Below are 144,179 nucleotides of genomic sequence, written 5' to 3' on the forward strand. Positions count from 1 at the left end.
CATAAATGGTAATGACATCATCTTAAATATAATTTCATTAAATGGATTTAAAAAATGCAATACTGGACACTGGATGCAATTTCTACAGAATGTAGGAGACCTGTGCATGGGATAATTTTCTTCTGAGTTGCCCTTTTTTCTGATATTGTGGAAGTTTTTTGATTTACTTTAAGGAAAAATATTACCATAAAAACTCCAGCTGAGTAAATGTGGTTTTACAAGCTTGTTGCATTAAGCCTTTTATTTTATCTGCATTCTTACCCAAATCCTACCTTGACAGATGCAGATGTAAGAACTGTGGTCTTTGAATAAGTCCAGAATTGTGTATATTCATCACCTATTTATATTTTAACAAGCAATACAGTTTCGGTAGCCTTGTCCTTTGAAAACCTTTAGGATCCAATGCCAGCACAAAGCTCAACACAGAAATAGTTACTATCTGAGCTTATGCGGAAGAGAAAGCTCCATTTCTTTTCATGTACAATAGATTAATGTGGGGGGAAAGTCAATAATGCTAAATTTGTCCTGAATGTTAAAACCATGGGCTGCAATGGCATTAAGGGTCAGAGATGAGTTTGGCCTGCTGTGGCTACGGCTATCTAATTTAATTAACATTTACGTTCTAAAAAAAAACCCATTTGCAAGTACTAAGTAATATGGTAAATATGGAACAAATTATCAGCAACAGCGGGGAAGATTTAAAATATGCATCTTGACTTTGGAGTCACTCAGAAACCTGTGGTGATGCAATCACTCAAACAGAGTAATCTTTATGAGTTTAACTTTGCCAAGAATGCATGTACAAACCCTCTTCCAGAGACTCATCAGTGTGGATGACACACAAGCTGCCCTTGGTCATCAAATACCTCACCGACATGGACCCACACCTGAATGTTTTCTCACATCAGGTGTTTCCTAGTGATTAGCACAGCACTTTTCAATCTCTTTTGATCTTAAAACCCTTACAGGTTTTCTAAAGCATGATGCAGATCCCTGTATAGTGAGTTTAAGGCTGGTGATGGCCGCAGGTTGCAGCTTGGTAGACTCAGACTGGCCATGACTCCATGTTGGTGAGCCAAGGGTGTGCTCACCCCACCACACTTGTGTCACAGCCCTCAGGGGCCTCCAATCACCTCAGAACCCCATAAACAACAAATACCTGAGAGGTGGCAGCAGCGGCCATTGATGGCTGGTGTAGAGGAAGCAATCCACACAGGCTGAGCTCTAGCAACGCAGGCACCATGGCTGGAGCAGGGACCTGCTGTAACGTCACAGCAAAAGGCCCAGGGGCTGTGGGAAACACCGGAGGGTTTTTTCCTCCCACTCATTCATGGGTCCTTGGGTAATTCCTCCATCCCGTGCCTCACAAAGCCCATAGAGCACATTAGGGCATTACATGTAATGCAGGGCACCCCAAGCCAGGCGTGGTGGCCGCCATTACCTCACGCTGCCCAGGAGAGGGCGCCGCGGGACTCCCATGGGACGCCATTTTGGGTGGGCGTGAGGTGAGGGGCAGTGGGCAGTGAGGCTGGGTGCTGGGCTGTCCTGTCCAGGCAGTGTGCCCCGGCTCAGTCCCCAAGCCGGGCACAGTTTGGGCAGCCCAGGTGAGGGGCGCAGGGCAGCGTTAGCGTGTGGCTGGCACCGAGAGCCCCACCTGGCCCTCCACAGGACAAAGCTTTTTCCCGCCACTGTGTACTCTGGTACCACAGCAGCATCCAAGGCCTTGGGCCACTAAGGCATACACCTGCATAACACTAGAGCTGACCTGATGGGTATATTTAATCACAAACTAATAAATAAGGACATACTGAATTAGGCTAGTAAAAATATATTTCTCTTTCAACGAAAAATACTCAATAGTGTTGCATGTTAGATTGGCATGGAGGGCGATGTGGTTAGTTATGATATGCAGCATGTAAAAAACAGCATAGGAGGTTGCTGATAAATGAGATCCCAGCTCAGAGCTTGCTGGCATTGGGGCAAAGCCCTTGGTGCGCAGGATGGGCTTCGGCCAACGTGCTGGTGCCCTGAGCAAACCAGGAGTACAGGGAAGGAGGAGGCTGCTGCCGTTTTGGTGCCTGTGTTGAAAGGGAGATTGGCAAAGCTGAGCAGCAAAAACTGTTAGGACTTAGCTGAACTGCTAACCTCTGTAACAGTCTTCTGTAAAATTCACATCTCTGGGTCTCTAAGAGAGGGTAAGGCATATTCTGTGCTTCACAGTTGTTTACAGGCTCCCTCCCCAAGGCCCACAGCACAGCCAGGTCTTATTTATCTAATTACTCTCTGTGGGGACAGGCTGTGGAGCTGAGACCACTCCAGACAGGAGCGGGTATCTGTAGTCAAGGTAAAGAGTCAGCTGCAGGAGTGCAGGCTCGGGCTAGGACTGTTACCATGTGCAAAATGCTGGTTACACACATCTACCCAAATACAAAGATACGGAGCAGCTGAAAGCTGTGCAGAGGTACATCCACCTCTGTAAGACAGGGTGAGGGGTCAGCGGCTGCTTTTACAAAGTACCTGAAACAGCCCCCTCCAGCTGAGCCCGCGGCGCGTGAATTTACACATGGTGCATCTTACATCTGGAGACAAGCAGCTCGTGGCTGGCGTGCTGGATCCCTGCCAGGGTTAAGCCCCCAGTAGTCGAAGCTGGATCCCTGGTAGCACTCATGATGGGAGGTCAGGCGCAATGAAAGAGCCCTAGTAGTTTGAGAAGGAACACACCAGCACCTCTCCTGATGGGAGGTCAGGCGCAGTGAGCAGGAGGGCCCCCCTCGTGCTGGCAGCTCCGTTCCAGCGTTTGGCCGAACTCCAGAAGATTAAAATAGAGTCTTAGACTGTCCCCTCAGCAGCACTGCCAGCCAGAGCCCTGACAATCCTAGGGTTGTACTCAAACGTGAGTCCCTCGGGAGTGTGGGCTTTACCCTAACAGCTGAGGCACTGAGTAGGTCGAAGCAGGCAGGGTTATTGCTCTGGTGACTCAGACTTGAGGAAGAGAGGAATCAGGATGGAGCCACGAGAGAGCAGGGGATCAGAACGAAACCACAAGGCACAGAAGGGGAAAGGAGCAAGTGTGCCCCAGAAGAAAGCTTGAAAAAATCCTCGGTCTGCGGGGGCCAGGTTCAAAGCACATGTAGCCATGAGAATCGGGTGTTAAACTATTGAAGCCCAAGTTCTGATTTAGCTCCTTTCTGCAACCGTTTCAGGAAAAAAGAAGAAGAAAAAAGTGCAACATTTTCCCTTCTCAAACCTTTTAAAAAGCAATATGGGAAAGGGCGAAGGCCGTGCAGGTTCTCGTGAAGAACCTCCACGTAGGTGGCAAAATCTTTTGTGGCCCAGAAATGATCACAGCTGAGGGGAACCAGAGCCACATTCTCATGCATGTGTGACTAATATTAAGCTCTTAAACAAAATGCCTGATTTTCAGGAGTGAGGAGCACTCCCAAGTATCACTAAAATCAACAGCAGTGGCAGATGTTGGCATTTCTTACAGAAGGGTGTTTCAACCCGGTCATCTATTATGGATTTATTTATTACCACTTAATGAAGGCATCCATACTTGAAATGTTTTGCTTTAGGATTTTCAGAAAGTGATTACAAACAGTGCTGAATAAAACATTTTGGCATTGCCTATTTTTCCCCTGAAAAATGAAATTTGGTTGAAATTTTAAAATAATTTAATTTTAATTTTGAAAATATCACATTGATTCAGGCAAAAAATGCCCATATCACCAAATGAAGTGGTTTTATTTTGATGTTTCCAAAACAAAGCATTTCTATTTACTGGCATAACAGGCTGTTTTGTCCTTAAATTAACATTAATATTAGTTCATATAGCTCAAAAATTGCTGCTCGCTTTACAATTTTTTCTCTGTAACTGAGTGTGCATGTGAGTAGCAGAGAGGAGGATTCTATCTGAATTTTTTCCCTGCATGTTTGCTATAATAGAGATGAACTGGAAAATCAGAATAATTAGATCTGTTATTCACACAGGTAACAAGCAGAACTCCTACTGATTAATTAGGACTAATTAATTAATATTCATTAATTAAAACCTCAACAAATTAGAAACTTAATAACCCCTTTCTAAATGAACACATATTCGTTTGAAAAGACAGTTTGAAAACAGCAGTCTGGAGGACAGAACAGCGAAGCTTATTAAAGATTTTTTGTGTGTTTGCAAGCCAAACAAAAAACTCAAATCAAACCCAAAGCTTTTATTTAAAGACAGAATTAAAAAATAAGTTAATAGTTTGCTCAGAGAGATGACAGTTTATATTTAGTTAATACACTTGAGTGGAACAGCGAAATGGTTATCTTCTGTTGTCAGAAGAGCGAGTCAAAAACATGCCTAGAAGAGTTTGTTAACTTCTTTCCAGTTGGTTTAAAAGCATTTCAGTAAAACAGCATAGAACACAGAGGCAATTATAAAACAGCACTGTCCTTCGAGAAACCATGGCAAACATGTAATAAAGGTCTGTAAGAATTGCACTGCTCACCTACTTATCTTCTTACATAAAGAAGAAATCTCAGCTTGGGGCAAGCAAAACATTCAAACAACCAGACCCTAAAAATGCATGGTACATGCAGAAATGCACCACAGTAATGTAAGTACATGCACACAAAAATCCTCCTTTGTCTCACCTTGTTTTTTCTAGTTAATTTCTGAGGTTACTGTACATGACTAATTCCTCGCATTTGTCTTTTTCTTTTACTAACTTAGTCAATGCAGTAACAATCTTAATGTTTTGAAATTAAAAATCAAGGAAGCAGAAATGACTGACGGTCACGTTTTATCTTACATTTTAAGAATTATTTTGCTCTGCTGCTTAACTCCACTTTGGCTGCATTTTAGTTAAAATATTTCCCATGTGTGAAAATATCCACAGATACTCCAGTAAGATGCTGTTATTCTGAAGCATGCAATGAGTTGGCATGTCATGGCTGAAATACAGACATTTGTCAACATTTACATTACCATATATACTTGTGCACAAGCTATGGATAATCGACTGATGATATTGTAAGGATGCTAGCCAGAAAATTGCATCCCTGCTCTGTCATAAGCTCTCTGTGTGACCTTGGGCATGTCACTTATTTCAATTGTGGCATTATCTGTACAGAAGGGAGAACAGCACACGGAATGTTGAGAGACTCAGACAGTATCGTAGTTAACATACATTTAGCAACCTGTCCTTCTTTGAAACAAGGGAAACAGTGACCCAAAGCAGAATCCTTCCAGTTTCATGTCAGCATTCAAAATGGAGTTGTTCTTATTTCTCTCACTTAAATACAGTAACCGAATTTTATATGACATTAGCAATGTTCCTGTGCTTTTCTGTGTACAGGAATATGTGAAAAACAGAGGAATCACAACAGGACAGTGTGTTTCACTTTTATAAGATAATTCCTTCAATAGCTAATGTCTGGGGTGTTTCTCAGCACATTATACATACCCACAATACAGTATGTTTACATCATGGCTTGAAAGCACGGATTCACACCAGAAATGCACAGGGGATTCTGTCTGGCTGTCCCTGTAAATACATAGCTGGAACCTGCAGAGCCTGCATGACAGGCCCGGGCCTGGAGAAAGAGGGCTCAGTCTGTCAGCCCGCGAGGTTTTTATGCTGTTCACTGCCTGGACGCAAAGATGCGTGTACGGCAGCAACTTCTGCAGTGCTAACACACGGATTAGAAAGATGCCACTTCGAATCTGACTACCCAGGTATCACTTCTGCATTAAGGCATTTACATTTATATAAATTGAATTTCCATCTCTGCTGACATTGATGGGAGGTTATTTTTACCCACAAGCTCTGGAAGCCATGCCTATTTCATTTAGGTTTCTGAATAGGTAGACCAAAATAAAAATTTGGAGACCATGTTTGAAAGCTCGGCCTTAGAAAGAGTCACTTTCCAATAAAAAGAAAAGAATTCAGAGAAAAACACAAATTACGTTCAGATTTCCGTGGATTGTAAAGCTCACATACGTGGGTACCTGATGATGGTCAGATAAAAGATATTTCAAAAAATACAGTTTAAAGATCATACACAAGTACAGCTGGTATTTAGGTTTATATGAATGCATACACTAGCATTTTTTGTTAATGAGGGAGAAGACTTGAAGTGCATAATTTTAGAAGATTACAAGAGTTGTAAGAATGCAAGAGCACTTCAAGTCTTCTAAATCTTAAAAGAGCTAGGTTTCTATGATATTAGATCAAACAAAAAATCTATGTTAAGAACATTTTTATGACAATGATTCACTTGAATAAACCTAAGATTTCTTTTACCAACCAATCTTTTTTCTAAAATAGTATTTAATATCTGAAGTTATAAAAAATATTTGTAGTCTTGAAAATTATTTTTATTGTCTATTTTATGTACTATACATGCCTCTTTCAGGAATTATTAAAGAAGCATGAGTCATACGGCACTCATTTACTCTTGGCTCATGGCCATCCTCAATATATATTTTGCTATTTTCAAACCATTTGCAGGTACATATGCATGAAAATATTGTTGTGTCAAGTCCCAAGATCACAGTTAGCACAGCATACATTGTTCATCTATATATTTACAAAGTTTTAAAGCACATAAAATTGTGCATTATTATGTACCAAAGTTTAAACTTTAACATATGCTTGGTTGCATATATAGCAACAAGTTACAATAAAAATCTGAACAAAGACAACCAATAAACAGCCAAATTGCTATGTACAAACAAGGCAGGAAGCAATTAAACACTGCCTTGCACATTTCACTTAAATTACTTTTTCTCTGAGGGGAAAAAAACAAACAACCCCTCTTCCCCTCCCCCAAGACCCCAGTAACCCTAACCAGTCTTCGTTTTTATCAGTGAAATTATTGGAACTCCCATTGCATTCAGTAGTGGATTCATTTGCGTAATATGGGAGAGAAATTTGGTCCCTATTATAAAACGAAGCAATATATTACACAGGATGCATGTCCCCCCCAGTACAACTGGGAACACAGCAGCACGGTGGGCTCGGTCTCTGAGCCTGGCTCCAACAATGGCCCTGTGACCTCTAGGGGAATATTCCATGAGATAAACCCCCTTTTGTCTTCCCTACATGTACCATTTTTTACAATGGCATAAATGCGTTGCTTTCATGATGACTCCACTGATCCAGATCCTCAGCTGGTCAAGGAGCCAGCCTTGTGAGTGAGTGGATGCTGACTTATACAAGGCAATACCTGCTTCAGCTTCAGTGGGACCACTCTTGATTTACAGTGGTGCAAAAGAACCTGGAATGAGGTCCAAGGACAGCAGGATTGGGCCCAAACTGACCTTTATATAAAGTAAAACACAAAGTCTGTGCGTTTAGCTTAAAATCTGCTTAATAAATTACTGCAGTTCACAGTAATAAGGTAGATCAGTGCTACACCAATCACTTTCTCTAATGTTAGACCAATTTCACATAGCTTTCCCAAGAAAGAAAATGAAAATAACAATAAACATAAAAAAATCTAGTCTTATTATTTGACCAGCAAAATCAGAGGTTTTCTGTAGCCTAGGGACAGACAAGCTTAGTAACACATTACCCTATCATAGGATGACTGGTTTAAAGGCTAAATCTTGCCCAAGATGCTGTAGTATGAAAAGGCTGAGGAAGGTGTTCTAGCCCGGCTCTTTCACCCCAAAAGTCCAGTATGAGAGCCAGCTAGCTGGGCAAGAGCTCATAAACACCAATACCAAGGAGAGAGGATCTCTGAGCTGGTAGGATCTGTACAGCTTTCAGCAATCTATGGGGCCTACTCCAAAGCCAAAAGAACAAAATGACTATAACGACTTTGCAAACACTTAGCAGAAGGACGAGAGGGCTGTAGTGGGTGCCTGCACAAAAGAGGGGCGAACCCCTGGCCAAAGCATGCTTCCAAGGTTCCTCAGGGAACATCACCCTTGGGTTTTGCAAAGAATATGCTGGGCCGACAGCTCTGCTTTTCACTTCTGGGCATGATTTAGCCTTATGAATTCTACTTCTTGGAATCAAAAGATAAATTCTACTTACAAATAAAGCATTCTAGCTATTTAATGTTTTTCTGTAGTGGAAAAATCAGAGACTCAACCGTTGTCTGAAAATTCAAGGCCTCTTTACTAAAAATACTTTTTGCTGATGGCAAAGTTCAACACCTCAGAGAAATTCAGAGTAAGTTTCCAAGCTGTATACCATATTTTCAAATACACTACACCCTTGTTGTTTGTAAGGCTGTATTGAAGTTTTACATAACAGTCATGAGCCATGCATTTAAACACCTTAAAAGAGTTGACCAGCAACTTAATGCATTTCTTTATACCATAGAGAATTTAAAGATGCACCATCTCTTTCCAAAACACTCTGAACATAAATGTTCAGGGTAAAATATTCCACAATCCCCCCCATCTACATTTTAAAATATTTCTAGATTTCTCTGTGTTTGCTCTTACTGTATAGAAAATCCAATTGTTAGTTGATATCTAAAGGCAAAGAAAAACAGTAATACAAGCATGGGAAGTAAATGCTTGAGCCACAGGTTTCTTGAGCCAAACTGTCCATGGGCAGACTGCCTTCTTGTGGATGCAAGGAATTTTGAGTGTAAACCTTGCAGTTTACCTACATCTCATTTCCTACCAGCAGAAACAGGAAAGTTTTAGACCATAGGATATATGGTACCTGGTGGGTTTTTTTTTTTGTTTTTGTTTGTTTGTTTTCTGTGGAGTCATGGTATTAAAGCACTATATTCTTTTCTGTCCAGTCCAAGTAATGCCTAGAAATAGAAGGGACTGGGTTCAGCCCAGGTGAAAATATACTCCCTGGAAAATGCAGGACAAAGGTTCTGTGGCAAGATACATGAGTAAGAGAGAGAGAGAACCAGAAGTTTGCAAAGCCTTAGTACCCATTTTAGAGCAGAGCTTCAGCTGATACAAGTGGGTACAGACTCATCTGAGTGAGTGTCTGCTGGCTAATGAAATTGTAGTATGCTGTGCGCTCTGAGCCATGGCATTTGGCATTTCACATTTCTGTGCAAGAAACCTTGGAGGGGCACTCTAGCTCAGCCTGGAGAAAAGATTCCTAGTAATTAAAGCAAAGGTCTGAGTTCCTAATTTTAATCTGATTCCTGACTGTGAGCCTTTACTCTACGCTCTACTCAGAAGAGTCGCTCATGCTTTTATGGAGCAGGGATAATGGTGCTGTATTTTGCTGGATTCTTCTGAATTGCTCTAGTTGCTTGTGAAATGTGTGGGTGATCTTCCTAAGAGAACTGCAGAAGTATTATGATTAGTATTATGACAGTACTTGAAAGGCACTGCTTTCTACTACTTATTTATCTCCGGGTGTTCATTACTATTCTTTTAAGGAGCTGCTTTAGTAACCCACTTGAATAGGTAGGGATAGCAATTTTGAACAAAGAACACGTATTTCTACCAAAAGATAATTCAGTGCTTTATAACCAGAAGTATTTAAAATCAGAACTATCAATTACTACTTTGACTATTAAAGTATGTGGAAGAACTTCAATCTAGAAGTCATAGCATCAAGGAAGCATGCCCCATTGGCCATCATGTAAACACTACTTCCATATAACAAGGTTAAAATCAAGATGGGGTAGATTGTGGGTGGCATTTGCACTCCCAGAGTCAAATTCCATCTTAGGATGTAAGGTTATGATGAAGTCAAGCCCTTTCTACCAGTAAAGAATCCAGCTCTTTATTAGATACATGACTACTTCTGGAGAAGTCCAGCAGCAGGAGTAGGTAACAGATTTTTACATCCTCCTCTAACCAGCAGTGTGTACCTGTTTTGCTGTACATCTTGCTAGTTCTTGCCCTCATTGTTCCTGAAGAGCCAAAGCAAAGCAAAGTGTGTTTCATTTAGGAACATCTTGTTTTATCTCGTCCCTTCCTGCAAAAACATATGGCCTCAGCATATTGTTATTTTTATTCTTTAATAGACAGTTTTATGGTAGTTTTTCTTAGAGGCTAAACAGATTAGGGGAGCCCAGGCTAGGTGCTGTATACTAGAAAACAGTATGTAAATTATTTTGACTTCTGAATATGAGCATTACATTGTTCTGGCTCTCCCTGGTAAAAAGCCTTCTGCTAATGAACATAATCCAATATAACAAGCTGTTACTGCCTTCAGTGACAGTAAAACATGACTGTTTGGTTCTCTGGTTTGTGAGTCAGGCTTTCCCCATGCAATTCCATGTGGCATAAAACCTACAATGTATGTGCTTCTAGCTGTAAATTGGCACTGACACTTCTGCTCCTCCCTGCATCTTCTCACCCACATGAATTTTCAGTATGGGTCTCATTCAAAGCCTGTCAATGGAAGTCTTTCCATCCTCACTGGGCTTTGGATCAGGGAATAAATGAATATTTTTTTGGTGCAAAAAGTTAACTTTCCTCTCCCCAAAAGAGAAGTTACAAATGTAAATCCCTTATAGAAAGTTTTTCCCGTATATCACTGCAAAGACTCTTCTTGGCTTCCACATACTGACCAAGCATAAAATAGTGAATAACATTTATTTTTGAATTTATGGATTGAGTTCACAGGGATTTTAATAGCACTGGGGTTATGGAAGTGCTATTTTAATAAGGACCACAGATCATGGGCCCAAATCCTTACCTTTACCTCAAGGACTTGTAAACTCAGCTATTTAACTCAAATCTCTTTATTGGAGGCCTTAGAATGTATCCACCTGGAGGCTGAAAAATTGAAAGGTAGAAGGCTGCGCAAACATGGAGTGAGGGAATTTAACCAGCAGGAATGTGGCCTATAAAATTAAACTTCAAGAACTGTTTAAGAAAAATTAAAGCTTGTGCAACAGCTGGGGTTTCTCTCCACATTAGTTCATTTCTTAGTGACTCAAATGTTATGGTTCTCTTTAATAGAGATTTCATTTTTGAGATCATCTTCTGTAGTACTATAACTCTTTTCTGGTTGCAAAGAACAAAATCCTGACTCATTGTGATCTGCCTTTAGGCAAATACAGCATGCTAAACACCACCTCCCACCCTCCTTATGACTTTAATTATTTGGTGGCCCAAATAAAAAATCTTGGATTCACACTGCACCCCAAATTTCCCTAATCTGAATTGCTAGCATATCCCAATTTCAGACATGGTGATCAAATACCCCTGAAGTTTACAGTGAATATTCAGGAAGAAAAGCAGGGGCATTTCTTTCCAATGGGTGTACGAGAGTGTCTCCAACATAAAGAAATATGCTCTTGTGTGGTGGGCAGCAGAAAAGACCAAGCTTTGCTTCAATCTCACTTAGACCCTGCATATTATTCCTTCAGAACTTGGCCTCATTCTGCCTGCTCTTGACCTCAAAGGTTCATTTCCTAAGCTTTTAAAATAACTTGCTACTTATATAATTTGAAATTTAAGCTTCTGAAAAAAAATCATTGTGATAATTATGTCAGGCTCTGACAGCATTCAGAGATGGTGTTGACTGCATTTTCTAGATATTGAAATAATTTACATTTCTGTGTCAGTGGCCAGAAACTCTGGGTTAACTGCATTACTAGACTGGTTAGCACTTTAGTTATATGCAACCTAAATCCATTCAAGAAGCAGAAAAAAATTCTAGGAAATGGTGGAAACCAGGTTAATAGAAGTTTAGGACACAGTCCTAACATGACACCAAGGATGCTACAGTTTCTGCTAATTTGCAGGCAGAACCACTCATGCTTAAAATTTTGCATGCTTAGAGATATGTGGAAATCAAGAGAACTGCAAAACCTGATTACTTGATTTGCAGCCACAGATTGTTCTGTTATGTGGTGACTATTATGACTCTACCTGCAAAACTGCAGATGCCAATAATACTGCTTGCATCATGACATACCCCTGTAAGACCAGAAATCTGGCAATGAAGTCAAAAGATTAGGATTCTTTTGAGGGCACGAGTTGCCATTTCAGGAGCTGGAGTTTTGCAGGTGGTTTTGAAAGTACAGCCCTATATGCATGATGCTTGCTATCTTCTTGTGGAGCAATGGGAAGCAATGCAGAAGTCTGGGTTTAAAGTGTGCTGCTGAAGACTTCTGAGACAGCAGAACCCAACTGGTCATCTGGACCCATTATCTGTTGCATAGCATTGTGCGCATCCCTGTGTTCTACAGACTCTGTGCTCATTGCCCAGGACTTGCCCTCTTCACCCAGAAATGTTGCTTTATAAGGCTCCACATGTATCCTATGGACATCCTGCCTTGATTCCTCATACTTGCCTTTCCCATCTTCCGGAAGGCTTGATGCATGAGGTAAGAAAGTGCTCCGAGACCCATCGATGGGTATCTTTAACTGCTCACTGGAGGTAGGTTCTTGAGACAAATCTGAAGATCTCATGAAATGCTGAGTATACACGCCTTCAGACAGAGAGCCAGACTGCGTCTCACTGTGCACACGCAGCCAACGATGATGCCGGCTGAAGTAGTTGTAATGCTGATGTTTCCCTAGCTTTTTTTTCCCTAAAAAGCTCAATGGCTGCTTGGAGCTAGGGGACTTCTCTATGCTTTTCGATGTAAGCCCTGACATTGTTAGATTGCTCATATACTCTGTGCAATATTCAGCATTAGTATCAAAGGCACTGTGCTCTGCCAGGCCTTCTTTCAGTGTTAGGCAAGGCTTCATGTCGTGGACTTGGAGAACATCAGGTGCACTCCCACCCAGGCCACTGCCTGCCTGCTGGGATATGTCATGTGAGGAGGAGTAAATCAGGTCTAATTCTCTGGGGCTTAACGCATCGCTGGAGTCATAGTCACTGTCAGTTGGAAGGAATACTTCAGAGCAGCCTTCTTCATCTGAGCAGGGCTGGGAATCTGGAAAGAGAACTCATTAACATTACGAAGACAAGTACAGGAAAGAAATTGCTTAACTGTCATGTATGTATTTTTTTTTCTTAATTTAGAATCAAATCTGAAAATGTATGTGTGTTTCCTCTGTGACATTGTCCATGGGCCTAGGTGAGAGGAAAGACAGATGTGTTAGAGAGGTGGTGTTAGAATTAGAAAACCAAAAAGGATTAATTTCTTATATTAATTACAGGGGAAAATTTGAATTTGAATTGGGATGATGTTCTGAAAGGATCTGTTTTCTTTTATCTTGTTTTGACCCAATTTCACAGAGATGGAGATTTGGGAGAGAGAAAAACTCTAATCCAGGTTCTGTTTTTATTAAAGATGTCAGTTGAGATTCTCCAGATTTATACCTCTGTAACTGTGAGCAGGGTGCAGCTGTACATGTGTGCAAGAGGCTTGAGGCCAGACATAGAGGTAGGTGAACAAAAACTACCCCTTTTACCTGTCAGGTGCATTATGTACTTTCAAATTCAAAGCAGACACGCTTAATTCAAATGTGAATTGGTTGACTAAAACTCACACTGACACTGAAATCACTGCTATCTTTTGGCTTCAGAAGGATCAATAACATAATAAATAGTGGCATATGTGATAGAATGGATTGATGCTCTACTGCCCTGGATAGTTTATATTAGATCAAAGGAAGAAAACAGATTTTATACAGTGCTGACTATTCACTTTGACCTAGTGTAAATTACCATATAGCATAGCAATAATGAATCAAGCCATACAGGGCAAGATAATGCTCTAGGTTACATGGTGCCAGAGCTAAGGATTATTCTGCATTCATGGTCTGTAATACAGGGAAAAAAATTAGCTCACGGAGAGATGCTGAGAAAGAACACCACTGTGTAATGGAGCAAATCAAAGCACCATCATCTTTGGGTTTCTTTTCTTTTAACCTAATCTAATCAGAGTAGATTTATTCATTTTTCTTAACTGTACAAAACTGCCAATTTGAAAAAAACAAATTATTATTACCAAAATGGTCATGGCAGTTGTTTAATGCAGCATCTGTTGCTTTTGTTTCTACTGTTTCATTTACTCGTTGCTTAAAGACAGCTCAGCAAATGATTTACATTTTGCTCCAAAAATGTTATTCTGTTAGCAAATTAGGTGCTACTGTTTAATTTGCTTCATCTTTATTTGCTGTGATTCATTTCTTTCATCAGTTTAATTTTCCAGCTGTTCAGAGAAGCAATAATTGTCAATGAGGTGGGTACTTATTTGTGTAATTCTGTGTTTCAAAGTGCTTGTCTAAAACACTGAGGACACTGAGGTACGTGAAAACAACTGTGAAATCAAACTGGACTGTTGGCACTAAAATTTGCTCTATCAAAACAAAGCAAGAGGAGCATAAGAAAGAATTGCTCCAAAGCACAGGAACAGTGAAAGCATGGATAGAAAATGGCTGTAATATCAGAGGAACAGAAGGTGACAAATGGAGACTATGGAAAAGTCTGACTTAGATTCCAGACAAATTATTAGAAACTATGGTGAGGAATAGATAGACTATGGTGAGGAATAGATAGATACATGAATGATGAGAAAGGGTCAATAGCTTTTGCTTAGTAGCTCATGTCTCACCAGTCTAATAAAACTCTGAACATGTACACAGTTAATACACAGGCATTCTTAATTTCTGAAGAGCTTTTGACAATGTGCTTTACCACAGGTTCTGAAGCAATGAAGCTGTAAATGAGGTAAAGAGAAAGCTCCCTCCACATATTAATAGCAGATTGTCAGTGTAGACAACAGATGAAGTAGTCAGCTTTCACTGTGGATGGATTTTACTAATTCTGGGCATTGTGGAGAAGTCAGTGATTGTACTTGTCCCTTCCAACCTGTTCATTAAATGATCTGGAACAGTGAGGTGACAAAATTGGCTGCTGCTGAACGATTATTCTGAGTAGTCGAAAACAAAAAATTATTATGTAAGGATTGTTGAAGTATCTCAGGATATTGAGTGGCAAATGATTGGTAAAATGATTGTTAAAATACCTTGGCAGGTATGGGAAAAAATCTTTTATAAAAAGACATACAAGAACTGTTATAATTAAAAGTGAGTTCAAAGATTTTGCTTGATGAACAAACAAGAATTCTCTTACCAGTCACAGCTTTTCTCCTCTGGATTCTAGCGTCAGGTGAAGGGGGAGGTGAAGGAAGACAATCAATATGTGAAGAGCTGGAACTGATTTTCTTTTGAGAGTGTTCTTCTGAAAGATCCACAAGCTTCTTTATGGGTAGGCCAGCTGCTGGCTGCTTGTATCGTGCATACTGCAGTGCTTCTGTGATCCATCTCATTTTCCTCCAGATCTCATCAATTTGCTGTAGAGAAAAAAAATGGTGAAAGAGTACAGTTAAGTCTTGTATTAATTTTACCTAAGTGTGTACTTTCTTCAAGTGTCCAAGTAGGTGTGTAGTCACTGCCAACAGAGAGAAGCAGGATCCCCTGTCAGGACACTTCAGATTTAGGTGGTCTGAACTGCCTTTGGTTCGGTGCTTGTCCTCCTCCACCACTACAGAGGCTGCTTAGGGCCACTAGTCTCTCAAATTATGTACCTCAATTAAGAACCTGTAGTCAGGAGGGGTGAATTCAGGCCTAAACTCTCACATGGAAAATGAAAATTGTCTTTTGATGGAGTATAAAGTTTGATCAGTTTTGTAGCACACTGGAAAGTTTGTTTTATTCTGCACTGGAATGAAAGCAAGACTTCTTGAGCATCCTTGCAAATCCAGGATTATGTTCAAAAGCATCACATCAGACCTAGTGTTTAACAGAAGAATATACATACATGTGGAAGAATATTCATACATGGAGGGTTAAAGCACAGCTATGAGCCAAACTGCAGGTTTTCTCCCTTATAATTTTGTTCTGCATGCATTTTAAGAGTATAAATCTACACTAAGACAGTTCTATGACATGCCTGGTGATGGCAATAAGAGATAAGTGCCTAAATCAATAGCGGGATATAGCTTTAAGTATCTTTGCAGAGAGGAAAGATGCTGTTTAATGTGGGTCTTTGGAGTCTTTTGATAATGGAACACTTTTAACATCTTCAAGCAATTCAAGATCTTTGATGACTGAGCAAATGTTGCTGCAACCAGCAAATGACAGTATAGCATCCTCCTGCTGCAGCATCCTTTCTAGAACTCCCCTTGTACTTCTCTTCCTACAGAACATTCTGCATTTAAAGAAGTGAGCTTTGATATTAACATTGCAGTGTTTAAGGGAAGTAACTGCTTTGCAGTTACACAAGCTACATTCTGCAAGAATGCAGAACGAGAGCCCTGGGTCAGTACACGGATAGGTGAAAGTAAGTGGTGCTTTGTGCGGTGCATGTTATCAAATAGGGAAGTAACAGAGGGATCAGTGAAAAGGAGGCTGTAGACTGACATATTCTGAGTTCTCCAGCACATACTCTTAGCTGGAGATACTTCTTCACAAAATGTGCATTTGAAGTTTGAAATTTATTGCCAAAGGATACTGTAGATGCCAGATTAACTAGGGTAGTTCTTGATGAGCTGTGTTGGAGACAGGATAGCTGGATAGATGGATCTTTGTTTTGACCTAGTAAGGCCATTTTAATGTAAAGGTGAAATCCTGACTCCAATGATGTCAGTGCAAGCCTTGCCACTGAGTTAATTTGAGCTAAGAATATACACTGATAAGAATAGCAAATGGTTCAGAGATTAATTCATAATCCTACATCATTTCAAGCCTTCAGTGTAGCTCCATGAAGATAATGCCAGTTAGCAAACGTCTCACCTATTTGATTCTGGAGATTTTATATTTCTTTTCTGTGATCCTCCCTCAACCCCAAACAAAAATCATACTGCATACAATTTAATAAAATATAAATCCTGTTGGTTTTCTTCCTGATGCCATTCTGCAGTGTCTCCTAGGATAATGGACCAGTCATTTTAATGAACTGTGGTTCTTTTACAATTTAGGAATGTTTGAAGCATTACGCTATATAAATTACAGCTTAACTTCAGTTTTAGTTCCAGTGTCTGTAGATTTTTTTTCTTGCTGAGTAACATTCTGGTAAAGACTCGAAGTACCTTATTTGCTGGGGTTTTTGTTGTTGTTTTCTGTTTTTGTTTTTTACTTTTCAGTTGCCCTCTGACTCCTTTTCAGAACTGCATTTATATAGACTCCCTTGCTCTTTACAATGTTTGGTTTGTGTAGTGACTTCAACACTGTCTTAGATCTAGGATCACACAAATGCTCTTGCGGTTTTGTGGTCACCACTGAAGATTGCGGTATGTGGTGGGCTGAGATATTTTTGCCAATAGGTGGAATACAGCTGGTTTTCATTTGAGAGGAAACCTGACAAGGCTAATACGCTGTCACAATAATTCAGCACAAAACACTGAAGTTTAAAATGTTCTCCCATAATTTCCCAGCATATATATTTGACTCCAATGCTTTGGAGAAGAGGAACACAGAACTGACTATACAGTGCAAGCATATTAATATACATATACTTATTTTTGGTGTAACAGATAAAAATTTTCCAATTTCACCTGCCCACTGTGAAAAAGCTAGATTTTCTGAGCATGAGAATGGGAAGATGAGAAAGAAGGAGGTGATTGAGTGGTGAAAGTGCAATGGAACATTCCTCTCTGCCCTGCTGCAGGTTGCCTAAAGCTCCCAAGTGGACAAGACAAAGGGGATCTGAATTCAGAGCAAAGAGGAACAGAAATATTATCATCTTGTTCATAATTATGGGGGGGCAAAACATATTATCAATGGGATAAATGGTTGTCTTGGCCTCTATTCCACAGAAGGGTTGCTTGAATATTAAGACTATAGAGCTGTAAACCTATCTGCACCTCACTTGCAGAAAGACAGATCAACTATGCCCATAGATGCACGCTGCAAAGGTCATGAGTTTTTCTCTATAAATAACTGATTGCCAAAATGGTTTGCAAAAAGGACAGGCCTTGCTATGCTGCACATGGGGTGTAGTTCAAAGATCCCTGAGTTGAGTAGGTAAAGTCCTGATCTGGAACAGTACAGGAAAATCAGTGTGAGAGACAGAGAATAAGCAAATTAGACAAGTATGAATACATTTGTGATCCTCCTGTGGTGGGGGACTGGAGCAGTATCACTGCATGGTACTGGACAGACTTACAAATGCTTTTGAGGCTAGCTTGCCATCTTAAACACAGAGCTGCTTTCTTCACTCTGATATTGATGAAGATTGTCTCCACATCCTAGTCTGAAATTTCATTTTAATTTTTTTAATTGGCAACTTATAGTGAAAAATGTTCTCAATTCACAGAGAAGAACTATTACAGAAATGAATGCCCAAGCATGGCACTAGCTTACCTCACATTAGATGGGAGTCAGTTTTTACCAGCAGACCGACACATTTCTTTATAACAGTCTAGTATAACTGTCATTTGATTTTACCCATAAAAATCCTTGTATAAAAGCAACAACTGAGGAAATCATGTTCTGGGTTTGAATTTCATAAAGACAGAATTGCACTTTTGATACAACTGCTCTTTTTATGATGTCTGTGAATAATTCTCTATTTAGATTTCAAATTACAGCCCTAAACAATTTTTAAGAAGCCACCTTAAAATCTCCTTGAATAGTCAGAAACAGACTATTACCTGTATGTAGTCTATAACTTGCTGGTGTCTTTGTTTGGCTGCAGCGACTTCACTGTCTGAAATTGCTTCCCTTAGGGATTGCTGGGTTTTCAGAGAGTCCAGCTCTATGACAGCAGAAAGGCGGCAATACAGGCTTATAAATTTTTCCTTATAACAGCAAAAATGAACTGTGAAAAGACCAAGTGCAAAGGAAATGTTGTTATATTCTGGTTATGAAATATGAAATCCTTAGCTTTCAGAACACATTTTTTTTGTTTTAAATATAATTACTAACTCTGGATGGGTTACTTTAAGCTAAAAATAAATAATACAGGCTCTAATTCTCCTCTCATTTACATTGGATTTACTCCGTAAGTTCACTGATTTCAAAAGAGTCATTTCTAATTTATATCTAAGTGAAAGGATAATCAGGTCCTTAGTATGCAACTCCAGAGGCTATCTTGCCCTTGATAGCTTTAATCAGAAAGGCTGCTTCTGAGGCTTTTATAGCTCATCATTTCTTTTATCAAGAAAGTAGTGACATGACTGGAAAATGGAACTCATCTTTTACTTTTTTTAATTGAGGTGTTTCAGAAAGCAAGTATCATTTCGAAGGATGATAACTTTCTCTTGGGCTAGGCTAGCTTAAATCAGTAACTTCAACGTAAATGACTCAGCAGTAAAAGCATTTCAGTGATATCACAGTTTGGGCAAAACAATTAAAGCTCTTTTAGGTGTTATCACATATCATCCTCTGAACTCTTATGCAGAAGGGTAACACAGAAAGTTCAGACATGAATTCTTGCTTTGTGTAATTTGACTTTGGAGTAGCACAGAGCTAGCTGAGCTACCTCTAAAAGACGTAACTAGATAACAGGGACAGAACAGCTACAGTGCTACGGAGCTTCATAAATGTTAAATTACCTGACCGCTTAAAGCCACATCATTCCAGAACCGGCAATTGCTCAGGCACAACTTAACAGTTATCTCTGCGAACTGCACTACAGACATACCAAAACTTGCTGAGGGAGAACAAGTTTTCAGAAATACTTCCTTATTCATTGGTGCTTCAATAAATGCAAGCATACAGCGTGATCTTGTTATAGCAGGGAATGCCAGCTGGCTTACTACTGCTACTTTTCTGGATTGTGGCATGATATTTTTCAGCATGTTTCAAGTGTAAATTGCATATATTCTTCTTATCATAAATATTAAAAGAGAAATATAAATGGTGTCACATGTCTACTTATCCCTTGCAAACAACATGATTAAGAATAATTGAGAAGAATTTCTCAAACTAAGAAATCCAATCACAGAAACATCATTAGCATAACAATAAAGGCCTAATCTGAACATAGAAATCCCACAGAAAAGAGTGAAAGAAAGAATTCTACCTTCTGGTTTCTCAATGATGCCTAGATATTGCAGGGATCTAGTCTGAATAGTGTGTGGTCTTACAGTATATATGCCATATGTGGTGGACTCTTGAGTGAATTACAGCCGCGGTTTCAGCTTCAGTGCTGAAGTTTCTAGCCTTTGTGGTTTTAAGTCAGACCCTTTAATGTTACTTTAACAAATGTTACTTCAACATAGTCTTTTGTGGTTATGCAATTATATAGTTGGTAGCCACCAGCTAATGGGGAATGGAAGCTTCTAATATTTGAGATGTGAATCACAGTCACTTTATAGAACGTCAGGGATACATATATAATAAGTCATATAGAAATGTCATCTGCCTTTGGCCAAATGATTGCTTACTTATAAAAAAAATACTCAAAAGTAAAATTCAGCTTTCCATACTGTTTTCTCCACCATGAACTGCTTTCCCACTGCAGCAACATTGCTAAACAGAGAGGTCTGCGCCCAGAACACCTTTTGAGAGATTATTCTTTTGCATGTTTCCCTGCACTACATCATCCCTTTCAGCATCTATTGCTTTGCCACCCCGATGCAAACTATGTCCCAGAAGTGCGAATGACTCCTGCCCCCATCTGTGTACCACATACGGAGACTTAAATAGTCTGCAAAACCTCTACTGCGGAGATTAATTTCACCAGAGATGAATATGCTTCATGCATTACCTTGTGCAGTGAATGCAGCAGTCACCTCTCATAGCGAGGAATGATACGCTCAATAGAATCTAACTGTAGACGTCAGGGTTGCGTGTCAAGAAGATAAGAAGCCTGGCTGTAGGTTACTACAGCCACGGCCCTATGACCCAAAGCACTGAACTAGCTCTTCTAGTTCAATTACGTTAGTTTTCTTTTGAAGGGGTAACTTCTTGGCAGACTACACCAGCTCATGTATTGTCTGTCTGTACCACTTATCATTTTGTGGCAGCTCAGCTGTCATCTGTCCTCCCACAACCAGCATAAAAACCCAGCGTTGTCACAGGCAGTACTTTCTGTGCTCTGGCTGATGTGGCATAAACACAGTCGTATATTCCTGCCTGATCCAAAAGAAACTTGTGTTGCTGGATGATGGGAGATCATGGATCTACTGTGACTGCGAAAACATAGTCTTGGTTAGACCCACCATTAACATCTAATCATCGTTCTCCTACATTAGTGACTTTAACAGCACTTAGCAGTGATATATAGGAAATAGGATGGTGCTGGTAATGGTGTCATGTAAACACCTGAGAGAAATATCACTGAGACACAGTTGCCACTAGAGACGTATTCTGTAGAGGCTCCTTGTGTACCGACTCCATCAGTTTTGGCTCATACCTTTCTCTTTTCTCCCCAGTTTTACAGGCCAGAAGGAAACAGAGGAGACTAATGTGTAAGGCTTAGCAGTCCCCTAACTTATAATATTCTTTCTAAAAAGAACTATTAAGTCTTTATGAGCTGCTTTTATGTGGAACCTTTCTTTTCTCTGTGGACCAAAGAAGAAGAAATGAGAAATAGAGGATTTTGAAGCTAAAGCATCTTATGCTTTCTGTGAGACAGCTGGAAAACTCTGTGTTGGGGAATTCTTACCCAGTCAGCAATGCAGTGGAACAAGAGGGCTGAATCTGCTACAGCACAGGATGTGCTCCCTAAAGAAATAGATTCAATTCTAGTGCTTTGACATTTTTCACAACAGGCTTTTCCTGCACCACAGCAATAGGGCTGAGTCTCCTGCATTTTTCCAGGAATCAGAAGGAAAAAGATCACCCTCACGTGGGAAACTCCACTCAGACCTTTCACAAAGTTGTGAGGGAGTCAGACCTAGAGTAGGACTATCTGCAGTCAAGAACTGCAAAAATTCTCCTCTACAAAACTGGTGATTATTCTTGTGACAATTTAGAGGGATGCTTTTTTGAAACTCCTTTCACACTCCAACCTTGCTATGTTGCGTGTAATTTTTGGTTCTGTTTTTTAAAGAACATCATCTTCCAAATAAGCTTATAGACACATACTGGATAACTGTGGGCTTTGCTCTATGCTTTGCAATTCAATAATGATTGCTACAGTATATGCTTTAACCGCTCTGCTCTCTCTATAACTTGTACACAGTTATAGGTAGTGTTGTTGCCAAAGCCATCATGTGATTTATTGACTCTCCACTGGGACAAGGGGGAAAACAGATACAACTTTGTGATTTTATTATAAGGAGACTGGGTTAATATTTCTAGGTGAAGCAAGCTACTATACCGAGTTCAAACATCTGAAGAGGGAGGTTAAGAAATCCTGAGTGCGGGGTGTAAGGATTATTCTGTCCTGGGGCAGTGCAGACGTCGTCTGAGGCGGGGAGCAGGAGAAGAAAGGAGACATTGTGACCCAGTTCCAACACCTCCTGTGTATACAGACGGAAGTGCTTAGCCTGTAGAGGGACACGCGCGGGGGAAGAAATAGGAGAGAATTACAACATGGCACTTATATAAACAACACCCGAAATGATATAAAACATTAAAGAAAATTTGCACAACATCAAGCTCGGAATTTTTATAAAACATAAATATTTGGGGGGGGGCTAAATGTGGGTTCATGTCACTACATAAAATAAAGATTTAAAGCTGCAATGTTCCACATTAAAACAACACACACAGGCACAACCCCCCTGAAAACGAACATTTATGTTTCTTATTAGGCAGAAAATGATCACATGCCATGTGCTTTTCAAGATTATGATTGCATAATTATGTGAAAACATGAAAATGGATTCAATTAAAAACCTTTAAGATTCAATTTAGGGTTGGTTAAGAGAAATATGCAGCTCTCCCTCAACACAGCACTGGAAAGGTTTAACAAGTGCTGCAGCAAGAGAAAATGGCACACAGAGGAGTTGGCCTGAGGCTGCTGTGGAGCTGCTGTGTGCAGCGCTGCATTTTACCCTGGGTATGCACCAGTGTCACTGTTACCACAAAAAATAATAAAAATACATAAATAAATCTCTTGAATTAAAAATTCAATTCATTAACATGGATGTTTCGTCCTGAGTCATCAAAACATTTACAATTGTGTTTAACTGCAAGGTCATGTTTATGTCTACCTCTCATGCACAATAGAATCATAGAATAGATGAGCTTAAATGCTTGGCTGAACTGCAGCCCAAGGAACATATTGTACATTGATTCAAATATTTTAGTCCCTAGCTTAAAAAAAAAAAAAGATGCACAAAAGCTGTAACCTCCAAGAAAATACACTAGCATACAGAGCCCTATTGAATTAGTCACTGACCACAAGGCAGCACACCATCTGTCTTAATTTTGGATTTACTTGCATCTTATTTGGCTCTTCCCAGGCAAGAAGGTGCAGCACTGATGGATTCACTTTTAAAAGCAAAGCCTAAACCTTTCAAAATCAAGAAATGTAGAACCAGATTAATTTATTTAGGGCCACATCTTTCTAGCTGCACAAACAGACCTTGAAGTGAATATAAAGATGATTTACTTCTACTTTAAGCCCTCTTACCCTTGTAGTCCAAAATAAAAAATGGAATTCATGTAAACAAGAAACAAACTTCTTAGCTTATTTTTTCATGGACCTTTCACATCGTAGATTATCCTCCCTGACTTTATTTATTCACATATGCATTTCTTGTACCTAACTGTAAAGCCAGAAGCCAGATACCTCTCCTCACCCACAGCAATCTGGAGGTCTGGAACTGTGTGTTTTAGAAAGTGCTACTTTTATCTGTGTGTAAAACAGCAAAATCTGTGTCTTCAGCAGGCCTTTCATACACCCTCACTGTTACCTCCAAAAGAACAGTCAATTGCCTTGTTTGCCTGGAAAAATACCTATTTTTCTTTGCCAGGTGGGTAAAGGTGCTCGCAACTACCAGTTTTGTGTAAAAGTGCTTATTTGCACCTGCCTGAAGTTGTGCAAATATGCTAACAGATGCAAAACCAAGGAACTATAGAAAATTTGTCTCTTAATCCGTTGTATATTCAAATATCCAGGAAAATAACTGTTTTGTGGGAAGATGTTCCATACACACACACTTGGAACAATGAAATACAAAACTTCTCTGCTTTTCTTTTCTTGCAACTGTAACATTTCAACCCTACTTGCAAGTTACACAATTTGTAGCTTTTAGTTGTGTTCTTAAGAATCAGGTTTTCAAAAAGGTGATAAATACCACAAAGGAAAATACCTGATGCAGAGGTAGATTGATCTGTTAAGGAGAGCTTTCACTGCCATCTGGAGCTCATACAAGAACAATTGAGTAGGGCAGTCTGAAGTTGATCCATACTTTCCACAGATTCCGAGCCAGAAAGTGTTTGGAGATCCATTCCCACTCATCTCTGTATGTTGAGTCAAGTTAAAATTAGAAATATAACAAAAGTTCAGTGCACAAGCAGGAATTCAGTGTATGTGCATTTGGGGTCCTGTGATAGTTTAATCCTCATATAGCAGAAGATTCTAAACTTGTGCAATCTTGATTGTTTTATGGTTAAAATCTAACTTGAAAAGTTTAATTTTTCTAGCACATGTACAGACATCAGGCTGAACATTCCTTGCAAACCTCTGAAAGTCATCTGCCTTAGAAATATTTCACTAAGGCTTCTCGCTCCAGGATTTCTTTCTCACATACTTCATTCCCTATCTACCACAATATTTTAAAAAAGCATGCATTGGAAATGACAACAATGACAATTAACAGGAAGTTTAATTTCTGTGACAGACTCTCTTCTACTCACTGGAGCCAAAGAACTTCCTGGTTTTCTTTGACATATACCCATTCTAGACCTGATAAACATGGGAATCATCTTTCTGGATCAAATCCTTAATTCACCCTGCCTAGTATTCAGCCTTGAAAAGCAGCCAGCACCAAACATTCAAGAAAAAAAAGGTACAGGAAACCCCACTAACAAGACGAGTAATAGATGTGGTCCAATTTGCTCCTAAATAAAGACCTGATCTTAAACTTCAAGAGTCAGAGATTGTTATAAACTCTGAAGCACTAGCCTTTGTATTCCTTCCAAAATTTTTATTAGTATTAACTACTACTTCTGGATATCCTTGTTATCCATACGCATATCCGTTCCTTTTTCCTCATGCAAAATTATCAGCTGGTTTCTGAAATGATATGGGATTAAAAAGCTCCAGAATAAAGCCAATAAAAATGTGGTTGCCCACTAGGCAAGGACAAGGCGGTACAAGTGCACTTGCTCAATGGGTAAAGGAAGCAATGGACAAGGGGAAGATGGCTTTCCCAGAGCACAGCAGTTCCATGGCTGATTGCATTTGCCTGAATACATGTTTTCAGTTGCTGTATGTTTGCTGTGGATTAGAGGGAGAAACCAGGTATACGCAGGAGAATACACCGAAAAATCACCAACACCAACACCTCATGGTCAGTAAAAATCGATAGAAAGGGTGACACTGAATTCAGTGGAGGCTGAATCAGGGCTGCAGGCTATGATCTTCCTAACAGTTACACGTAAGATCATTACTACTGCACAGAATTTGAGCGACCGTGGAATACAGCCTTTAGAAACCAATGGGCTCATATGTATGTGTTCTGGATCAGCCTTCAGATTCCTGGAAACACCCCAGGTACCTCTTCAGGTCAGTGCTGATCTCTGTGATGGCAGACACCTCAGCCAGACTTTGCTGGCACCTACAATTTTGCCATTGCAAAATTGCTTTAGCATTTAAATTTTATCAGTGGTTTCAAACCTAAAACAAAGGTTCTGTCTCTACATATGTGTGCGTAAATATGTATATATTCACTTACTTGGAGACGTTGCTGTTGTCTCGGATTTTAACATGACACAGGACATTAGGCAACTTCTGCAACACAAGCACTTTGATCTGATCCACAGAACTGCAGAGTTTAAGGTAACCCAGATACAAGCCAGGAGGGAGGCGTTGCTGACTTCGCTTGTGATAGGAAAGAATGTCCTGTTTTAAGAGAAACAGTCCTACATAAAAATCTCATTTTTTTTCCACATAAGCGGAAGAGTTTGGGATCAAAAAGCAACAAATGTTTTTACAGCCGTCTTTTTGTTTCAACAGTGTTCCCAATTCGCGAAACACTTAAGCACATGCTTAAGCATATAAATAATCTGGTAGTTTGGATGCACTTGCACAACTTTTTACTTAAAGCCATACACAGGTGCAGTAAGCTGTCCACATCATGCAGGAGTTGGCTCTAGAAAACTGAGGTTTCAATCTCTACAACTGTAGTATTTAAACTAGCTTAAATAAGACCCACCTCTGCACTCTTGTCTGATCATTCCTGAGCTGGGCCAGGGAACTGATTCAGCTGAAAAACAACTCTGGAAAGGAGCAGTCATTTTTCAGCCAAAGCAGTTCCCTGGTTCACGTTTGGTGCGTAGCTACACAATGGAGAAGAGCAGCATGGGAAAAAGCTATCACCTGGGGAAGGTTGGAGAGGAGGGCTGCGTAAGCCAGTACTGTCACCACAAGGAATCCCTTGTAGAGTCTCAGCTGTAATCTCTCAAAAAACCTGCTCTGTATCACCTGCTGTCAACAGGAATATCTCTATGAGCACGGGGGTTGGTGGTTTGCAAAATTTAATTAATGGCTGTGTTTTCTGAACAAATATCTTTATTGAACAAATAGAGCTTAGAAGGAATTAATAATGATGGCTTATTTGCTGACCCAGGAGACATTTTTAAGGCTATGTATAGCAGTCTCCAAAACTACCCTAAAAATTGATGTTTGCTGCCATCCTGGAGAAATGCGTGCTTCTGCAATGGGTGAGGATTAAGACACCTGGCCTTATGCCTTTACTCTTGGGAACCATCAATTATCTTGCCAGTGCTATGCTTGGCTCTGACCAATGCAATTAGACCCTCATTTTCACAAGCACTTCATGAACAAAATACCCATTCGATGATTAAACAAGTAATAGAAGAAAGGGTGGCATTAGATAGGAATGTGTAAACCATTAGGGGAACATTTTTTCCACTAGGATCTCTGTGGAAATCTGATCAGGCCTGTATTTTGGGTTCCTAATATAAAACTTTTGCCCAGATTGACATTTTTCTACACCTTTAACACATTTTATACATTAAATCTAACATAGATCAGGTAAGTTTTATTGTCTTTTGGAAATTTTTTTAACGTTCCTAAAACCTGGTAATTGTATATTTGATTGCCTGTCAGTTTCCGGTATCGCAAAGCACAATCTCTGCCCAGAAAGTGCCTCTAATTCAAAAATTAAACCACAGCAGTCATCGTCTAGTTGAGGGTGTTAAAGAAGGGATTAAGACGGTGATTTGTCTTGTAGTGTTTTTTGGGTAACTATGACAAATGAGTTTAGAGAGATTGGCTACTGTATTTTGTGAGAAATACGTTGCTGTTACCTACAGAAAACATGTATTAACTTTATGTGAACTATCTATGTTTAACATGAGTTTACAGATACCCTTGATTCTTGAAGGGCTGAAAACCATGGCTCTCAATGATGTTAACTGAACTGACTATGCAAAGCAACTTCTAAGATCAGTCCTTGCCTTGGTATTTTTTCTAATTGTGAAGTCTAGGGGCAACATTAGGCACAAATTAAAGGAGGGTTATGGTCAGTAAAGAATTCTTTAGCAACTATACCAGGCTCCAGGAACTCTGAACCCCACAGAACAAGTTTATTAAGTAGACAGTAAGGTTTTAAACCCAGATTTAGTGTTCAAGGTTGGATGGAAAAATCTTATGGAGGGTAGAAATTTTAAGTGTCTGTACAGGTGCTTAAGAACATCGCAGAGAATTTTAAAGGGTTTTATATCCCTTGCTACAGAATTCTATAGCATGGTTTCCCGAAACTGATAGAAACTATTATTCTGTGCTAGGACTTTGAAGTAATTTCTTTAGAATCTCATGGATATTTTACATATTAAGGATCTGATCCCAGACCCACTGGAAGTAATATAAGTCTTTCGCTTTCAATGGGAGCCTTGCCATTAATTTTATTGGGCACTGGATTAAGGCCTAAAATTCTGCAAGACTCTTCCAAAAATCGGGGGCTCTGGCACAGGCTTTACAAAAGCAAATAACATACAGTAAGAGGAAGCAAAGGCACTACCTGGATTGTTATAAGCAAGATGTCTAATGCTGTTGGCTCCTCTGGAGTTGAAAGGGATTTCCTCTGGCTTTGTAGTTTGGATACCTGCATCCATTTGCCATTAAAAAATGAATAAAGACTCTCCACTTCTCTTAAAGTAACTATCAGCATATTGCCATGTCGATCCTTGATTGGCTCATAAACAAACTCTGCTAAGTGTGAGTTCCCAGCAAATTCTAGAAAACAAGCAAATTATAAAATGGAAGTTATTTGTCACAGATCAGGAAAGTGGTAATTTTTTTGAAACTTTGTACTCACTGACATCAGTCCTATTGACTTCAATAAAAACTTTCTCAACCCTTGCCTTACAGTCACATCATTCAGTGCAAAAGGAAAGGTTTTCCCTAGGCTATGGTTTGTGGGTTGAATTGTGGATCCTTCAATGTGTTTAGTCCAACATTTAATGGAGAACATCAGAAAGACTATTCTGATGCAATGCCTTTGTAAAAGACACACTGCAAAGTAATTCGCTTATTGGACAGAACTTCCTACTTTTGCCCAGTCATGGAAAGATAAAGGATGCAAATTCAAAAGCACTCAGTGTTGGTCTACTGGTGATCCCTTTGGTATCAATGAAGCCCTTCTGATTTGAACTTACTGAAGAGTTCTCTTACCTCCCTATAACCAATTGTCAGAGATGATACGAAATTCTTCCTCTATTCCCAAATCATTCAGAATGGACACTTCAAATGTTTTCTGTTAGGGTCATTGACTATAATCTCCATTTCTGTCTCTTTTTTAAAATTATTCAGATTATTTTCAGCAACAACAGCAAGAGGCCTCATATCTGTGTTGAATGTAAATAATTCTGGAGCTAAACTGTGGAGTGTGTTTGTGAGGAACACTGAAGAATTTGAAGAGACATGGACCCTTTACCTTTTACTTCAGATACCAAGAATGGTGCTAGACAAACTGGCAGAAGCTAACAAACTACCAGGCAAAGCTCTCCAGGAAAATATGTGAGGATAAAGAAAAGTGATTTTAAAAGACTCCCCATAAAATACATATTTTGGTCAAAATCCCTTTCCTCACACAGTAAGGCATCTGCTTATAGGTGCAAACACACTCAATCCAGTGACAGCCACTGAAGAGATTCCCAGATGTCTTAAAGAAAAATGCCTAACATTTAAAATATGCTCATTACTTTGTGACTTTTCAAGAGGATCTACAGTAAAACTGGGTAGGGACGGGGGCAGTTTAAAATGAAAACTTGAATTCACAGTGCAGCACATTGTATGTTTAGGGAAGTGCTGTACATTAACTTAATGACATTGTAAATGGGTAGATTATCCTGAAATTATTTATCTGTACTTAGCAGGCAATATTTACTTATAAACTGTATTATTAAATTGTTTATAAACTGTAGGTAGTCAGCACAGTGACTGCCCTTTATGTGGCATTAACTTAGCTATTTTAGCTTTATGCATCCCTCTCCAGGACATACTGTTGCTGTCTGTATAGCACCTCTCTTCTTCTTTTTGAACTGTTCTGCCTTTTGAGGTTAGGCCTCCATAACTGAGTAACACTGGGTATCTTGAGTATACATTTTGTATTAATCCATGTGTCCCCAGCTGTCATATTAATCACTGCAACATATGGATGTGCCTAGATGAAAACAAACAGTTCTTTACTGCACCGACTGTATATTCTGAATGGCATCCCAGCACAGAGCAAGGGGGCACCTGCTAATATGAATATGTGACTAATTCATATACCAAAAAAGTTTTGTGTATGCTTAGCTTGGCACCCCATCACTTGTGTTTTGTTTGCTTTAGTCGTTTAGTGGTAACAACAGGCAAAACTACCGTCCCTGTTGTCTCTGAATCTACTGATCTAGTCCCTTAGCAGCTGTGTTGTCACTGATCTTTTTCATTCTGTCCTAAATTCCTGCAGAGTCGGTCTATTAACTGCCTCAATAAAATGTATTCAACCATATAAACTTTATTGAGATCCTTCTATTGGTGGATCCCATTAGGCCACACACCGTTAGAGGCTGGCAGATCAGTGACAATCCCTGTGTTCATCGGGGGACAAAGGCGAACAGAAACAAATGTTAAGGACAATAAATTTGCCAGAAATTCAATATACCACATGGACACATTTGCTATATGTCTGTGCTTCGAGCTCTGCTCTTCACATCTCGGTAGCAAATAATAACACAGTGTGTTAGGAATCTTGGTTATCTCCAAGTGCAGTCCCTGCATACTAGCAATGCTCTGTTAAGGCAGTCTGGACAGAGCAATGAAACTGAGCTAACCAAGGAATACTCGCTACCTAAGCTGACCTAACGACTCCAGAGGGAACATTCAGCAGATACAGTTAAAACTTTTTCTAGTGACAGCGCGAAGGACTGACAAGCAGCTGCTGCTTAACACAGGTGGTCCCCCAATAAAGGTACAGCAGACTGGCATTCCATATATTTCGGGATACTTGGGGAAATCAGTCAGGACAGGTGGTTGCCCAGGAAGGCTACTCTCCTGTGAAGCGTGCTTTTCCAAAAAATGTAAAAAAAACCCATGTGGATATTCTTAATAATGGCCACAAAGAATCTGGCTCTCAGGGCTGCTATAAACCCTAGCTTATTGCATTGCACTGGCAATAACAAGAGAGATGGCCGTATGGCTGATATGTGAGCCAAGCATATGAAGATCTTCATTATTCCATGACTGTACCATAGATTTTTCTGTGAATCTTTGGTGACCTTCATTCAAACAAAGGTAGGAGAAGTGAGGCCTGGATATAACTTCTGTAAGAATCATGCACACATCCTTTTGAAAATGTATTTTCCCACCAAAGAAAATATTTTTATGCAAGTGCCTGCATTCCAAGCTAGTAGATTTCATGTTACCATGAAACCCATTCTTCAAAAGCTTTACAATAAAAGTCAAATGTTCTGCTGGAGAGAGGGTAATTACTATTTGCATAACAAATAGTGGACTGAGACACAGAAGGATTAAGTGGCCTCTTCAGTACCACTCAGGTTGTATCTGTAGCACAGGTTGGAACTGAACCATCCTGAGAGGCCACTGCTATGCGTGCCTCTATGCTATATGTGATATGAGTAGTGCATGTAGTGCTGCTGTCCTTGTGAGCGGTCAGCACAAGATCTATGCACCATTTAATCTCTCTTCGTCTCTAGTTTTTAAAGGTCTGGATAGGTCTCTGGTTCTCTGCACAAAGGTACATTCACCTTAAAATTTTGGCAGCTCAGTTGAGAAACTTAATGAAACATTCATTTTTATTTCCCTGCTGACAATCCATAACAGCATAGCCATCCTGTTTGTCAAACAGTGTAGTTCTGCTCTCGAAGCCGTACTTGAGAAGTTTGTATGCCATGGGTGAATCAAGAGTACTATTTTTGCAACGTCAGCCGTCTACTACTGTCCTTCTGTCAGGGACAGAAGCTACTACTGCTGCAGGTTCCCATATAGCAGAAAGGAGTGCTAAATGTTACCCAGAGTTAAATGCTTCATAATATATAATAATTAATAGGCCTTCTAGAGGCTTTTGAGCAGGCAAATATTAGGATTATAACTCTTGAATTCCCAATCTGCAAAACCACAAGCTTATCTGTGGTATTATTTACCGGTTCATATCTGTTTGTTTCTTTGTCTGCCACTATTGTTTCTTTCCTTTCTTCTTTCTACTCTTTACTTTTAACATATCTCCTTGCTTCCAGCTGGCAAGAGAGGCTTAGTAGCTCGTGTCATTGTAGATGATAACGCTGCTCCAAAGAAGAGGCCAGTGGGGAGTGGTGAACCATAGGACAGCTGGCAGTACTATCCCGTGGAGATCAGAAAGTCACGAAGTTAATAGCTAGAAATATGCAATGCAACCAACCTGTAGCTGTGCTGCTGCTGAGAGCATCTTTTGCCTGGCTTGAAGTGCTGTTGATGAGGACACGGATATAGACATATTCTGCCTCAGCCATCTGATATCATCCCACATGCAGGACAACTGCAAAAATATATCCAGCTCAATCAGGTTTTGTTCTCAGCATTTACAAAAGCAGAAATGAAACTAAAAGCATTTTGGACTTGGAAAAATCAGCAGATTTGCTCATTTTGAGTTTCTGTGGATGGCAATGAGTTGCCTAGGTAAACATGAAACAGGTATTGAATCAGACACAGAAGTTGTTCTGTAAACATCATCCACTTATTTCAATTGCTTTTTGGACTATTGTGTAAAATTGATTTACTCTTCTTTGGGGTGTACAAAAAATAGTGTGAAGGTATCTTGAATGATGGCATAACATAATACCAACTTTAAACTTCTAGTTATTTCTTTAGGCTCTTTGTCTAATTGTCATAAAACCTTTTTGTACACAAGTAGCAATCATTTATGTAGGAACATTACATTTCAAAAAGGCTAATGTGCACTGTCAGTGATCCGAGTCAGAATTTAACCCATATAAATGGTTTGTGGAAAATTGCATTTTAATATGAGTGAAAAGTAAAAGCTCTTCATAATTTAGCTTTTTAATGACATCATTTCATGTATTCAAAATTATGAGCTAAGGTCTATGCGTTGCTAGTAACAAATCTGTTGAAGCAATATATGAAATTAGGCTCCCATTACCTTGTGAACCACAGGAAATCCCTGCGTAACTGAACTACTGTGAGAGTCATCAATCTCCACAATTGGGATTTGATCTTCATTGGTTACTAATAAATTGTCTTTGTAAAAAAATATAACAGATAAAGTAGAGTCCCCTAAAGAAAGAAGGAAACATTGTCAAAACACTTTTCATGTCTATTCACCATCCACACCCAATTTTAGTCAAAGAATCATAGGGTGTTAGTTCTGAGGAGATAAATTGAATCATCTGGTCTTAACTTCTCTGCTACAAAGATCATGCAACTTCAGTCAGTGAATTCTGAAAAATATTTGGGAAGCTTATCACTTTAGATGATGCAAGACTACAGGAACTCTGAGAAATTATGAATCTGTGCAAGCCACTAACATCAGTTGTAGAAAGAATTTTGCCAGAGTAAACAGTACATAATGGTGGCTTTATGCCCTTTAGAAAATCAGAAAATTTTACCAAAACTTTTTTATCATTAATGGGCTTAGTTCTGCCACCATTTACTTCACAGTAAATCTGAAGTAACTCAATAGAAATTCAGGTGGGTTATTATGGATTTACATTAGTGTAATTGAGTGTAATTTGGCCAGCATATCTGCAAAACTGTTTTATAGAGATCATTCCTTTCAATATTTACCCTTGCAATTAGTTACATATGTTAAGTAGTTGCCTTAGGAATTTAAAGACTCTGGAGAGCTCTTCTGAAAGAATCAAACTCTTATCAAATACAAGAAGAAAAAGCAAACTGAACACTCCTGGCAATTGAAAGAAGAAATAATCTAGGATAAGCAACTTCCATTTACTAAAAGAAATTATCAAGGCTGAGGGTTGTTTTGAGCTGGGTTGCAAACCTAGCTAAAGATGTTAGAGAATTCTAAGATGTGTTGCTTGTTGCCAATGGACTATTAAAACATGTTTATCTGAGCCCTGCAGTTTATATCATGAATGAAATAAATGGCATTAATAGTTTCATTATTGAGCAGCAACAGAGGCAGTGCTTCCAAAATACCTCAGTAAGTGCACTTTGTCTTTGCACAGAATATTTCACTCCGTTACAGTTCAAATCCATCTCCAACAGTAACAGTGAAAAGATTCTGTTGATTTCAGTAGGAATTGGAGCATATATTTTCCTATCACCTGTACCAGTCTTACATGTTCATCTGATTGATTGCTGTTTCTTGGTAGTGGAATCTTCACATATATTTCTAAGGTGCTTTTCAGTATTACATAAGAGCAACATACTGCTAGCTAAAACTCAGAATGTTTGGGAGATAAAATGATGACAAACCGTTTCAGAGTCTTCACAACTTGTTCGATGAGTGGAAAAGGTGCTTCAGGCTTCTGGAAACTGATTGTTTGCGACCAGCAGTCTGTAATTTAGAACTTTCTAAAATGGAAAATAAAAAGCAAACCAAACCCAGCACTTAATTTCAGTTAGTATCTCATAAAGAACCTTGTCTCTTGAACCACAATACTAAATTTCAGTCAGTGCCCACTATATTCCCTTTCAAAGGACAAACATTTAGAAACATGCTCAAATACAAACCTTTTGCTTGTATTTTCATTCTCTTTGTGATATGCAACAGCAAACAAGTTCCTTACTTGCAGCAACTCAGACTTGTAAAAATGTTTTGCTCCTAGGCAAAGTATAGCTTGAACCAGTATTGCGTACTTCTTAATGTTCAGAATGGATGTGAATTTTGCAAGTGGTCTGAAAAACCCAAGAAGAGATTTGAACCATCAGTTAAAACTGAATAATTGGTGCCCTGGCAATCACTACGCACCACAGCATCACCAGTCTAAGCAAAGTAAAAGCTTTATGGAAACAACTAGATTGACCTCATCTTTCTCTGTATGACATTAAATGCACGTGCTTCTGTTTGGATATTTTTTTTCTCCCCACCACAACAATTTCCACTCACCTGTATTGCTTCAGAGCTTTCACAGTTACATTGCTGCCCTAGTAATCTGGAATCCAGGGAAGAGGTGTTTAACTCTTTTGTTCGCATTCATGTCAAAGCTGAGACCTGCTTCTTCTCGACAGAAGAATTTTATAAATTCAAATATTGCTCGACCTTCTATAAGATTGTGGTTAATATTTATACATTGTATTATTTTTCACTTTCATGGATTTGACTTACTGTTTTTCCTTCTCTCATGCATGATCTCAGTTCCTTGTAAGCCAAAGAAAAATCTTCCAGTGGGAAACTTAAACTCGCAAGCTCTGTCAAACAGCTGTGTCCACCTGCATACCTGTAAGCAGATTTTAGAGCTGTGCCAATAGATGGCAGTCAGGAACATGCAGGATTGTATAATGGCAGATGTATTATCAGTTGTGTCCACATATGGCATTTAAAAGGAACAGGCACTTAAAACTGTTTGGGTTTTGGGGGTTTTTTTTTAATTGTCCTTTTTGCGATGTCCTTCCTGTTTAGTGGTGTTCTAAGATAAACAGCAGAAAACATTTAATTTTAAAAAAAACAATTATTCTTCAGATATTTACAGTGATCTGAAAAGAAGGGACAAAAAGGAAAACGTAACTGTGAAACTACATCTCAGTTTTCCGGGATCTGACTGTTTATTTGGATGAAGCATGGATACCCTCCCAGACTGAAGTGTGAAACATTTTGAGGGACACCCTTCTGCAAAGGGGAAAATACAAGTCTTGTGAAGAATCTATTTGCTGAAAGCTGCTAATCAGTCTGCTTAGGTTGTTTTCAGAGCAACATATTCCCAACTTCTTACCTCCAATTTAGAATAGGAGGTGTCTATCTGTGTCTCGCTAGTGAGTGTTAAGTTTTGAACATTTAAAGAACAACTAAATTTGCTCTTGTCAAAACCCCATCTGTGGAAATGCTCAACGTATTTTAAATGATGAATAAATTTGCACCATAATTGCACATTGAAAACCACAGAAAGAAGGACACATTGTTAGCAATAATTACCACTCTGCTGAACAGCAAGTACAAAGAAGGATGAGGTTCTATTGGGGTGGAAATTATACAATTCAGATGTATGAGACTTATTAGATCATCAAATCCATTGTCTTTCCAGTGCAAACTTGTTCTCCATGACATTCTCCCATGCGATGTTCAGTTTAGTCTTAACAGACTCATCCAAATCCATGACTGCTTCCTTTGATCCAACTGATCTTTGGGTTTTTTCCTTTTAAAAAATTAATTTGTTTTTCTATCCATATCTCCTCAAGATAATTTTTATTTTACTGTGAACTTTTTTTCAGTATATTACAGTAATGTAAACCAAATGCTACATAAAACTCCTGTCTTACTGTTTCCTTCTTCCAAGGAAGAATTTAATATTTAGGAATATAATTTCATTCTAATTATGCAATTTTATTTTCTTCTATATTAAGGATGGAGGAATGGAGGAGGAAAATGCTGAAGGCAAAGCAACATAATTCTGTAATAAACACCCAGAGACTGCAACATTAACATAAGAGGGCACATTACAAGTGAAATATAGGTTATTGGGCTATTCAGTGGTTTGGGTTAGTCACAAGCTTTGCAGAAGCCAACAGTAAAAAAAATAATGTAAACTAGATGGAGACTGTAAAACTCTCCTACATTGCTATTGGCTTTGTTTTACAGCATTGTGTGTCTAGAAGTCAAAAACATGGAGCTGAGATTAGAGGATAATTTGGATCTACAGGAAATGGAACTTTGTTATTTAATTAACTAATACATAACATAGAGTAACCTGTATAGAAAACCACAGTAACAACAAATAAGTTTATATGAATAAATGATGTAGGAATAGATCTATGAGGTCTTTTAAAAGAAGTTCAGGAGTGAACACAATAGTGGCTGAGATTAGAGACATTTCCAATGATTAGATTTAGATCAGAAGCATTTCAACCTGGACTGAAATAGGCAATTAACTACAAAGGTATATTTACAACATTATCAGTTTTTCTCAGGCAGGATATATAAATGTTTCTCTGCAGTTCACTTAAATACAACAGATCCTTAAATGCAATGTCAGTCAGTCATGGCAGAATAAGAACAAAGTTGCAAACTCAGACGCTAGCATGCATCTTGGGTCTGTGCTCTAGAGGAATGTCTGTTATGCCGTGGCATTTCTCTGAGGAGGAAGATCATCTGGTATTCTTTGTCCTATATCACTAAGACAAGCGGGTGCCTCTCCTCAAGTGGGGCAGATGTGAAGTAAATGGAATTACCTCAGTGCCAACATTATCTGAGATCTTAGCCCCACAAAGGAGACAGCCTGTGGAACAGCTAAATATCATTTAGGTGACCCTGAATAAGAAGCAAATTAGCACAAGATGAGCTAGAATCCCACTGAAATCCTAGTGGAGGGCATAAAAAGGGGTTTAGTTTTCACCAATTGTATAACCTTATGAAAATCCATCAAATAGCTGAACTTCCAGACAAATGCAAACTCCATTTAAAGCTGCACATTTTTAGCAGTGCAGACAACTGACACTGGGATAATGTGCACGGAGACGGAATTCCCTGCAGAAGGTGAAGGACCTAAAGTAGTGGCCAGACACATCAATAGCTTGAGACCGCGATAGATGTCTGTGTTACTTCACCTCAAAGGTGGGAATGTCTTTCAAAAGAAAATTCCGTATCACATGAGAAGCTATTGGCATGACAGTCATATTACTGGGTGGTATATTTTGGATTACAAAGTCAGGCTCAGCAGCTGAAATTGTAACTTCTTAAATTCCCTACCTGAACTTCTCAGTCTATGGCTTAGTTCTCAAGCCATGCTCTTGTGTATTCTCACAAATAATTTATAATCTAAACATTTTAAACATCCTGTGAATCAGAGATCCTTCTCTCTTTTAAATGCAATAAAATTATGCATTCTGCTTGTGAATCAAATTACAATTAGAAACATTTTTTATTTCACCTCTGACTTGTCTAGTAAACACATTTTCAGCCAAATTCAGAAAGAAAACATCTGGTAAGCATTTTGCTGAAGAGTTAGGTTTCCTTTCTTAATGAAGCATCACACAATTACTTAATCCACTCAGAATGTTTAGAAAGAATGATCTACAAGAAAAAATACTTAAAAAATACATTTGAAGTGTTGCCAGGACATACAATTGTAGTAACTCAGTTATGATAGTCTGTAGCATGTATTATGAAGACAAATGGATGACTGTTGTTTGTAATCATCAGGGTTTTCCAGAAGATTAAACATATGAAAGCAAAGCTTCCTAAGTAATTCCTAGGAGATTTCATCATATCACAGAGCAGGTTCAAAAGCAACAGCTGATCTAATTCCAAAAGCTCTTAAACTCACTGTACATTCCAATGTATTCTTCCTGGTATTTTTGTAAGCTTGTTTTCTTCAGCCCCTGCAATGCAAAGCATAGGGCAAAAGGCAGGCTGCAGTGCAAAGTCTGAATGAACAGACTTGGGCAAGAGATCTGCATGGAATCTGGGCAATTTAACCCTCGCAGATCACACTGGAGCGCGAGCACACAGCCTTGCTCTTCTAGTTCCTCTGTGTTCTGAGGCTTTTGCCTATGTTATCCAAGTAATCTCAGACCTTTTAGATTGATTACCCTCAGTTTTTTCCACCTCGCTTCAGCCAGCCTGAGCAGCATGAGTGTGATATCCCACAGAGGAATCACTTAGTGAAAAGCCAAGGTGCCAAGACCCCAAGGTTTGAGTCCTGTCTCTGACTTCATCTAGCTTTAGTTCATGCAGAGCTTGATTCTGCTGTCATTTATAAAACCACAGCACATCAGTGGTTGTAAGCAGATTGAAGGATACTCTACAAATAATGTCCAGATATTCACTACATCTCTAAAACAAATGAGGTAAACAGAGGTTACAATATTAACGTATAATCAAAGAAGAGTGTGGAGAATCATGGTAAAGAATGGATTAATGCCTGGGCAGGTCCTCAGCTTATGTATAAACAGCATATCCATGCCGACTCCTATCCCTGTCGGTCGAATCATGCTAATTTACATTAATTAAGAATCTAGCTCAGGCCTCTGTATTATATGAAGACCATTATTTGGGTTTTTCAGTCATATATAGTAGCATATCTCAGATCCTTGATCAAACTCCTCAGATTTCACTGAGTTTGATAAATACCAGAATCAAATTTCAGAGTCAAAGTGATGTCCTAATTCTTACTTTTTCTCCAAACTCTTTGTCTCAATTCTTTACCAAATTACTGAAATACAAGGGATTGACATCAGTCATATATTTAAGGCAAGTTCCAAAGGCTCTCCTATTATGTTACAACCCTGATTTATCCAAAAAATACTACTGTGTAATGCTAGCATTACAAGCAATTATGAGATTTTTATTTGGTTGGAGGCGAGGGAGTTGCTCAAGCTGACTCCACAGTGTAGTACTGCCACATGTAAGCTCCCAGATCCTCTTTCAGATATGCAAGAAAATGTTCGGAGCTAAACAGATTTGCTATATTGTTGTTATTTATTATTTAAGGAAAAGGAGTTAGGAAATCAACAACAGAGTTGTCTGTGCTTTGAGACGGGTTAATTTCTGGAGCAGTGGAATTTTATAAGAACCAGGCACTGGTGTCAGATTCTCAAAAGGAGGGATTTTCTGCATGTTGTTTATAACTGCTTCTGTTCTGGACTGGTATGTCAGTAAAACAATTTATACTAAGAATATTCTCAGATATTCCATTGCTTATTCCCTGTTGACTAGGAAGGTGGCTTGAAAGACCTAATATATGCGCTAACTTCAGAAAGGAAAAACTGTACCATGGAAAAAGACTTCTTTAATAGCATGAAAAAGCTGTGTAAGAGATAGAATATATCATCTGTATTTTCAGTACCAAGACCACCTGCAAGTGATAATGCCTGTATGAATTTTAATTAGAGAAACAACATTTTCTTGCAATATCTCCTTTCCCTTTCCAAGCAACATAGCTGAATAGTTTAAGTTGCTATGGTTACAATGGGTTGTGGCAGACTGTGGATTCATCATGATAGTGACATATTTGCACGTAAAGAACAAAGGCTGCGTCTTTCAGTTTCAGCCAGATGATTTTAGCCCTAAGTATTTCTATGATTTTAAATCAATTGATGCAGTTTGACATAACAGTCATACTAGGTGAAGAAAAATGCAAACTTCATGGTAGTTCAACTTTTCAGTTTAAAATAAGTTCCTTTGCCATGAAGCATTATTCCAGTTGGAAGTTTATTTTAAGAAAATACATAGTACTTTTCAACAACCCATATAGAACAGGAGTTTTTATATATCCTTTAAAAAGAATGCCAAGCTGTTGCCTTGGCTCTTGAGCTATTAAAGGCACAGTCTGTTTCTCATGAATGAAGAGCAAAGAGCTGGCTGAGGCTTGACTCTCTCCTAGTTTTTGATCCCATTCTATTTGAAAATATAGCAATCTTACCTTCCCACTGCATTGTGCAAGTATTTTTCATTATAGATTGGCATCACATCCACTAGACTACTTAGTGTCTTCCATTTGGAGGCAGCCAAGTCCCCTCTTTTGATCCAAAACAGTTGTTAACTCTCTAAAGTCTTTCTTAATATGAAAAAATAAAAGAGAGATCTTTGAAACATTTTAGTGGAATCCTCTGTGAAACTAATTTGTAGGAAAAACAAATCAATAGGTGTGTAGGGTACAGAGGGAGAAGAAGGGTGTGTCTGTGCTTGTGTGCATTCTAGCTTTCAGATGTTTTCATCCAACTAATTTCAAGGGTTAAGTGCAAGATAGTGCACTAAAGTGATTCCAGATGGGCCAATATTAATATCTTTCTTTTCCTGATGAATGAGAAGGTATGACCTAGTTAGAAAACTGCTAAAATTACAGGCGCCACAGAGGCTTCAGCTGGTGCCCTACCACATAGACATTTATCCTTACCTCTGCAATTATAATGCTGATGAGCTGCTCGAACCTGCTGAAGGAGACGTTCCAGGGCCTCAGTGTGTCCCCTGTGCCGAGGTTCTCTTCCACTGCAGTCTTTCCAGTCTATTGAACAAAAGAAATAAACAGAAATGAAACACAAAGGAGTAGGAGAAGGTTTTAAAGTATTTTCTTGTCTCTGATATTTCTTGGCTTTAGAGGAATTTTATATCTGGGCATGCAGCGAAAAATCACAGTTGTTTTTAAGTCTGCTGTTGTTACTTGTACAGTAAGTTTCCTTTGCCTTGTGCCAGCTACGTAATTAATCATAATGATTATTAACAAAGAGCTCACAATCAGCTCCTGGAAGCTCCTGTAGTGACTGACTAGACAATGGCTATTTCTCTTCAGTACATAAATGGCGTCTGTTACTGTAGTGTCAGAGCTGCTCTCAGCTGACACCAACACCATACCAACGCTCTCAGTACCTCACTGAGATCACGCTATTGCTCCTGCGTTTTGCTGAGACACCAGACAGCTCAGTGGCTCTCCTATATACAGTTATATAGGGAACCAATTGCAAAGCAGAGAATGAACATCTTCCCACAGCCAGAGCTAGCTCTGTAGCCACAGAAACATGCTCTGAGTAAAATCACTTCTGAAAATCTGCTCCCAGCAGAGGCCTGAATAAATGCTGGCAATTCCCGCCCTAGAGTCCACGCTCTGCTCAGCACTGCACTCGTGAGGCAAGAAGCTGCGGTTTCTGTCCCACACACCTTCAACCTCAGAAGTCTTTGTTTTCACTCATTTGCTGCTAGCTACAGTCTCAGTCTTGATTTAAGAAACGGGCAACCTCATCACAAACAGGAGAATGAAACTGTGTGTATCAGAAAGGAGCTTTTTAATTCCAGCCTTGACTAGTTTCATACTTCATTATAATGAGAAAAAAGTATTGCACCAGTTTCCTGACTCAAAGTAATGGTGGATCAAGGTATTAACAGATCTGCCTGCAAGGGAGGCATGCTTCCATCTTGCTGGCACAGAGGCCATGTACATATTCACAGCCACCAACAAACAGTTTGCTCACTCACTAAATATACAGATCTAGTTTCCAGTGGAAGTTTGGAGTCAAGCATTCCTTCCAATGGGCTCACTATGCCAGGGATAGAAATATATATTTGCTGCCATTTAGTATAGCAGCTAGAGTATGCCCCATGAAAGGGTGGAAAGAGAAGACATTTAGTATCCTGATAGCCTGTGGGTAGTTGTAACAGCTGCAGAGTGTCTACCCTGCATGTTGTATATTATTGCAGAGATCTAGGGCCAGCTGCATTTATAGCTCTGTGTGGGGAGGCCAGTTCTTAGATCTCCTGTGAGCAGCCAAGAGGAACCCACTGGAACTCACCAATCTCAAAGTGCTTTGGAGTCATCAGACTGGTAGAGTTTCAAACAACCTCATGATTTCTCTATCCCAGTGGTTTCCAAATTTTTTTAGCCTCCAGATTGCCAACTACCTTAAAAATGATGTGGAAATTGGACCAGCTTCCCTCATTGTCCATCACTCACATGCCAGTGAATAGCCTGGAAATGTTACTCTCTACTGTGATTTCACACAGCGCACAACAATGGCCACCGCCTTCCAGGCTGCTACTGTGTATGTAGGGGAAACAGGAGGACAGTGGCAAGAATTCACTGTCGTGCTACATGGATGCATCTCCAAGGAAATCACTAACCTTTGATGCTCTGGGATTGGAATGGATCAGGATTAAGCCCTGAAGCATTCATTTCCCTTGCATATTCTTCTGGTTGCCGTTACAGACAACTTTGTAGAGTATTAATGTATTCACACTTAATTTTTAGCTTAGGGCCATATTTTGTTATGCAACACTTGTGTAATTTCACATTGCTGCCTTCTTGCCAAGCACAAATCTGCTCGTTTTCAAAGCTGGTGGTGAAGGCAGTCACGTGGATAAAGAAGCTCTGCCCCCAGTAGCTGCAGCAGTAAATAGCATCTTGTCTCTCAAGCTAGAATTCTGATGTTAATATTACTTAATGAAAAAATTTACATTTAGGCTCTGGTGGTCTCCCTTGCTGTAAACTTAAGTGTGTGTCACTAAGGAACTTTTAATGAAAACACCACAATCTTGACAGCTATATCTACAAAGTGAGCCGAGTTTGCCTAATGCTTCTGTGTTCACCAACAAAGAAAACACATATATAGCCATGAAGAAACATGCCTCTGCCATATAATCACAAAAATTCCCATATATATCAAGTGATGTTCCTGCTCTCCTACAGGGAAATCCAAAAGACTCCTTTTGTTACCTTGGCTGCCTTTCAGAGAAACACCCCTGCAATTGTCCCAGGCACTTCATGGATGGTGCTACTCTCCCTGGTGGAAGCAGGGACTTCGCTGAGTTCTGAGCAGCTGCACATGACACCATGGCCCTACTGCCAGCAAGTCTAGGACTTTCTGCTACTCTAAAGCCCAGAATCCCTGAGACACTAAACATGGGAAATTAACTTAATTCTCTGCATAGTTTTTGTGTTGATCCACTGAAATCTGCAGGAGAACTTACTTCCCTTACATCCCAAAGCTTTGGAACTGGCACATATTGTCAGATTTCAGAAGGTTAGTAACAGTGGACAAAACAGGGAAGACAATGCAATATGCTCAAAGCAAAAGTGCGTATCATACAAAGCTACAGTCTTAAATACCATCTGTCTTGCCAGGAGTGCCCTGTTCTTTGAGGAATTTAGCTGAAAAACTAGCAGTTACCGTAAAAGAGACTGTTTCTCAGCTAATGTAATTTTTCTGTTTGTGGGGCCAAATCCTGTGTAGTTATACCTGGGTATAGTCAAGGTAATTGCATGTCACTAAGTTATACCAAACAACTCCATAGTAGTGAGTTATCCACATAGCCAAGAGTAGAATTTTGTCCCACAATTGTAGTGCATTTTTGTTCTCAAACAGAATATTTCTTTAGCCTAGTTCTGGTTTTATTCTGGGGTAAACAAGAGCAAAATCGAGGCAAAATGGGACAATGATACTGCAACAGCCTCATTTATCCAACCTTCTCCATTATGACTACCGAGAGTAGGTCCAGCTTGCTTTATTTTTTCACATTAGCATGCAAGATTATTAAATTGTTACATTAGCCTAATAAAACCAAATGCTAATACAATAAAATGAAAAGTCCCTCTACTGCATTAATCAATACATGGGAAGCTGTAATATGCTGAGCCTGTTTGGCATTGAACACTAAGTCTGGAAAAGCAACTAACAATACAGTGTGATTATAGTAGATCAAAAATTACAAATAAAAAATAATAGTCCTAATGGAGTCTGAGAAAACATATCATAGGTTTGAAAAGGAAGAAGGGCTTTTGGACATGTCTGGAACATTTTAGTGCTGATGGGCTAGATCCTATCAACATGCATGCCCAAACTAGAGTATTTTACACACAGGATGCTATAAGAATGGTCCAGTGGATGGAATCTATAATGTTACAAGTCAGATACAAAATTACATATGATTGATAGATGTGGTTTTGTTCTAGTTCGGATTCAGGTTTTGATCCATTCATGTACTGACAAATGAGGTTCCATATAGCAGAATTCTATTAGGAGAAATGAAGGTAAAAATATTTCTCATTTTTCTTAAGTGTTAGTAATTAGATGAAAATGTTCTGTCAAAGGACTGGAAAACAATAAAAGATTAGACAAAAAAATATACATATATGATTATTTTGCTTATTTTAGGGAGGTGGAAGGAGTTGAGGCTTATTTATTTATTTATTTCAATCCTAGATGTCATGGCAATTAAATAATGAACTCCAGAATATTTGTCTTTTTCTGTTCTTTGAAGAGGGAGAAATTCTTACAAAGCAACATCACTAATCAAACTAGGAGGGTAGACAAACTCTACCTACTTGAAGGAGAAGCATATGCAGGAGTAGATTTGCGTGGAGGTCCCCATCCTCTCATGTTGTATGCTGAAACATGAATGTAATACCTCTGGCCCTGCAAATGGAAACAACTGGAGTCAAAACTATTGCTTGACTTGAAATCTTGGCTGTAATAACTGGAAAGCAGTCCCTCCCAATGATGTTTTCTTTGAAAATCTTAAATAGCTTTCCGGTGCATCAACTGGTGCACCATGACAGACTGAAACACAGTAAAAAGAATTTTGGACAAGCAATCTGCTGAGGGTTAACAGAACACACCAATTCCAACTGACAAACCGCAATCTCTTCTACTGAAGCTGAACCCTGGGACCTCTTACAATCAGGCTTCAGGAATAGGGACTCCTCTTTTTCATCTTGTATTTAACAGTCTCTCTACCAGCACAGCAATGGAAGAAGCTTTGTTTGGCTGCCACTGAAATCAGTCACACATTTATCACTGATTTTGATGCATAAATCTAGGCTGATGGACAGCACTTCTGAAAGTCTAGCTTTTAATTTAACTATGTTATATGCTTTGGAGTGCATAGACAAACACACAGTAAGCACTGTTCTTAACATGTGCCTATGGAAGTGACTGTAGAAGCTTGCTTGATTTTATCTTAAGAATAGTTACTCTGTTTTGTTGTTAGAAAATGAGAAACAGAGTAAATACATGTTGTGGCTCAGCTCCCTGGAAGGCAGTGTGTGTCAAATCAAAGATTTCTTCACAGAAAAGGTTAGAAAAAAAAGATTATTTTTTCTGTTCTACGTAGAGGGGTTTATATTGTGCCAGTTGCTTATTCTTCAAAGTTAATTCTCTCATTTTGAGAGCCCATGTTTTGGGGCACTGGCCAAGGGTCACACGCATACTTCCCCCTGTTGTAACTCTAGGCCTGATTCAGTGTGCAGTGAATACAGTGGAAAGGCTCCAGCTCAGCGGATGCTGGATTGGGCCCCTCTAGTGGAAATAGTTGTATTTTGAGCAAGATTTATTTTCATCAAGTATTTTGTGAATCAATATTTGCTTGCACAAATGGTCCTGAACAGCCTGTAGGAAAAAGACTTTCAGACACATGGTCAAAATTATTCTGCTTAAAAATCCATATGAATGTTCCTCAATTTTCTCCATTGCTGACCTGTTCTTATCAGTGTAAAACATTTATACAAAAATAAATAACAAAAATGAAAATGATTGCCATCAATGTGTGTGTTCCTGGAATAAGTTGAAGAGAAAGAACTGGTTTTTTAGCTATTGGTCATCAGAGTCAGGACTAGATCTTTCACGAGCCTTTGATCTGCACTAAGATTACCCTGTGATCCAGAAAACAGCAGCTTTCACTCCAGTCTTTTCTGTTCTCCCGTAAGCATGACAACTTATAAACAGTTCATGCTGTCTGTCTATTCCTTTGTGGCTTTCGGATTATGGGTACCAGACATCTTATGCTTAATGACTAGAACTTGTTGTTAGAAGAAGGGTGCTCTGCAGTTATTACCAGCAGGCATGGATGCAAATTGTCAGTGTCTGTGTATCACTGCAGCGGCAGGGGGCATCAAGATCTAAATGAGTCATTTGGCACTTACTGTTTTGAGACCTGTGATGGTGCACCTCAAAGACTGAAGATTATCCATAATTATTTCACCAACTAAAGGAGAGAAGTCTTCTGAAGAGCTCCATTCCACTAGGAAACAAATAGCAGGAGAAAATGCCATCAGATACCAGTCCAAGCAAAGAAATCAATGTACTTGAATCACACACAAGTTAACTTTTCTTCTAACAGTTTCCCATTCCATGTGGATGCTAAAAGTCAGGTTTAACAATAATGTTTAGCAAAACTTCAGACAATAATTAAATTATATCTCTGTGTATGAGAAAGAAAAGCAAAATATTGCTTAAACGCTTTTCAGGAAAGAATGCTTAAAAACTCTGCAATACAAATTACATGCAGTCAACATTTTCCCTCATTTAAACAATTTCCTTTTAAAGATAGAGAAATAGTGGAAGAGAGTAGGTAGAGGATTTGGACCTGCTAATGCCATCTGGCAGTTTATACATCCAAACCAACAAAACCCACTGTTTTGCAATTGGATCTGCATAGGTTGGCGTGGGCAGAGTACTTGTGGCTCCACAGGACCACAAAACTCTCATCACCTAGTCTTGGCTAATTTGTATAGAAATACCGTCTGTGGACTAGATCTGACACTCGCTAGAGTCTCTTCAATGGTTTCAGTGGGTTCTGGGTCTCTTGTCCAAGCCTGGTTCTCCTGTGGTCCCTGAAATTACAGAGCTCCACAAGGACCTATTAAGTTGTATCCACTTTGGAAGTGAATTAAGTGGCGTTGGGCTGACACATCCTTCCCAACCTGTCCTGCAGCCTAAATTCTAAGGGATAGCCTCACCAAAGTGCTCCCATCAACTTGTTTGGATGACTCATATTCCTGCTTAAGGGGTTATGAAATCCATAATCCTGGTATCAGGACTCTTCCTCAGTACTTGCAAAAATGATTGTGCGTGTAAAATATCAACAGACCATGAAAAACTACCAGATGATTTAAAAAAAAAAAGCCTATATGTAAGTGGGGAACTGATGGCTGCAGGGATGAAAACAGTCTCTTTTTCTTAAATTATACTTTAGTAATGACAAGTACCATGATTAGAGTTAAGGTTAATCCTGGAGTCATACCTCTGGGATTTAGTAACTTGTACCTTCAGACTCAAATTCCCAGGAAAACCTATCAAAATATAGCAAAATTAATCTCTTTAATTATTCTACTGCAGACATGGGAAGATCCCATCAATTTTCTGGATTTACATCAAACTAGAGAATTATACCCAAAGCTTTCCCTTTAAGAGTCACAAAATAGTTTATAGATACTTTATTTGCATATTTATTGGTATAGGAGTCTAATTTAGAATAGGTCAGTAGGTATAGGTATTTTAATATTGGCACGTGAAATTTTCATCTTCTGGCTGTGTCATACTGGTATTTTCACGTTAAAAGAAAAAGGCTTCACGGAACTTTTTGCTCAGCATATACAACATTCAACTGCCAACACATTTTTCTAAAATAGCCAAGTATCAATAGCACAAGTCATTTTTCCTTTCTCTCCTAATTGCTCCTTTTCTGTTATTGCAGTTTGTGAATGCACAGCATGTTCTGCAACATTTTTGTATTTGCTGCAATGAAAAGGATATTGGTTTTGTCGATTGTCTTTGAACTTTTTCAGTGTATATTTTTCTAGTTTTCCATGGATTTTAAATACCTAATTACTGCCACCTTTAGTGGAAGCTATCTCTATATATTAGAATGAAAATATAGAGACTGTTACAGTACCGTACTGTAGGGTTTTGTTGACAACTTAATTATAGGAATACTTATAAGTACCATTGAACTTGATGGCCTGTCAGAATTTCCATTGTAAACCATGATTTTCAGGGTTTATAACTCCGCTGTATTAAATCATTGGGGACATTTTATACATGCTGCAAACTTAGACATCTTGTCTGTTTTCCAGAAGGATAAATTGGAGAAACCCTGTCTGAACTGCTGAACATGTTATCACCAGGCTTTCAGTCACTTCAGATACCATTTTTCTTCTCAAAGATTCATGTAAAGCAAGATAGTGTCACTCAAGACATGTTCTGCCAACAAATCCTGTCTTCATTGAAATCCCCAGGCATGGCTGACTGCTTCTCAGAGTGAAGGGCAGTGGTAAGGTTGCACTTTAGGCAGCACAAAACAAAAGCCAAGAGTGAAATAAGTGGCTTTAAGCTGCTTTTGAGCTTCCCAAATTTCTAGCTGTTCTATGGACTGGAGAGTGCTCAAACACAAACTGGTAGTTCAAGAGGCATATTTAAATTTGGGTAGTTTACACGGATGAACATTGCAGCCCTATTCTTGATGTGGATCTCTTTCTCAACCCTTCCATTTGTATTCTGGCATTTAGAAAAGTGCTCCTAATATTTAGAGATCCTAACACACTGCCTGAAGAGGAATTAACTGCCTTAATCTAAACAGGACTGCAATCCTACACCTTTGCTACCATGTGTACAGCAGGAACATCATGATACTAGTATCACGACTAGCAACAGCATGGCAGTTTGTTCTCAGAAATAATCAAGGACCAGGAGTTCAGAGAAAGAATGTGAGTTACCAAGAGGAGAAAAGGCTGACATTGCCTTTAGTGCTGTCTCAGGAATGGCTGAGGAAGTGGGTTTGAAATAATAAATCACAGCTTTGCTCTGATGTTTTAAGGAAAACTGTTGCCCCAACTCATGTTGTTGGTGAAACCCCATGTGCAGGGCAAATGCCCTCATCCACTTGCTGGGTGACACTGTGATCTCCCAGTCCCTTGAAGGACAACTAGTCATCAGGGAGAGCGAGCGACTGAGTCTGCAAGTCCTTTCACGAGGTACGGAGGAGGGCTGCGTACCCCTGTGATCCCCTCAACCAGCTGAGTCTTCACTGGCTGCTAGGCTGAGGCTTAGCTGTGCTTCTCATTATGCAGCCAAGTAATGCCAGCATTTTGTATTTATTTTTTTAACTCACCCTGTTGTGGCTGAGCCCCATGAAATTGAAAACATAGGAATATGATAGTAGCTTGTGGATCAGGTTATGGTTATCATTATGATTGAGAACCCTCCCTTTTAAAGGATATTTACCTAACAAGATGGTCTATACAAAGTTACTCAAAATGCAATTTTCAAGTATATATATTTACAAACCTCACATTTGGAAAAAACCCTGCCCCCCAGTTTCAATAAAAATTTCCATACTTAAAAAATAAATATTTTTTGAACAGCTGCATTGGAATAGTGCCTTCTTTTCCCCCTTGTTTCAAAGTACTACTGAAAACATATCAACAGGATACACTGAAGCATTGCTATTTTTGACAGAGTGTCATTCTCTGACTCATGATATCTGTCATAAAGAAACTCATTAAAAATTTTGGAAATTTTTGCTTACTTCTGATTTTAACAAACCTTTCCCCCCCTGATTTTACTGATACAAGTGAGAAGAGGGTGACATGATATAGTTTTAAAGAAATGCAAATCAACTTAAGTCATTTATCACTTATTAAGTTTATATCTCCTGTTATACATTGCGAGATTTCAGCTTTCTACCATAATGGTTGTCTAAAAATAATACATAATGCTCTACTATAATCATTCATTGGGTTTTAAACCTCTTAGAAGGATGTGAATACCAGTGTCCCTATTTTATAGGTGGGAAAATGAAGGCAAGGAGAGGTAGAGCATCTTGTTCACTCAGCAGGTTGCAGAACAACAAGGGACAAACTCCTATGACCTATATTACATTTATCAGGCCAGTGTTGCTCACACTTTCTGGCTTTGCGGGATATATATAGCTCTTTCTGGTACCAATACACAGCCACACATCCATGGCCCTACCCTTGTGATAAACCCGGGTCTAAAAAGTATGTAACTTTGTGCATGAGGAGCCCATCATGAAGATTTTGCTCAATCTTTGCATACTTTCTAAAAGAGAGTGCTGGGAGAGACTGCTGTGGTAGTAAACAAAAAATATCAACCATTTGTGTAACTCTAAAGTACTTGGGACTTTAAGAAAGAACAAAAAGCTAGCTAACCTCAGCACTTTAAAAGTCCAATGTAAAAATGTTCAAGTATAAAAACCTGAAGATGAAGAGGGTCCTTTATAAAAGCCCAGGAACAAGAGCTGGTCTTGTAGACTGTACCAACTGTGCTGCAAAGGACCTGAAAGCTGTTGGGTGAATTAAGGATGGAGCATGTTCCAGTCCCGTTCTGAACACCCCAAAGGCCTGCTTTGTTGTGAGCGCTGAATGTCTTCGCTGTTGCGGCTTTCCATCTGACACTTCACGTTATGTCAGAGCAGGGGTTTTTTGTGTGTTTAATATATTGGTGACTATGTGTTTTAATGAAGGTGCCCTGTATTCCAGAGCTAGCAAATGCACGATGTGTTGCTGCGGTCGCCAAGATAAGTAGTAATTTTTAAATAAACACCAGTATAAACAGTTACATAAAACTCATGTAAATTGCTGGCACATAATTTTAGACTGGCTTAAGTTATGTAACCTACTTGTGGCCAAGTTATGTGGTTTATTTTTTTTTTTAATACTCAATTCATGCAGTTTAAAATAAAGGGAGAAGCTTATTTTCACCTGTTTCTTTTCCACTTGCTATCTTGCTGTTACACTGAGCATGCCTTTAACAGCTTATCAGAGAGATTGACAGACAAGAGACAAAGTGAAGGCATGAAACACCTCCAGACCCTGTTGTAGATTCATTCAGGAAAGCACCTTCTCCTGAGTCAAGTAAACAGCCCAAGCCACAGTAGAATTTGCCACTTCTCTTGGCATTTGTTTTTGCTTGCGCTTAAATTACTCAGTGAATTGCCAAGTAGATTAATTAGACTGAAGGACATGAGTCCTGTTGCTAAATTAATGGGGTCTACAGAATAGTGTCCTGAGCTGGGATTCTGGGTTTTATTCTTGCATTTGCTGCTGACTTGCTGTGTGACCTTGGGCAAAGCATTGTGCCAGTGTGGCTTTTAACCCAGACTTAAACAGCAAAGATTGTCTCTCCTTCCCTTCCTCCCCATGTCTAAGGCCTAGGCTGAAGGACGCTGTGATCTTAGCTTGTTTTTCCAAGGGCCTCCTAACAAATACTTGCATTGTTCAACAGCTTCCTTTGAAATGTAAAACTGAGAGAGGGCGCTAACACCAGAAACCACTTCACACCATCTTTTCCTGCCTGCTGATCTTTACGAAATAATTTTAATAATTTAAGCTCATAATGTCTTAGCAGCTTAATGTGAGGATATTGAACACTGCCATTCATGTGAATAAAATCAGGATGAAGTACCTAAACAAATATTTAGAAGTATAACACAAGTGAAGAGAATTGAACACTAGTGAAAAGCAGGAATCTGTTGGTGTAGACAGCATCGCCAGCTCAGATGGAGAATATTGTTTGCAGTATTTGGTCAGCTCCTCCTAGCTGCCTTGAACTGTTCTTTCCAGTCTGAATTGAGAAAAGAACCCCATTTTTGCCGATTTGGGTTCAGGCTCTGTTCATGCCTCTCTCATGTTTGGAAATTCTCCAAAGAATGATAGGAGAAAGGCAAGTCATACCAGCTGTAGAGACCTACTGACAGAGATCCCAGCATAGTGCTTCCTTTAGGAAAAAAACAAATGTTTGGCACTGAGGAATTTGCATTTGTTCCCATGGATTTGGTTTTCTGCATGAAAGGTATAACTGACCCATAAATGCACACTAACTTAAAACATCTGGAACTGGTTGCATTCTGCTGGATAACAGCATAGACAGATACAATATGATACGAACCACAGCACTTACAATAGGGACAGGTGAGCTTTTCATTTGTTTGTTTGTTTAGGGACACTAACTGGGATTTACTACACTGCCTAAGGGACTTACACATATTGCTGTGCAAACACAGAAGTTAAAACAGTGTAGTCAGGGCCTGGGCCTGGGATTTCTAGGTACTACTTAAATTAAAACATGAGCTCCTAACTGCTCTAAATACTAGCGCTCATTATTTTGGATCTTATCTGTTATTTCAGTTACTTCTGTAAACTTATTCAAGGCTCTTTGTACTGGGTCAGTAGAAACATCAATAAGGCTGAAGAGGAATGAAAAAGATGAAAACAAACAGCATTGTGTCCACCTGAAGTAAAGAAAGCACTGTTGTGTTTTAGTGTGAAAGAGGTATGGATGGGTTTAAGGGACTCTTGTCAGAACAACAGTCAAAACAGTATCAAGAAGAGCATTTCTAGACTATTCCTAGAGAGCACATCTTCATTTGAAACTTCCATGGCTATACATCTTCATGATACTTGTTTCAGAGAATTTTTTTTTAATAATCAAATACTGTATTTGCCGTAAAGCTTCTTCCCAAACAGCTGTAGGCTCCTTTACCTTTTACGCCTGCTAATAATAATCAGTGATGTTAAAGAGCCTTTCTTGTGGCCCTGTTTCTGGATATTCCTTTGACCTAGGCCAGAATACTCTATTTTATGTCTTGATGTTTATGGGAAGCATTATGACAGCAGGCTGGGTGCCAAAGACACATCTTTGCTTGATCATGGTTTCACAACTCATCTTATGGCAAATCTACATCATATAAATGATTTATAAGATATTATTTTTATTGCATTGTAATAAAATTCTCACCAAGAGAAAATAAAAAAATTATTGACTGTTTTCTCTCAAGTATTCAATTAGTGTTTTCTAAGCACTAACAATTCTTTATCCATTTGTAATAAGGTCAGCTATTCCAGTACAAGAAGGAACTTTTTCCTTTCTGTTAGTGAAAATGACATTTCTTACTAACATTTTATAAATAACTAAGAAAATATGCCATGTGGGTGCATATTGCCTTCCAATGTGGACCAGTGATTAAAAAGTTACAATGGATTATAATAACAGCCAAGATTTGTGTCTCAGCCGTGCAATGACAAACGTATTCCACTCTGGCTGTGGAAGGAAAAGTGGGAGAAAATACACGTTAGAACGGTGAGAAGGGATTGGAGAATAAATGGGGTTCTTATGCGAAGGTTTCACATCCCAGAAACGTATAACAGCCTTGGCTCTGATTCTGCAAATTTCCACTCCCAGTGGGTACATTTTACTCATGTAATCTGTGTAACCAAAACTGGTGGGGAAGCTGCTCATTTGTGTGAAGCATGCATGGGTTAAGTTTAACTTCTTCCCAAAACAGAAATACATTCAAATTGAATTAATAATGAGAAAATGCAAACAAAAATGTAACCTATATCACAATGTAGGAGACAAATCAGAACACTGCGTAGCACTCTTAACAAAGAAAGTAAATAGACAAACCCTAATACAAGTAATCTGTTTAATGGGGTTCCACTGCTTTTCCTCTGGTTCTCCTGTAACATATTTTTAAAGAGGGACTTAGCTTATAGATGTTAATTAATTATAGTTAAGGCTTTTATTTCTCTATAAACTAATCCCTACACAGTAGCTTACAGAGCTTTCACCTTTCCCTAGCACTGCAGCCAGGTGTTGCAGGCAAAATAGTCTTGATTTGGGGAATTTTTACTTAATTGAATTTATTGCCAATTAATACAAACTTCTAATCACTCATTCAGACTGAGAAGAAAGAAAACATAAACAATTCAACAAACAGATCTAAGTGAACACATTTCCACCACCTTTTCCAGCCTCAACTTAAGCCAAACACCTATCCTCCCCCTTTACTGCTGCCAGCTTCCCAGGTCTCCACCAGGGAGTTACACTCAGCGATGGGGTTTTCGATTGCATTTAGAGCTGGCTGGGCCAGTTGTGGCCAGCACCTGGCATCTCCTGACCTCCTTTCACACCTGTGGCCCCTAGCTACTGAAACCTGCCACATATGCCCAACGCAGTACTCGGGCATGAGCTAAGTGGGTGCTCATGCATGAAATCATTGGGTGCTCAGTCATGAGTTAACAGGGCGCTCATGTGTGAACCAGCTGGGCGTTCATTAGTAAATTAAATGGATGCTCCTGCATGAACTGATTGGACGCTCATGCATAAATCAATTGGGTGTTCATGCATGAACTAATTGGGCGCTCATGCATGAAAACAGTAAACCCTGCAATTTATGCTCAATACATGAGGTAAGAGCTTGAAGCAGATCCAAAGGTCTGATTCCAAAGTTACATTCATGTATCAGTTCTGTTGGTCAGATCTAATTACTAGAGCAGTATCAAGTTCTGGTTGGAGAGGCAAACTGGCTATGGTTTAGACCCTTTGTGCTTATAAATGGACCAGAAAAGTCCATGATGGACCAGAGAAGACTTCAGACAAAGCAGAGAGCAGGGAAACTTTTTCACAACTCCTTTGAAGACATTCTGTTGTTTAAGTCTCCAGTGAGGAAGCATTCCCAAGCCCATGGATCAAAAGATCGGCTAAATCAGAAACCTCCTTCAAGACAGAAAATGAAGGTTTTGAGTTCCATTCCTGTCACTGGCTGTAAGAAATTCACGTCTTCTATGCAATACCTATAAACCGGAAGCTATAAAGCTTAGCCACATGCAAATAATTTCAAAAAATACTTATTAATTTTAGTAAGTCAAAGTAAATGTACAAGGTAAAGCAATGTCTAAAATTCAGCAACATCATGATATGGCCTTTTTTCTTAGACACTAAAGACAGACAAAACCAGAGCCTATGTGTCTGGGTTTTCTCATAGCCATTCATCTTGTTCAAAATCTTTATCAAAGACAAAGAAGGAGGAAAAAATGATTGAATTGAGTAACTGCTGTCTGATCAACTACAACATAACTTAATATGTGATCCATGTTCAAAGGTGGTTTTAAATACATAGCAAACTAAAAAAAATAGAAGTTCTTAAATTTTATGTTGTCCTACACATACTACAGACATTGTCAGGAGCTAGAAATAGAAAGGTTTGTTTTAACATTTATACATTTCTATACTTGCTAGGCATAAAAATAGAAGTCAAATTGCACAGTCCTGTTAGCTACCAAAATGTAATGTGCAAATAAAATGCCCAGGAGACCTAATAAAATGCCATAAATGAACTACTGTAAAAAATATCAGACCACACCTATTCAGCAGGATAAATTCAAATGTCTCACAAAGAAATGTATTCTCTCTTTTTTTTTTTTTATGGAGTAAGAACAGTTTTAGGGAAAGAAAGAATGAGTTTCAAAATATACAAAGAAACTTTGAATAATAAGTGAAAAGGGTTTCAAGATCAAGTTGAATGCAGAATGTTACTTCATTCCACTATAAATTGGAACAGGATCAAGCAGTGACGTAGCATCTACTTTAGGACTGAACCAGCAATTTAAATTATTCTCATGCAAAAAAATTCTGAAATGAGCCACAAATTGCTTTGGAGAAGGGAGGCAGGGAGTGACTTTTTGTCAAGATTTAAGCAAGGTAGAACTCCTTCTTTCCTGATCTAAGCTGACGTGGTTTATTTTGTAAAGACCCACACTGACATCATAGAAAATAAAAAAATCTTCTCTCCATCTAACAGAAATCCTGGAAGGCAGCTGGACAGTCCTGACAAACATGAAATATTCTGCTAAAACAACAAGCTAAACGAAAAGGTGACAAGGGCTAAAGTGGCCTAGATAGCCTAGCATCACTATCTGGAAAATAACTTGGCATCCAAGTCCACAGCTGCATCCAAACGGAGAAGATCAGCTCTGTTTGCTACATCAAACATGGCTCAGATTTTTTTCTCTCTTCCTCTCTCTTCAAACATAAATATTTCCAGGCTCTTAAATAAATTAGCTTAACTTTGGTTATACAAGCTGTTTCATTTTTTCTCCAAAAGGGTATATAGATGTTTGTTTAAAAAATTGTAAATAAAATATAAACGGAGATTTTCCATTGCATAGGGATCCTTTCCAGTAGGTAATGATCAGTGCTATGTCCATTTTTCTTCCTTATCCTATACTTGGGGATCACAGCATTATTATGACTACTTCTAATGGGAAATGGGTGAAAAAAAATTGTGCAGTAAGAGGAGGTTTACCTGTACTTATTCACCATAAAAGCAGAATAATAACCAGGTTTAAAATGCACAGAAAATAAGTGCAACAAAATTATAGTTACCATTACTTATCCTTTTATTCTTTAAATACCCCTGCTTTCTTTATGTGTATGTGTTGTGTGGAACATGTGAACCCTAGAAATGCTAATTAACGAAAAACAACAGTTCTTAAAAGCCCTACAAACACTTACTGCTCGCTCTATTGGGACTGTTCCTAGGAGTCATGTGGTGCCTATCTAGATTATGTTGCTGCTGGGATTTTTTGCATCAAGATAGTTACAGTAGTGTTGCTCTAGGATAAAAATATATCAGTAACAATATGACAGCCTTAAACAGAAGGTTCACCCTAGCTTTAAACTGTGGCAAGTTATTTTGTATATTAGTATGGAACGTTTTGATTGCATTTTCAAATATATAAAACTAAAGCAGGTCTTAAGTACTTCCAGGATGGGATGGGAAGTTTGGCTTGAGGGCATGATTAGCCAAGGGCAGGGATTTTTCTTCTCAATGCTACAGTGATGCTTCACATCCTTCCTAAAACTGGCTGGAGTGAGGTGCCTCTGGCTTTGAATCTTCCTCTAGCATGGAGCAGATTATTACTATTAGTATTGATTTATGTCATGCCTGTCTGCTTCCAGCCTCAAAACACTTTACTAAGTTACAATATACATAGGAATAATTTCACATCAGCCACCACCACGCTGTAGCCTTCTCTGGAGGGAAACTGAAGGGAGCCATTAGGATGGTGCCTGCAACATTAAACAACAATCCAGGAGAGGAAGTAAAGAATACTCTGGCTCCTTAAAGCAATGCCTCAACAGAATGCAGTCACTGAACTGCCATCCAGCTGGGACACCAAAGTCAATACCCATTCACCGTGTGTGGTTAAAATTAAATCTCCTAATGAAGTGAGATGGTTTTAGTGGTTAGAGAGTGAGTGCAAAGGATTATTCTCCTGTATTATTATTTGTAAGTTATACAGCTAACAAGGGAAAAGATCACACACAGGAAAATAGCAGACAGTTAGATAATGTTCCAAGCCTGGTTTCTAAATTACATTTGGGCAAATAAAGCTTTGGAAAAAATATGTTAAAAAAAAAAAAAAAAGATGACACAGAAAAAGGAAAGGAATTGGCAGTTTCTCAATGTTTTTAGGGAATGAAACTAAACTGAACAGACGTGATGTCAGTTTTTATCCCCTATAATTCAGGTCCGGAGAAAAGAACATTATTAGCTTCTGTTAATGAGCAGGTATTCCCTAAACACTGCTGCAAATGCTCCTGAATTTTAATTTGCTTAGAAAAAGAAATGGTAAAGTATTGAGGGGAAAAAAATCCTAACAACTTATTTTCATCCCTGATTTAGCAAAATGCTTAGATGATTTTCTAGGTAGGAGGTTTATATATCTGACTAAAAAGATCCTCAGAAAATGTTATCACACTCTCCTTTCAGGGCTAGTAATTGCTAGCTGGTTCTAATCATTCTTGCAAGTGATCATTTGAAAGGTTCATTTTATGACCCCTCAAAGTAGCACAAAGAATCTCACTCCATAATGTAATAAACAATTCTACAACCAGTGCTTAATTAATTCCCGAAAGTCACCAAAAGGAGCTATTAATGATCTTTCTTTTTATCTAACCATAAATATGCAAGTCTCCTGGGATAAAGGATTTAAAATGAACATTCTGGCAAAACTAACTGTCAACTTGATAAAGCATAAAACGATCACCAGTGAGGGCAATTCGAAATACGACAGCAACACTACTCAGTCTGATTAGAAAGTTAGGTCAGGTTGAATTAAATTTCTCTGAATGTTGTGTTTACCAAAAAGAGGACAGAATTGACATGGTACAAAACAGATTCAACCCAAATGAATACACAAGAAAACAACGCTACAGCCGTTAGAAAATTATTTTTAAAAATCAATTCTATTTGGGAATTTGCTTTACTGTGAAAATATCAACAATCATTATAATGAGAGTGTGGACAATATTTCAAGATTGTTTAAAATACGCATATTACAAAGAGCAGGCTGATATTTTCAAGAGAACTTAAGTGCTTTAGGAGCCCAAGTATCATTTTCACAAGTAAATCAGACAGTAGGAAGCCCTTAAATGAAATTTAGTTTCCTGGCAACCCAACCCATTGCTGAAAATTAGATTTAGTCTTCTAAAGGGCTTTGATGTTTTTGAAAATCACACTTCTTGCAGCACTGCACAGCTGACTAGGTGTAATACAGTAATTTACCCTTCTACTGAGGCTATCAGGAATGGAATCACTTTGATAGCTTTAGTGATGTCTGGGAGGTTGTTTTTGTTTCTTACACCATAAAAATTTTTTTTTACTGGGTATACCAAGTGATGACTGGAATCTCTAATCAGAAGCAGGGGGAAGAAAGAGAGAATCTGCCTTTTCCAAAATGAAGTCATGCAGTCCTTTGGGTGCTTGTGCTTGATGCCAATGGAGCCTGTGCACCGGCACGTCCCACTTTCCAAAGAGCTCTGTGAGCTATTGGACCCTCGATGGACCCTCGATGGACTGGGGTTTTCTGAATCAATCCTGTTGAATCCCTGTGACACCCACACGTGGAAACGTGAAATAGGCTGCCCCGCAACACAGCCACTATGGTTCTTGCTATGTGTATGGAAATCCAAGGTTCAAGTACTTCTCCAATGGGTTTTTAATTATTAATACAAAGAAACACACACAACAGGAAACATTAAAAGAGAGACAGTGGGAAATAACTAAGAGGACTTTCAGGCTCCTCACTCCTTGACTCCCCTGGGCTGGGCAAAGAAAGTCTCAGATCTTCAGAAGAGTGCTTTTCAGTCCCTTGAACTGTGGAAGATGGAGGCTATGGATTGCTGCACTCAACACTGCAGAACTTACGGTTTCAAACATTTTAGAAAACCTGTAAGTTTCTTTAAACAGGAAATTTTAAAATTTCTCATTTTTGTTCTAATCTTCAATAAATTTTTTCTTTTTATGTTGGAATTTCCTGTGGAATAGAAATTCTGTTTTGAAACCATTTCTATTCAACAGTGCTATTCAGATGGAAGCATTTTCCTATTCATTCCACTTTGCAACTAACTGGTGCCACCCCAAATGTATTGCTCTTCCAAGAATGATGTGGCAGCCCTGGAACAGCTAATTAGTTGGGCTGTATGATGCCTCTGCCAAAAGTTTCAGCTTCCAGAGGCATTCCTTTAAGGAATGGTGGTGTGGGTTTGGCATTTACAAGGATACACATGGTTTCAGGAGCCCACAGACACCAAGAGTTAGCTTGTGTTTTATAACTCCTCATCTCAACCCAGTTGTTGAGCTGATATCCTAACCACAGTGAGTCAAGCAAACTTCTTCAAAGCGCTCATGGAGAAAGATTTTGGTTAATTTATTTTTATTTTTTAATAAAAATTTTGTCTTTGGGGAAACTTTTAAGAAAATTCCACTTCTACAACTATTAACTAGGAAAATAATTAAATTCAAAGTTTATTTGCATTGTAATATAATCTCTTGTAGATAAATACCTTTGCCACTTAACCCTCAAATTTTTGTACATTGTTAAAGTAAATGAAAGATGTCTAAATCCAGTACCTTTATACTTGGTCACCACAGCTGAGTTGACACTCAGAGGTTCTTGGAAGGTGACAGTGAGTGATGTACTGCTTGTTACCATGAGACAGACATTGGTTGGCGCCTCAGGGGCTCCTGGGAGAGAAGAGAAAACATCAGCTCTTCAGCACAACAAATCCTATTCAAACAATGTTTCTGAGTCTTCAAAGAACCCACTGAAAATCACCCTGCAATTGTGAGCTTTGGGTTGTAGGTGTTTGTGTTCTCTGCCTTTTGAGCATTTTAATTAGTGCCCCTGCTAACAATATCCTGCAGACACCATTTGTTTCTATCATGGTTTTTGGCTCCTTTTGGTTAAAAATATCTTCCTGCATATATGTAACCCAATAAAACAGATTCATGCTAATTATGTCAATGAAAAGCCCCTATAAATCTCTTGGGGTGGGTAGGAGGAGAGAGAAAGGACAAAACCACAAAGAGCTAATTAAACCTTTATGGTTTCACTAACAAACTCAAATTTATCAAATAACAGAAAACATTTTTACATGATTGTGATTCAGAAATTGCAAATTCCACAAGTGTTTCAGTGTAGTAGTTCCAAAATACAGTTGTCAGTTGAGGCCTTTTTTTTTTTTTTTTTTTTTTTTTTTTTTTTTTTTTTTTTTTTTAAAATTTTAATTCACAGAATATCAGTCAGACTCAATTCAGAAATCAAACACAAAATGTCATGACTTACTGCTGGGATTGATTAAAAAAATCATTATATTAACTTACTTGCTGTACTGTCTGTATTTAGAATCTAATACAAGGAGCACTACATCTGTCTTGAGGAAGTAATCTTAGAATACAATAAATTTGAGAAAATTATTTTAATTACATTTATATAAAGATAGTTATAAAAATTTTAATGGAAATGATTGTATTTCATTGAATAGGATACAGCTAAAAGATCTACATGTGAAACAATTCAGCCCTGTTTACTCCTTCCCATGCACCTAAATGCACATTTACTTTGGGTGCAGACTCACTTGTATAACTGTGACCCAATCTGTGACTACGCTGATGAAATGTTATACGTAGATGCCAAAAATAAGATTAAGTTTTCACAATTTTTGTATGTAAAAAGAAATTCCATTGTTTGATCAAGTGTTTAGAACACCTCCATTCTTTTAGAACAGAATATACATTTTTTTAAAATCAAATTACAACAGAAAAAAGGCCAATGTCCCCATCCCTCTTTCTCCCTATTCATATATTCTTTTTCTAATCATCCTATTTTAAACTCTGAGCACATTAAATGAGATCCAGGAGTAAATGTGAAGAGAAACAAGCAGGACAGAATCATTAGATCCTGAACCAAGAGTTTGGAGATCTCATCAATTTTATGCAGCCCACTCCTAAAGGAGCTTTGTGCTTGTTGCTGTCAGATCTTTGCTCCTCTGTTGTTCTGACATCAATTTCCTTCTCATTCTTGGGAAGGCCATTTAGTCATATGCCTCAGTTTTTCCACCCTAACATTCGTCTGCTTTTACAGCAGCGCTGTGAGGATCAGTTAGCGAGAGCATCTTTGCTCAACAAAGGCAGAGTGTTCTCAGTTGTAGAGTTCTTGACTTGAATTTTGCATCTACTTTCTTCTACTTACTAGCATGCTCGTAGCCTGCCTTCATGCGCTTGTATAGCCTGTATCTCCACTCCCACGCTTTTAGTTGCTTCTCTTTTTCTGTGTTGTCTGTACCAAGGCCTTCATTCATCACTTGAGCAGATAATTCAGTAACTCGCTGCTGTGCTTCCTGGACCAATGTACTCAGATGCACTGACCTGCTTTCCATGTTAACAACTACCAAGAAAAAGGAAAAGTAAGTAATTGTTTGATGGACTTATGTGACAAAATTCTGGCCTTACGCATTCTGGTATAACACATGTAAGGTCAAATCCTTGAATGCTCTGCCTTCCAGTAGTTGTCTCATCATAAAGTGAATTAGGACATGCCAATTTATACCACATAAGGATCTGGCCACTTAAATGGAATTCATAACATTAACAAATTTTATCTTCCTATGTTTCTCATATGCTTAAAAATGTCTTAATTAGACTGAAATTGCATATATGTTTTAAGTTGGTGAAATATTAAAAATGAACTAAAATAATAAAGCATTTGGTTTCTATTCAACCCCTACTTTGCCATAATATCATAAGCTTTTATAGAAAAAAAAAAGATGATGATTTTACTGGTTATAAACACATACAATATATAAATCTGTACAAGTAAAGACAGATCTAATTGGCAAACTTAAGAATGAGAGTTCTGTGCCTAAGGGCCATTACTGGTATAGAATGGATCTCTCTCCAGGTTTTCTTTGTGCCACAGTTTTGCCCATGTAGTATCTAATTAGTCCTTGGACAGACAGCAAGCAGCTTGACACATGGAGATTTTGGTTTTCTCCAGCACTCAGAACAATTTTGATTTGACATTTAGCAGTCCAGGTGGCCTGTATGAACTACTGGGTGCTATGTTAAGGTGCAAATGAAGATCACATAGGTTACAAACTAAAATAGGGCCCAAGTCCACAAGACTACCCTAAACCAGCCCCTTGATTATACAATGAAATATGGTGAATTGAGCCCTATTTTCAGAATCACTCTTAGCCTGAAATTGTTCAAATTATTTGCAGTTTAGAAAATAGGTCTTATAAAGGTGTTTAACCTGAAAAGACATGCAACTGCTGATCTGATGTTCAATATGCAAGAAATAGTGTACAAGAGAAGGAGTTCTGAAATCATAGAAAATAACTTTTCTCTGGTGTCTGGTATTTTGGCAGAAGAGCTCTGAGATAGAATTAATTTAAGAGGCCCCTATTTACCGAAAACACTTCCCTAGCACTAGACAGGAGCATTAGACATTTCTGAAAACATCAAACTGTATCATATAAAGGACCAAGACTCTGACAGGTTTTTAGCATTAAAACATCATATGAGTGAAGATGTCTGTGCATATGAACGTGTTATTCCTAAACCAAAATCATGGGATTATGGGACAAATCAGACTGGAAAGAACCTTCTCTAGTATAACCTTCTTCTTCAAAATAGGGTCAGTTATCAGGTCAGACCAAGTTACTGACTGCATTACCCAATCTGGTCTTGAAGACTTCCCAGGATGGAGGCTTTACAACCATTCCAGGCAACCTGTTCCACTGCTTTACTGTCCTTACGGTGAAAGCCTCTCATTTTAACTTTCGCCCTCTGTCTATCACAACAATATCACAATCAAAGTTTAGCAGAGTCTAAGAATAACCCTATATACTAATGTGAAAAGTGCCATGGAACTTTAAAGCCACAGGAGAGCAAGGACTTACTCAATGCCCCTGACATCCAAAAGGTTGTTTTTGAAGAATGTTTGTCTCTAAGACTTTGCTTTCAGAAGCTGGCTTGAAGCCATCCTTCTTGAAACCTGATCATTCTTCATATGGACATCAGAGACATATGGCCAGGCTTACTAGAATATGCTGGTATGCTCAGACCTCCCTGTTTCCTGAGGGGCCAAAGTTGATACGGTTTCCTGGATCCAAGCTTACAATAAGCATGCAACACATCTGATAGCACAACAGGACTGAGAAAGGAGATTTTATGTGCCAGAACTTCGGGTGATTGAGACTTGGCATTGGTTCAAGTTCTCACTAAGCATCTGGCTTTATCTGTTTAATCAAGATTCTGATCCACAATTGTCAGGTCTTGGAAACGTGTCCAATCAGCCACTGGAAATGTTAATCTTATTTTTATTTGGGTTCACATGAACAAGCCAAGCCAAACCATGAGTATGTGCTGAATAAGAGTAGCTGAAAAGATAATATAGTGGACTTTGCCTCCTCCCCAACTAAATATTTTAAACTCTGTCCTCTCTGATCTTACTTAATTTGTGTTTAAGAGATGTTGGGTTCATGTTAAGATTTATACAGTCCAAGCTCCATGTGGAAATGAAGATCATATAGTTTTACTTTCTATTGCTTTTTCTGCTGTTCTTCCTATTCCAGGCAGCAATCCGGGTGATACAGATGGAAGCTATCTGTCCTCCAGATCCTCTTTTCTACAGCATTAGGTTAGGGGCTATAATGAGATTTCAGCTGGATCACCATGGCTAATAGAGTGGAAGAGCAAGAGTTTTCTCTGTAGGAAGCTTTCTGTGTGCACTTGGAATGAGAAATTCCTCTACCTTGCAGTCTCCGCAATCTGTGCATCGGTCCTATACACTTTCAATCAGATTAAGAGATTCTTGTATCCTCTCCCAAAATCGGGATGAGTCAGAATTTTACCTTGAAATCCCCTCCCCTCCCCCTGGGGAAGTCTTGTTCAACTGCCCACCTTAGAGAAATGAAAATGCTCCCGCTGGGTGCTGGATCAAGTTCTTGCAGCCCTGAGATCATACAAACAGAATGGATTTCATTCTAAGAGGGTTGATTAAGTACAGAAAGCAAGGCAGAGAAACTAGAGAAAATAGAAAATGACTGCTATCAGTTCCATAAGAATGAAGCCACATGTAAAGACGCTGCGAACCTTTGTTTTGAGTGCTGAAAAATAACTTTTTGCATTTTGTTCTCAAGTAGCAACCGTAAACCCTTAAGGTAACAAAAAACCCCAAAACAAATAATCATTTGCTTTTTATTGAGAATGCTTCATCCATTATTTCAATCAGAAAAACTAAAAATTAAGATAAGTGGAAATTTGGTGGGTATATTTTGAAATGGAAATGAGGTGGTTATATATTCATATTCTCTGTGTTCATAGGCATGTTTGCATTAATTACAGGAAATGAATACTAATTTATGATTGCCCCTGCTCGCCATCAGACTGCATTTATTTACAGATGAGGTCAATGAAAAATTAGTTTAGTCTTTTTTACTGCTATTTAGAACACTCAGGACTGTGTTTTCCTCTAGATTTGTCATGGTTAATGAATGTTGCTTCAGCAGTCAATCATGTACTCTAAATGCTGTCACACTTTTTTTTAAAGCCTCAGTCATGAACCATGACAGAAAAATAAACAAATAAATATAAAACTAAAAAACTCTTTTCACTGAGCAGCTACACTATGCAAAAATCTCCAGGGAAGGTTAAAGGAGGCCAGAATAAATGATAATATAAGTGCTGTGGACATAGAAAAGCAATAAAGGTGTACCAACACTGAGGGTCTGGCAAAAAAACTCAACACACACACGCACATGCACACACACTCTCCAGTGAAAAAACTGGCAATGTTAGTAGCCTCAAGGTGCAATTTCCTGGAGCACTGAGATTGACATGCCAGCACTAAATGTTGTTAATTTAACTAACTTCAAATTAATGGCAGAGTCTGCAGTGGCCGAACCCCTCAAACACAGTCTCATTATAGCCTTGCTGGGAATGTCCTAAATATAGGCATTGACAGTTTAAAACAAATTCGTATACATTAGTGTATTTTTAGACACAAGTAAGGCGTCGGAGTTTGTGTCATGGTATACGGTTGATTAATTGGGTTGGTAAGTCACCCTCCGACCCACAAATTGTGCATAAAAATGCCCATGAAGGAATACAAAGGATAGTTTTATAACTACAATATGTAGTTATAAGCAATATTGGTATCCAGCAATGTGAAGTCTGTTATGTGCTTAGATTTTCTATGATTCTGTAGAACTTTGAAATTCTCATTTAAGTGGGATGTGTGCTTGCAGCCCAGAAAGCCAACCATATCCTGGGCTGCATCATGTGAAGTATGACCAGCAGGTCGAGGGAGGGGATTCTCCTTCCTCTACTCCACTCTTGTGAGACCCCCCGGAGTACTGTGTCCAGCTCTGGGGTCCCCAGTACAAGAAAGACACGGACCTGTTGGAGTCAGTCCAGAGGAGGTCATGAAGATGCTCAGAGGGCTGGAGCACCTCTGCTATGGAGACAGGCTGAGACAGTTGGGGTTTTTCAGCCTGGAGAAGAGAAGGCTCCAGGGAGACCTAGCAGCCTTCCAGTACCTGAAGAGCCCTACAAGAAAGCTGGAGAGGGACTGTTTACAAGGGCATGGAGCGACAGGAGAAGGGGGAATGGCCTTAAGCTGAAGGAGGAGAGATTTAGATTAGATATTAGGAAGAAATTCTTCCCTGTGAGGGTGGTGAGGCACTGAAACAGGTTGCCCAGAGAAGTTGTGGATGCCCCATCCCTGGAAGTGTTCAAAGGCCAGGCTGGATGGGGCTTTGGGCAACCTGGGCTAGTGGAGGATGTCCCTGCCCGGGGGGGGCGGGTGGAACTAGATGATCTTTAAGGTTCTTCCAACCCAAACCAGTCGATGATTCTATGATTTAGGCCATTTGAAGAATAGGAGTGAGGAGTCTGTGGTAATGGAAATGATAGATTCCAACACAACCTGTCTCCTGAAGACAGCATAGCCAAAATCAAAAGGATAATCAAAATAAACCAAAGTCTAGACAACCCACCATCCTTTCATTTTGATGACAAACTCCATATTTCAGACCGTGATCTTTGAATCACTCACTTCCTGTTTCCATTTTTTAAAGATTTTTTTTTTCTCAGTATTGATTTTACCTCAGCTGCCCCACTGTTAATGACATGAAAAACTCAACCTGATTCATCAGTTGGTGTATATGACAGAGACCAAAAAAGATCTACTAAGCATGCATTCAACAAGCAGATATTGCTGCAAATGTCCTCCAGCACTGTGGTACTATTGCTGGTAGAATCATCTTTATGATAAAACCAGTCAATGTTTGTGTGTAATGTAATTAATTTCCCAAAACAGCAGCAAACCTAATCTCCTACAGGCAATTATCTAAGTCAATTTAATTTGTGTTCTTTACTTACAGTGTGGGCTTTCCTTTGCCCCAATGTGTAGAAGGGTCCTAGCAATAGGGACGTTGTTTGTCAAAATGGCAATATCCAAAGGAGTTAGTCCCTCACTGTTTGGTGTGTTCAGGTCCAGTTCCTCCAGAGTGTATTGATAAAGAAGAATCTGAACAGCATCCAGATCTTGCTGTTCTACAGCCTCAAACATAGCTTCATTGCACTGGAAATTCTGCATATCAATAAAAACAGAAATTCAGTAAAACTTTTCAAATGTCAGTGTTTTAAAAATAAATAGAGAAAATTTGTGTTTCGTGAGATTGCTACAAAATATTGATCCTCCAGCCCCAGCTTAGGTTCAGCTGGAAAGATGGAAATTGTTTGCAACAAAACTGAGCTTGGTCTGCCTCTGAACTCGTGTGCTTGAACTTGCTTCCGGTCTGTGGGAAGATTCAAGTGAGTATGGAACACATACAAAACAAACCCAAACTTATTTAGACATCTGTCCTGTAATCAAACTATTTGAACAATATTAAATGTTTTCTGTGTGAAACTGGATGAAAGACTATGATTTTGGCAGTCTTGGACTACTGAGTTTTTCAACTCAAAATTAAAGTAAAAATCTGGAGTATACAAACTCAAGGTGATCAAAGTCCAAATCAAACAAGCTATTCTGGAAAAAAACCTTCACAGCTCCAGTGTGACCTAGTAATAGGTACTGTTCATTCAAACACCTCAGTCATTTCTAGGCGCTCATATTTTTGCATTTAACTTGTAACTAGAAACAGCTTTGAAATGTATAGTCCTTAAATAAAGAAGTTGAAATGAGACTGGAAAAATTGACTGTCCAGTGTGCATGTCCAGAAAGTGATGTGTGTGAACAGCAGAGAACATAAGCAGCCAAAACCAAGAACATACATAGCACTGACTCTCAGGTGGGGAGAACCACTAAACCTTTTCCTTACCAATGTCAAGGAGATAAAAGAATGGGGTAATGCAAAGAAACCAATCATTTCTTAATTGAGCTGGGGAGAAGCAGGTGCAGGAGAGTAGCATGGCCTGCAGATTTCTGTTATGAGAACATCCTTCTGGAGCCTACAGTAATGACATGTTATTTGCCAAGATTCTTTAAACTCTCTCCCAGTGTCTCATTGCCATAATTACCCAATAGGTTTTTTTCCTCTTAAGAATGAATTAGTAGAAGCAAGAGGCCCAGCTAAGCAAGGAGGGCTCAGCATGAGGTCACATAAAGGAACTGAGATCTACATAGACATATTATGCCGATGGGCATACTGAAGAAATGCATACATAAGAGAGCAAGCAATCAGATATATGATGTAAACTGGCTTCCTGTGTCCTGAAACCCACATGGAGGAAACACAGAAAATTCTTATACAATAAGATATTCTTTATGATACGAAATAAACATTAAATTAAAACTGTCTTCTGCTGTGATAAGAAATTAACATTTCAGCCACATCAAAACTTCGTGTTCTTTTTCAAATTGATGTAGTTTTATTTGGCATATCCCTGCCCAAGTTTTGTGTTGTTTCACTGAAAGCTTTCTGAAAGAGCGCTGATCTGCTGCAACATCTTTCATCTCCTTCTAAAACACATAGACTAATGGTTTGCAAGCAGTTCTGAAAACTAGAGTCCACATCTACACCTTGGAACTTGAGCAGTTCTACAGGTTTTTTTAAGTTATGCTAGAAGTTAAAAGTGTCTTCGGAAATTCTCAGGCCTGACAGAAATCTTTTTGTCTACTGTTTTGCATGTAAAGTATTGGTACCACACTAAGAAATTGCAAAGATGATGTTATCTTCAAGTCTTAGTATGGACCCCATCTATGCTGAATAGTAGGGATCAGCAGAAAAAGATGACAGATATACATATGTTAATCTTTACCCAAAATTGTCAATATAGAGAAATGAGATACTTATGTTAGATGACTATCTAAGGATGAGATGAACTATACAACAATAAAGCAAATCTAGGAGAGTAGTGCCTACTTGGGAATCTACCTTTTAGACACTTAAAGTACACAAGATAGCTCATGCTGGAGAAATATTTTTTCTGTAGATTTCCATGCAGAATAAAAGACACTACATAAACAAGTGCTTCATCAAAATGTGTCTCTGTCAAACTCTTGTTTCCAGATTCTTCTTTAGATTCTAAGAATTAGATTTAATTTCAGTATCAAATACTTAAATCATACTTCAGTGTTAGGTGTAAGAGAAAAATCTCAGACAAAGGAATGGTTGAATGGTAAGCAGCTAGATTTATCATTCTTTATCCACCCATCTGTTCAAGGCAAGACATTGTCTGTAAGGACATATACTGTCATTAGAGAGGGCACATCTCCACAAAGTTTTAGGAAAGAGATCAGCACATATTTCTTTTATTGTAAGGTAAAACTTAAAAATGACAGAAATTTTTACTGCAATGCAGCAATATTTGTTTTCATTCCAGTAGCTCCACACATCTGCTGTCTTACTTATATAACACTTTATCATCCTGAAATCAGAGATCTTACTCTTCTTCTCATATTTTGCCCCTACCCTGAAGGGATGAAGTGCTCTGGCTAGAAATTAAAAGAATTTTAATTACAAAATATTTTAATTAATGGTATGATTCTGATACACGCTATATGTCATCAACTCACACTCAAGTCAATGATATGCATTTAACAGCTGTATGTTACTGTACTATGTACTCAAAATTAACATAAATAGATCATTGATGTTCCACCTAAAGAGGAAAAAACCAAAACACTGTGCTCCTTTGCTCTTTGAAACATCATTATTATGAATGCAGAACTGTGAACTGATGGACTGGTTTTTTTCATATAAATTATTGAAACCAGAAAATATATTCACCAATTCTCCAAAAATATGTATCAACATCCTAAAAAGCATTAACTTAATCCCAGTTTACACCCATTTAAAATTCTTTTTCTATTGATTTTGGAACTTCCTTTATACAGTTGTTTATGGAAATAAAGGGTAATTATGCTTCAGAAGCATCTGCATTTCGATCCAACCAGAAAACAAGCAAAATCATATTAATCTTGTAACCGATCACAGCTAGGAAAATCTACTTACTTAACAGGAAATTCATAAAGACCTTACTACAAAGAGAACTGGTTGAAGTAAATGAAATGACTACATTAGTTTCCATTTCTTTCAGTTAAGTGAATTTTAGGAGACACTGGCTAAGAGTTTGAGAGCAGAACAAAAAGGTACAACTGATGATATTACTTGATGACAGCCTTGTGGTGCTAGGTGTTTCTTGGTTCACATTTCCACTTGTGTGGCACTAGGTACGTACATGGTTTTCCCCTTTTTTGAAATCAGAATAGACATTCTCTTTTTAATTGACTTTATGTATGTGCATAAAAGTTAAATGAGTTAGCATTTGTAGAGTGCTGCCCTAAGTGCTTGATATCACTATTTTGCTTTAATTCCAATTTTGTATGAAATTCAATAAATCTTGTAGTACATCTCAGGAGTTTCTTGTGTTATATAAAACCAAAAAATCCCTCTTACATAATAAGGAAAAAGATGGCTAACTTCAATATTACATCTGAAATTAACCCAATGATTTGGCCCTTTTCAAATATATATACGCACATTGTAACAACAGATTTTACCTACCTGAATGATTATTGCAGCATTATTTTAAAAACCGTGAATTGAATTCTTATTTTTGGATCCAGTTATCAAGATTTAGACCTGCCTAGATGCCTTTGAAAAATGTGTCTTTGGTTTTTTGCTGGCCAAATTAAATACTTGAAGTATTTGTGAAATTTTGGCCTTAAGTTGCTGAACAGAATCTAAGCACATGCTTAATTCCTCACAAATGCTCTTGCCAGGTAATCTGTTGGCAAGAATGTTTCACCAACAGGGTGAAAAAAAAAATTTCTATTTCTTCATTTCATTAGAAATCTGAAAAAACTGCACTTAAACAAGAAACAGAGCATGAATTTTATAAGCTACTTCATCCAATTCAAACAATTATGAGACGAAATTGCAAATATCAAGTTTTCCAAATGAACAATTTGGAGAAAAGCAATAGGCTGAAATGTGTTGGCAGTCTCATGACTTCAGAGTGTAAAAACACAGAAACTGTGGCATGGCCTTTCTAACTAGGCGTGTACGCATCCCTCATCCACATAGCGGTGCGCATCCAACCATGCTATATCTATTTCAGACAAAAAATACCCTGGTGAGACAGCAACACGTCTACCACGTTTTCAGCCATGCCAGTAAATTGCCCCATTTGCCCAGCTCTCCAAGTCCAGAAAAACATTTTACGCACCTGAGCAACTTTTACCCAACTATTTACTTTCACACAGAAAACAGAAATATATTGAAGATATAATATATAATAGATATAATAGATCATGAAGTTTTCTGTAAAAAGCTGATCATATTCTATGTAAAAAACTTTCTAGTATTGCAGCGTTATTCAGACATCTGCAGCCCAGGGGTAAGAAATTCAAATGCGAGCAAGACAATTTCTTTAGATCTATGTGCTCAATTTTACTCCAGCTGGTATTGTCACAAATACTAACAAAAGCCTTCTGATTTCTGCCTTCATTTACATTTACTAGATAACTTTCTTCTGCTCTGAAAAGACAAACCCCTTGAATTCAAACAGAAACTGAATCTCATTTACAAGTGATCGGGTAAAGTTTAGGGTCAGTTTGCACGTTGTTTTTTCCTTGACTCAGTCCTGCAGCCTCCAATCATTAGCTAGACAGCTGTGCTGTGTGATTAATTTATTTAGGTGTTAGTCTGATGCACAAATGTATATACTGAAAAGGACTACAGTATTGCTTTGCAGTAAGTAATAACCATGTTCCAGTAAGTGATTCAGTGCTGGAGTGTTTAGAAATGTAATCTTGTGTAGCTTAATTAAAATGAAGTGCCCCTTTCAAGATATTTGCTCTAGGTTTGACTGAAAAAGTCCACTATGTGCTACTGGAGTTGGAAAAAACGTTAAAGTAGTTTCTGCAAAGACTTGTTTTGATAAACATGAGTTCAAGAATAAAGCTATTTTGGGACATTGCTATGTCTGCAGCAAGACAACAATTTACTGAATGGAAAGTGTTGCACAGCAAGATAGAATGGAACGAAAACTCTTCACTAGCCAAAGCTGTAAGAAAACAAATTCTGACAAATGTTGTTCGCTTGTCTGGAGACATAATTTTAGTCATTGACTTAGTGCTGCAGCACAGAAACTCAATGATTAGAAAATACATCCGCTAGCAATTTGACCTGAAATATTTCCCCCCCTTCACTGATACTTTCCTGGCTATTTATTTCTAGGGAAAACTGTGAAAACAACAGTCAGAATGGACAGAATGGGATCCAAATCCTTTTGAGTTCAGTGGGAGTCTATTCACTGACTGTGTGGACACCAGCTCAGACCCCAGACTGCTAATACCTAGAGGTACCTATGCTCACTGTAGGTCAGCAGTGACAAAAGCTATGTCACTCCCTGACAATGTAGTGGGTTGGGGGAAACAAAGCACAAGTGACTCTATATCCCATTAAACCACCATCCATATCACGTTGTAAAATCTATTCTCCTCATTATGATTACTGATTGAATAGACACTCTCACTGCCTGACAGATCTGGGTGGAAAAGGTGGCGAAGTGAGATTGCAAGTAATTAGCGCTGTGGATAGCAGAGGACTTGAGCCTCAGAGGTAGTACACTGCTCCTCAATCTTTGGGCTATGCTCATTTGCCATTTCTCTTCTCATTAGTTAAGTATGACAGAAGACCCCATATTTGAAGGAATATGTAATTCAAAGTGTATATTTAGAGAAACACTGGTCAGAAGATACGTTAACAGACTGGCATTCATTCAGTCTATGTGTCAGTCTATTCTGGCACAGTCCCCAGCACTAGTTTATCCTCCTCTCTTTCACTCCTTAGTCACACACAAGCTTGCAATTGAAAAGAAAAAGGCAAGAAAAGGTAGTGGCTAAAAAATTCATCTTAAAAAAAATCTTTTCCCACAGTTCATACTTAGAGGCCCAAATTCAAATGATCCCTACAAACTGAAAGCATCTGGAAAAACCACAGCCTCAAAAGCACAGCTGAGAGGAAGGAGCCATGATCCCCAGGTTTCTTCAGGTCATAGTCTTTCTTCACAGGAGAGAGACAACAGTCTCCTGCCTTTCCAATGCACTAGAGCTACATTTCAGCTTAGCTCTTCCATGAGGCACACGTGGGTCCTCTGACTTCAGGAAAGGAGTGATCCTAGAGGACAGGATCATCGAATTGATTTTAAAATTATTTTCAATTCTTGCATTGATTTATATAATTTGTCTCACATGTAGCAAAGATTTGTGAATGTTAAAAGAGTCTAGACTGTGCTTTTTCTTCTGAAAAAATGTAATATTTTTATTATCTGTCCCAACTGTATTCAGAGTTTAGTCCTGCACTGCACTAAGCATCTGCTTTATTGCAGCAGAGTAATGGTTTCAAGAGGCGGCTCCTGGCACATTCATAGACACTGTCATAAGTCATTGCTCTTCAGAAGTGGAGAGGAACTCTTTCCCTCAAAATAATTCAGAGAAGTTGAAGGATGTATCTGTTCTTCCTACTTTCAGAAAAGGGGAATTTATTTTGTTTTGGCAATATCAACAGCAGGTTCATTTTCCCCCAGCAAATATAAAAGATTCTGTTGTGCACTGAACTTACACTGTGCTATTATTTCAGGGACACGGTCCATTCTTCAAAATGTATGTGCTGGAGGTTGTGTAACTTCACCAGCACTGGCATAAATAGGAGCACTTGTGAGTGTTAAGTCCAGCAGGTGCTTATATGCTTCCTGTACTGGCACCAGAGTGCTTAGCTGCGTTCTGCGACTCGGCTAGCGTACCCAGGTCAAACTGCTTCACGCGTGAACTCCTTTTTCCATGGTCTTATCTAGTGACTGTCACCACAGTCAGTGAGCAACCTTGCATTTATCTTTCACAGCAGGTAAGTTCCACTTGATCTGTTGTTTGGAAAACCAGAAACTTCTCTTAAAGTCATCTTTGGTTTCTCAAAATACTTTTTCTTCATTTCTTGTAAGAGAAACACTTGTGCATGTATATTTAATGCACACTTTGTCACATTAATGCCAAGTTAAGACCTTACTCCTAAAATAAAGCATCATCACTTGAGCAGGGTAGCTTTTCTTTAGTGTTCAAGACAGACAGACTTATTTTCACACAGGATCATAAATGGTAAGTCTGGGAAGAACATACAGCATTGGTCAGGGAACAAAGTGAGATGAGGAAAATTGTACAGATTAAAAGCAAACCGATTAAGGAGATTAATAGGATAGTAAATTGGTAATTTGATAAATATCAGGTAGTTACCATTGAGGTCTTACGGAGACTGAGTCGGTCAGATCGAGCTCTGAAATATGCTTCATCAAAGGACGTATGACTCCCCTTAAGCTTCTCTGACAGATTCCGATATAACCGCTTTGCAGCATTTGGAGAGGATGGCACGCTGTTCTTTTTAGTCTGGAGGAGACTTAAGTTGTGCATTTGCTGTGTCATTTTCAGCTAGTAGTTTCTAGAAGAAAATCAACAGCTGTTTAACAAGGTTTTGCTACACTAACATCATTGATAAGAACTGTATCAATGAAACACACATTGCAAGATTTCTATGGCAAAAATCACTGTCACATACAGGTTTTGAACTTTCAGAAGCATTTTGGGTTTTTTCAATGCAAATCCCTCTTTATGGAATTAGTCCTAAGGATATCTATGGGGAGGGAGAATTAAGGGTAGAAAAAACAAAACAGACCACTTCAGAACTAGTTGCTAATTTGTATAAGAAGGAGTTTCACTTAATAAGGGAAATAGCCTTTTGACAGAGTGAGTTCTGGTAACACGGGTGTCAAAAAATGACACCCAAATGTAAATGTTACTTACACTTAATTAGTGTAACGTGTACATAATCGGCGTTTTGTCAGTGCAATGGTTTCTTAAAACAAAACTGAAGCAACTGAGAGGGAAAAAAAAAGGTAAATTATTACAGAACACAATGCAGGACTGAATTTTTTAAACTGGTCAAGTGACTTAAGTTTGACACAAGCACAATCATGGCAAGACATGTGCTTTATTTCCCACGTTACTATCTGCTAGCAAACTGTGTGCTCCAAAAGCGTGTGTCATTTTCAGTTGGGTGGGTGGATTCTCTTTCTCTAGAGACTCAAAGCTGTGGTTCTCACTCAGGAAGTATGGCTGGATTCAAAATACTTTTTCATCTCTGAACCCATCACAAGCTACTGCAGAAATAGTGCATGAGCTTACATTTATTTTGCATCAAATGCTGACATGTCATCATCCAAACGAAAGTCCATTGCCACAGAGAATAGTTTTTTGTTAGAGTTTTGAGGAGCATTTGACAGAGAGGGAACCTGCTCTGTGACCAAGACTCCTAAGGCATTATGTTTTAGCAAATAATGGCTCAAACACAGAAGAAAACTATTTAGGCTCTGTTGTAGGCATAATGAGGCATATCTACATTTTTAGTTTAAACTACCTATGGCCAACTAGTGTCCAGATTATTGCAAACAAAGACCTTACACTCCATATTTTATAGTGAAAATAATCTGTGATCCTAAGTGTTGCTGTTTGCAGTTTCATACTGAATGGTTTCTTCCCTCAGTTAGTGGACAAGCACTGTTTTTGTCTATATATTGTATAACTTTATCCTGCTCTGTTTGCCATGTCCATTTAGACTACAAACTCATCCAAGAGGGACTGCCTCCTCTCTCTATGACTGCCTAGCCTAATAGGGTTTCCATATTATCTCATAATTAAACAATACTTTCTGTGCTCTATGATTACAGTAATTTTTCCATATTAGGAAATATTGAATTAACATTTAACTCTGGAAATACTTCATGTGGGAATAGTTTTGCCTTTCTGAAGGGAAACTAAGAATCAGATTTGACCAAACTGCCAGCACAGGAAACTATCTCCAGGGATCTCTGCAAGTGAAAAGGTGATGAAAATGCACAATTTCTTCACATTTCCTTTTTCCCTGCCAAGAGTGTGCACACATTTATAAGACAGAATGTCTCTCTAGAAGACCTCACAGTTATAATAGTAAATCTGGCTACCCTTTCAGACTACCTTTTCCTGGAAATAAGCTTTAGATTCTTTGTACTATGACAGAAATCCTGTAACTTTCTGTTCTTGTGGTGTCAGCCTGCATCTAAGCAAATCAGACTGCAGGACGAGACTCTACTAACTATTTACAATCATAAAAGCACTCTTTACTAAACACTCGCCCTGCTGTTGAGGCTGCTCATTGGCATGAACTGGTCCCTAAGATTAAAGACATCACCCAGGTCTCATAAGCAGTCTACATCTTCCTTTCTCATTTGTAAATTGTGGTGAAGCATACATCCTGACCACAAAAGTATCTGATTACAAGTAATCATCTCACATATTGTCCAAGCTCATGGGGTACTGAAAAGAAACCAAGTCTCTGAATGAAGAGAGATAGAGTCAACATAATTGTCATATGTGATGAGTAGGCTTTGTTAAATTAGAACAACAGTGTGTGCAATCAGAAGAAGGGAATTATGTGAACTGCATCCCTGAAACTAATGTGCAAGAGTGGATATGGTAAGAAACGAGCTCTCTGGGACTTAGGGAGCAATCATACTACAATGATTTTGGACTGCTTTTCTCTGAGCTTATGCAAAAAGGTAAAGTGATGCTCACACAAGCAATTCATCCCGCCTTTTAAATATTACATGCATTGCAGCAGTGCCTACAAGGAGTAACTAAAATCACTGTCTCTTCAAATAAAGCATTTTATTCTCTGCCCCAAACAGCAAGCTTGCACAGACTAGATAGAAAGGCTGAGTGGAAACCAAGGAAATGTATTTGTATCCGTCTCCTTAAACTCAGTTGCCCAGATGTCTTTCACAGAATGTCTTGAGTGTCATCAAATTCAAGCTTTTCTTGAGAAGTAGAGAAGTTCTTTACAGAATCCCAACTTTTTACAGAGAACAACTTCACAGCAACATTTTCTTTTATGAGGAAATATTAACCTGAGCAAGTAAACGAAAAGCACCTCTCAGTTTTTGAACAGTTTTCCAGGAAATCTGAGAGTTTGATAGAGGTGTTCTAGTTACACATCTCCCCATACACATTCAAAACTCAGTTTGCAGGTCAGTTCTCTACATTTCAATATGTACACTGTAAAAAGAAGCCAGGTTCTCTAAATATGTTAAAGCACTCTAGGATGCTGATGTAGTCTTAGGACCAAAGCAAATGTAGGTATCATTGCACTGCCAGCCTATGTTTCTAACCCAGAAAAGCCTAGCAGCAGTTTAATATCAAGTCTTCTCAGGCCCGTTTCCCATGCCATGGGTCACTGTTCATTTGACAGTATCTAAAAATCCTAGTTTGACTCCAGCTATTACAATTCCTAGGGGTTGCTGGAGTCCTCCCACCTTGATCTGGTCAATGAAACAGGTTTTATACATTCAGAAGAAAACAATGGCGTGTTACTAGCCATCTAAACAACGACTTCCAAGGACAGTAACAATAGGGTGTCCATATTACACGTGGAAGCTTTTTCATTACACAGCCAGAGCACATCCCCAAGACTAACATTAATGTAAGAAGAGGACAGAATCTTTCATACTGTCATGAAAATTTCTCTTAAGTCAAGAGCAGGCGAGTCTATAGACAAGCTAAGTAAACACTGTAAAAATTGCAGCTATTCAACCATCAAACAGATGAAATCTTTGCTATCCACACAGAATCAGTGCATCACAAATGACTTGAAACATATAAATGTTTCCTGTATACTAACCATCAATACCCTGGAATAGTGCATGGAATAAACAAGGAACAAGAAAGCAATAGCTGGAATAATAATAATGCAAGAGAAATGCATTTTTTTACCGGTGTACTTAAACAATAAGATGCAAAATGCTGCTGAAGATTATTGTACTTAACATGTTTTCTAGTCACATACAAGGTATAAAATGAAAAAAGGTGGAGGCAAAGGTAAGCTGCATATTCTAGAAAAAACTTCCTGGAAGTGTGATCTTACTAGGCTGTAAAAATGACTCCCAGGAGAGTAATGGAAATGAGATCAGGCAAAATTATGGGTAAAATATATAATAAGAAATAAGGAAAACAAAGACAGCTCAATTCACATGATTCTGTGATTGAAGAATTATTTGGTTTTATTGGATGTTGACATTTTAGTTTTACAGACATGAACTATTTTGTAAGAAAGGAGCCTAAAACTGCTCTTAAGTCATTCGTTTTGGGGTTTTTACAACCATGTCCTCACCTCACCGATCAGGTGAAACTCTGAAATTGGCATTGTCTTGACTGAAATAACAAATCCCCCAACTGAAACGCACAATGAGGATATCTCATTGTCACAACTAAAATTGTTATAGTATATCAAAGACTAACAGTTTAGAAACAGGTGATTCCAGAACTGACCCATTTGAGATTTTCACCTATGGAAGCCTCTGCACATATCTAGCGTCATTCAGAAGGAAGTGATGAGGACATCTCTGTGTGGTTTGGAGTAGCCCTTTGTCATCTAACTAACTGGCATTCACAGAGCAAGTCAGGAACTACAACGAGCAGCACGTTACAAGGTTTCTCAGTAAAAGGCGGAACTAGACAGAATAACAACAGCAGCTCCCCTTATGACTAGTCATAATTAACAGTAGTTTGCTTTGTCTTATGACAGTGGTTCCAATAACAACCTGAATCTCTGGGGACACAGTTACTGCACTACCACCAAAGCAGCCTCGTTTGTGTGACTGTCACCCTGCTATAGCAGGTACCAAACCAGTGATGGAAGTCTTCCAACACACATTTCATGCTGCACATACTGTAGCTTAATCTTTGTAATCGGATTTCTACTTGCACTTCTAAGTGCTGAAGTAACCATTTTATTCCCCAACAGGAGGGTGCTTTAAAATTCAAATTCAAATAAATATAAATTATTTACCCTTATAAAAGCTTTCCCCCCTATCCCCCCAACTGGCAAATACTGACCTAATATTCATGTCCTTTTAAAAACATATTGCGGAGAAAAGAAAAAAAAAATCTAAATTATAGATCACTGGCCGTTGTAAGTGGCACATACACGCTGCACTGTACAGGCAGGTGCACTAGTAGGACACAGCATAGCTGTAAAAGCATTAACTTCAGATTTTAAGAAAGCACAACAGCCAAGAAACCACTCAACACACACGTTCTTAAATATGTTTATGAATCAATTTTACACTTGAAACTAATAATTAAGAATATATGCATTAAAGAGTTAAATTAGACTTACCAGCTTAGGCTATCCAGGTCAAAACGCGACCAAGTTGCTGGTAATTGTCCACTGTCTTCATTCAATGAATCACACTGGCTTTGCTGTCTCTGCTGGTTCAGCCTCTGGGCAGAACGAGTAAACCTCTTCCTTACACTGCATGAATGATCAAATATAAAAAAAAAAAGCTTATTACTAGCAATTACTGAAGTCCAACATCACTGATAAGATCTCAGAGCAAAACAGTATTTAAAGCAAATATTGTTGTATTGCAGGTAAAAATGTTTGGTGCCTTAACTCTATACTAGTTACCTGTGCAGCTGTAGGAATGACTAATACATAAAGCTCTTGCCTCCGTAGTCAAAGATGCCATGACTTCTGTATGCTTTTAGCTTCTCATATCCCTTAAAAATTGATCAGCAGCACAGCGTGCAAGTAGAAAAAATAATTACTGCCAGAGTAAACAAAACTGTGATTGTAATTAATTTGCCATGAAGTATGAGCAAAAAGACATTCATGCAGCCATCTTAAAGCAGTTAGTTTTATGTTAAACCAATAAGAGGGGGAAAAAAAGACTCGCAGTCCTACACTCAGTCCAGTAATGCATGTTGCATGTGATGTATTGTTTCTTCTTTCTTCAAGCAAGCTATCACTACAGCTGCCTGCAATCATAGCAACAAAAGCAGCAACCATATCCATAGCTATGGGACATCTGCAAGATCATTTGAAAGCTCCCAGCCTGAACAGGTTATGCTTGAAAAAGATTATTAAATGATTAAGAAAAACGTATTTTATTGATGCCTACATTTTGACTCAAACAGATCCTGTAATGTCTGTATTAAGATCTTCCAAAATAGTAGAACAATGATATTTCAAATTTTTTATTTATTTATTTTTTTACTATAGGGCAAAAAATGCAAATGCTGAATCCCACAGAAACCCATAAAGTTGTTACAAAGTCAGAATGTGGAATAACTGTAACAGCCTTAGAATTCTAAAAATAGTGTAGGTGATGAACAAGGATAAACAACAATCTAGAAAATAGTTATCCTTTCTGGACAGTCCACTGGGTTAAATTCATGTAACCAGAACACTCCTATATACCATCTAGCAATAGAAAAACATTAAGACACACTCATTCCCGGGTCTGTCGTAGCCAATGATCATTATATCTACAGAAAATGTATTTTTTATTGTTTTTAGAGGAATACCAGAGCTAATGTTACAATCTGCTGAAAAAACATCACTGGCATTATTTGGACATGATGGCTGATTCTTGGAAAAGGTTGGAAACCTCCCAAAAGCTGGTGACCAGTCTGATTCTCCCACCCTTCAAAACTCAGATAGGGGTACTACACCTCATACCAAATAGGGTCCTTTTGCCAAAGTAGCTGAAGCTACAATCTAGTCCTGGGCCTGACATTTGTATGTCATGGGACTTGAACTTATTCCATACTTTTTAAATCAATCTGGATATGGACCAACCAATTTATTGAGAGATTTTTGATATGCACATATACATGCATATATATGTGTATGTAAACATACATATGTACATATTTCAAAGATATTACAAGAATATCAAATGCAACTACCTGCATGTTTTGCTGCAGCAGAGAATTACAAAGTGCTACGACAACACGTTATGCACAGTATTCCTTCTCCTATACTGTGAAAGTCACAGGCTACACATGTATAGGATTCCCTCTTTTGTTCTGTGGCTTCTGAGAACCATTAGTCAGAAGGCTGCAGGACAGCTGACTGAGGTCACCGCTCCTTGCCAACAGAAGGAAGATTGGAAATCTTTCAAAAACTACCAAATACCTCTCTAACACTGGGATACTATCTGGAAAAAAAGCATGCTGAAAATCTAGAATGTCTAAATTGGTTAAAAGTAAATGTATACATAAAAGTTCCATTTTCAGTGCTGTGCTGAATAGGGATGATTCTTCTGAGTCATAATCTCTGATTTAAGTTTGTTTCGGTCTGTGTAGACCCCATCTGTGGAACTCACCTGTGAGGGAATTCTCAACTTTCAGCTGTTTTCAGGGGAAAAAGCTAAAGTGAGTTTAGCAGTCTATTCTTACACATTTTCTAGCAATTTCTCACTGTGGGTCAATACTCCCCCTTTTCTCCTTTGCTTTCTCCCTTCAGCTTGATGGAAAGTAGACCTTTTGCAGCTGCAATTTTTATAATGTTTAGTACTTCTCTATTGCTACACAAATATTATTTAGTAAACTAGTAAAAGATGAGATGTTTTCTTGCCCAAGTTAATTCTATGAAAGACAATTAGTTTGTTGATATCAAGTAAACATATTTCTAATCTTCCTGTCATATGAATTCAAGTTCATTATTAAACTGTTCAAAAGCCAGAAGACATAAAACACTCCATAAGGTAACAGAAGTTATCATAAATTTACCAAATGATAAAAACATGAAATTCATTGCTAAAAATAACAAATGAATGTGTGTAAATAAGTGTGATAGGCACCTGCATCTAGTTCTGGAAGTGGAGAGACAAAAAAAGACCTACAGAAAACAAACCCCTGGGTTTATAATAAAACACATGCAGGCAGATCCGTTAGTCTGATCTTGTACAGAAACCTGCATGTTCTTAGCCTTTGATGATTCCATTAGATGGCTCAAAGATGTCAGCCATTTACTATTTCACTTGCCTATATTTCATACCTATTAGTTGAATAGAATATTTTGTTTGCTGTACTTATACTACTTAACCTATTGCAACAGATTTTCATTCCGTGTTTGATCGCTCTAAAAGTTTATCTATCTGCAGCACACATGAGCTCATGCCACAAGCTATTATTATTATTGTTATTACTATTGCTAATGCTGCACATTTTTATGAAGATGTATGTTTAGTGGTACATTTTGTTTAAAGAGGCCACCCAAGTTGGCTGATTAACTGACACTTTTCCCAAAATGTTTACCCTCTATTGTTCTCAGCTTTTTACACACCATAGATATTTTTAGCAGCCAAGCAGCACATTGCTGGCCATTTATTCCATTTAGCAAATTCTGTTTGGTTGTTCTGGACACGGGTAACATTTGTGGGACGGAGGAGACTGTTCCCATGCAGAGGACGAGAAGCTCACAAAGCGGTTCTGTATAAAATCTCAGGGCAGCTAGGAGACGTTCATTTTCATTCCATCAATCAATAGGTGGCACTAGCCACCCAGTTCTTTAAAAGCCTGAGCTGGTCCATGCAGCAGCAGCCACACACAGGCATTGCATTGTCCCAAGTGCACAATGTCCAACGCCTAATTACAGATAGTATTTCAGTAGTAAGCGTGTCCTCCATGTCCTGAAACTAATGTTCCTATGTTTTATATCACCGTGCGTTTCGGTGCAATGCATACACTGAGTTTGTGAAACACACTCAGTAGACCAGTAGTGTGGAAAGTGGGTGGGAAGTTTGGAGCAAAGATACTCATTCACGTATTTGGAATTTGAAAACTTCACATGAAGCCTGACTTTACTTCCTAAACAGTCAATGGCAAAGCTGTCAACAGCATTAGAGACAAAGCTGTATTTTACTGTTCATAATCCCCCTAAAAGAACACTGCTCAAATGTCAGATCTGAAGTCCTGTACACTGTCGTGGGTGGGATGGGACAGCGTAGCCAGGCAGATGGGATCCTCGAGCATGGGATCTCCTGCTTCCCTCCCAAAGTAATATGGTCTGGCCAACTCTGTCTGGCATCTGTATGCTCTCTTATTTTGGAAATCCTTGACTAGAAAGGTGGTGAAAGCGACTGCTCCTTGAAACAAGATATTGGGGTGGGGGTTTTATACAGCCAAAGGTATACAGTGGGAAAGGTAAAAACCAAACAAACAAAACCCCCCAAACAGGCCTATAAAAGTGTATCTTTCTTTGTCTCCACACTCATTCTTTCTTGCAAACTTTTATACATATAAGCTACTGTAGTAAATTCCAACTCTGGTTTTGGAAATTTCTGCCTCTCTGGCTCCTTGTTTACCTATCATCTTTCACACATACCCTTTTGCCAATTTGTTAATTCTCTGTCCTATTCCCCGGTTTCTTGTGTTTCCTCAAGGACATTGATCTGAGTCTGACTTTCAGTAGTTCCTTTAGTCAGTGTTCTTGATCCAAATCCATAGCAAATAACCTATTATCCACAGAGACACAGAAGTATTCAGTATATTCATAAAAAAGACAAATATTTCCCAGTTCATCAGTCATAGACGTGATCAAACTCAAGAAGTTCTGAAATTGTGAGTGAAGAAAAAATAATTGTGTTTGGACTAAAATTTCCTAATAAAATAATTTTCCCAAGTGTTTTGAAATATTTGAGAGAACCCTGACGTAAGCAACTAAAGAAACTGAGCTTGGCAGCCCCAGCTCCTCCAGGCTTCCTGCCTTAGCCATGATTCCTAACCTACAATCCTCAGCCCAACCGGGATTTCCATGCACCCAGGCTCTGCTGTGGGGCTGAACTGGCAGATCGGCCAGCGCCGGGGGCTGGCAGCCTCCCACCTCCTCAGGAAGGGACCCAGAGACCAGGAGTTCTCCAGCTTTGCAGCAGCCAGTGGTGTCTTGGAGCTGTGGACCCTGGTTGCTTATACTTCAGAGTACTGTTTTAGATGACCTAGCAGGAAGCCAGGACTGTTTGGTCAGAATTCTTTAAAGATGGCATGTTTTTGATGAAGTGGCAGGGTTCTTTCTCCCCCTAGTATTTTTAATTGGAAAATTCCTGAGAATAATCATCCCTGGCTACAGTGCAACAGAATCAGGCCTGGAGGGTTTGAGTCACAAAACACAGCTTAGACCTTTGGGATCATTTGGAATGTAAGTTAAGGTAAACAGAAATACCTTATTGTAAAACATTCATCAGATCCTTCAAGCTGCTGCTGTTTGAAATGAGGAATCAAAGAGCAGCTGCTGCTGCCCTGAGTGATCCACGTACATATCAGAGGTGCTCACCAACATTGCTTGACAGAAATGCTGCCCTATTGCAAAAACAATGCAGAGCACAATGGTCTTGGCTAACGGTTCCTGCAATTGTTCTCCGTATTAGAAAAACCCCTAAACTTGTGCAAACATACCCATCTTCAGAAAGCTTATAAAAGTACATACAGGCCGTTAGATGTATCTGAAGATATTGCTGTTCCTCAGAAACAAATTACCCAGCTGAACATCATAGAAATAATGAAGTTGTCAGCAACAACAGCGCAACTGTGTTGTTTTGTCAGTCTCGTGTTGATTATGCTATCTAGTCAGACACTCCATACAGAGCTAATTTATGCCATGTATTGTTTGCCCATGACTACTCCCAGCTGCACTGCATTTAATCCAAGTTATAGCAGAACATTTTACAAACAGGAATTAACAAGCTTTTCATAGCTGGCAATTTCTAGATTAGGAAAGAAAAAAGGAAAAATAGAATTTACCAAAATTGAGCATGGAACAAAGCTGGACAGAGGCAGACATGCACGATTCCAGAGAAGTACCTTTTTTTATTATTATTTAAACTATAGCTATAAAGTGATGTTGTCTTCAAAGATCAGAAGAATTTTTAGGGTTGTGACATGGTCATTCAAAAGACCAGAATGAGCTTATAAATATATAGATAGGTGTCATTGCAACTTTTCAATGATTACAGTAATTAGTAATGTATTTACTAATATAAGGTTTATTTCTGAAGGAGAATCTCCCTTTTCTTCAAAACCGGCACTAAACAAGGGTCATTATTTGTGATACTGAGCAAAGAAACAACTTTGATAACAGAAGAACAACTTCCTGCTATTCTGTGTTTGTTTCACTAAACAGATATTCCTAAGCAGTGTTTGTTTCACCAAACAGATATTCCTTAAAGAGCAGCTTGTTTATCCTGATAAAAGTAGCAATCTGTTTAAGCGCAATGATTTCTCCTTAACAAATATTTTATAGTGATTAAAATCAGGCATTTCAAAAAACAAGAATAAAGTACCATTTCAGAAAAACTTTAACTGAGGACAGGAAGTAGAAGGAGGGGGACTACTTTCAGAGGCTAACATTTAACTGGGAAGAATAAATTTTCCAGATCCTGAGAGACACAGACTATTCTAGATAACAACAATTCAAAACAAGAGTCTATTTGTCTGCATTATCAGAGAAAGAACCACAAGGAGATCTGTCTCACTAGACCAGCTTTTGTGAATAGCCCCATGGGTCATCTCTAAGAGCGAAACATCACACTTCCTGGCTATGATAGTTTTACACAGGCTTGAATTCATACTGCAATCATTTACTCTGATGTGACTGTTCATTTACATTTTAGTTAAAATGAAAATAACGCTGAGGAGTTCCAAACCAGTGTCTCTCAGGAGCAATACAAAAACCTAAACAGAATTGAAGCGATTGCCGTGAAGTAACTCTAGGCTTTCCAGTGCAATTCTATTTCACATTGAGTTAAAAAGCACATTTAAACATTAATTTTTGCTGAGCATTTATGATAGCTTTCAAATCATGAAGATCCAAGGTTTACTACAGAGGCAATGTACATGGACGTAAAAGAGTTTTTGTTAAAGCCTTTTTATAATTTACAGAGACAAGGACATACAATTATGTATACTTTACAAGGGGCACAAGACACAGCAAAATCAGTGGCAAAACTCAAAATATGTGATTATTCTTTCCTGAAGTCCAACATTTCAATAAAAGTAAAATTAAAATGCAGGCAATGCAACCAAACCTTTCCTGTGTAGAATGTAGGAGATCTGTAACATACTTTGCCAAAAATAATTACTTTTTTATTGCAGTGGCAGCTTTTACGTAGCAGTTCTAACGTTGCAGTTAGAATAGCAGTTCACAAGAATATACTCTCATCACTTTCCTTAAGCCCTAAACTTGATGAATCTGTTTCCTTTCAGTTAGGTATGTCAGCCTCTCAGTAAGCAATAAATATTATTACTAGTCCTCACTTTGCTGCCATGAGTCTGATCTCCACCGCCACAAACGAGAACAGAAGAGAAGGTGATCATTTCACTCTAATGAGCACATACTTTTTGGATGGATTTAGTTCACAGCTTCTGTTTCCATTCCTCCATCTTCCTCATGTCCTAACTAAAGAATCAAATGATTCTGAAATAAATTCCTACTTTTTGTGGCAGGTTGCAGCAAGCATTACTCTGTTTTCCACTAGGTCAAAGAGAATCTGATTCAGACTGAGATTCTTGGTTTTATTTCCTACATTCAAATTCTGACTTATCGAAGTACTTGGTATGCAGCCTTCAAACCACCTACTCCTTTCAGGACTAAAAATCCCAATCCCTCTTCATTGTGGTATAGGCCAAATCCTGATATGTTAGCAAGAGTCTCTGAACTTCCACCTTGTTAACAGGCCACCTGGGACATGCATTACTCATTCTTTCTCACTCATCCTTAAATCAGAAAGAACAGTGCTGGTTAATCTTGGGGCAGAAGGTGCTTACCACACACAACAGAGGATCCACTCTAGGTAGTACAGCTGGCATGGCCTGCTCTAAGTCACACTCTGAGCTGATTCAGCCTCCAGCAGGGCCAAGTTTCAAAGTACCTTTTGTTCTTCAGCTCATACTAAAACACTTCTAGTCCTAGAGTACATAGACATTGGCTGGGAAAGCCTTTGTGATACCAAGCTCACATACCCTACAAGTTTACTATATCAAGAATGTTTTGTTATCTACACATTCACTTAAGTTTCAGTTACATGCAGCATATTGAAAAATATTAAAAATGAACTTTGAAAAGTGTAAAAACCCCAACAGCCTATTATAAATAACTACTAACTATATTTTTATAAATGAAGTACTTAGTGTTTGTACATCACTATCCAGATATTATGTTCATTATAGTTGTCACAGGAGATAGATGGGGAGAATAATTTGCTGCTGTGTGAAAAGATTGAATATTGATTTGAAAACAAGGACTTGTGGTCCAATGAAATAACATTCTCTGCAGCTAGAAGTGCTAATCTGACTTCATCTGAATTGAGTTAATAAATATTTGCAAAACCAGGCAGCTTAGGTGGCTTAATTAAGAAAACACTTGCTTTTCACCTTTAGGAATTCATTTCCTCCAGGGTCAGAGTTTGGTGGTCTTACAGCTATCACACAAACTTCTACACAATTTGGAATGATTAATGATCTCTGTTCAGAAAAATTATGAGGTGCTATAAGGAAAAATTAACTGAATTCACACAATGTGAAAACTCTCACTGAGTACCTTTTCTCTGCCTTTTTTTTTTTAAGGGAAAAAAGGGAGCATGCATTTCATAGATAACTTGTATGAGTAACCTACAAACCTGCACAGAAGTATCTTATACAGTAATGCAGGCAACACCGAGTCCAACTGAAATCTTACAGGTATTAAGTGCTGAACAAGAGAATAACACTTCAGACATCACTGACCAGTATGACACCTTAGCCCTTGTACAGAAAAAATGCCCATGGGTTTTAATGCAGGTGCTCTTCTTGACTGTAATATTAAAAAAACACAAACAAAACCAGAAGCGTGCAGTTTTATCACACCAATGAATAGTTTTGAATTTCTTTCTTTTTGTGACCACTTCTGATTGGTAAACACTATGCTTTAGATCATATTCTGCACTGTTTCACTTTTAGTGCAGATCTTTTGAATGATTGCAACTGAGAATAAAATTTGCCTCTTTGAAGATACCATTCTGGGTGAAGTCCTGCCTCTGGGCCTCTGTCCACTTTTCCAAATAGGCACTATTGCAACAGATTCCATACAACATCCAGTGTTGCTACTCAGCTAGCAATAAAGCTGTGTATTTGCAATGAGAAGCTTGCTTTGTGATCAGTTTTTGGTTTTGCACTAATTTGAGCAGTATTGGCAAATATGCACACCTTGGTCAGAACCTGAGCACTTATTTTTCCTGTCTTTTGTCAATATGTTGTTGATCTCCTTCTAAAGTATGACCACAATCACATGTTATGATGCTATTAACCAAAACCACTTCTACTCTGATGATGGTATGTTAATTTAAATATTGATAGCAAAAGCTTTTTAGGTAGAACAGGTTGTTTCTTTAAAAGAAAGGAAGTCATGAACATTAATGAACACATTTAAGGTTCAAGAATCCCAGGTAGCAGTACGAGTTTTAACATGAATATGGACACCTCACTGTCTCCTAGGTACGTCATGATTTCCTTTCCTCAGCTTCTGATCTATTAAATATACAGCTGACAGGAAGTCATGAAGCTTAAATCCTCAATATTTGTCAAGTATTAAGAGATTCTCAGATGGACAACAGTTTATTATACAGAGTCCTCTACAGAAAATCACGTGCCGTGATACTTTTGGAAGCACCTAATCTTTTCTATTGCCTATACTTTACTATAAAACTATGTATTTTGGTTTTAATTAGGAGCCTTAATCAGAAAGAACTCGATAATAACCCAGTATCAGTATGCAGGATGAATTTGCTGTCTTCTCTGAAAAAAAAAAACCCAAACCCAAGAAAACTATACTGAAAAACAGAACGTCAAATTGATTATTCCAGCTGCACTTTATAAGAAGCAGTGTTAAACATGAATCATATAAGATTCTTTCTTAGAATTTCTGGTGCAGATGGCTCTGTTGCCTACTGTTCAATACAAGTAAGGTGAATTTTCTTGAGAGAAATGTTGAACTACAGTGAGGGAAAAAGACATCAAGCCGATAAGAACTACTTCAACCTTGAACCATAGATAAAGGGCAACCATGAAAAAAACATGTAAAAACTCCATTTAAAATTTTTAAAAAGGATCATTCAATGACACAGTAATCCCTTTTACAATATTCCATCAGAAAGCTCAGCTACACTTTCACACTAACTATACTGGAATTACGGTTGTAAGTACCAATACTGGAAAGTTCAATGGACTGCAAATAGGCCAGGAAAAGGAAGGGAGGGAGGGGGATTTGTCCGACGGTTACTCAGTGTACCTGTGGCAGAGCTAGAATAGGACATTAATATTGTTCCTGTGTCTGTCTATACCTCATCATACAGCTTAACGGAAATGCTAGAAATTTGTCCAAGCTTGGCTCATCTGATTTAGCCCCCCAACTTCAAGAAATTACCATGGACTTGAATTTTAAAATTACTCACATGCTACACTGATACTTGTGCTAGAAAAGTCTATAGATTAGATTACATAAAATTAGAATAAATGTGGCCAATTGAATGATGCCATCCTTTTCTTTAAACAAGGCTATATTAAGAAACAACAGTAAGCAAGAAGCATTTCTTTACTGAGAGGGTGGTCAAACACTGGAACAGATTTCCTAGAGACGAGGTCGATGCCCCAAGGCTGTCAGTGTTTAAGACGCATTTGGACAATGCCCTTAGTAATATGCTTTAACTTCTGCTCAGCCTTGAATGGTCAGTCATGCAGTTGGACTAGATGATCATTGTAGGTCCCTTCCAGCTGAAAATATTCTATTCCAAGTGAACCCGTACTTCAGCAACAAGCTAAAGTATCAGTATTTCAGTATTATAGAAAAGTTTTATTACTAAGCCCATTATTATATCAATCTCACAGTTTAAATATAACTTTCTATATTCTGAAAAGCATCCAGACACTTAAAAGATCACGTTCAAACAAGTTCCATCCTTAAAGAATGATTCTTTAGAAGGGTGAGAAATCCAAGACTAACTACCAGCCTCCTGAAAATACAAACCAATAGTGTCAAAGTGTCTAGAAATTGAATGCTCAATCAGATACGAATTGTGCTGGAGGAATACAAAATTGTAGGACATAAACCCACAAGCAAAACAGCTGACATGGAAGAAACACACTTACAAGCTTAATAGTACCAGCCTGCACCCCTGCCCCCCCCCCCCCCCCCCCCCAATTGCCTAGATTTTCCTCTATTTATACTAGAAGTTAAATTTTTAATATAAGTAATAGAAAAAATATGATTCATACAATTCCAAATAGTTCTAATATGTGTTTAAAGAAATAATGCAGTCATAATTATACACCATTAAAAACAGAAGTTTTGGTGAGAGTTTTTTACAACAATTTATCTAAGAACAACTGAACATGATTTTAGTTTGTAAGCCTCCTTAGCTTTTCGGTCTTAGGTTTGAGGAGGGGGAATCTCTCAGAAGGTTAGAGATATGAAACCTCACTGTATATGAGAAATACCTCCTTTCTTCAACCTAGATTCAACTATTAAAAACAGAAAATCACAACAGAAACACCAATCCTAGCAAGCTTTGGCAGTACTGAGCTACTGCTGTTCTATGTTGTCAATCAGTTGTCAAAATGTAGAAGAAAGTTGTTTCTAAGTTCAATCAATATTTCCAATTATGCACACAGTGCTTACAATAGATGACAGTGCAAGAATTAAATGCCAATTGCATACCAGAAATACATTTGAAATGTGAAGTGAGAATTAAATGAGTGATCACAAGTACACAAGAAAACAAAGTAGTTAGGATTGCAGTGGTAAATTTTGAATTTGCAGGAAAAGCTGTCTGCCTGCAAGATGTGGTTTTGAGAACTCATCCTCCAAAGCAGTCAAGTCCTTTTGATTTCTTTCATCTGTCTATCCAAAGAAACATCTGAACTGTATTTCCAAGCAAACAATAAAACTAGATGACTTTTCAGAGATAACTCATGAACTTTTCCTTTCCTTGAAAAGCAATGCAGAAAGTGAAGAAATTACTGCTGAAAATTACTATATCAATAGGTGTCCATCTAATAAAAAGCAACCAAGAGAGTTAGAATATATTAAAAAATTTAGATATACACAATGAGCTTTTTAGACATGATTAGAGAGCAACTATATTTCCTCAAGAAAAACTACCAGGTAAATAATTTTCTGTAAATAGTACTTTTGAGGAAACTGCTTCCAGATGATTTCTGAATAAAAAGAAAGGGAAAATTCATTACAGCATTTGCTTCAAATTATACAACCAACTAATTAGCAAGTAGCATCTTTCAATATGGAATAATTAATACAACTGAATAGCATACACAGATGGGTGAGAAAATTAAGCTTATGAGTGAAATATGAAAGCCAGAGAAGTCTGAAAATAATTACAATGGAATTTTATTCCATTAGTTCAACATAAAGAGATATTAAAGTCATTTTCACCTCTGTCTCTAGGATGACAAGACAGCACACTGATATAAAATTATAAATTTCACCTATTTCAAATAACACAGGATTTTACACTGTTATTAATCCAGGAACAAATGGAAAAGAAAAAAGTCACCTTTCTTTACAATTGACAAGTTACGATTTAAAAAGGTCAAAAAATGGCGTTTGCATTATCTGGACTGTTCTGAAAAATAATACTATACTAAGAACGAATGATGAAAAAAATATGTTCAGGAAACCTCCACAAATGAAGACGATCAATCATGGATCAGAAATTACCATCCAAAGCTACTGACCACTATTAACTACAACAGGATTTGAGCTTTTATATTTTGATTGGCTTAATTCTTTTGCTGGACAGCACAGAAGACATGCAAAGCTTTTCTGAACTACAGGGTGAACATTCTGCAACTTGTTCCTATTACCCACTGCTCATCTGTCTACATTCTTCTATTGGCACCTTTCATGCAATCTGAACACCAAAGCTGAAAGCTTCTTTAACTTCCACTGATACCATCATAGCAACAATAAGCAGCTGTCAGGGAGTAAAAATGTGCAGCATCCACCTATTACTGTTTTGAAGACAAATTTTTTAAAAATCTTGAATGACCTTTTGTTTAAAAATTGCAAATGCTTAGAAGTCATATAGGAAATTACTATTGGATCTACAGCATTTTTCCAAGATAAAGACCAAGGCAGGAAGACATGCTGAAAAATAATTTGGTACCAAAAGATAGATGAAGGATAAATTATAGTGAAACTAAAATAGATGAAAATGTAATTTCAGTGATGGAATAATCCCTTCTCTTATTACTAGCTATACTTGTAGATAAATAATTCTCACCAGTTTAAACCGATACAATCTCAGTCCATAGAAGAAAGCAAGTTGCTATTTTGCTAAATCATTTTGAAAGTCCCAATAGATGTGTACCTGAATCATTCAATGTGAAAACTTTAAAAGAAATGGTCCAGGATGAGTTACCACTGATCTTTATAGCATGGATTTGTGACAGGGTCTGGGAAAGGAAAACATACACAGGACTTCTAAGAGCAACTTCTGATGATAGTTCTTCAATTACAATAGCAGTTCATAAACAGCTGAAAAAAATAGGACACCTTCCCCATTAGGTATATTCTGTGACAGAGGAAATAGGTATTTGCTTTTCCTAAAGCTAAATGAAGCACAAATGCACAGACTATGTAACAATGAAAGCACCACTCTAATTTTTTGGATCTTGATCTAGGATCTCTGCTAGAGTATGTATATATCCCAAGCATTTCGTCTTTCTGGAAAACCTCCAAAATCTCAGTCATTTGGCTGAAGTATTATAAATGGGAATATAAATGATACCAGCTTATTGGAGATGGACAAAGAGTTTTCTGGTAGTTCTTGCGTAATAAAAAGATATAAAATAAGAAATCTGTGCAGCTGTTCAGCTTGCAGCTTTCCATTGCAATTTAGCAACCGTTTATTGCAATCTGAAGATGCTCCAGTTATTACCTCTGTGCTCTCTGGTTAAAAGATAATAGAAGATAATAAAAGATAATAGAAGACTCTTATTTGTTGCATCAGACTCACTAAAAGCAAATATTTCACTCTTAGAAAATCAGGATCTTGGTTTTCTCACTGCTTTGATGGTCACCTTCATCACAATAATCCTGTGAAATACACAGCTTCAGAGAGGGATTGGAGATAAACTGCTCTGGCAGCTCTTCCTTTTATTTATGCTTTGCATAGAAAGATCAGAAGCATTGTGCATTCAGCAAGCATTGTCAGTATCTTCAACTCATGCAAACTATTATTCAGAAAACAAAGCTGACTGTTACCTAGAAAAAAATATTGTCCTATTAATTTGCAACAAGCTAGTTAAAGCAAAACAATTTAGTGACAACTTTGTATACCCAGAAATTTATTGCAATAATGAAATTGCTTTCTTGAAATTGGGATTATATCAAAGAATTTTTAGAAATGACAGGAAAACATGAAAAAGTCTTCTTTCACACTAGCACTTTACTGTAAAAGTAGTAATTTGGAGGACTGGCAAAATAGTACTGTGGAATGACAGCTCTGATCAAACTGCAAAGCACTGGTTAATATCTCATTAACTTTGCTACTGCAGGCATAAACTCTTTCTGATCAATGTCTAGATAAAAACTTTTTTTTTTTACTTAATTATGTCATAAAGAAACAATAACGTAGTAATTTCGTAGGCATTGGCACGTTTCCCCTCACAACAGAAGAGAAAAACTGCTCTCATGTCTATTCACCACTCTCTAAATGAAAAGGGAAAAGATGTTAGTCTGATAAACATAAGAGTCACATTCATGATAAAACATACAAAATTATCAGCAGAAAGATGTTACATATTAGAGGTGTCCTCATGTAACCTTCCGTAGAGCTCCCTGAACAACTGTGTGACATATCGCTACTTCAAAGATTAAGCAACTGAACATATTTTGGCACCAATTTACATAACAAAACAGGTTTTTAAGCAATTCCAAGTAAGTCTGCTAGATTTTTACACTGTGAATTTAATAATTAACAGGCACTCCTTTAAGATTCTAATGCTGAAAATGCTTCCATTCTAAGAAACAAAATTAATAGAATGAATCCTGCTTTAACCTACATTTTCAGGCTTTTATAACATTAATGTTTTGTTTAAATTGAGATTTTTACAGAGGACACTAAAGGCTCCACAAATTATTGTGAAGTTTAGCAAGGTAAATGTCATTTGAGCAGCTAAATGGGTAGGCATTATAATCATCAATGCCTACATTCACACTGAGCTCTGTACTTGTGTAAATCTGGATTCAACCCAAAGAATTCAGGAAGATTTCACACAGTGAGACAATCATATATTTACTTATTCATTAATATTTAAATTAAAATTTAAATATTTTAAAAATTAAAATTTAGTTTCCACTGTGTAAATTTATACACAAAGTGTGGGAGAGGAAGGCCAAGAGGAAATGTGTTGGGCTTGATCCTGCAAACTGCTGAGCACATGCTTCACTTTATACACAGGAACAGAGCTGCTGCAGGAGCAAGGCTGGCAGTCGCAGCATCCCTCAGCTCTGCACAGCACAGAGCAAGATGAAATAAGACCCTCTTTGAGTTGTGGCCCTGCACTTAGCTAGTACGGTGGGGACCCCACATTTCTAGAGCTAGGAGGCAGGGACAAGAAAAGTATAGCAGAAAAGATTTCTTCAGAAGATTTTCCTTTTTCTGAAGGATATGAGGGGAGTTCTCAGGAGGTACGAAAGACAGCCAGACAGATGATTAAGACAGTCCTTTCACAGATTGCAAGATGAATGGAAAATGCCCTCATGAAATACTGGAGCTACTTCTTGATGTAGATAAATGCTTCTTTAAGCTGCCTCATGTGTGCAATGGCAAGCCATAGACCTACAAGCAGGCCCGATACCAAAAAAACAGCAAAGGGATTTGCACAAACTGAGGCTAACCTATATTAAAGCACTTACACAACCATTAAACCTCATGTTCCTTTACCACTGCGTCTTTACTAGTAATTGTAGGAAGACACTGGTTTTTGACTTTTCTTTATGATTACTCTTGGCTTTGCCCACCCACTTACAACCTCAACTATAATAAGGCTATTTATGGTAACTATTACACGATAAATTAACCCCCCATTTTTGATATGTATACGCAAACACAGCACTCCACTTAGTGCCCTTATGAGGTACAAAGAGGGTTGCTCTGACTGGACCTGTGACTGACCTATGCATTTCCACACTTTAATATGCTCCTCTCCAACCTGTTGTTGGGATTCCTGTGCCACACAGCATATTGCATTAATCAGCAACATCATGCCACACAGCTGCTCTTAGGCATCAAGATTGATGTTACTGTTAAGGCAGTTAAAGTTGACTCCTTGGTCATGCAAAACACAGTGATTTCCAAGCATGTAAATGACACCAGGACTCAAAGCATTGTCACTGGCATAACAGTTATCTCCTAGAGCCAGGTACAACTCCAGCTACATTTATAGCAGAGGTGCTTCCATTTAATTTAATACTAAAATACATGCCAATTCATTCAGGCATCAAGAAGGCAGTTGCTTCATTCCATGCCAGAGCTACAACTGGATTAATAAGGATGTGATTTTAAAACTATGAGAAAAACTGGTTTGAGGTTACAAGCAGTACCTCAGAAAGTTCTTCTGAGACAACAAGCAATTGTTTAACACAAGTGGAGCAGTTCTGACAGACTGGACTGACTCTATAGTGTTGTAATTAAATCGCTAACCTGGTAAGAGGTAAGCTCATTCCCTCTTCTCCACACCAGTCTGCAAGTTTTTAATTACTCCTATAGCTGCCTCTTTCAGAGAGGAAATGTAAGTATGGATTGGAAGATAACAACTATAATGTGCAATGGTCAAACATTCCAGTTCTCGCAAACCTTAGTCAGAAATTCAACCCTGAGCCTGATAAAGTTACCCAAGTGTTGACGTCATTCTGTTTTGAGAAAAGCTTCAATTTTTATAAGGAGCTTCCCAGTGAAAACAGTACAGTAAGAATACCTAATTAGCTCCTATTTAGTGTGTTGTGAATGCACCATAATGACAACCTTCCACTTAGTGTATGAAACCAGCTGAAAGAATCTCAATATACAAAAAACCAGAAGCTTGGAACATTCTGCAATGTGCACAGTAGTTTCAAACAGGAAAAAAAAAATTCTGCTGAAGTCTTTACACTATTAAGATATGAATAACAAAGATAAACATATACTACATAGTGAGCAACAAGCATAAAGCTTTCATCTCTCTTCATGGGAAATCCTATGGAAGGTGAATAAACCCATAGAGACCATCATAGGACCTCCTGCCATACCATTCGAGAAAGCTTTCTTTTATCCCAATAACTGACAAAGTATATGCATTTAAAAGATTTGATTGCTTCCTGTATATCTGCAGCTAACTGCAATTTTAAAGCCACTCATTTGTTGAGCTACCAGGCTCAACAATTAAAGTCTTCATTTAGAAAAATAAAATAAATCACAATCAGTTAAATTTGGCACCTTCCTTGATCATTCTTCCCCAATAGTCCTAACTTAGGAGTGGTTATTCTCCCTTCTCTTCAGATCCTTCTCTAAGCTCTCTCATCAGGATTTCAAAGTTAGATGATCAAATGCGCAGAGAGGCACCTAATTTCTCACAGGCACTTCTGAGAGCCCCTGACTAGGTCTACAGTGAACGATTTTCTTTCTCTCCCCCTGCCCCCACCCTTTTTCTGGCCTTTGATCTTTAGAAAGCACAAATGCCATTACAGTGAATAAAGTCATAGCCCACAGAGTCAATCCCCTACTATTTACCTCTTTCCTCCCCGCCCCCTTCACAACCAAGACTCCAGCACAACCAAGCTAGTTAAGTTGGGCTAAGATACAGCAGCAGGTATCATCAGCACTGTGACAAATGAGAATGTGTGTCAGGGGAGACTGTTTAAACAAACAGTTGGATGCTTGGGAACGCAGACAGAAGACCTAAGATCTTGCTCTTTTTTCTTTTTCTTTCCCCCTCCGTCTCAAAACAGAAGATTAAGTTTGCTGTGAACATGAGCTGATGAAAAGAATTCAAATAGCGCTTTGAATAGTGCCACTGGGAGTGTCACAGGAGAATTACAAATTGCTGCTGGAGACACCAGTCTCCCTTTACAGAAAGTTAACATAAAAGTACACATATCTTCTTTCTATAAGGTACTAACTTGTAAATTAACCTTTAATGGAGTATAAATGATGTCCTGAAAGAACTGCTTATGCAGCTATATTTATGATCTAGAAAATTGCAAATATTTACAAGATTATAGGTGTTAATGGTCTGTCAAAAATGTTTGTATATTGTATATACATTAAACCTCAGTTTAAGACCACCCTGCAATAAAGACCACCCCATTTCTTGTCCCATATAGAATTTCAGTTTGATTCTATATATTCCATTCCTTATAACAAGGCTAGGCCCCAGCATACATCCAAACCACTCTAGATGAGGAACTTCTCCATAAGACCCGCTTAACTTACTCTCTGTTCCCAGATCCTCTGTGCAGCTGTCTACTAGCCAGTATTACCATTGCTATTCATCTTCAGTAAGGGACCTGAAGAACATTCCAAATTGCTCCACTGCTCTTGGCATACTCCAAAGGCAAAGGAAAGCTGGAGGGGACAGTCAGACACAGGCTTAGGGGAACTGAACAGTACTTCACTGCAACACAAGCAACAACTCCACCTTCCAACATTCCTGCCTCAGTTTCCCCACTCAGATATAAGCCAGTCACACCTTTTAATGAAGCATCTTTAGCATCTCAGTAGCCTCCTCTAAGGAACATATTTACTGTTCAAACACAGGTCATCAGTAAAGAAAATAGATAAACCAAATCCTGCTGTCTGGCCTCTCTTAAGACCTCTGTTTCCAAGGGCTTCTGCTGCTGTCTACACAGCAGGTGTACTAGCAGGGCCTTTCATCTAGCTGGTAGAGCAAGCCCCTTTCCCTGACCCAGCACTCCTACAGTAGCCCCCTATTCCCTACAGCTCTCTCTCAGCTAAGCTGCTTGTTGTTCTTTTATCTCACCACCTGGGTGCAGATAATTAATCACATGTGGGGCTACACACCCAACTCCTTAATACAATATTCTCTCCCTGTGGCTCAGTACAATTCAAACTTTTCATTTTCTACATTCAGGTCTCACGTCTGAGCTTTCTTTTTTCTCTAAGCTCATTATTTGAACTGTAATTTTCCTTACAACAATTTTTAATTGAGGTTTTCTACCAGTGCTGCAGTGAAGTAAAAAGAAAACTTCTCCTCTTTGAGTTAAGAGCAAATTCTATATTTGTCTCTGAGTTAATTTTTTTTTGCTAAATAATTATTAATATATCTTTTTCTGACATAAGTTATAGTGACAATAATTTCAATACAAGCTATTGACTGTATTTGCTATTCAAAGTGAGAGACTACCTTGTCCTCTGATCTATTACAGTTTCTTTCCTGGGCAACTGAGTAACTTTCTGTGTCAGAAATTTGGTTCAGACTTCTGAATTGAAATTTCTTCTTCTGCAAACATTGTCATATAAAAACGGTTGGAATTTGTCAGTGAGACATTTTGAAATTTTTTTGGAGCTGTGCATAACTAAAACCAGTTTCTTACTCAAAAGATGTTACATTTTTTAATACTTTAGAAACATCAGTGTATTCACACATAAATACAGCTGGGGGAAAATAAATATTTTAGGAACAAATACTTGGGCCTCTGCCTGGGTTTTATTACAACAGATTATTTTCTTTTGCAATTTATCATTTGCTGTACATTACCTTGTTCAATGACCGAAAAAAAAAGTTCTTCTTTAGGATAAAAAAGTCAAAGGAAAACTTGAAAAGTCTCTGTCACCACTGACCTCATGCACATTTTTATTGATATCAAATTGCTCGTATTTTTTTGCCTTGCCATTTTCATTTTTATACCTGCTGGGTCAGATCTTCAAGTGGTGTAAACTGGCATAAACCTAATGCTTTCAATGAAACTATGAGAGCTGAGGATCTGGTATCAATTATTGGGGATTTTCTGTTATCCAGTGAGACAATGTAAAAGCAGATCCTCTCCTAATGTTAAAACAGAACTATCTGCAAGCTAACCATAGAGATCTATCTTAAATGAACTGCTATTAGGAAAACATTATCTTCTAAGATTTTACATAGATCTTCAAATTATCTAATTATTTTTATGCTGTAATTCTTGTCAAGAGAATAATAAAAGTTAAGTGTCTCTCAAATTATGAAACATTTAATTTTCTTACAAGTACAGAATTTGCTTGGATAGCTCAATGAAATGGTATTTCAATTTTAGTAGTTTCACGCAGAAAGAGCTGACATATCAGTTTGGCTGCTAGTAAGCGGCACAGCAAACAACAAAGCTCATATATCATTTTGGCTTTTCAGGCACTGTATTTGACCTGGAGTTTTGGCTGGCATGACCAGATACATTACTAGGTTCCCGAGTGTTCCTCTCATCTCGAGTGCATAGTTTCAATGAGTGTTCTCTAAATCTTCTTCTAAGATTATTCAGTCAAAAGGGCTTTTTAGACAAGCCTTCAGTTAAATTCCAGATTTTTATTTTTAATAGTCCTACAGGTTATCTTCTGGTTTTGGGGCATCCACTGAGTAGAGATGAAAAGCCCAAGATCTCTATCAGATCAATGACAGGTTTTGTTGCAAGCAAACACTGTACATGTCATACAGCTTCTGTGCTTCTAACAGGTATTCCCCATGTTAAATAAAAGCATTATAAACTGTGTATTTATAACTCTGTTATAGAACAAACAAAACCTCCACACAATCATGAGTCCTGGTCAATGAACTTTGAAGACTGCAATGTTAGCTTTCAAGGACAAAGAGAAAACTCCAAGATCTCTCTGATTAGATAGCTGAGACGCCTCTTAATTTTCTCTGATCATTAGAGCACTGAGCTATAAGTTGCCATTAATACAGTTGTGTTTCTTCCTGCCGATACTCATACTGGAAGAGTATTTTCCACCAATAAGTGGAAACATCCTGATTTACCATATGCAAACATATGTATTTGTGGCTAGTTTATATTATTTTGATTTTTTCCCAGTATTTTTATTTGGAAGTGTACATCCCATTTTGGTGTCTTCCCTCTTGATACTTACACAGAGAGTGATCGTGGACCTTGAATCAATAGTTGATTCCAACAGCAGTTAAATGTCTTTGTGGATCTGAGCCTTCATGTTCCTGCATTCAAGTTTTTCCTCTGTAAAAGAAGAATAAACAGTTCTTTCTTTCCTCTCCTCTATATGTTCATGTTCAGACTGCAAATTCTTCAGGGCAAGAATTCTGTTAATAAATGTTGGTTTAGTGCCTACTACAATGGGTATCTGCTCACAGTGGGGTACTACTATGCTACAAAAAAAAATAGTAAATATTACTGACAGTAAAAATACAGCTCATCGACTAAAGGTGCATGAAAAGAATTTTGTCCTGTAGGACATCAAAGTTCTTAAAAATTCATATGTCAAGTATTGCCATCTGAACTAAATTAGTTTTGTAGAACTAAGATTTCATGGCAAATAAAAATAGTATATCATCTTAATAAAAGCATCATGTGCAAAGGGAAAATAAAAGCAAGAAAGATATGATTTTATAGTACTTGCACAGTTCTTCTTACTCTGAACTGAAATTCAAAACTACCAAAAGAAGCAGCCATCAAGAGCCACATAATCAATCTGCTGCGAAGCTGGTGCTGGTCTCCAACTCATTTGATACAAAGGACAGTGGAAACAATAGGAAAGTTTGCAGAAGTGTAGTAAATAATTCTAATGCTTTGAATTGCAAAGGGTAAGCAGCCTACCAAAAGTATTTATCAAAGTCATATTGGGGGAAAGAAACATCACCAAACTGAACAGTGCAAGCCAGATGCTTGGAGATTAAATGGGGTCAAAAATGCAACCCTAATTTTCATAACATCCTCATAAAAATTCTCAGGAAACTGCTTTCTGAACCTGTTATGGAAGAGATTTTTTTGAAAGTTAAAGGGGAGTTGCAGAGTGAGATTCTACTAAATAAGGTCAGAATTACAGAGGACAGGAAAAATAACCTGTTCATTAAATAAAACTAACATAAAAATCAATACAGAACAATGGCTAAAAGTAGCTGACAGTTATGTCTAGACTTGTGAGATCAGATTTACATCTTTCAATTTGCACTTGTGTTGAAGGTTCAGATCAGAGTCAGATCTTTAATCCCTTCAATGTAGGAACCGGAATTATTCCATACAAGGGAACGAACATACTTGACTTTTGTGAACTCCCCAGACTTACCCATAAACATAAACATAAACATAAACATAAATATAAACATAAATATATATAATGCTTTCTAATATTTGCAGCTCCTTTCAACCCTTGTGTCACTCCCCCTTTATGACTGCACATCATTTGCTCAGCAAACTGAAATCATATAGTTGAAAATCAACACTATAGAGATTAAAATAGTTGGGTTTGAGTGTTATTGTTTGAAGCTACTCAGAAGCATAGAAAAATGTTTATCTGTATTGATGATTTTAATTTTCTTTTTCTTTGAAATCTCAAATTTCAGTGAAATTTCTTATAAAAAGTTCATATTTACTTTTTTTACCTGTTACAGAATGGATTGAAAATGAAACAAACAAAAAAAGATTTTCCTTCTAATTTCAAATTTAGTAATATTGGACCAAAATATTTTTGAAATGCTCTGAGACCTTTCAGTTTGTGTGTGGTTTTTTTCCTACATTATACAACAAGATGCAATTCAAAATAAATTTTTCACCTCTACAAAGTCTTATACCATTCAAGACAGCCTGTTGCTTGTGTTACACCAGGAATTTTGAAGCAAGTGCTATTACTTTTTTGCTGTATATGTAATAATAGGAGATGTCACTATTCTTATTTTCTCACTGGGACTAGAGACCATATGATTCAAAATACAGAAAATGAGGTCACCTGAATTTTATTAACAAGGGCTCACAATCAGAGTGGTTAGTGTTGCACAAAATTCCATTTCCAAGTGCATTTCTAGAAGGACAAGCATTGGCAGGATGTTGATCTGATATTTAACCTACAAGATTGCAACTGCATTACTAATAACCTATATTCTCACAGATCTGTGCACTCTGGTAAATCATAACTGAGTGAGCCGAGAGGGCTGTAATAAATACGGAATTGAGGGGAGGATGTGGGTAGGGGACTGGATCACAGTATATCGATACTGTGCTTCTCCCTTGTCCTTCAGTAATGAGTTTCTGCAGCTTCTTTAATCTAAACACAGGTGTCAAGAGTAGGAGCAATATATGCACTTACAATATTGCACTTTTTAATATATATAAACCCAAGCCTAAAGTCCATTGAATATAATGGAATATGTCTCTAGATTATTTCTATGGTGCACAGGCTTTAGCAAAAGAGAGGATTTTATTTTCAAGAAAGAATTAAGATGGAATCCCCTCAATATGCAAAGGCCAAGGTACCAGAAGCCCCAAAAAGTAAGTCAAGGCCGTGTTATTCAATCTCTCTTAAACATAATGAATGATGAAGCCCATCAGATATTAAAGGAAATATTGATTTTTTAAGTCCTTGTGATGCCCTATAGCTGCCATTCAAAAAGCCATCTGATATTTTCACTTATCACTAACAGTTCCCATGCCAGCAGCACTAGGCCAATGGTCAAAGCAATGACAGGCATTTATTTTCAGGCTTCGATATTGCAAAACAATGCAGCAAAGAGAAATCAAAACTTAACAAATTGGTTGACAATTTTCTTTTAGACTCTTCCCTTTCATTTCTACCATACCAATTTACCTCCTGCTGACTTGCAAAAGAAACACAGTGTAATTAATTTGCTTTAGTGGACAGAGAAGGAATAGAAAATGCAAATATGAGAACCATAGCTTTGGTGTATTTTGGCTGACAGTTTAAACTGTAATTATTATCCACTAACAATTTGCACATAAGTGTAATTTCTAATGCAAATGAATTCTTGGAAGAGCAGACAATGAAGTTTTAGACAAGTAAAAACCAGCCACATCTGAACATACTGGCCATACACTTTTTGTAAACAGAAAATTTAGTAAGTTGATAATGTTGATACAATATGTGGTATAAATAAAGCACGCATAGGAGTGGCTACACAATGCAATTTATTTCCATCAAGGATTAAAATAATCTACCATACTTATAAACATAATCTTTCTTCTTCTGTAGAAATTCAGAAACAAATTTTCTTTTGTATTTCAGAAGAAAAGTAATTTTTAAATAAAACCGCAACTGATGTACAAGTTGCAACTCTCTCCTAAGTATTCAAAGCCACTATGGATGTAGAGCATGGTTATGTTTTGTGTTCCTACAGCCTATGAAGGAGTCTATACTCAGGGCTGCCCTGTGCAAATATGATCCCTGTATCACATTTACGGTACGTCTAACGCTTCTGCTAGTCATCAGACCCAGTGCACACGCGCTGCATGGACTGTCTGCTCATGATCAGATCACCTAGTCTGATGAGGTATGTTGTATTAATATGCATGCTTCAAGTTACTCCATGGCACATGCACATAAAGGCTGAGTACCAGAAGCACTTTCACTGGCAGCAGAGTTGCCTTGAGGTGTTTCTACCCTCCCTCATCTCTAGTTCCGTCCATACAGTAACAATTCATCACCCTGTGTTCTGCCATAGCAACTGTTTGTGATTGCAACTGTTTCAGCTAAACATAAGACATAGCCTTCTGGGGTTCCTGTAATAAGTCCAGATTGAAATACTTACTTACACATATGCTGTGCAACACCTGTGCAGCCAGCTCAACACCTTGAAAAGATCATGTCAGACCTACTGTATGGGGTATAATTGTTATGCACGTGAGGAACAGAGCAAATCTTCTGTGTGTGCAGGAAAACAAAAATACAGAGCTTGTGGAGCAGGTCAGATGCTTCCTGAAAGACTTGACTTACTGAGTGCAGCCTGAATTGAAAACACATGTGTGGTAGGGCAGGTCTGTCCAAAACTTCCGGAAAGTGTCAGATCTATTGCAGGCAGACAGCAACTGTGTAGTGCACGCGCACTTAGTCAAACATTGCTTGAAAGAACCAGCTTCTACAACTGCCACATGGGACGCAGTCACTGATGCTCCAATTGGTCTGCTGTGTTACCAGAAATTCTGGATTAATGTTTGAGTATGGCAAAATTTTTGAAGCTGAAGTTTTTATCCAGAAAGAGGAAAATCTGGAGGTGTGGTATCCCATATTTCTTCAGTAAACTCCAGTGTGAAGAATTGTTTCCCAATTTAAATTCTTGAGTCACTGTAATGACTATAATGTTAAAACACGTCAGTTGTATCTAGTCTGACATATGACCCAAGTACAACAAGCTAAACATTCCCATACTGAAACTGTGAGATAATGTACATGTATACAACATGGACAATGTTTCTTGTAGCTGTGGGATACTTAATCTCTCTCCCTGTGTACTTTGCTACACTCCCGCTGCAGCATAAAGGAAGCAATCTCTCCTCCTCTCACTGCAAAGGGATTCAGCTTGCCACAAAATCACGTTTGATTCAGAACAATATGATTGACTTTCTCTTTTTTACCAAAAAGACAGCTTATTGGAAGATGAACATGGCATACCAGAGAAAAGAATCAACAGAGGTTATGGCTTAAGCTAAAAAACTGGTACAAGTTAATTACTCTTTTTGAAGCTAAAACAGCTTCAAAAGAGGTTTCCTTTGACAGTCATCCCTAAATCTAAAAACGTGGCTGCAGAGGCCACTGGTTTACAGTCCTTCCCACATACTATGCTTTTGTCTGTGAAGCTACTAGAAATGCAACTTCAAACCTACGGCATGTACAGAGGAATCAAAGAGATGATAAGCTCATTATTTGTGCCAAATTTGTTTTGCCTAATGTGCTATTTTGGTGCTAAAATACAACTGGAATGATAGTCTCTGCAGATAAAATTAGAAACCTGATACTACGCTTGCTAAGTAGTTTGCTATACCTGCACATTCAACTTGCCTACTTAAAACTTTGGTGGTGCTTATTGTCACATCCAGGTGGGCTCAGATTTCAAGCAGTGGTTGAGCTTAAGAAATAACTAAGCATTCAGATGGAGCAGCAGTGTGGAATACTGGATAACACGCTGGGGTTGGGAGCGAGGAGACTTCATTTCTATTCTTATTATATGACCGTGACCAAGTTGCTTCCTGTTTCTCTGACCCTTTCCACCCTCATCCATCATCTGTCTGCACAGCAAGCTTTCTTTCTTACATGCAATACCTAATAAAATAGGGCCTGTAGGTGATCCTGTAACACAAATAATATCTGTACGATGATTCTTGCCTATGTTTATTACAACATGTTCCCTCCATGATATTCTATGTTTGTGATTCAAGAGATGGCAACATGTAACCATCAAACTCACAGAAGACATTATTATAATTCCTAGTGGCAAAACAGTCTTACAAGTATGTGAACCATTAATGACGCCAGAGGCTTTTCGTTTCCTTGTTGTCTGTAAATTTGCTAGTACATATCAGATACAAATATATTTTCAAGCACCAATTAATATATTTTATCTTACTTATTAAAGTGTGTGGCAAAGTTGGTCTCTGGCAATGTATCTCACTACTGCATCTGTTTACTATTTTTACTCTTTTTTTAAACCCACAATTTCTTATATTATTCTTCTATTTCACATAGGGTTTGATTTTTATGGAAAAGACCGTTGGGAATTACTGATACTTGAGAGTTTAATTGTCTCAAACAATTTGTAATTTTTATCAACAATGCATTAAGGGAACAGAAGTTATGTAGAAAGTGCATAAAGTGAATACAGAGAATAAAGACTGATCTAGAAATCATATTACTGCTTCCTAAAAAATGTGAACAGTGAGAAAAATGGGGAAAGGAGTATGAAAGAGAATTGGAGCTTTTTCACCATTATCTGAAGACCAAAAATATGATCTTTATTACATACATACTTAACTATCAGCTGCCATACAGTCTTTTTTGAACTACATGCCAGGTCTGATCAAACCATAGAACACCATGGATAACAGCTGGCAAATGTAATACACACTCCCTGGTTAAAGTTCACGTCATCAGCAGAGTAAAATGCATAGCACTAAACCCTAAAATGTGTTTAGCATTCTGGTCTTACCCCTGGAAAGCATTAAGCACATGATTTTCTACAACCCCTCAGAAGTCTGAGTAGTTCCACTAAAACCAATGTGATCACTTAAGTACTTAATTTTTAAGCGGGAACTCAGGTAGGCTGCTGGATTGGGATCAACACACTGTGCCGATCCAAACAGTAATTGACATCCTTGTTTTCAGTTGAATGCGTTTAGATCACCCAGCTCTGTACGGTGCTCGGTACAACAACCTATAGGTAACAGCAAAAGTATTAGTTCTGTGGAAGGTAAATAATGTTGCTACAAGTAGATTGGATAAATTCACATAATAGGGATTAGGCTTCAGTTAGTACTAGTTTGGTCAATCTTGCTTCCATCCCTGATACTATAAATATGCAATATTAATAAGAGCCTAACATGTCAAATAACATTAAACAATTTGTATACCCAAAGCTTTTGTGATAAGAGCTCAATTTCTTTAAATATACAGCTTTTAATGGAACAGTTATATTTCATTTGATAATACACGAGAATAAAAGGATATAAACCTAAACCTAAACTAATGAAAAATCTATGCTGAGAAAAAGGTGATTAGTTTATATACCATAAGTACCCCAAAATACACAAAGAGACTGTAATAAAGTCATCAAACTTCCATCTTTAAGATGGAATACCTATACCAAAATTACTGCTAAATAGTGAGATGGAATATTTTTTTTTTAAACAGAAAATGCCTGTGCACTGCCATGTCAGTGACAAGGTTTTCTGGGCAGATCTCTATGTGTGTAGGTGTTTCCACTCTAAGTTTCACACATCCTCAAAGCATCAATGTCACTATGTATGTGCTGGTGAGTTGATCTGCTATGTACAGCACCTTTTCTCCAGAGCTTTGAAAGTTCAGGAATCCTGAAAAAATAGTTCAAACTCTCTTTATTCTGCTCCAATAGATTCTCAGGTGAAAATAATCTAGACTCATTGAGGAAGAGTTGTCATAGTTTCATGTGCTGCCCATAGTGTCTTATGTTTTTTGTTTTGATAAATATATTCTGTCTCTACTAATCTCTTACCTGACATTTAAAAAAAAAAAAAAAAGTTTATCCTAAAATTTCTAAAATTTACCACTTAATATCCCATTCAAGCAAACGTCATGATGGGAAAACTCATAACAAAATCTCTTTTTAAAACATAGTCTCTTTAGAACATAAGACTATTTTACATGTTTGCATTAAGAAATAGAAAATAAAGCTCAGCACAGCCATTTAATGGGAACAATCTTAAGGCTTGTCCACACAGGAAGTAAAGCTAAATTAGCTGAAAGGTGTGAATTTAAAGTGCTTTAAGGTAAAGTGAACTACAGTCACTTTACTTCTGAATGAGAACATTCACACCAAACTTTAATGCACTTTAACTAATATACTTTAAAATCATATCTTTATTTAATTTGTCTTAACTTCCTGTGCAAACAACTCCTCTCTAGCACTTACTGAGAGCCACAATGTAGATTGATGTGGGTATATTTATAAATATGCCTATTAACCTTAAGAATCTGAGTCAATAAAATTTGGGATGTTAAATAAAAATAAGAAATATGTCCTTGCATGAACTTCCTAGTGCAATGAGAGTGCAAACAGTCCTAGCGTTCCTAGTGCAAACATAGCATTAATTTAGCCCTAAATTGTATAAAAGTATTTTAACTACCCAGAGCCAGATTAAAAAAAAAAAAAAAAAAAGTACTTGGGTATTGTAACTGACTATATTATGAATTTATTCCTGAAAAAAATTTAACATAAACAAACAGAAAAACAGATATGTTTTATTTAAATACAGCAAGTATATTGAGATTCACTAAGAAGGACTAAATATAAAGGACTTATCTTTGAATTCACTTTAAAAAAAAGCAAGGAAAAAAGTCTCTAAAATTCTTTCTCTTCTGAGGGATGTCTGAAAGTCCTGGTTATAAAGGATGCCTCAAATTATCCAGAGAAAACAAAACAAGACTTTGCCTCAGATAACCTGTGAAATCCATACTAACTGTGTTTTTGCTGCCACTGCTCAAGCTAAAAAATCCTTTTCAGAAGCAGCTCTTGTAGAAAGACAACAGAGATATACTTCACACCCCACGTATATTTACAGAGTGACTTAGCGCTCTGACGAACCAGGAACAATGGTCTGGCATAACAACCAGCATTCGAAGACTGCTGTTCTGCTCTACCAACTAATACATCGAGCTCAGCTACCAGGAATCTAGCTTGGGAAAAAGAAAGAAAAAAAGATGCCCTTTGCAAGAGCGGGAAAAAAAATCTGTCTTTCTAACCAAGGTGGCAGACTGACATTGTGTGTCCTCAGTACACAGGCAACCCTGGATGCAGCCTCACTTGTTCTCAAGGTTACACAGAAGCCTCCCGATTCCCCCCTAGCTAGCCTCCAAGTCCTTCCTCTCTCTTCAAAAGCTGATGAATAGCACACATTTAGTTCAAAAGGGACAATGTAATAGTTCTGAGATCTTTTTTATTTCTTTTTTTTTTTACTGATGATTTAGAGAATTGGATAGTGGACCATGAAAAAGATTCTCTTTTAAAAAGAGGCCTGCTAAAATAATAGCACTGATGGTTGCTAAAGCATAAACTTTTTCTGAAAAAAATATGCTTTTCAGCATACATTGTCTTTTTTAATTTATCAATTCATAAAAAGCTTGACCCATTTCAAGAACTAGATGATCTGATCAACTAGGCTACAATAGAGTAGAGATAAAAATATATCTAGCAGGCGATATATAAATAAATATTTGTATCAGGCTTCATAAATATTTTGAAGTGCTGAGTATTTCCAGAAATGTAATTGTAGTTAGTTAAAAGAAGAACTCCATCAGTTAAAAGCTTCCTTAATTGCATTGATAATTTTACTCTTACAATTTTACACAGTTACATGAACTAAGAGTATTGTATTAACACAGGTGGCAAAGCTATAGCCATTTACAGTTCAGCAAAATGTAAGAGACTGCCCTTGCTCAGGCATCCTGGTGCTATGCACTGCACATTACAAACCACAGTGATGAGAATATCCATGTTGGTTTGATAGCTTTTTCTGAGTGCAGTCTGTTGCTTAGACAACACACAGCCTTATGCTTTCAGTCTCAGTTAGATCCACAATCCCCTTTTAGTTCCTCATGTTCTCTGATTTCACCTACCTGGGCAGCCCATGATCTATTCTTGAGCACTCAGGACTAAACAGCCTTTGGACAGGTTTCCCATAGCTCGGTATTCTCCATTCTGTGCCACTGGGGCTTTTAAATCATGGTTCATTTTGCTGATGAAAGCCAGTCACCAACTTAAACTCTCATATATAAAACAGAAAGCCTAACCGTTATTAAGAGTCACGCTCAAAGGCAGTAAGAATGTGTGTGGCATAATTGAGCTAGTTGTCCCATAGCCCTTGTTTATCTTGCTCCTCTCATATCTCACTCAGTACCTTCCCTTCATTTCCAACATGTTCTCTTTGAAGCCCTTAATTCCGTCATAGAATAAGTCATAAGTCACAGAATAAGTCCAGGAGAAGAAGCAGTTGTTTTGCCAACACTACAGCAAGTGTAGATTGCCTTTTGGGAGCAGCCTCTTGGTGTTTTCCCTGAGCAGTGGGCACTCACTGAGTTGAGCTAACTGCATAGTTCCAGATGGCAAGTGAAAATGTATGGTCATTTCTCTTTGTGCAACAACATTACATAGTCCTAAACCTTTGGGGTCCCATCATCTTTCTTGTCATTTCCCCCAAATCAGACTGCTAATATACTTTAAGAATCCTAGCTGATTTGAAGTTTGGTCATTTTATACTCTCAGCCCTTTAGAATGATGCACATCGCACGAGCTTCTAAACATCCTTTTCACTAGTGTGGTGAGCAAGAAACAGCTCCCATCTCTGATGCAGTTTGCTATGTCCTTCTCTTCCCCTTCTTTGTAGCTTATGGAGTGGGGAATTTTGCATTCCACTTTTTAATTGTTCCTCCCTCCCTGAAGTTAGCACCAGAGCATTGCTATCTACAAGAACTGAAAAGTGGGAGCTGTATTCTACAGGAGATCCAGACCTGCTTGGACTAGGCTTGACTCAGTGGAAGAGGGACAGTTTTCTCTTTTGCTCAGTGATACAAGTTGGGGACATATAATGTAATCTATAGAAAGTTGTGTATCAGTCTTGATCATCCCAGATATCATATCCTAGAAATACAGGAAAACCATAAAACACAAAAACATTAAGAGAAAACGCACCTGAGACAGGCAGACATGTTTAACTCATACCATCAAGCCGCGAGCTAAAACTTTAACTTCAGTGATTATGCCTGAGACATTTAAATGGTTTTAAATTATAAGTCTAGCAGAAGTATTTTTCTAATAATAAGCCATTAATTCTGGCAGTTTCAGACTGTCTGAATCTAGGTGTATAAACTGTAGCTGCATCAATCAGTGCTGTGTGTCTGGCTATTTCAGGCATTCCTTGTTAGTGTAAAGAAAGAACAGTTTGTCCACCAAGCACAACAGCAGCTGAGATTCCCGTTGATTGATAACTAAATGTGCCGTAGTGAAAATATATTCGGATAGAGCTGAAGAAGCAGGCACAGCAAAGACGTAATGGGGGCGGAGGAAGGAGAGATGAAATTGGCCACAACAGGAAATTCCTTCTCATGAGTCTTCCAACTAGCTGACAAGATGGATTTCATTCCTGCAGGTAACAGTGCCTTTATATTTAATCTTCTACAACATCTGTAACCATGCAAATTCTTCACTACTCTATATGCAAGCTCAGTTACTGAAAAATTGTTCTCTTGCTGTTCAAGACAATTCTCCACCGTATATTAGTACTGTTTCACATACAGAATCCACTGATGTCAACAAAATCTGTGTGTGAAGAAAGCATATATATAAAGGGAAGTTATTCTGCCAGTTGAAGAATCTTTTATTGATCACAGTGAGGAACCTGGAAATTTCTGAAGTCTAAACTGGTTTATCAAGAGGCCTGTAGTATTTATTTCCATAGAACCAATGATTTTGCTGTTCAAATTTGGAAGAAGTTCACAGATGTCACAGTATTTAAGTTGAAGAACCTTATTTTAAAAGCTTTGCAATTCTAGCTAGGAAAGGAATATTTTCTGCTGTAAACGTCAGTATCAGTATTATACACAGTGACAAGTAAAACTCAACTTATTTTCCAGTTGGGTAAAAATTTCAGGTTTCGGATTCTCAGCCAAATGCCTGTCTGAACTTCTGAGCTTTGACAGCCTGAAAAACAAGCTAGAAGTTTCAGAGCAACACATTTCCACCATTTGCAAACTGTGAAAATCTAGGCTATAAAATTTTGATGAAGTTTGGTCCAGATCCTGATTTCGTAGATCAAGTAGATGAGCATCACTACAGCAGTTAGTAACACAACATTAGAATTTCCTATTACATTCGTCTCCTTTGTAACATTCATTCAATCAGTATGGAAAGACTTTTTTCCTCCTATGGTTAAAATATTAAAGTATGCACTTAAGTTTAAACAGATGCAATCTTTCTGTCAATGACATAAAAGTTTAAAGTGCAATGAGTACTTACCTGAGGGGCAGATAATCCTGTAATCAAAATGCCATGCTGTTAGCTCTGTTGGAAGACATAGTGAGGAAGAGACAGTCACCCTGCCTTCATTTTAGGTATCTACATCAGGAGTAAATGCTTCCTTTACTGTCAAAGTTGTGAGGCAAGCATCTCGGAGTAGCTGAGACTGGTTAAATTTGGATGTAACCTACTGCCAATGAGTTGAGTCTGGGCCCTAATTTTGCCACCTAAGCTAAGTGGTGCAAATACCTTCTGTAGTGACAGTCAATTACAATCCAAACGACTGAACCATGGATTCACTGGTATATCTGAAAAAAAACTTGGAACAATATTTTCATCCTTAAATACATTTCATGAAATGCAGATTTCTTGATAATGGTGGAAGATTTTAGATGCAGTTAAAAAAGATATTTGAAAGCATGAGTCCTTCTTTATGAGTGGAAATTCTCACAGCCATTTCAGCACAATTAATTAATCCGCTTATATTTAGGCACGGGACAGCTGATACCTGAAAGGGGAAGAGCTTTAAATACAACATCAGGGAGGTAATTTTTAAATGTTGTTGTGGTAATAGCCAGATTCAAAGCTCAACTTTTCAAGAGAGCAAACTGGGAAAATAGCTATATTGAATTAGTTTTTACCCTGAAAGAGAAAAGGCCAGTAGGAACACTCCCCTATCAAGACAGCTTATTTCGGATGACAGACAAGCTTTCATTCTTATTCCAGTTCATGACTTTGTGTTTTTCTTATTTTTTTCTTTAAAGTTTTCCAGTATTATCTTCTCTAATCAGTTGTGAAAAGCACAAAATGAAATAATGTGGCAGACATTTATGCTCTTGAGAAATCGGCCTCCTGGAGTGACTTCTAAATTAAGAAAATACATTTTTTGTTTCATCGTCGTCTTGGCAATTTCCATGTAAACTAAAAAGATACCATTTCCTATCCCATCAAGCCACATCATTCTTGGGAAAAGAATCACAACATTCATTAGTACAAAAGAAGTTGCCTGGAGAAAGCTAGGAATGAAAATCAAGATTTATTTTTATTTCTTTATGAGTTTGTTGCATGACCTAATGAAGGGGCACTATCTCATTTCTGGTGAACAGTTAACTCCAAGTAAGCTTCCCCTCTTCAACAAGAAGTGCTGCAAAGAGATTTCCAAGGAGATGGAGCTGGGGATGACCACAGGGAGACTCAGATTGATGCACTATGTAGAAGCTAATGTTAGTAGTAATAGTGTGGTAGCATTGATGAGTCATAGATTAGTGTCACCTGATGATACTGAACCCATCTATGAACTACCTCTTTCCTTGCTCCATTTAAAGACATATGTCCCTATAAAATTTCTTCAGATAACAAGATAAAAAACAAATGTTGGTTGATCTGTCTCCCCTAACTGGGGATGAGGGGTAGAAAGATCCCTTTGCCTTTCCTTCACTCAGAGGACTGGTAACAAGTCTAGTCTATTTTGTTATTTCTCTTTTTCTCTTCTGTCTTGACGTTTCCAATTTTGCAATGAAAAGCATTCCTTTTTCTTTGCTAGAACAATTTTTGTCTTGCAATATTAACGTTGCCTGGTGCAGAAGCAAGCACATGTGAATAAAGTCCTCTTTTGCTCCTATTCACTGGAGGTGATGAATCCAGATAAACCTGCACAGAATGCACAGGCAAACCCTGTGATGTCTGTGACCAGGACACATTTGCAAGGCATTAAAAATTTCAGATTGCTGTGTTTGATCATTAAATTTCAAAAGCAAAAGCAAAATAAAATTTCAAAGGGAAATGTAACACTGTGTTTATGAAAAGATCAGATTGTTACAGTTAAAATTAAGACATGCTCAGGTGCCTGGATTATGTGAGCCATTTTTTATCTTGTTTTTTTCTAGTTACAATGAATGCATTTAACAGAGGCAGAAAAGATGGCTGTGGTGCTTTATGTCTCATTCCTGTATCAACAGTACTTTGCTGACGGACAAGTGGTTCAGTACACTAAGGCAGAATTACATAAAAAAATCTTCTCCACCTTTCCCATACACAAGGGCTGTATTTAATTTTCATAGTGGTTAGCAAATACTTTAATTTTACCACTTCTTCCTAATATGTCTGACCAAACATGCCACATAAAAGCCCTCCCCACGCACTATCAAGCAGACTAGGAGAAACTAGGTAAAAAATTGTATTTCATTTTTAAACCTCCTATACAGATTAGTCAGATGCAAACTGGGGTGGTCTGTCTGCCACCAGTGATTGTCTTTCAGAACGTGAAAACCAAACCACAGAGTTGCTGACAGTCTATTTTTATATTTCTACCCATACAAGTTTGGTCATGGCTTCTCTAAGGATGCATAGCTGTCCTCATTTGAACTTGTAGGAGATCTCAGTATCCCCTTTTATGGATTGTGTTTCCTTTATATTCAGCCAGATGGAAACTTGGGGACTTTTCAGCTTTGCAGTCTGGATTGCAAGCTGGGGTTTGCTGTGCTGTCTGTTCGTTTAGTTACGTTTCATTTTCCGTTGCATTTGTCTACCCAGGAAATTACTGCAAATTACACTGGAACATAAAATTACAGCATACTGATTACCTTGCAGTAATTCCCTGTGTTAATCCACTCACCATACCCCAAATTCTTAAAAAGTGGAACAAACTGTCTTGTACTTACTGAGTCTTCAAAGTGATCACACAGAATCGCTTCATATACTAATACACATAAACCGACACCTTCACTTCCTTTACAGCATTTTTTTCTATTAGCTACTAACTATTTTAGATGACATTTCAAAAATATCTTGAGACAGGTATATTATGTGTCTGCTGGTGCCTGGTTTTGCATGTTAATAATCCAGTTCTTCCTGTACAAATCACGGAGTCCAACCTTTAAATCAAAAAATGAAGTGACTCCCAATAAGGACAGTTTTCTAAAAGCCACCATTTTAAAGTACTTTTTGTTCAGAAGAACATGCTCTTATTTTATTAAATGCCTACTGAACTCTCAACACATAGAGAACACTGTCACATATATGGTGGAAGCCATTATTAGTGGCTATAGTAAGACACTATGAGTAAGAACTTTCAAAAGCTATTCATTTAACCAAAGAACAGGAAACCATTAATGATGAATTTCACCTGTAGAATCATGTACAAACTATTCATGTTTCACGATGGAAAGGAAATAATTTATCTGATTTAGTCTACACTTCTAACTCTGAGCCTAATTTTTTTGCTGTCTGCAAGAATTTCCCTAGTCACACCAGGAAGACAAGCACAGGAGAAGATTCCAGTAAAACTTTGCACAAACCCAAGGTGTCTCTCTCTCCCCAGCCTTCCATACCAAACCCAGTGCACATTTTGTGTTGTAGCACTCAACTGTTTAAAATTGACAATACAAATTTAGTAAAACTAAAAACTTCCACCAGCTGCTGTTAATAAATATTTTTTTAACTCTACAAAACAGAGAACTGTGAACAGAAACCAGAACTTCCAGAAAGGAGAAAACGTCTGGATCTTAAGAAAATTGCTCTTATTCTTGCAATACAGATGTACAAAGAAAATGAGAGATGTGTTGAGAGCAAAAAGACTGAATTATGATCTATGAAGACTCCATAGATTTTGAATTGGGGAAGGAATATGCATCAGATAATAATTAAACTTTTTCAAAATAAAACACTTTAGTAATACATGGAAACACGGCATGCACTTTTTTGTGTTTGTTACCATACCGGTATTACATTTCAGTTCTTGGGGAGAATACAGGTTAATAACTCCAGTTGAAAAGAATATTGTTGGCAAGCTTAAGGACACAAACCAGTTATTCTGTACCCAGTACAGCAGCCAGCATGACACATTTCTACCATAATCTGCAGTTGGTCAGCTCTAAAACATCTAATTAAAGCAATTATTCTAGACTTTAATTGTTTATTTTTATTACTATAGTATCAAGAGGCCCCTGTTGAATCTGGGGCTATATGCTCTACAAACACTTAGCAAGAGAGAATCTTTCCCTTTCAAGCTTTCAGTATAAATAGTCACAGAGGAAACAGCAAGGTGAAGAGATGATAGTTATGTGTTAGTTTAGTTACACAGTGATGGAGGTATGATTAGCAGCTAGCTCTGCTTAGTCCCATTCTGGTGTCTGACCAGTTGGTTGTCTTGGGTTTTATATATAATTTCAAACTTTTCAATAATAACATCAATGACAACAGCAATAATAATGGAAATTTCAGGATTCTGATCCTAAAGACACTGTGGTTTTTAGCAGGATAGAAAAAATATTATCAGGTTCATAAGAGAGGTATCGATTTAAATAAGGTAATTAATTCTGCAAAACACCCTTTGAAACTTAAACTCACAGCTCATTGAAATCAGCTAAAAACTTCCATTAATTTCAGAGGCTTTTGGATTATGTTCCCTTTCTGTCCCAACAAAACCCCTTTATAATATTAATTTGAATTCCCAAGATAAATCTAAAACCCCTATTTAAGAAATGTAGTGGCCTAACTAACACGAAGTAAACAGTCTAGCCACTTGTTGGGAAGTCTGTCACTGTTGAAACCTGGTCCTGTAAGGCAAACTTTGTGAGCAGGATAAAAGTCCCAATAAAGTTGGCTGGGCACTTTGAAAGAACTATGGTACATTACGCATTTTATTGCTAACATGCATAAATCAACCAGTGTCCTGAAAGCAGTAGTCTTTCTTAACTCATTGATTTAAAGCAAGAAAGCCCAATCGGCATGCTTATGGCCATAAATAGCTGATTTTGATGAGGTAAGACCCATGAGTAGGTGTTTGCAAGAATAAGGTCTGACACGCGCAATTTACAGAGTTTGCTGGGTTCACAACTAAATACACTTGATGTCAACAACTTAGAAACATAGAATCATAGAATAGTTTGGTTTGGAAGGGACCTTAAAGATCATCTACTTCCAACCCCCCTGCCATGGGCAGGGAAAAAAACACAGGCAACAGTGACTACACTTGTTCTCAACATACAGTTTCTCAGTATCGCACTAAAGCAGTCACCTTTCTTCTCTCTACAGATTCCTGCAGGGGAGGTAGTTTTAAAATAATTTGAAAAGTTCACTATTAATCATCCTCATAAAAAGCATGCCAGAAAGCTGGACAGAGGTTTATAACAAAATAGCAGAGACAGAGAACTAATTAATACCTATAAATAATGTTTAGCTGCAAGATATGAAGACTATATAAAACCGCACACATTTATCTCTCACTTAGCCACCTCTGCCTGCAAAGCACACTGTACTCTGTGATCAGGTAGCCAGGTAAACTAGGAGGTAATAGGCTAAAATATTTGTGCTTCTCCTGTCACCATCCTCCTATAGCATCTCTCCTCTCTCTATCCCAATTCTTTCTTTATTTCTTGAATGATGAATCTAAATATAATACTAACTGGCTCTATAAGCAGACTGTGAGGACTGACAATGCTCAGTGTAAATAGTACCACTTTCACAGCTTTACTATTGCATACTGTGGCTTTAAATAAATAGCAATATGAATGCAACAGCAGAAATCACTTGGAGAAACTCTTTTGCCGTTCTGTTTTGTTCCCTTAAATACAAAACAGCAAAGAGTTACTGTTGCTCAGTAGGGACAATAACGGGATTGGATGGGAGCTGTCTGGAGCAATGGTTATTATCAAACTGCAAACAGTGACAAAAGAAAATAAATTTCAACTATTCAAACCAATCTTTCTCTCCTTTTTCTCTTACATTGCTCAGAATCTGCTATGATCTCCAAAACTTCATCTTTCTATCATCTTACGGAGTTTTAAAAATGCCTAAAACATCACGCCTGTAGCATGACATCATGTAAAAATACATGCCTCACTGTAAGACACGAAATGTTGCAACTCTCATCCTCTTATTATTACATAAATGAAACTGAGGGGGTTTTTAATGTGCTGCTGCAAGGAACCATTCTTTAGCTAATACAAATAATATAATATAAACCGTAACATGTTTGGAAACATGTTGAAACATGTCACAGCCTGGGCTCTATCCTTACCCCTGTGACCACTCAGACTGCACACTTTCTGTTCTAAATGTTCAAAATAGACACAGATAATGAGATACAAGATATACTTTATATAAGAATATCCTGGAAAGCAGTGAACATATAGCTATTATGACAATTTTAATCCCAAATTGACCACAACAGTCAAGTTCAGACAGCATCGATCTAAGCCTTATAACATTACGTTAGAAATCTGAAGAACCCTTTCAACAGACAACATAGACACGTTCAGCTGCCCAATGGAGATGTCACAGAGTTTCTTTGTACACAGTACCTCAGTGAAAAGTAATCAGATTATACAGAAGGAATTATACAATGGAGGTCACTTTTAACATAATCAATATTAACTAATTAGATGTGGGATATTTTATAATGTATCAGCCCATTTAGTTTTACAAAAAACCCTAACAACCATCATCTGATTTAAATTCCAACTCAAAGTAAAATGCTATGTTGATTATTTTTAAAGAATAACTTTCTGGCTATATATTAAGTAAAAATTGAATGATTACCTTCACTTGTGAGCCAAAAGTATTGTCACACCAGACAGAATCCAATAAAAATGGCCAGTTCTTTTCCATATCCTTTTGCAATGACCATACATCAAATTTTCCATATATAAAATGCCGAGTGATATATATACTTTTCAAGAGGTACAAATAGCTACATGGCAGTTCTAACTTAACGTTAACTTCTGAACAAATTTGATACACTTCATTATAATATTTTTTGAAATACAGTCATAATTTCAAATATTATTACAGAAACTTCCCCAAGCACCAAAATCATATATTCAGTGAAATATTTCAAACTTTTTCCTTTCCTTTTCAAAACAGCATTGACTGCATATGTCAACTTTCACTACATATTATTTTAGTCATTAAAATGTTGGACCTGAAATTCCTATCTATTTCAAGTGACAATCTGACTGATCTAAAACTTAGTTTGTTTACAAAAAAATTGTGTTTCAGTCTGAATATCTAGTCTCCTTTTCCAAAAGAATTTGTTACTTCCCTGGTGATGCATGATAGCTATTGTATAATCTTGCCCAAAAAAGAGGCTATAGAATCCAGCCTATACAAGCAGAGATTTATGAAGTGGCAAATATTTGCTTGAGACAATTGCTGACCTCAAAGGAACATCTTCAGGAGACCAGGCATGCTGAGCGTTGCCATATGATTCACACAAGGATTAGTTCTGAACAAAAGCTGCAGCAACTTTGTATTTAGAAGAAACTTGGATTCAGGTACATCTTCTCAGCTTGACTCCATGTGAAATTTAAATCCAAAGATCATTAATTTCAACATTGTCAGGATGCAAAAGGAAAAGGAGACATTAGCCTTAAAAGATTTAGAAAAGGCTGTTTTAGGATCCCTCTACAGAGTTCTGTCTTTCTCAGCTCACCATCTGCCTTAAGGCAGGAAACTAACCCTCAACTCAGAGCCATTGTAGATGCATTTCTGATATGTTTCTGGGGAAGGAAAGTTTAGATATCAACTTTAAGCTCATACTTAACTTCCAGATCTTCCTCCAAAACACACTCCAAACTCTCAAGGTTTACTACTGCAGAAAAAACCTAATCTGAATCAGACATGAGATGATCCTTAAAACATAGGCTTGAGGATGACACAAAAGAAGGCTAAAAAATCAGTGAAGGACTTTTTTTTTCAGGTCTTGATTTTACCTTTTTGAACCAAAAAGAAATATTTCTGGAGACAGAGAAATGAAATGATAAACCACAGTTATTGTTTATTTTGAAGACCGTCCTACTTCCTTTGTCCTACAACTGTCCCAGGCAATAGACTAGAGCCTGAAGGATGATCCCATGAATACATCCATTACAGTTCAGAATAGCTTCTGTATAGCAGACTCTACAACACACGTTTATGTGCTTTTTCATAATGGTGCTGAAAGAGGAGAAAGAGAAGGGAAAAGATTCTTTTTTTGTCCACTGAGTGGAAGAATAAGAGAAAGGACGTATGAAAAGGCAATGCCTACAAACAAAAACTGATACAGAAGTAAAATCAACTTGTCATGGGAAGAGGAGAAACAGCTCCACAAATCCCATGACTAAAGAATTAATAGAAGCAGGTGATTAAAAATGAGGGCATAAGGAATTAACACCAGTTCCCCATAGAGCTGTCCATTGAAACTATTGGTAAGATTCAAGTAGAGAGAAGAAACATTAATCTAAGTCTTGTCATATGTATGATATTTGTGAATTTGAAAAGGCTTTGAGACAAGGTTTGTTTATCCAAACTCCTTGCTGAACTCTTTCAGATGTCCCACCTACTCTTGCACTTTAGAAGATGTATGTGCGCTGTTCATTGCCATTAAGTTTTTAAGGACATCACATTGTTGTTTTTACATTTTAACTGCTGGGGAATATGTGGTTTTTTCAGTGAAATAAATCTTTGGGTTATAACACTTTCCAGTTGTGCATTCAGTACAGTTTATACAGTTTATACATCGACGATACCTACACATCCAGCTAACATAATGTGATTATAGAAAATTGTGTCCTAAATGAGCTAGCAAGGATGATGTTAGCAATGAAGGCACTAGATTTAGTACACCTTAGAAACAAGAGTGCTCTCATAAGTCTTTGGAGAGTTTGTCTTCTCATCAACCTAGAACAAGCTAAACTCATTGCTGCAGTGTTTTTAGAGCTGCTGCTACCTATGGCAGTAGGAGCACCCTAGCATTTGCTGCAGTAAGAATTGTGTATTGCTCAGTGATACAACATGACTAAATGGGGTGTCGGGCAATGAAGGATTTTGGGCACTTTGTCTATTTTCAGGGCCTCCATCTATATAAGTAAGTAGCTGGGCCATTAGTCTCATGGACTACTCAGTATTTGACTCACATGCACCTCTCTAGCTATATTACAAATTTGCCATGTAAACATACCCAGAGTCAGGACTTAAATGACACAAGTATAAAGATTCTAGCTACTTTGCTGAACAGCTACAGACTGTATATGGTCACTAGTCCTGGCTTCTTAAATCCTTTAAGGCTCTCTGAAAATGCCAGGGTGGTTCCAGAATTGGAAACAGATGCATGAGAACCATTCACAATTCTTAGGTTTTCTGGCTCTTCCCACAAAAGATGCTAAAAAGTCTTTACAGAAGAGGATGTCCACTGTCTACCTTCAGGCAATAGTAATGTATTTCAGCAATGGATCAGATGATTGTTAACAGGTTGCTAGGGGCAGTATCTCACCAGACTATCACACCAGTCCTCTTTTCAGGTCTACAATATAAAAAGCCATGATCCATGTGAAAGCTAATATATGATTTGCTTTTTAGCCAGAGGTATCTTGGAGGAGTTATACCCACTGATCTTTTAATGAATAAATAAGACTGAAAGAAGAATTACATTATAGCCTTGCCTTTTACTTGGTGTTGAAAAATCACACAGTATATAAAAATGGTACAATCCAGAAATTTGATCCATATGAGATTATCCTTCTTGCTAAAAGCATGAAACTTCTCCAACTTCTTGGCTGCCGGCCACATAAATAGGCTTCTCATAATTCTTCCTATAGGTCAATCATCATTCCTTTCTTTAATCTTTAAGACTAACATCCACTTTTTCTTCCATTTCAGCTTACTCTATATGTGTGTCCTATATTTGAAGCATCAAGAAATTGAAATAGGTGTTGGTATCAATCTAATTCGCTGCTTCTACATTATATCTTTGCTTCCTGTTCTAATATATGTAGCACTTCTGTAGATTATTAGAATTCTTGTTATTTACTTAGTTTCTCGATTAAGTGATTCCTTAGTGTTACTTCCTTGTCTCCAGATTTCTGGGGAGGTTTAATTTATGATTGCAGTGCACTTCAAATGCTTGGATGAAAGGCACAGTGTAACTACTGCTAATAACAGTACAAACTTATTAAATCTGAAGTAATTCAGTGGCCTATCCATACAAAATCTTTAAGAGCAGGCCTGGCAAAAGGACTGACGTTTTTGTTCATCTGAATGAAAATAACCTCTACCCAAAAAGATAAATGATGAACATGGGAAAACTGTAGACCTAGACACCAAATGCGGATGGGGGAAGTAATCAAGATGATCAATCTGCAATTACTTAAAATCTTTGCTAAAAAACCCACAACCCTAAACCCAGGATTTTCTTCACATATTACAAAATATACATACCGAATTGTAATTTGGAACTCAAACATTGCCTACTAAGTGTAATATATTTTAATCCTGTACCTTAGCTGGTATCACTGATTCATGCAGTAGTACTGTTTGAAGTAGAGCATAAAAGGAGGGAAATATAACCACAGAGAGAAAAGGAGAACAATCCATTTCAATGACATTACATTATTGCCTTCATCTTTACTCAGGCACAAAAGCTAACATTATTCATAAAGGTGCAAACATGGCAATTTTTCTTAAATTAAATCGGAGCTAAGACACAAATTGTCAATTACCACGCAAAAGGGAGTATTATGACTGTTTGAACCTGTGATCATCTAGGAAAAGCTCAGCGGTACTGGGTGCTGTACAAGCACACAGCAAGTGATATGTAGGTTAGCATCGCACAAGGAATAATAGGAAGAGTAATAACAGTACATTGTTGACATGACTGGATAGCTGATGCATGATACTTCTGCAGCTGCTCTGCGCATGTAGTTACCAATGACTATTTTTTCCTGCAGTAATCACATTTGAAATAAGAGCAACTAAGTTGCCTGTAGTGGTAAATGCATTCACTGCGACATTATGAGACTCGTCTGTAAGTGTGGAATAAAAGGAAGCCTGCATCCAGATGATCAGCATGCAGCACTATTTGTCAAAATTGTAACTTGAATGCCTGAATTTTAATTCAAAGGTGATGAAAAATTGTGACCAGAGGAACTTTGTACAGTAAATTAGGAAGAACAGAGAGACAAATTCATCCCTTATGCAAGTCCCCCATAAAAAAAACTGACTTAAAATTGGATTAATTCAGATGTCTCTTTTTAGGTAAAATGACTACAAACTCACAGAGTTAATGCATTAGGCTTTTCCAACTGAGACTGGCAAGAGCTCTGGTAATACATAACACTTTAGGGACAGCAGAACAAGTGTTTATTTCAATATATACAAAGATTAAATTCCATTATTTTATAGTATGCTGGATTTAACTGAAACACAGCCACTATATTACCAATGCTATAGCTATTTTGAGGGAAATAAACTGGTCTATTTCTGTTATTTATACACCAGCATACACAACTTTTTATGCATATGCACATATATGTACAGACACTACATGCACATATCTCCTTTTCTGAACCATGAAGAAATGCAACTAAATCTACCTATAGAAAAGTTGAGTTAAATACTCAATATAAGAGCAATACCTTATCTCAGATTCTGCACACCTTATCATTAACTTCAAAACCAAAGATAATTTTGCCAAGCAACATGGTATATTTCTATAGTACTTTACAGTCCTTTCAAGATCCTCATGGCATATCATTTCCATTTAGTGAATGAGGAAGGAAAACAGAGAGGTGAGGTGAGATGTTCAGGGCTACAAAGGAAGTCAGTAGCACACTAAGGACTAGAACCCAGTTGTGCTAATGTTTCCAAACCCTGAAATGCCAAATGCAGACATACAATCCTACCAGTAAACAAGGTAAGCATCACATTAGTACCCCTGTTTCAAACATACATGCCTACTGGGAAGTGCTGGACACTTCTGGTTGCCAGCCAGTAAACTTTCCCCCTCCTCAGCGTGAACTCTTATTGTGTGCCAGTTCACTTACCCATGATTATCATTTTTTCTGTCTGATGAGCGTAGAACAATTGCCTTTCGAGCACTGGTTAGCTAGAGCCGGAAGAACCGTTTGCCTCCAGCCCAGCTGTCGGAGTCTCCATGCAAGATGCTGTGCAAAATGTTGAGTTAAAAGAAAACACGAGTAGGGGGAAAAGAGAGCTCTCTGAGAACCTCCACATGGTTCCTGTTGCTAAGGGAACCACTCCCTTTGTCTGCATAGGTTAGGAATGGCCGCTTCGTTTGGAGTCTGTCTCTTAAGTACCAAAAACAGCACAACAATTTCAGGAAGAAAAAAACCCCAAACCTCCAGAATATCTTATGACCAAAGAAAAACTGAGCTGCCTAGGAATTCTTCCATTAAACCCAGCTATTAATAGTTGATTTAGGTGACTCAAGGAGACTGTAGAACTCATCTGTGCCATCTGATGGGACAATACACCACTGCACACAGTTTAATTTAGTTATTGTAATCAGCTTTTGGGATCAAGGTAGCTGATTATAGAGACGTAGATCAAGAAATCAGATCCAGTTTACTACAGCAAATGGAGAGAGATCAATAGCAAGAAATATAAACTTTTAATAAGTATTCATGACAGCCTATTGGAGAGAGATGCCTTTACTTCCACAGGCTCCTATAAAAATCCAAGCCTGAATCCTTAGCTCTGTTCTCTGTGGCTGCTGTCCCCTGCTGCCTCTCGTACCCCAGGCTCAGTGCTGCACTGGCCCTGTTCCTGAACCCCCAAATATTTGAGAACCTACATTCTATACAGGCCCATTGGTCTCAGCCTAGTTCAGCATATGGAGTTGGGAATCCTTGCTTCTTATCTTTGCCCATCCCTGGTTTTAATTGATATACTTCTGGAGGAGGGTGATCTCACAGTGAGTCTGAGGTTCTACAACATGAAGATCTAATAGAAATTGTCATGAAGGTTAGTACATTGGGAACAGAAATGCCTTGATTCTAACAAACTTTTTGGTTGCATTAAGAAAATCAGCCTCCTTATGAAAACATACAGCATGACATGCATTGCACAACACAATCATATCTCACTCTCTCTTTCAGGTGACACCAAAACCAGCATAGCAAAAATACTGTGAGTGTGATTTTTTTCTGCAGAATTACTTGTTTCAATACCTTCATATTATGGGGTAGAAATGGTCAAAGACTCAGATCCAGATCCAAATTTTCAAGCATAGACTTATCTGAGCCCCTTAAAACATCCAGAGAACAATCAGGAAAATATGTTACATTATGTCTGGGTGAACAGACAAAAGTTCAAAATCTTAGATGATGCACTTCTGTACAGAAATCAGATTTTTCTCATTCCACCAGAGAGCAGCTGTGAGTGCCTGCAACAGTGGAGAGAGGTCAGAACTAGTTCAGTCTTATGGTAAAGAGCTGAGCTTTACTTTATGCAAGGTAGTTGCTGAGGAAAGTCAGTGTCAGTGTTCTATTTTCCACAGAATTGAGTTGATTTTTTTCCCTCAGTCAGACTGTTGCTCTTAGAGAACACTAGTCAGATAACAGTACAAGATGCCTTTGCTTACACACCACAGCCCAGCACCGATTCTTTGACATAAAGGCCTGAAGAATTCAGCTGTCACTTCATTGCACATGTTGAATTGTATTTGCAGCATGATATGTGTTGCACCCCCTCCTCCCTTTTTCCTCTCACCCCAATGAGTCAAATAAAGCAGTCAAGATTGCTTTGTAGAGAGGCCCTTCTGCTCTCCTTTGCAAAAAGATTAGGAGATTAGAGAGGGCAACTGAGAGTTCAATTTAGGGACATTAGAATGCAACCGTTAACATACAGGTTTCCGTTGCATCATTTTTAGCAAGGACCAATTAATATGAAACCAATTAAAAAGTTTGTGGTTTTATTAATCTTAAAATTTCCTTTCAGAGGATTAATTTGAATTGCTCAATCCTCCTGTGTATGTGTGTGCGCATGCACACACACACATCCCATCTTCTCCTCCTCATGGATAGACATGTCAAAGTTAAAGCAAGCAAAGGATCTTGGGATTCTGTGCAGCCACAGTGAAGGAGATGGCAGCTTTTAGGACTGAACTAAAGTTTCTGCTAATAAATTCTCTACCCACTTTCTTCTGCTGCTTGCAACCCTTGGAGCCTTCCTCAGCATTATTGCAATGACAAGGGCAGAAACATGTACATGTAGAACATTCAAAGTTAACTCCCAGCATAACAAAAATCTTCGACACCCCAAATTAATGCTTAGTAAGTCTAACAGTGCATTTTATCTAAGCCTTTTACAAATATTTGTGTACATAATGCTAGCATTAATACAGGAGAAATTTGCTGATCATTCCCATTTTATCACACCAGAATAAAAAGACATTGGGAGCAATTTCCGATCACATTACAGTTTTATGAAAGAGCCAGGGACAGCATCAATGCAGCTTCCTACTCTACTATACAATGTGCACCACCACCCCCAAAAAAAACCCAAAAAACAAGTAATGTTTTTATACCTTATTTTGACAAAGGAAGATATTTGTTTAATAGAAATTTTAGGATCTTATACAGGATATTTAACATTTTTCTATTATTACAAAAGCAACAGTTTTTGACACACTGCAGCGAGGCTCAGACTTGATGACCACAACACTGATTTCCACAGCAGTGGAATTCAGGAACCTTTCTTCGATGAAATAGTAATAACTTTATCTATTACTATAAATCCCAGCTTCTCAAAAGCTCAATTGAAAAATTAACTGCTTCGAGTACTGATCTCCTAAAGAGTCTGACTTTGTTATGCTAATCCAAGGTATTAAGAATAATCAGAAAAGGAATTCATTAATGGCTACTTGAATCAACTGCTTTTTGTCTCAAACGTGAATATATCCCCCCAGTCAGAAATTACCTAACACAGTGTGATTGAAGTTTATTTATTTACTTACATATAACAAGTTACTAAGCAGCTTGCAGTGCATGAAGTGAGGCTATGGAAAAGTACATTACAGTGCTCCTGCTTCAGGGACCTCTCAGTCAGAATTTCAGTATATATGCCTATTTGCTGTTTATTATTCAGCCAAAAACATTGAAACTCTCTACTGCCTCAGTCCACAGATTAAAACTTAGTTACCAAGAAAAGATTGCCTGTCTTATTTAAGGTGGCTTAAGGGGAATTTTTAAAATAAATGTTTACAAAACTCTAAAAATATCATCTTGTTTTGTTAAGTGTGTAAACACCTTACCTAATACAAATATAGATCCTATTATGCAATCAAAAAGAGAAGCAGATGGAGCTGTTGATAGCCTCAATGACAATAGTGTAGCATGCAGTTGCACAGGAACCAGTATTTCCCTTACAAGGAACATTTTTCATATTCCCCAATTTTACTTTTTTCAGTTGCAACTTGGAATTAAAATTCTGACATGAGAAATTTTCCATAGGAGGGTCATATTTAAAGGACCCTCTATGTAAAAAACCCTTTACTTTGAATGAACTGACATGGATTTAAATGACCTGTGAGAGTATGTGTATGGTTGTATGTGCATGTATAAGGTTTCTTGTCCACTTTCGTGAGCCCAGACTCCCATCCTTTCTGGCAGTCCGCCAAACAGGCCAAGAATGTGAAGAAACTTGACTTTCTGGCACCATTCCACCTGAGATGCCGGGGAGCTGAGAGCTGGGAAAAGCGGGTGAGCTGGCAGGAAACCAAGCACATTTCCATCAAAAATTTCATTGGAATAGACATTTTCATGCAACGTGTTAGGTTTTGGTGAACTGGCATTAGCTGAGAGAAAAATGTTCCACTGGAAAGTTTCCAACTTGTCCTAGTGCTAAGATCTTGACACTTGGACCTCCTATTTTTCATTCATCTGAAAAATGGATTTCTATTTCCTGGTGTCATGCACAGAGATAGAATATAGTATATTGTAGTACTGTTCTTCTAAAATTACTTGTCCTGATACTGTAAAAAGAAGCCTTATTTTTCCATACTGCAGCAAGTGCTGTTATCTCATGCCTGCATGCTTTTTTGCAGTTCCCCTGCCCCTCAATGTCATTCATCGAAATGGATCACAACATGGAGTGTCAGCAGACGAGGGACTCAGTGCTGGGAGAACCAGTTCATACTCAGAGACAGACTTTAATACTCATCTCTGAAACAAGATCTCTGTCTTATTTTCTGTATTAGTTCAGAAAACAGTAAATCCCCACCTTGCGATATGGAAAAAAGAAAATGGAAAGCTGGAGAGGGACTTTTTGAAAGCTGGAGAGGGACTGTTTACAAGGGCATGTGGTGACAGGACAAGGGGGAATGGTTTTAAGCTGGAGGAGGGGACATTTAGATTAGATACTAGGAAGAAATTCTTCCCTGTGAGGGCAGTGAGGCACTGGAACAGGTTGCCCAGAGAAGCTGTGGCTGCCCCATCCCTGGAAGTGTTCAAGGCCAGGTTGGATGGGGTTTCGGGTAACCTGGAGGATGTCCCTGCACATGGCAGGAGGGTGGAACTAGATGGGTTTTAAGGTCCCTTCCAACCCAAACCATTCTATGATTCTACGATTATTAGAATTAATACATATGGATTATAATAATGGACCTGTAACAGTTCTGACAAATGTATAAACCACTTCTGACTAACGTATAAAAACTACTAAACTGCAGAAATCTCTCAAAAACAAAGTATTTAACATTATCTTGTGTAAAGATGTCACAAAGTTGTGGCACAAAACAGAGGTAGAGAAGTCTATTGCACTGGATAGTCAACTGTATATCGAATGCACATACAACACACTTAAAATATTTGATTTCATAGATTCTTTAAGACAAAAGTGTATATGCAAGCTTAATTTAACCTATATGTTCCAACACTTCTTTTTACTATTGTATTTGCTTAATTAAATCTACTAATTCCCTCTCCCCTTTATTATTCCACCAAATTAGAAGCTGAAGGGTCTGGTGTGTCCATATGATCTTCTGCAGGTACAATTTCAGCTAACAGAAGATACTGTCTCCTCTACAAATCTTGCTTCAGATATCCATGAATCATTATGGACACCAAACAATTATTCCAGCGTGGCCGTTCTGCAAATCTATGTTTATTTTGCCATTTTTCCAAGGTAGCAAGTTGAACATGAGAAAGCCTTTGTGCATGAATTAATAGGAAAAAACCGTGCCCCTAACCTAGCCTCACTGAGGCAAAACACTCAGCTCTGCTTTCAGGCACATACAGATTTTTTTCAGTTCAATCTCATGTTTGTGTGCGAATATTTCATTGATCCTACTTCAAAAATTCAGACTGTATTCAGCAGACAATAGTAGTGTATCAGTACCAAAATATTAAATCACTTCAGAAAAACCCAGTCATGTGTTGAACAGGGGTTCGTAAAACTAAGGAGGGACAGACAAGAGGTGTGATGCCTGCTTTATTGAAGAAGCTTTGAGAGTCCAGGATGGTGCAGGGACTGCAGAAAGTGGAAGTGACATCTGGATGCCACTTTAATTAGTGAAAAGGATAGTTAACGTAGTGCTTACCACTGCTTAATAATCGGGGAAAAAAACCCCTACATGTCTGGAGCTAGAAAAATTCCAGGGATGTTCCTGGATATTTCTCTGAATTCCAACTAACAGCCTACACAAAAAACAGCAGCTTACTTTGACCAGTTCTGTTCTGCTTCTTAGAGTTGGTCTTCATAAACTTTTGTACAACTAATTTTATACTTCTACTATATTTGGGAAATGTCTGTTTGCACTCCATGTGTATTTAGGATAGTTTTATTATGCTGCATCAACAGTTTTAGTTACTCAATGAAGTAAAAGTGAGAGGGGCATCTAACTTAGGAAACAAATCACAAATAAAGATGGATGGAATTAAGCAAGCCATTCCTTCTTAGTCCTTTCTTAAGAACTACTACCAGAAAAAAAACTATATGAGCCCTAGGATAAACCACCAGTTGATAGTAAATTCCTATTTTATCTTACTTTTCTTTTTCCAAGGAGGCTTGCATTAAAATGTTTATGGAGGAAGTTAACATCTTTTGCACTGTGTTTGGACAGAATCCTGGTCTTTAACCAGGACACAAATTTTCCATTAAAATAACTGATGATAACCACACTACTTCAGATATTTTGCAATCTTGCCAATAGCATCTTATCAGGAGGTAAAAACATGTAATTTGGCAGGTACTTTTAGAATGAAATTCTGACATTTTTCGATTCAGACCAAATTGTTCTACTGAAATGACAAGGCAGATACGTACATTAAGGTACTTTAAAACCTAAATAGTATTGTTAGAATTTAACATTTAATGAAACTTATCACATAAGATACAATAAAAATTCATCTTATTCAAGCTGTACATGTGAAATTTCTGAGTTTATTTGAAAATTTGGACCAAATTCAGCCTTGTCACTGATGGGATATCACAAAACTGGACAGTTTCTGTGTGCTTAGCATTTGAACCTGCCTCTCAGAACACTTATTCATATTATTCCCCATTCAGGAAGTGATCTCACTGGAAAATCTGAGCAAACAGGAGGACAGAAGTTCCAGAGTCAAAAAGCTAAAGAATGTTCTTTTTTTCCTCTTCGTCTTCTTTTAAATGAATTTAGTACTTGTTAAAAGAATTAGATTGACAACCCTAATGACCAAGGATTATTGTGTATGCACAAGAACACAGTCATTTTCAGTGTCCTGACTTCAAGCTGATGTACATTCCCTCTGAGTTGTAAGTTTAACTTACCATCTTGGGCATTAATAGGATTTCACTCAAAATTAGCGTAGAGATAAAGCACAGATTTCTTAAGCCTGAGGGTAAATATCTATATAATCATATAGACAGTTTATTAATGCAGTAATTCATCACCTAAGTTCTCATAGCAGAAAAGAAACCAAACAACCCATTCTCAACTGAGCGCTAGTATGTAATTCTTACTAATGGTACTGCAGTAGTATCCTTCAGTCACTAGCTCTCTCAATTTTGAGCAAGGGCACAAAACTTGTGCTACAGCCGGCATTAAACATATCCCTATAGGATTACTGTCTTGCTTTTTGCTACTAGTAATGAAATAAGCATTAGTGGAGTAACAAAATATCAGCCAATCTTGTGCTCTATACAGTAGACTAAATCCCAATTGCAGACATATTAGAGCAAGTCTTAAGGAAGCCTGTGGACATTCCAGTAGCTTGGTGAGGCAGAGTTAATTCAGCTTCATGTCTCCATTTTACTTCCTGGAAATTACTTATCCTGTTTGGAAGAGTAACGCACCTAATTTTTTAAAGTATGAAACTTCTCCATCTCCATTTCAAGTTGGTGTCAATATTTCTGGGCTGTGAAACTACTTTCCTCAAGTACAATTGACAAAATTTGTTCCAATAATGAAGATATTTCCCTCTCCACTGCTGGTGTCTAGAAATCTCAGTATACTCATATTAATCATGGAAGTCTTCTAAATCTCAATTACACTCATTCTGTTCTATTCTAAATTCTGCTCCTTCCAATTATAAATTTCAAAAATATTCATGTCAATCCCTTGCAAAAGAAACAGAATAACTGTTTGCAATTTTTAAAGAGCAAAGGTAGCCATAGGAGACACTGTGGCAGAACTAAAGAAGGAAAAGAACTAAAGGAGAACAAAGGAATGCAAACAACTGGAACACTCAAAGAGGGCAGGACCAATTAAATTAAATTAATTTCGAATTAATTTTTCAATACAAGAAAATAGAATGTATTCCAAGCCTGCTGAAATTGATGGGAAAGTATCAAATAAAGTATTTGCACAGAATTAGTAGAGCACAAATCAGACCTGTGGATACATGTTGGTCAATACTGCAAAACACAGTTAAGTTACTTTAGCTAGTGTTTGCTGCCTCTGCTTGACAATGATGTGCATCTTACACTGCCCCTGACAGCAGCTGACTTCAGATTTGTTATCTCTGCTGTTAATTTCTGTTCTTTATAAAATACAGATTTAGAAAGATATGCCACCCGCTTGCGGCAAATTTAAATTTCTAAACAGCAAAGTTCAGTGATAGTATCATGAGTGAAGCTGCTGTAATGTAATTAGTCTCTTTACAAAGAGCAAGTCTCTCATACTACGTTTAAGTTTATATAGAGATATAGACACACACGTATATTCAGATTCAATTTACTGTACTATGCTTGATTTCTCTTCACTATACCTATTTTCTGTGCTATCACTGAGAGCATTTCCAATGTGCATATTTGCTCTGACACCTCTGGATATCATTATGATGTTCTCTCATGCCCTTGAGTGAGATTGACTTACTTCCATCTCTTCTGTTGCTATGAAAAAGTAAGCAGTAGCTACAAAGCTGTCAATGAATTGGATTTCTTTTTCTCCTGTATGCATTTAATCCTTTTATCTATATACCTGAGATAGCTGGTTCTAGCACTCAAGTCATATTCATGTTTTACAACAACTCTTGGTTAATTTTTGCAGAAATTTATACCTGGGTCTTCTGTTCTTTTCACTTTGATTAAGCCAGATGAAGAACAAGATAAACAAGTTGACTACATTTAATCCAACGATTATGACAAATTCCTCAAAAGTAAAAGTTTCAGAGAAGCAGGCCTTCTGGGGGTGCTCCCATCCTCAAGCACACATAGGTAATACTCCTTTCTGAGTTCCATAAAGGCAAAAAGAACTCCTAAAATTGAACTTCACCCACTCCAATCAAAATGCCACTCAAATGCTGATTGAAATATCCTTCATTCAAATCAGAGTGAGTGCCTTTAATGGCTACCCAAATGGCTGTCAAATTAAATAAGAAACAAAATGCAAATAAATTAGCATTCCTAGCTACTGATACACTATAAATATTTATGAGGAAAAAAAGATGCTGTAATTTCAAATGATACCACAGGCCTATTTTGTACAAACAGTTAAAACAGTTATACATGCAATACTGTACTTTGCAATTTTTTTCCATTTCACATCACCATAATCACCTAATAAATATTTAAATGGACCCATTTGCTGTAACTATAAAAGAACCGTGTAAACTTGTTGTCATCTAGACACATAAGCCGCAGTGGAGTCAATGAATTTCAACAGTCACTTAATATTGCAAGCCACAAGCTACCTTAAACCTGCCAGCAACTGTCTGCCAGGAAGCTACTGTAGCACCACGGCTACCTCCTCCAACCCAGGACACGAGATTCATTATGAATGCTAGCATTGCTACTCTAATTAGGCCTGGGAGAGGTTTAACAACCATGCTACAGTCTTGCTGCTGACAAATATAAAAATAAAGCCTTGTTCAAATTAGCAATGTGAAGTGAGAAGGCCTAGAAGCAGCAACTGTCTGACCAGTAGTGAAACAGTTCTAATCTATAGTGAGGTTATTTTGCTTCATAAACTGCTAGTATGTTACCTGCAGGAGGTCTCCCTGTAAAATGAATTATAGTAAGCTATATGTGATAATTAACCGTGCATTAGCAAATATCTTGAAACAGGGGGGCTCTGTTTTCTCTGTATTTTGACTAATAAAAGCATGAATTTGTTCAACAAATGATCATTTAGGTTGTGGAATGCTAAGCATATTGGAAGAACACAGTAAGCAATAGAATATTGTAGGTGGACTAACAGTTTCCTTACAAAAACAGGCTGTTTAATAGGCTGGCTCCATACTACGTTATTCACAGTACTAAAAACCACAGTGTTGGGAAGACAAATACAATATACATTTAAAATAATATAAACCTTGTACTCCTATTTACTTTAAAAATGCCATGGATGTGACAATAAAAAAAATCCATAAGCAAACGTTTATTTCAGAAAGACAAAATCCCAAATGACTCTTTCCAGAATGTAAATAGATAGTGAGGCAATTGGTATGGTCATCTTCTCTAGGGGGGAAAAAATGTAGCTGGGTTTAAAATAGTCTACATCATATGAATGTGAAGCAAGGCAAAAAAAAAAATCATATTAATTTATTATGTATACTGCTTATCACAATAAAAATAAAGTGGTGCTATAATTTATTTTAGCTTCATTTACATCTTATGAAAACACATTTAACCATAACGCTTTATGGAACTGTGACTGTACCAGCCATATTCTTGGCTGTGAATCAGGGGTCAGAGCCACTTCAGCATACACAGGTTGACAATCTGTACCTCTTTATTCATACTACATGGACTGGAGCTAAAGCTTCCAAACATCACAAGCTGCAACTCTTTTAACTACAAGTAATCTATCAGCTTTAACCATAGTCCAAGTAGTAATGACTAATTATAGGATTTGGCCTTATCATGGGAAGATATGCAGCCTCAGTGTTACTGGGATGAACCACAAGCAAAAAGAGAAATTAATAAACAATGATGTTTCAGTTAAAAAATATCAGCATTCAGAAGTCTCTCAAAACTAAAAATCTTTAAAACATTAGAAGTATTCTCTAACTAAATTTAAGAGAAAGCCAAGGTCAGAATAAACCTCTCAGTTGTATGTCCATTTCCTTCCACCCAGCAGAGCTCTCATCTGCCCTGTAACAAACACCACATCTGAAGCAGTACATCTTTCCCTTCTGCATGCTGGCTCTACTCCAGTTGAGGTAGGGGGTATCTTGCCGATTTCTGAGGCATGTAATTGGTAAAATGCCAGAATTATGAACATGTAGCAGACATTCAGTCTTAGAGTAAGACAGGATACTCAGAAGGTTGGTACCTGGAGAAAACTGAAAGGATGTGACTCTAGCATCCTCTGACACACAGTCAAGAGCAGGATTGATTCTCATCAGTTCCTTGCAGCCTTCCTTTTGAACATCCATTTGATTGAACCAAAGGATATTGGCTTAATATTGGCTTTCTAATGTCTACAGATATTGGCTTAATATTGGCTTTCTAATGTCTTTTTTTTGGCAGCAAGTGGATGTATATATATCATATATGTGAATCATTTTCTTTTCTAACAGTTAAATTATTGATGCCATCAAATTACAAAACATGGGTCAACAATACATTATTTAGAAAGCATATAGACAGAAAACATGCATACTTCTTACAGAAAATACCATACGTAATTAAAAGTTACTACAAATGAACGGCAAGCATATTTCTTGAAGGTTTGGGTTTGGTTTTTTTCCAAAAGGCTACAGGTTATTTCTCCTACTTGCACTGCAGAAAGATTAAAAATTATAAAAACCAACTTGCATCAATTTGGCTATAATTACATTCCTCCAAGAGATGACATAGGTTTTTTTCTTAAATTCATAAGTGGCAATCAGCTGGAAAAAGAGAATGAGTTTGATATTTTATTTTTCCCTAAATCTCCATCATACATGTGTTTGATTTATGTCCAAGAGCAATTTAAGTGTATAATTTTTTTTTATTTTTTTTTTATGTTTCTCTCTCTCAACAGCATAATTGTTCTCTACAAGTAAGGGCATCAGATAATTTTAACCATCACACTTGGAGAGTGACCACATTTATTCATACTATTGCAGTTAATAAAGTTTAAAAATCCAGTAACACTTTTAAAATTTAATTTTCAAAACCAAACCCCTAAAAGCTGTTTTTATCATTGCACTAACCTTCAGTTTTTAAGGTAAATGAGAACTTAGAAAGTAGTGTGCTGTGTTTTTTCAGTTGAATTAAATTTATAGACTTTCAGGCAGAGGGTAAGATTGCCCCCTTTTGGAATTTTTAAGTGTAACAATCCAAATGAAGAATTGGGTGCAAAGCATTCCTAATCCCTACTCAAGATATGCATCTCATCAGGGATTATTTGTCCTTCATGCTGTTGTGTTCTAGTGTTATTATGTATGTGGCTTCACATTCCTTATTAAAGCAATAGGCATGAAAGAATTCAACTGCTCTTGCCAGTAACCACAAAGACACAAAATCTGGTCAGATAAAGGTAAACATATGGAACCCTCCAAGGAATGCAGTAGTAAAGATGGAACATATGAGCACATTCTCCCCCTCTCTGCTCTGTAGGACAAACTTCAGAGACAGTAATCTATAATTACAATGTACCGTAAAGTAGCATCTCTGATACAATTCACAAAGAGCTTAGTTTTAAATAAGAAATGAAACAACTGAAGTTCTGAAAACAATCAGGACAATTCTTCTGATTCTAGATTTAATTTAATAGTGAAAACACCACTGGTATACTGATCTGGTGATTGGGGGGTTTTTTTGGTCAGCTTTAACACCCAAACAATGGCCTTTCATCAAGTGTACTAGTCCTTTAAAGAGATGTTCATGACCACAATCAGAAAATGCACAGTAATCAGGAGTCTGGATGGAAATCTGCATTTTCATTAAAATCTTAATTTTATTATTAAAGTGCCATAATGCCAAGTATATAAATAATAATTTGTTACTGAAAGCAATGCAATTTAGTCCTTTTAAGTAATTAATAAAATTACTTTGGAAATTAAGCTTCATGTCTGTTGCTTGACCAGTATCATCATCTAATTTTAGAACGCTCACCTGTTTATAGTGTATGATTACATTATACAGCACATTCCTACTTTTGTCTCAAAACTAAAAAATATTCTGAACTTGTTTCAGTCCAGTTTGTTCCACTTAACTTTGGCATTATGGCCCTAGATCAGTGTTTCTTACTTATATTTGCATGGATGGAATCAAGACTCATACTGTATTTTATGTCCTCAAGTGGCGTGGTATGAACTCCACCAGTTTCACAGTACCTTTTCAGAAGAAAATATGGGCACAGTCAAAGCAGTGAAACCAACTAATACCTTTCCTTAAAGCCACCAATCAATAAATCAGTGTATGCCTTTTACAGCACTTTTACAGTAAGGTAATGCAGCCTCTGCTGATTTGAATGTACATGCATCCAGTAGGTGCATCCACTGGTAACAAGGCACCAGAAAACACTCAAGACTAACGATGCACAGGAAGAAGTGGAGGTGCAGGTTGCACCTTACATTTTTCTTTCATTTCTACCTATGTATTTATTTGGAAAAAGGGATATGGCTCTACCTCCAGCCAGCACTTCTCTCAAGCGATTTGTTCCCCACACTCCTATGGAAGACTGACTGAACTTAGTATGCAAAGGCTATAATCACATTTTGCCTTTGCACAGACTGAAAAATTGTACTTCCCCTGTCTGCCAGTCCAAACAAAAAAAGCAATGGCATGGCTTCACAATTAGCCCATGGATTGTCTCCTACAGACATGGCTACTCCTTAAAACAGGGACTCCTCACTGACCTGTCTAGGACTGTGCAATCAGGAGTCAGCTCTTATATAAGGAAAACAGGAGCTCTAGTATGACTTTAAAGAAACAGAGGAACCTATGGATGTCTTCTAATAGCATTATTGTTCATTAGGTGGAAAAAAAAATGAATGGAATTAAAGTTATTTTTATTTTATTTCAGGTATTATTCCCAATGACTAAGTCTGGAAGCCCAGCAATAAAGTAGAAAACAGAGAGTATTAGTGGGAGCTACATTGATGTATCTCGTCTTAGCTGAAACAAGACTTAGTTCTAGCAAACTAATAAGTGCAGTCAGTGCAGCACATCAGACACAAGAGAACACAATATTTAAGCTGTGCAATTCTGCTGAAGAACTCATCGCCCAAACTCTGTATGCAGTATTAAGTAACACTATGCCATTCATCTGTTTCAGTCCCAAACTCTAAGGAACATAACATTTGGTTTTCCATCTTACTACAATCAAAATTATATCCTCCAATAATTTAAGTATAGTTCAGTCAACTAAACCAAGATTAGACAGTAATACTGGTTTATAGGAAACAGCATACTTGAGCATCAGTACTGATCTTACACCCCAAGCACAATGAAATGGAGCAATGTTCATGTGAATGCTATAAAAATATCACTGCGCCAATTAACTTCAATGCAAGTGCATCAGAAAAAGGCCACATCATCCATATTTCAGTTTTTGAAAATTAAAAAAGCCATCAGTAACATTTTTCCTGTGGTTAATATTGCAAGATTCTTAATCTCTTAGATATCAAACTTTAAAGGGTGTGATGAAAGTGATCCTTATCACTTACATAGACTTTATCTTTGCTTCACAGTAAACAGATTGTCACAATAGTGAAGATTAGATATTTATGTTTTCATAAAAAAGCTGAAGTTCCAGCTTTATTGAGTAAAACTCAGAGTAGAAGTCACCATTACGTAAAAAGCACCAAGTGTAACAAGATGAACTGCAATGTAACTTTCCAGACTGTTTGCCCAAGTTGTTTAATGCCCTGTGTATTTCTGTTGAGGAAAAGTGAGAGCTTAAGTTGAATTATGTCCTTACTGCTTTCAAAATACTTTAAACAGTTACTTAAACTGTAGCCAGTGTGTCATGCATTCCAATACAGAATATAAGAATCTATGTATTTAGTGTCACTGTAAGACTTTTACCTAGAGTTTTCCTTTCAGTGCCATGAAGTTAATCATAAGGAAGGAACGCACACTCTGATCATGCTAATTAGCTCACTAAATATGACTTCTAAAGAGATCACTTTAATGTGTCCTTGAGGATGCTTAAAAGTCATCTTATTAAGAGAAGCGCTTGGTTTCCTTTACTGACACATTCATTGGACCAAAAGGCTGACATTAACTAATCTGTAGCTATCTTGATATCTATATATCAAAGAGGAACACCACATACATTCTATATTTAATAAACACATTTTTTATTTTATAGTAACTGAAAAATACTCTACAAGGATAAGGACAGGAGCAGGAGAAAATTCACTCATGCTTTCAGAAAATTTAAATATGAACTATATAGGGCATACTTTTTGACATGTGAAGGGCATGAACCAGTGCTCTGGATCTTTCTGCTTAATTCCATGCTTTTATTTTACCTCTTTACCATTAATGAAAGACACTAAAGAGCACTGTCAACTGATCCATAGTTTTGTTCATGATTTTAAAATTGCTTTTAAAGGTGTTAGATGAAATAAACTTCTTCAGCTGCTTCTTTAAGCTAAGAAAAATACCTGTCATGTTTACCATGGCTCAGAAATTTTTAAAACATGTTTTCACCTTTGCCATGTTTTGATATAGATTCTTCTCATTCTGTCACCAAATCCCTTATTATGGACTGGGGCATTAACATAGACAAGGTCTTAATTCAGTTAGCACACTGGAAGCTTGAGTGGAAGGCTAGCCAAATATCCCCACCTACTGCTACCGTCAGGCCTTCTCTGCTAATTCTTCAATGGTACCTACATGAGAAACAGGTTTTACCTGCTTATAGGTAGGTTCTAATGAACTGAGAGAATTCTAATGCATTACCTTTCTGTGTTGTAAGGCATCATACTTGAAATAAACCCAGCATCACTGCATAGCAGTTGTCACAAGAACAGTGTTACTTGTAGGACAGGTAGAAATTCTCTTTGCTTATTTGTTTAGAAGGAAAAAACTCTCCATCATTTCTAAATCTGTTATGGAATATGAAGCATGTGACTAGGCTGATACAATGCAACAGAATCTAAGTATTCTTAACAGAGAATTATTTGACAATATTTGAAAGACTCTTTGTGAGTGTAGGAGAGAATGCTTATTATGTGCTTCCATAATCACATATTTCATCCAAAATTAGAATCTGCTGAGTAAATCCTAAAACAATTTATGATTTCTCTAAAGCAATTCCTACACTCTCCAATTGTTCTTCAGGCAACTAATAGGCCATGTAACACAGAAACATCTGTGGGCTGCAGAATGTTTTCATCTGACTTAGTGGTGAGTTTCCACTGTACTTTTTTCTAAGTTGAAGACAGAGGATACACTACTGGGCTCACAAATATATCCAAATGCTGACGACTGGTTATAAGAGATATAATAAAAGAATTGAAAGCTGTGTCTTCAATACAAAGCTTTCTTGTATCTATTAAACATCAACTCAGCTAGCTTGCCTGTATCTATAATTCCCTCCATTTTTTCTAATACCAATTAAAAGAGGTCTTTTAATTATTTTGTTACAGTGTTTGTAACAAGTCATATAATCAGCTAGGCCATTTGATCAGTAAATTTTGGTTGCAAAGCAGTAATTCAGCATAAGTGGGAGGGGAACATAGAAGGATGTATGCATCATGATTATTAAGTACTCTGCACAGAAATGTCAGTTTTAAGGATATATTTTCTGCTGGTGCAAGAAGTGCTCTGAAGTAATAATTTACACTAATAAATGCTAACTGAATACTAGGCCCAATATGTGGCAACTTGTTTGACACATATCAAGTTTCTCCACATGCTTAGGAAATGCATCAGTTTAAAAGAGGAAGAAGGCTATTCTCTGCTGTTAACCACTAGCAAATAAGTTTCCCTTGATTCCCATATATCTTTAGGGCAAAGCCCTCAGAGGAACACTTTTCTTTGTATCATCTTAAAAACATAGAATCATAGACACATGAAAAAGTGTATTTGTAGGTTGAAACGGGGGAATAAATACTGCATCCACTCAGTGTGATTCACTTTATAACAGACCCTAAACTCTGAACTGTGAATTTTTGACAATAAAGATTCTTATCTTTTGCACTCCCTTTGAGAACTGCATTCAGGTGTTAGGAGGAGGACCAATTCCATCCCATTTGATACATTCTTTCAGCCTCCATTCATGTTTAGTACGACTAGGAGTCAAACTTGCCAGCTGCATTCTCCTGGTCAGCATCTATCCAGATTTCAGCCTGTTATCCCCAATTCATTCTGTTGTGCTATTCAGAACACTTGCATTATAACACAAAAGGAGTTCTCACACTTCTTGAAAAGCCAATCCCTTTGCTGGAAATTAATTTTCTGGATTTAGAACTGTACTAATACGAGGTATTTATATTTTGTTCAATGGCCAAAATTTAAATGAGAATTAGAGGTCAAATGTAATACTTGTTTTGTTTTGTTTTTAAAGTAGCTTATAAACAGACCTAAATTTAGTCTCAAAACGTTGTTTTGCGATTCAGCACTGATTCACAAATGGTTTCCAGTTGACAAAAAGTTATTCACCTGAAAACAAGACTAAAACATAGCTCTAACTATTTCAAAAAGAATAAATTTACAATCAATATTTTCTGGTTGCCCTTTTCCTCTTCTCATCCTTGGCCAGCCAGACATCAAAACAGTGTTGGCTAGTACTGAGCCACCCAAACACTGGCTGCTGAAATAGTTAGAAGCATAAGAATGTTCCACCAAGTTTAGTGAAAGTATAGTCATTTACGCCAGAAGTGTACACAAACACATTTAGAAATACAATTATCCTGGGAATTGAAATTACCTCATTGACACTTAATCCTCTTTTAAAAAATAGTGCTTGGGAAATTTAATACTTTATATAATAAATAGATTCATACTTCTATTAAAAAGTGATGAGATTTTAATCTTTTCAAAGAGATTGAAACCTAGGTCTCCCTGTTTCTTAGAGAGAGCCACCATATTCCAGATGCATAATTTTTAATATTAAAATTGATAAATTAATTACCTACGTGATTTCATATTAGCTGATCTTCCAATAAAAATATTCTACAAAGGTTTTCATAGAAGATTTTGATTTTTCTCTGAATAATTGCTTCAGATTACAATAAACCTTAAATAAAAAATAATTAATAAAAAATAAAATGAGAAAAATCTAAATGAAAAATAGTTTTCTAATTTTGATAGTTACTGTTCAATCTGTAACAAGCAAAGCTTTAAAGACTCTAAAGTGTTTCTACAAGGTAAATTCAGTTGCACACAGAGCATTAGAACTAGGGGTAAACATGTCCCCGAAGCTAGCACCTCCAGAAGTACTTTCCTTTTCTAATAGTAGAGGCACTGAAACAGCATTGACAAATGTGGGAAAGAGTAAAGAAAGAGGGAAAGATTGCTTTTAAATTTTGGATACAGCTTAGTTTTAATCCATTCAATTGTGAATTTAACCCTATCTGACCATTGTTACTGATATTTTCTTTTTTGATACAGAGTCCAAAAGAACACTTTTGCAATGATAGCTATTTAACACTAGGATATACAATTGTGACATTAGTAATTCCCAATTCCTTCACCTAAGAGAGTAATGAATTTTCTACCTCAAATATCATGAGTTTATGGTTAATGCAAAATGAACACAGTTGTTTTAAAAAGCTTTCCTGTTGAGATTAGCAGTGAAGTTTTAACCCCAATCAACAAAATTTCAGTGAAGACACAGTATAACTGGACATGCTATCACATTGCAAAAAAAGGAAATGGGAATTAATTCCTCAGTGAATTACTGGCTATCCTTCTGTCATGGCATGTATTGAGCACTATACAAAGTTTTAGGTAGGTTCTTTGAAGACTTTCTTTATAGTGAGCTTAAAACTGTTAAGCTATCTTTAAGAAAAAGAAACCAGTACCACTTCATCGAGTATGTGGAAAGAGTACAGACAAGAATGTCATGCTACTTCCAGACAGTCAATTAAATTGTAACATGCATGTGCAGGCCAAGTTTCTTCCATCAGAAGGAGCAGTCTCCATGAGACTCTTTAGTTACATGAATCACTATTTATCTAGAGCCTCTGACAAGATACAGTCAAATCAAATTCTTCCAGGGAAGATACACTCATGCTAAGTTATACCACCATTTTTCACTTCAAACAGGCATCATAACCAGTTTATGAAACATGCAAAAAATCTAGCCTGGTGCAGTGCTGCAGTCCCCCATAAATCTTTTAAAAACTAGAAGTGGTATTGCTATAGCATGCACATGAGCTTTGAATTCATTGTTAATGAGTATTGCTTGTAAAGCATATTGAGAAATAATTGCAGGTTAATACCAGGTTTCAGAAAATCTCAATGATCCTTTTTTATTCCATTTGTCATGGCAGTCTGAGTTTGGTAGCACAATGCAGAGTTCCTTAATCTTCCATTGGCTGGAGTTGATTTGTCCAATTCAAAACTGGTCCCATAAAGTTTTTGTTAATGACAAAATTTACTTATTCTTTAGCTATCAGAAACAAACACACACCCACACACCCCCGCACACACTTTTTTTCTGAGAATCAAATGAAACAACAACTTTTCATAAAAAACAGTCTCAGACTGTCATAAAACTCTATGCATACTCATTCCAGGCTGCCAGTTTTTAGTACTGGATTTGCTCATGTGTAAATGAAGGTAAGTTATTGATATTAACATACTTTCATAAACTGACTCCTAAATAAAATAGTAGAAATGTAAACAGTTCCATAAATAGAAATTATAAACACCCACTCTTAAATACCACAATTACTTGTTTGTATGTCCCATTAAAAGGTATTAACCACAAAATCAAAGTATCAATATATACTTGGATTAAAGTATCAGCATATACTTGGAAGGCAAAACAAAAGTGTTTTCTCCCCTATAAATATTTGAAATTCCATGCTTCATATGAAATATTTCACATATTTAGAGAACAGGAAAGAAAAAACCTGCCTATGCATCACATTGAAGGAAATGCAATCTTCATTCTTCAGAGATGAAAAATTGTGTCCAGAAATGCATGTAGTAATCTGCTCATCAGATAAGTGAACTATGTAAGAAATTACTTGAAAATACTTACATACAGTGGTTCCAGCTTGCTTTCCTCCTCACCAGATTACTCTGGTTTTTACTTCTGCTGTTGTTCAAGCCTCAGCTGAAACAAACCGTCTTTGACAGGGATGCATTTCCTCAGAGCTGTTTTGTCTGCAATTCCCTAGATGAACACTGTTCCAATAATTTATATCACTGTTGGAGTTCTGTTGCTCCTCTAACACAGGCAGCGCATCCGCTCTGTCATCTTTCACTTACTGAGCTTCTGCAGGAAAGAAACAATAGATGAGAAACTGACAACTGATAGTATCCAACTACTCAAGGAAAAGCAACCTGAGACCACAAAGTGACACATTAGACTGTAATGGTATATTATAGTATGTCATCTGCCCTCCGGTGGCATTTTGAACCCTCAGAAAAATTATAAAATACTGCTAATAAGTTTGTGAGGGCACAACAACACTGGAAAAGGATTTTTAAACAATCAGTAACATGAATATCATGGCATTCAAAAGGTAGATGTTCCTTTAAAATGATATTATGTCTTAATAAATGGAAAAATTCCAAATTTCTTATTATCAGGAGAACAGTAAAGGCTGAAATAATCCTGACAGATACTATATTCCACTTCAGTAAGTTAAATTACATTACTGACGTTAGCACCATAATGCTGACAATTATGTTGTATGAGGATCAGAAGCAGTGTAACTGTTTAAATAATAAATCTTCTGTTTAGAGGAAATAACAGGAAATAATTTTAATATGCTGGTGAAGGGCCATCTTTTTAATATAGCTTCTTAAATTTATTCTAGTATATGAGAGATCTTAATTACAATAACTTCTGTGGTGGAACAAGTGAACAGATGAGTTGTAACATGAATCCTCAAGCCAAGCTCTTCATCAAAAAGAGAAGTCTCCACAAGATTTAGTTATATGAATCAATAATAAATCCCACAAGCCTACTAATTTATACAGTCGTGAATTTCATTCCATGTAAAGGAGTTCATAGAAATTTTATCAGATAGCTAAGGTCAAGAAAGTATTCCATTTGGATGGAGAGTTCAGATAAGAATTTAAATCTCCATTACAAAATAATCAATGCACTAACTTTTATTAATACCCACAAAAACTGCTGGAAGAAGCAGTTCTGTTACTATGTTTTTAGAGTTCAGTTAAAGTCATTTTTATAGACAGGACTAAACATTTTTAACACTTACTTACAGCCTCCTCTGGGATGGTATATACTGTTGCCAACTCAGCACCACTTCCTGACACTTTAAGCGAAAAAAGAAAGAAATGTTAAACACAGTGGCAGAAGAAAAGTTAAGTGCCTTGATTCATTTTTCCAAATTGGAATCTGATTGCGATACTTGAGATAACACAGCTTTTATAAGAGGGCATTACCATTTTGAATTGCAATCAATGAGTTGGGATTTCTGCCCTTACCCTCCTTGCACAATACACAGTATCAGAATCTTGACATTCGAAGCATTTGTATCGTAGGGAAGAAATAATCACTTAAAGACAGAAAGCACATAAAGATATAAATCCAACAATGTCATTACATTCTTAAGAAAAGTTTCCTACCTAATACTCCCAAAATATAGTGTCCAGATTCCAGAAGTCCTTAAGGACACAAAGCAAAGACATTATGGAGTCAGACTAGAACCACTTATTACCATGACCTCATTCACATGGCAGTGTTGGAGAACAAGGAGACAAAATAATTATGGTTACAAGGCTTTAAGCATGACCTTCTATGGACCAGCCCGGCCAGTAAGGTGCTATTCTCACCCTCCCTGGGTGGATAGTAAGCTAGAGGAAAAGAAAGGAGAAAAGAATCTGGTGGAAATTTCATTGTACCCCATTGCCTGAACGAAAGATCTTCTTG

General features: G+C 37.7%; 1 protein-coding gene across 1 annotated transcript; it reads right to left on the minus strand.

Annotated features, from left to right (window-relative positions):
* Positions 1-22,089: 22,089 nt before the first annotated feature.
* On the minus strand, positions 22,090-73,901 carry ANKFN1 (ankyrin repeat and fibronectin type III domain containing 1). Its single transcript, XM_075770545.1, is given in 19 exon segments — positions 22,090-22,281; positions 24,055-24,080; positions 24,083-24,145; positions 24,148-24,178; positions 24,181-24,205; positions 25,642-25,808; positions 27,952-28,148; positions 28,151-28,166; positions 31,831-31,947; positions 32,569-32,691; positions 32,693-32,732; positions 33,881-33,962; positions 40,439-40,546; positions 44,354-44,444; positions 45,950-46,047; positions 59,524-59,637; positions 61,145-61,339; positions 66,340-66,550; positions 73,700-73,901. Coding segments are annotated over 19 exon segments (2,082 nt in total). The 5' UTR covers positions 73,886-73,901.
* Between the last annotated feature and the right edge of the window lie 70,278 nt (positions 73,902-144,179).

Source organism: Balearica regulorum, chromosome 18 (genome assembly GCF_011004875.1).
Source record: "Balearica regulorum gibbericeps isolate bBalReg1 chromosome 18, bBalReg1.pri, whole genome shotgun sequence".
In the NCBI taxonomy this organism is placed as follows: Eukaryota; Metazoa; Chordata; class Aves; order Gruiformes; family Gruidae; genus Balearica; species Balearica regulorum.